This window comes from Cylas formicarius, unplaced genomic scaffold (genome assembly GCF_029955315.1).
Source record: "Cylas formicarius isolate icCylForm1 unplaced genomic scaffold, icCylForm1.1 PGA_scaffold_5__7_contigs__length_24384050, whole genome shotgun sequence".
Classification (NCBI taxonomy): domain Eukaryota; kingdom Metazoa; phylum Arthropoda; class Insecta; order Coleoptera; family Brentidae; genus Cylas; species Cylas formicarius.
Window position 1 is genome coordinate 5,225,195 of NW_026844341.1, and position 115,329 is coordinate 5,340,523.

Below are 115,329 nucleotides of genomic sequence, written 5' to 3' on the forward strand. Positions count from 1 at the left end.
GACAATAATAATAATTATTTAAATCTATAGAAATATATAATTTAACAACAACATAATGTAATGTAAACATTAAATAAATATTAATAAAAAAAAAACTTATATTCAAGGTATACTAAGTTAAAAACTTACAGCCATAATAACAAACATAATATTCTACCAAAAAAAAGAAAAGATTTTATATAGTTACAATACATGAATCAATCCGCGAATTTGACTTATAATAAATATCCACTTAGAAACTTCATTTACAATTTAGCATGAATAAGCCACTTAGTAATTTGTTTGTTAAATGATTTTAATTTTATTTAAATTTTTAGATATAAATTTTTTGACCAGCATAAAAGTATTTTTTTTATTTAACAGATAAATGCATTTTTTTGTAAAGTTAATTTTTCTCCAAGTTTAAAGAGTGTTTCATACTCGTGAGTTGAATTAACCCGTAAGTTATTTCTTATTAAGAACAAAAGGGATGATTTCTAATATACATTTTTATGTGACGTATTTGGTCAGATGGATATCGCAGATTTAACTTAAATATAATTTTTTTTTAAAAAGAAGCTGATGAGTTGTGTAATACGCACTTGCGTTTTGCTGGCGCACATGAAAATTAATTTTCTTTGTAACTCCAGCATACTCGAAAGGCAAATTTGGAACCTATAGGTAATTGGACAGCGTGTCTAGCAGGAAACCGTAAGAAAAAAATTATGCGACGCCGATCCCCAAGTCGATGACGGAAAAAATATGAAACAGGAAAATAAAACCATCACGTAAACGCCCTTAAGACGGAAACGACACAAGGAACATAAATAAAAAACTTTTGGAATCCCCCGAAATTCAATTTATTTTTTTCCGCAGGCCAAAGGCAACCGCACGTACTGGCGAGAAAATTTCGGTCTTAGCAATAAATATTGGTAATTATAACCGTCAAGGGCAATTTACGACGAAACTTTTCGATACGCGTCCGACTTCTCGCCCTCTCCTCGGGAGTTTTAGTTTTTTTTTTTCGGTTTATTTCTCGGTTTTGTTTGATTCGAAGTGTTTCTCCGCTTATTTAATTAGGAATTCGCCGTAACTCCAACTTTTCACCTGGTTTCCCCGATTGTGGATGTACCATAATGATAATAATAATAACAGATCTTTTTTTTATATAACTATAAATAATAAGAAATAAAACATTATAAGACAGGAGGGTGGCGAGATCTAGCAAAGCTACTCACCTAATTAACCTAAATGAAGAGATTTTATGAATTAATCTACATTGATCGAATCATGAACGAGAGGTCATAAAAATACATTTATACACAATTTAACAAAAAATAACTTAAATACGTTTTTATAGTTCACTTCAAAACAACTATAACTGGAAATAAAAGGAAAAAAAAGAATTAATTGGACAGTTTTAAGAAGCTTGCTAATAGTCTGGAATAGAGTTGAATGAAATTTCAATATTAGTGTATAAAAGTGGAGAAAGAATCTTTGTTTTAATTTTCTTTTGTTAAGCCATACGGATTCGCTATATATGATATGATAACAAAATCTTAGACATCTGTTTTGCAGCTTCCGTAGTCTTATCTGATCTTTGTTGTTTACTACATTACAGTCAGATAAAAGACACATGCGAGGCGAAACGAATATTGCTATTAAAAAACACACCCAAAATCTTGCAAGAATCAGTAGTCAAAATCAATAGTCATTTATGAGAAGAGCATGGGCACAAGCAATTTTGGAAAAAACTCCCAAATCAGAATTAATTTGGCTGATGACAGCAGTGATTTTTCACAATTAAACGTTATATTTATAACTGCACATCATCGGCAAGATCCGCGGTGTAGACAGAAAACAATTAGGGGCTCAATATACTCCACTGCGGAACCCGCTGTGTAATATTAGAAAATGGTGAATGATCACTTTCTTCACTTAAATAGCTTTGAATAAGATAAATGGCCAACTTGCTAAAACTGAAGTAGTGGATTTTAGGGCAAAGAACCTCGAGATTCAAGGTGTCAATGGCTTTGCTCTAGCCTAGAAGTATAAGGCAGGTTTCCTTTCTTTCATCGCCACTCTTAAAAATAGCATCCCTTACCTTTAACAAGGCAGTAGTTGTACGAAATCCGGACTGTGTTGAATGGATAACTTCGAACTGCAAGTATTATTCATTAAGCTGTTCATACATCTTTTCCATAATTTTCGAAGGCACTGGCAATAGACTTATCGGCCGAAAACTTGACAGCTCACTTGCATTATTGTGTTTTGGAATGGGAATCACACTGGCGCACTTCCAGAGGTATAGAAACTTATTAGAAATTATGCAGCTATTGACCAAGAAAGTTATGTGCCCCAGCAAATGGGGAGTTATACAATTTATCCTTTTCAATCTCACCACTACCCTTCTAATTTGTCTTTGTCTGTCTTACGGCTCTATCGATCCTTGAAGTAACTATGTATTTATCTTTCTATCTGATATCTTGAAGTACACGTGCAACTATATATTATTGCTTTTATCAATGTCAATATTTGGAATACTTTCAGTAAAGTAATTTTAAAGTCTGCCAAAATCCACGCTTTTTTTTTTTCATTTTTCAACCAAGTTTCTAAGTTGCTTGTAGGTATTGCATGCGACTTCAGTTTTAGTTTTTTTATAGCGTTAGTATGCTTTCTCCCTTAATCGCACCATAAATTTAATGTTTTAATGTTTATGGAACAGACTAGTAATTTTTGTAGTAAATCATTCAACCATTTCATCAATGTCATCTGATGCGTAAATTTCATCAGAACCGTAATTAAATAGATCATAATAGTCTCTAGATCGTCAATACATCTATTGCAATTCTGAGTAGAGGGATGATACAACGATCCTAAACACGACGACTTTTTCCCAAAGCTGACAGAGATCCACAGCTGCCGAAGACGACTTATATAGGATGGAATATCCAAAACTCTGTTTTCAAAAAGCCTTCGATATAAACCCATCCCATCCCGATCCCTGCATACCCCGGAATGGGCAGTGCTTTACTTGTTATACTGTCGCCGCCACAGAATCCACGAAAAAGTCAAAAACAGAGTAACCGCACATTGAAGTGATAAAAATTGAAGAAATTATTATTTTTGATATATATATATATATATATATATATATATATATATATATATATATATATATATATATATATATATATATATATATATATATATATATATATATATATATATATATATATATATATATATATTCTCACGTATTGATTCACGGATGGAAAAATGTGATGACACTATATTCCGGGATATCATCCGTTCGCTCGTTGAACTCCGACTGGAATCCTGCATCCGACTGGAATCCTGCAAATCTTGCATCCGACTGGAATCCTGCAGACGTTTCGCCAAAATCTCACTTGGCATCTTCAATGCTTCAAAACACTTCGAAGTGTTCGAAGTGTTTTCGGAGCGCGAGCATTGAAGATGCCAAGTGAGATTTTGGCGAAACGTCTGCAGGATTCCAGTCGGATGCAAGATTTGCAGGATTCCAGTCGGATGCAGGATTCCAGTCGGAGTTCAACGAGCGAACGGATGATATCCCGGAATATAGTGTCATCATATATATATATATATATATATATATATATATATATATATATATATATATATATATATATATATATATATATATATATATATATATATATATATATATATATATATATATATATATATATATATATATATATATATATATATATATATATATATATATATATATATATATATATATATATATATATAAAATAATAAGAAGAGGAAAAAAAAAAGGTAAATAAATGAATAGATAAAAAAAGATTGAATTTCTTGCAAAACTGGGTCGCTAGGTGCTTGCAAATTAGTTACCCGTAGTGCTCAGAGTTCTGGAGCGATGGGGTGGGGGAGTCCACGACTAATAAAGAAAATATAGCACTATTTATCCTTAGGGCGCCAGGAAGTAGCAGACCTTCCAGTCTCTCAGATGGTGTGAGGAACCCGATGTTTTACAAAAAAAAGAAACATTAACGATGAAACCTACCATTAAATTTAAATTGGTACAATCGATAAAAGATAGTCGTGAAGGTTAAGGGGACAAAAAAAGAGACAGATGAAAACTGATCTACGTTATTTATTACGCGTCGATAATGAGAAACTACAAATCCGCGACTTACCGACCTGAACTCCGCAAAATGCAATTGCCGTCCCCGCAACAAGTTGACCGAGCGTTTAATACGAAATTCCCAAAATAGTAGAAATACACAAAGGAAAAAAAGGTCAAATTCCCTTAGGTGATCACCACAGGCTTACAGGGGCAATATAGGTAATTATTAAAATAAAAAAACTCGACCACGATCATACTCAGTATTACCGGTACGTCAACTTCCCGCAAATAATTATACATAAATTTTCAAAGCATTTGTACACACATTTTCGAGAGTAAAACTACATGATTATTGAATTTCCGTGTCGGTATAGCAAAAAGGGTATCGATTAAATTACCGAGCGCAACAAAAACGGAAAACAAAAAAAAGGGTATGCCAAACAATATCTCGCGTAGCGCTTACATCAAACTGGACGTCACCTCGTTTATTTCCCGAACAGTGCAGCCTACAGGGGGTGTCTGACCTCGCGCAGATCTATCAAGTGAGCCGGTAGTCAAGCAATGATTCAAATGTGCTCCAATATCCAGAGAACACAGGAACTTCGAAGTTTGGATCCTCTCCGAATACGTCAATCCAGAAGCCTCCGAAACGCGAGCCCTTCTAAAGGGGGTACTGGTGCTCTAAGGCGAGTACAGGGCTTCAAGGAGATACGGGTGCTCCAACGAGAGTACGGGTGTTCCAAGAACCCTATAAAGTTTCCGCGTGTAAGCCGACAGCGGCTTAATTCCGAAAACGAGCCGGAAAATTTACTGACTCTTTTAAGAGTGAATAGAATGGTAAAGGTAACAAAAGCTAAATAGTTAAAGACTTTACCTCGATAGACGTTCTTGAGGGTGAAAGCTTGGTAAGCAGCAGGTAGCAGTCAAATCCTCTTACAGAGTAAGTGTGGGCAGTTCTCCGAACGAACCAAAAATATGAACAGCAACGGAATCACCAAATCGCTGACCACGCATCTAAATGAATTTAACCCTATATCCGCAAAGCGATGGCTGAAGAAAAAGCGGGTAGGTTAATCACTTTTTGGCTAGCTACCACACTGTTCTTCTACCGAAACAGGAAAACGATATCATACCACGCATGTCGCTCGAAGCCAGGAGTGAGAAAGATAAATAGATTACTTTCTCAGATATTTGAGAGAGATGCCGGAACGGAGAGATATGACGGAACTTGGTGCATAAGGCCATACGCCCAATGATACTAGCGATACGAATCTATTTCGCGAACGAATTACTTATTCAAAGAGAATATATACGCATTTATTCCGATTTCGGGTTCAATTAAATAAAAAATAAAAGGGTATAGTTTTAAGGAGACCATTTATTAGGAAGTGTGTATTTGAAACATTAGTAATCACAACTAAATAAAGCGAATTAAATTACGACTTTCTTAGCCTGGTAGCGCGAACGTCAGAGCAAATCAGGTGTTTGCCGGTGAGGCAGGGGAAAAAAAGGCGCTTAGAAATTAAAATGTAGGCGCGGAACAATTCTAAAGTGTTACTTTGTGATTAAGCGATAATCTTTCTCAAATAAAATAAATAAATAATTTAAATTTTTAGGTGGAAATTAGTCTACCAATCGAAATGATAATATTTAATTTAGTAAATGAATCCGGATATTCAAAGTATCGTCGAGGTACACCTTTTAGTCCTAAAAAATGTTGTAGGAAGAAGGTTATGTTGATTCCAATGAATAGCTTTTTAAAAAATTGTTATTTATAGTTAATCATGTATGTCAATGAACAAATCCTGCGATAATTGGAAAGAGCATAGAAAGAACATAGTCAAAATGGGGAATAATATCAATAGATGACTTAGCTAGGATTATTCCAGTTAACCTCCAATAGTAAATAAGAAATTAAATCCTAGTGGGTTCAAAGTTTAGTTTCGTTCCATTTTATACAGTTTAGTTCAGTTCCATAGATAATAGTTTGATATTAAAGCAACAGGGAGTCATGGTTTGTTTTGCAAATGACACCGTTATGGTTATTAGTTTAGAATAGTGATCTAAGTTAAAAGTTAAAGCCGAGGAGACAATGAAAACAAAAAAAAACCATACCAAAAATATTTAACATGTTACCCATTGAAAATAAAAAATAAACTCAAGCAGTGATTAATAAATAAGATAACTTGGTTCTGTACTTAGCACGAATTGTATAACCACGCTGGGCATAGTTTAGGGTTATTATTGTTACATGTTCCTTAAAACACAATTCATTTGTATCTCATATAGTTAATAAGCCTTAAATGTTAAATTTGAACTATATATGGTCCATAATATAGAATTGATTTTCGACACGAATTGCATTGTATTATTTTGTAACCTGTTAGATTAAGGAATCTGCAAAAATATTTTCAATACCATGCACACACTGGCTGAAATCCATAGTGTACGATATTATTGTTGAGGAATGTTATGTTGTAATTAATGTTGTCTTGAATAAATTATTAATATTGTTATAAATTATATCGAAAATTATATTTTTTTCCAAAACAAGTTATAATTATTTATGAAAATTTATCTTGTGATACTTAAAAACTAAAATGAATTATATAAAACAAATTAGAAAAAGTTGACAATTTTTTTTGCGCATGCCTCAACTTCCGCCATGATTTTCTGGCACTTTAAAAATTCACTCCGTTAAGCAGCGAAGTTTTAATTAATTCACTCACTCATGGATTTTTACCTAAATAAAAGACTAACCAAAACTAATCCTGATTTACTTTGTCCATGAGGACTTCCATAACACTTCACCATCATCGTAATTGATGGCTTCTACAGTAGGACGTACCAATGAGCAATCAATTTGTCATTTCATTTTATTGCTAACAGAGTTGATATTCGCTTGGGATGATCGAACTATTAAAACGGCTATTGAGGAGCTACAGGTTGCGAGGACTATGAATTAAAAGTCTCGTAGACCTACGAAAGTCTACGAGAGTGATTGTATTCTTTGTTAAATATTCCCATTTTTCATAGATGTGGCAGAAAATATTAGAAGCGATATGTAAATTAAAACTAGCTTCTGCAAAAAACTCTCGAAACTTAAGTTAGATATAGGTTGAAAGAGTTAACTAACATATCAGCAAATTTTGGCAGTAAAAGAAATTTATAGGAAATACGTCGTTTGTGATTCCCACTTCATTGTAAAAATATGGCAACCAATAGCAGTTCCCTGTTTGCTTATCCCGAGTATTTGCATTATGTTGAAGTTGTATTGCTAAATGGATTGAATTATTCAAGTTACATTTCGCATAATTATAATATTGAGTATAGTCTGTCTACATCTTCATCGTGTTGGCTTTCGACGGACCCTCACCCGATAAAACTTTAACGATGTTATTAGCTACTGTTATTGGGCAATGCAATTAACAACAAATTTATTCTTACTGGAGTGACAAGGTAGAGGTGGGCCAGATATATTTCTTTCGTTTTGATATATTGCTTGAGTGTTGACCATTTGTTTTTACTGTGGGTTTCGAAAAACTTATTTTACGAGAATATAACAATATCGAGTCGAAATCATTTGACACTTGATGCAAAATGTGGAAAATGTGTTATTATTATTAATAATGGAGAATTGAAGAAATGGATTAAATGTAGTGATTGTCAAAGTCACCGTACAGAGAATAATGATCAGGAACTAATAAAAGTGCCGAACTTTTTGAAAATTAATTTCAAAACTGTCCTTCAAAAAATATTCTGAATTCAGTTACAAAAAAGCGCAACTTCTGGAAGCCCTAAAGTCATATGCAATTAAAAATAGTATATATGCGATTATTTGGCTGAATGGGCTGGACATACGGTTTTCCTTCTTCCTCCATATCGTTGCATAGAGCACTAGTGAAACCAAGTAAAATCAAAGAAAATGTTACTCCTAATTTAAGTCCCAATGTTCTATACATAACAACATAAATCCTTTTATGACTAATCTCAATGACAACTCTGATGGTGAAACATAATTTGATTTAGACATGTAGGATAAAAATGTAGTTATTTAGCTAGCTATGAATATATTGTATATATTTAATATCATTGTTTTTGCTTTGTGTGTGTTAATAAGATTATACCCACCTAAATAAACAAAAAAAAAGATCTTATTATTACGTTTGAAAGTCCGTCCTTAATGTTCTGCTATTTAATACCTACGGGACCCGAGTTTTATTGCCGTCGGCGGGTAACTTCCATAATTGGGGGTAAAATCCAGTACGATGAAGATTGGGACAGACTATACATATTTACTAAACGTTTTTCAGGTGTTCAATTTCCGCGGTCCAAATCTTCCAAAAAAATCAGATTTACCATTGGGTCTAATTTCTTCGAAGAGAATAATGTTTACATTTCTTGATCATGCAGAATTATATATGTTTTAATAAGTTTTACCGATTAAAATCATTTATGGGAAGTTGCGTTTTACACTCTTTTGGAAGAAAAATCATGTACAATTCAATTACTTTGTTTGTGAAACGAGATATAATATAAAATTGCGACTTTCGTTAAACTTGGTTCTTTGATAAATGAGAAATCTATCCAATTACTTTATCCATATCTTAGAATAGCAAATGGGACAAAATGAGATGTCACGTTTGCAATGTCATACGCTAGTAAATGACCGTTTCTGGTCTGTGCTTGGTAAAAGTCTGTAAATAAATTCTTATTGTACTCAAATTAAATGTATTGCATACATGAAATTTAAAAATGGGTGAATATCATGAAAAGGGCAAGAAACGACATCTCTAAGAAACAATCTAATAAAATTTTATTTCAAATTTTAGAACTCACCATTTAGTATCAAAGTTTTTTAATTAGTGTCTAAATGGCATTTGGTTAAACATTGTATGCGCATGAAAGTTAAAAATTGCAATAAACATAACATCTTTAATAATAATACTTTACTCAAATTTAAAAAGTAAAGTTTAAAAGTAATTTCATGTACCTATCTATAGGATATTATCGTTTTTATCGTTATAAAATCTTTCTCAGACGTAGTTTTTAATTCTTTCAAGTACAATCCGTATAAAATATTGCACAGTCATCATCGAAAGTTCTTATTTTGCCAAGAGTGTTTAATTGTTATCAAGATTATATATACACTAATAAGTGAAGGACCAAATACAGTGCAGTGGCGAACTCCAAAAACTATTTTATTGGTGCACTAATGACACCATGTTGATTCCTATGTGTTAAATAATTTTTAAGAAGTTTTGTTTCCAAAATTGAATTCAATTTAATACAGTAATGTAATATAGCGCTGCATGAAGAAAATATACTCTCCTTCCCGTTCCCTTTTTTCTTCTTATTTGCTTTCATCCAAGCTCCCTGTCTTTTAATTGTTCACAACACTACATACACTAACATACACTAACAAGTAGAGTCCCAAATACAGTGCCCTGGGGAACTTCAAAAACTATTTTTTTGGTGCACTAATGACACCATCAATACTACCATGTTGTTTAATGTGTGTTAAATAACTTTTAAGAAGTTCTAGTACATTTCCCGTCAAACCATACTTTTTCAGTTGTTATAAGGGCATTTGGTGTGAAACGCTTTAGAGAATTTAATACAGTAATGTAATATAGAACTGCATGAAGAAAATATATCCTCGTTCCCGTTCCCTTTTTTGTTTTTTTTCCTTTCATTCAGACTCCCTGTCTTTTCTCTTGCACACCTGTTGCACCCATTTTCCCTCTCGTTTAGCGGTTCTACATCTTCTGTCTGTTTGCTCCACCTAGATATATATTCTTTATTTACTTTCTTTAAACCTGGAAAAAAAATTGAACAGCAATATGTTCGATTTTTTTATAATTAATTCAAATAGTTGCGAGATAGAACTCGCTACGTCACCTCCAATAGTAAATAAGAAATTAAATCCTAGTGGGTTCAAAGTTTAGTTTCGTTCCATTTTATACAGTTTAGTTCAGTTCCATAGATAATAGTTTGATATTAAAGCAACAGGGAGTCATGGTTTGTTTTGCAAATGACACCGTTATGGTTATTAGTTTAGAATAGTGATCTAAGTTAAAAGTTAAAGCCGAGGAGACAATGAAAACAAAAAAAAACCATACCAAAAATATTTAACATGTTACCCATTGAAAATAAAAAATAAACTCAAGCAGTGATTAATAAATAAGATAACTTGGTTCTGTACTTAGCACGAATTGTATAACCACGCTGGGCATAGTTTAGGGTTATTATTGTTACATGTTCCTTAAAACACAATTCATTTGTATCTCATATAGTTAATAAGCCTTAAATGTTAAATTTGAACTATATATGGTCCATAATATAGAATTGATTTTCGACACGAATTGCATTGTATTATTTTGTAACCTGTTAGATTAAGGAATCTGCAAAAATATTTTCAATACCATGCACACACTGGCTGAAATCCATAGTGTACGATATTATTGTTGAGGAATGTTATGTTGTAATTAATGTTGTCTTGAATAAATTATTAATATTGTTATAAATTATATCGAAAATTATATTTTTTTCCAAAACAAGTTATAATTATTTATGAAAATTTATCTTGTGATACTTAAAAACTAAAATGAATTATATAAAACAAATTAGAAAAAGTTGACAATTTTTTTTGCGCATGCCTCAACTTCCGCCATGATTTTCTGGCACTTTAAAAATTCACTCCGTTAAGCAGCGAAGTTTTAATTAATTCACTCACTCATGGATTTTTACCTAAATAAAAGACTAACCAAAACTAATCCTGATTTACTTTGTCCATGAGGACTTCCATAACACTTCACCATCATCGTAATTGATGGCTTCTACAGTAGGACGTACCAATGAGCAATCAATTTGTCATTTCATTTTATTGCTAACAGAGTTGATATTCGCTTGGGATGATCGAACTATTAAAACGGCTATTGAGGAGCTACAGGTTGCGAGGACTATGAATTAAAAGTCTCGTAGACCTACGAAAGTCTACGAGAGTGATTGTATTCTTTGTTAAATATTCCCATTTTTCATAGATGTGGCAGAAAATATTAGAAGCGATATGTAAATTAAAACTAGCTTCTGCAAAAAACTCTCGAAACTTAAGTTAGATATAGGTTGAAAGAGTTAACTAACATATCAGCAAATTTTGGCAGTAAAAGAAATTTATAGGAAATACGTCGTTTGTGATTCCCACTTCATTGTAAAAATATGGCAACCAATAGCAGTTCCCTGTTTGCTTATCCCGAGTATTTGCATTATGTTGAAGTTGTATTGCTAAATGGATTGAATTATTCAAGTTACATTTCGCATAATTATAATATTGAGTATAGTCTGTCTACATCTTCATCGTGTTGGCTTTCGACGGACCCTCACCCGATAAAACTTTAACGATGTTATTAGCTACTGTTATTGGGCAATGCAATTAACAACAAATTTATTCTTACTTGAGTGACAAGGTAGAGGTGGGCCAGATATATTTCTTTCGTTTTGATATATTGCTTGAGTGTTGACCATTTGTTTTTACTGTGGGTTTCGAAAAACTTATTTTACGAGAATATAACAATATCGAGTCGAAATCATTTGACACTTGATGCAAAATGTGGAAAATGTGTTATTATTATTAATAATGGAGAATTGAAGAAATGGATTAAATGTAGTGATTGTCAAAGTCACCGTACAGAGAATAATGATCAGGAACTAATAAAAGTGCCGAACTTTTTGAAAATTAATTTCAAAACTGTCCTTCAAAAAATATTCTGAATTCAGTTACAAAAAAGCGCAACTTCTGGAAGCCCTAAAGTCATATGCAATTAAAAATAGTATATATGCGATTATTTGGCTGAATGGGCTGGACATACGGTTTTCCTTCTTCCTCCATATCGTTGCATAGAGCACTTGTGAAACCAAGTAAAATCAAAGAAAATGTTACTCCTAATTTAAGTCCCAATGTTCTATACATAACAACATAAATCCTTTTATGACTAATCTCAATGACAACTCTGATGGTGAAACAAAATTTGATTTAGACATGTAGAATAAAAATGTAGTTATTTAGCTAGCTATGAATATATTGTATATATTTAATATCATTGTTTTTGCTTTGTGTGTGTTAATAAGATTATACCCACCTAAATAAACAAAAAAAAAGATCTTATTATTAACTTTGAAAGTCCGTCCTTAATGTTCTGCTATTTAATACCTACGGGACCCGAGTTTTATTGCCGTCGGCGGGTAACTTCCATAATTGGGGGTAAAAGCCAGTACGATGAAGATTGGGACAGACCATACATATTTACTAAACGTTTTTAAGGTAAAAATCAGATTTACCATTGGGTCTAATTTCTTCGAAGAGAATAATGTTTACATTTCTTGATCACGCAGAATTATACATGTTCTAATAAGTTTTACCGATTAAAATCATTTATGAGAAGTTGCGTTTTACACTCTTTTGGAAGAAAAATCATGTACAATTCAATTACTTTGTTTGTGAAACGAGATATAATATAAAATTGTGACTTTCGTTAAACTTGGTTCTTTGATAAATGAGAAATCTATCCAATTACTTAATCCATATCTTAGTAAATGACCGTTTCTGGTCTGTGCTTGGTAAAAGTCTGTAAATAAATTCTTATTGTACTCAAATTAAATGTATTGCCTACATGAAATTGAAAAATGGGTGAATATCATGAAAAAGGCAAGAAACGACATCTCTAAGAAACAATCTAATAAAATTTTATTTCAAATTTTAGAACTAACGATTTAGTATCAAAGTTTTTTAATTAGTGTCTAAATGGCATTTGGTTAAACATTGTATACGCATGAAAGGTAAAAACAATTGCCTAAATTGCAATAAACATAACATCTTTAATAATAATACTTTACTCAAATTTAAAAAGTAAAGTTTAAAAGTAATTTCATGTACCTATCTATAGGAATTTTTTCGGTATTGCTTATTTTTTAAACTACCTCACTTTCACAAATAACTTTCATAGATTTTGTATTTTTTTTTTAAATTGAGTTAAAGATTTTATCGTTATAAAATCTTTTTCAGATGTAGTTTTTAATTCTCTCAATCCGTATAAAATACTGTACAGTCATCAGCGAAAGTTCTTATTTTGCCAATAGTGTTTAATTGTTATCAAGGTTATATATACACTAATAAGTGAAGGACCAAATACAGTGCAGTGGCGAACTCCAAAAACTATTTTATTGGTGCACTGATGACACCATGTTGATTTCTGTGTGTTAAATAATTTTTAAGAAGTTTTGTTTCCAAAATTGAATTCAATTTAATACAGTAATGTAATATAGAGCTGCATGAAGAAAATATACTCTCCTTCCCGTTCCCTTTTTTCTTCTTCTTTGCTTTCATCCAAGCTCCCTGTCTTTTAATTGTTTAATTGTTTAACAGTGCCCTGGGGAACTTCAAAAACTATTTTTTTGGTGCACTAATGACACCATCAATACTACCATGTTGTTTAATGTGTGTTAAATAACTTTTAAGAAGTTCTAGTACATTTCCCGTCAAACCATACTTTTTCAGTTATTATAAGGGCATTTGGTGTGAAACGTTATCAAACGCTTTAGAGAATTTAATACAGTAATGTAATATAGAACTTCATGAAGAAAATATATCCTCGTTCCCGTTCCCTTTTTTGTTCTTTTTTCCTTTCATTCAGACTCCCTGTCTTTTCTCTTGCACACCTGTTGCACCCATTTTCCCTCTCGTTTAGCGGTTCTACATCTTCTGTCTGTTTGCTCCACCTAGATATATATTCTTTATTTACTTTCTTTAAACCTGGAAAAAAAATTGAACAGCAATATGTTCGATTTTTTTATAATTAATTCAAATAGTTGCGAGATAGAACTCGCTACGTCACCCCATCTTACAAATTATGGAGAATTTCAAATTCTAGAATGCCTGGAGAAAATTTTTGTTTGTAGAGCCAAGATTTGATCTTTCAATTTAATAAAGGACTCTCTGCGTCCCTCGACATCTTGGAATATCGAGTTAACTGTTGCTCTGACAAAACTTCGTCGTTAAATAACACTGGGTCTTGTGTCAACCCGTTTTGCGAAAGGACTTTTCCGCGAGGATATACTATGAATAATTGAAAGTCAAACATCGGAGTTTCGCAGAACGTTTGCACTCTCTGGCACGTTTCCTGGTTCAAATATTTAGCAAGATCACGGCGAAGTCTTGAAATTTTCGCGGAATTTATAGTTGATACCGCGAAAATAAAAAAAATAAATAAATTAAAAGGGCAGGAGTATAAAACGGTCGAAATTAGTTCCCCAAGCTATTATCCCCTCTATTAATAATTAAATATATATTTTTTTCATCTTGACTATATAAACCTTGCCTTAGCAGTCTTCTTTCGGAAAACAATTTATTAATATTAAAATATTAAATATTTACTTAGTACTCCTAACTCCATTGATAAAAAAATTCATACATTAAACAAATACGCTAAATTCAAAGGAGACAAAAGTTTATAAATAAAGAATTAATCTGTTAGTCATAAATCTAACTCCGAATATTATTGAATGTATCATGTATTTTCAGTAGAATAATTTTTATGTATTGATGAAATACTTCGAATTGTTCATCACTTTCCAATTCTGACGAAAACGGATTATGTTACAAAGTAAATAATTGTAATTTCATATTCATGTTGGACTCAAGAGATTGAAATTTAAAATCCACAAATTTTATTTGTTCAATATCAAATATGCGTTAGTTGAGAGTCAGAGTGACTGTTGTACCCGTTTATGCTCATGTCAAATTTTGTATAAATTGTATAAAATTTTGTATAAAACTTCTACAGACTACTGTAATATTTTTTATAAAACTGCTTAATTCCCCCTGCGTCGGTTTTTTTTTTGACTCCAACTTCAGAGCTTGACTGAATCTGACTCGCATTTTACTCTGTACCTGCTTTTATATTGTTTGAGGGGGCTAAGCTAAATGAGTCGCAGTTAATATTTTTAGGTTGCTTATAAATTTCTGTAGACCCTCAAATTTTTCGGTGGTAGAAGAATTGTTAGCATGCAAGAATTTCAGTTTTATCGAATAAAATTTTCGTGATTGTGTTCGGCAACTGCTCATGAATTTATTTGTCTTAGTCTTAAGGCTTGGTCATGTTCTTTGAGACTTTGAGCTATTTTTCGTCCGGTCTCTTCAATGCATTCTTTGCCGCATACACATGAAATGCTATAAACTCCTGGCATCTCAAATGGAATTTTGTCATTGACGGATCGAAGATGTTGAGAGATTTTTGGACAAGTGGTAAATCTGGTTTTGATGTTGTTTTGAATGAGACGGTGTTTATGCCCCTCATTTAGCTCCGTCCTCCTCAAACAATATAAAAGCAGGTACAGGTAAAATGCGAAACAGTTTCATTCAAGCTCTGCAGAAGCTAACAGGATGATTGGCGAAATGTTAGCGACTAAAGAAAAACCGGGGCAAGAGGAATCCAAAAATTTTATAAAAAGCAAATCATGAACATTTTTGAAATTGGTGTTAGCTGTTATTGGCCTAACATTTGTTGCAATATAATTTAATATTCTGAGAAAATAACTGTTACCAAAAACAAAACGCCCTCTAGCTAGCAATCTACATCAATCTGGGTAGGTCAGCATTGATAAGAGCTCTTCTGAACAACTCCAAGTTTGACTAAAAGGGTTGACATTTATTTTTAAAAATGTTCACAACACCGTATTATTTTTCATTGAACGATAGTACATTGAAAAAAAGAGTTAACATTTAAGAAAAGAAGAAGAAAATATTTTTTTTCACCCCAAGTCTTTACAACAATTATTTTTAGACTATGTCAAAGTTGTATTACGCTTATCTTTTTCTTGTCTTCTTTTATTATTAGAATTCATACCTTCTAATAACGAAGATTTTTTCGGGTAGTACAAAGAGTAATGAGCCCTGGAAATTGAGGAACGATATGCACCTAACGTCTTCTACAGGAGGAAGCTCAACTGAAGAACCAATCGAAGGTTTTCAAATAAAAACCTAACGTAGGAATTTTTATTCAGAAATTATTATTTAAAAAATATAACAAATAAAAAAAAATTGGCTCACTGACCCCATGTCTACTTTTTATCTTCTATCAACGGAAAATCTATAGAAATCTGTAATTAACCAAACAATCTTAACCGCGTCCTTAACTTTCACCAATATGGCAATCAGTCATCGGAGACAATGTTCATGCCCCTCCTATAGCTTTGCTTTCCTTAAAGAATATATAAGCAGGTGCAGAATAGAATACGGGTGTTTAAAATTCGACTCTAGGTAACGGTAAGAAATACAGGGTGACTTAAATTAATGCGCTTCGGTGGGTTTAATAATGTTTTGAAATTGAAGTTATTTTTGTTACTTTCAGAAATATAGAGGAAAATCTTAAACTCCGTTTATCGTTTTTATTGTGAAACTGTTTATTGATGTACTACAAGTCGTATTTGTGTACCCTCAAATTTGAACTATTGTACAAAAACTTTTATACAATATTAAGCTATGAATTTTCAAATCTATCGATGACATTTTAATATCTAGTGCATTATTGTGTGCTTAAAAAGCGACTTTATCAATGAACAAAAAAGAGATATGGTAAAACTTTCTTATAAAAATGAGAGAAACGGTGTCAAGACATCGGAAATGCATCCCGAAAGACGATAACCTAATCTTATTTTGTTTAAAAAAACTAAGATAATATTATAAATGTATAATTAATGAAAAATTTCAGAATATTTATAAAAAGCTAACAATAATAATAGTTATACGTAAAGATAATAAATAAATTACAAAAGATGCTCAAAACGTTGTCCGTGATTCCGAAAACACAGTTCCACTTTTCTTTGCATGCACTGCTCGATGTAATTTTCATCTGCGTAATCTCCCAAACTCTCAAAAGATGTTTTTTGGAGCTTTTCGATATTTTAATATTCACATAAAAATGTGTCCAGGGCATTGAGATCTGCAGACCTGGCTGGCCATCTGACTGGTCCATTATTCCCGATCCATCTGTCACTAAACCTTCTCGAAAGATAATCACATACCTATATTATATTGTGAGGCACGGAGCCTTCTTGCTAAAACCACGTGCTGTTTTAAGGGTAAATCATCCAAACAGTCTTCAAGCGTTGACGTCAGAAATTGATAATACGATTCTCCATTCAGAATGCCGTAAAAAAAAATTAATATCCAAAGTTTTGTCTTTATATAAACCTGCCTACACATTAAGACTAAATCGGATTTGCCGTTGATTTTTTCAACATTGCCTAGGGTTGTTATTGCTCCAGATATGTTCATTCTTTCGACTGAATATCCAACAATTTGTAAAAGTTTTTCATCTGTCCAAATCCCATTTTCTAGGGAAGCTCGAAAATCGGGTCTCCTTTGTAGCCAATTACAAAATCACCTGGATCAAATTTTTGAGAGATATGAATATTGTAGCATTTGAAACCGCTTTTTTTAGGTGTCTCCAAGTATTCGTATGAGCAGAAACATCCACATCACAGGATTTTCCGGGGTAATATTTATCTATTATCTAAATTTCCTTTAGTTTCCTCATCGATTCTGTCGTCGTCTTTCAGGATACATGTTTAAATACATTTCCGATGCCTTGATAGCGTTTCTATTGTTCTTATAATAAAGTTTTAGCATATATCGTTTTCCTTCATTGGTAAAGTGCATTTTTAACGACACAGTAAAGCACTAGATATTAAAATGTGATCCACAGATTTTGAAAATTCACAGCTTTTTCGAATTTGTGATACGTCAATAGAAAGATAATAATTCAACACCAAAAATCCAACATGGCGACTATTAGAAAAAATAAAGTCGATGATAATTTGAGAAAAACGAAACGTCGTAAGGGAATTTTGACCTGATCGTAAGATGAAGCCCTAAATAGTTCCAATGAGAATGTATTTGCAAATTTTGTTAAATTGTAAAATAGAGACATAAAAAAATAAAAATGACTATCGCAGGTTTCATTATTCCGCCATATTTCCAGAAGTAACAAAAATAACTTCACTTTCAAAACAGAACATTTATGAATTTACCGATGGAGAACTTTCCTCAAATTTAAGTCACCCTGTATCTCCTACCGTTACCGTAATGGTGAGAGTCGAATTTGTTTCAATGTTTCAATTTATCGGCTCTACACAACCGAGGCGGTTCGAGAAAATTTATCGATTGCAAAAAATGTAAATAGTTACGCTGCTGTGCAATTTTACAAGCCAAATATTTTTTTTCCTCGCGTTTGCAGCAATTTACCGCTTTGTATCATTTGTTGTTTGTCGCGCGTTAAATGAAACTCTGCTTTAAACACAGTTTGCTAAACACTCGCTTCGAAAACAGAAAGGACACGCTTGTATGGCGATGCATTGCGAGAATATTCGATTTGAAATTTCTAAACGTTTGGGAAAATGTGGTTTATTGAGAGAAAGGCTACGTAATTAAGGAAACAAAATAATAATAAAGGTTTGGATTGGATCAACCAAATACACATTTTATATAATATTTAGATATGCAGTCGTATTTCAGGAAAGCTGACTTAAACTAAACTTTGTATTCGACAAGAAAGTATACAGAAAAATAGATTAAACATATATGACCCTCGTTTTTACACAGTTAACTAACAAATAAAAAAGATAATAGAAAATCACCCAAATTTCCTATTGAGTTGAATACCAAGCGCTCAAATAAGATAATTATTGTTTTGGTAGCAGACATTTTTATAGCTATCTCTTGATAGCATAGTTATAATACTTTAAATTCATTTGGTAGATTATTAAATACTTTTGGGCATGCATTGAAAATAGGAGTAGTACCGCTTAAAAATGTGCATTGAGTTAGTTGTAGGCTAATACCTTTAAACCTAATAAAAAAGATAGTTTTGGAATGTAAAAGACGCCTATTTTGAATATTCAGTTGTTTTGAACTAGAGTGTGACTAACACGTTGAAATTTGCGAATGCCATTTTGTGTGTCATGTACTTATCATAGACTGTTAAGTAGGTACCCCAAGCAACATCACAATATGTGACTCCTTAAATCGTTACTTTGCGTTATCTCAAAGAGATATGTCTATGTTGAAAGAGTAATGTTAAATTCACATACAGTTTTTAACGTGGGGCGTAACAACAATAAATTTTCCATTTGATCTTTACAGTGTCCAAAGTATACCTTCTATTTAATACATTATTGTAAGTTTGCAAAAATTTTATTCTGGCTCTTTTTCTACAAAAAAACTCTTGCTGCGGTTTTGTCAGCATTGAGCTGGAGGCAATGATTTTTAACAAATGCTGTGAGCTTATCAAGGTAGTTTGACTCAAAAATGGCCTCGTTGATCACAAATGACAGATACATCTGGGTATCACCTGCCTGACGCGACAAGGAGACTTTCGAGAATTGTGATATACTGGGTGTCCAGTATAAGATGTTGTTCCGCGGGTTCAATTTATATTGATAACATTTTAATTGCCTGTAACTTTTTTTGCTTTTAGAGATATTAAGGTAAATAAAAAAACAAAATGGAGGGTTAGAAGCCAAGTTTTTAATAGACGTATAAAACAAACACCATCATTTTTCTGACATATCAGCCTACATCATATTTTTTTGGAACAACCTGTATATCATATATGTGTTTATTAGAATATAGCACACTTTATATTTTAGTCCACTCGTTTTTGACACGTGCACCTGATTTTTTATGTGTCCCCAAAAGAAAAAATCCATTAAAGTTAAATCGGAGCTGTTGCCTGCCCAACCCATAGCTCTGCGGTTCCCTATCCAACCTCTGGGATATTGCATGTTAAGAACATTTTTAACTTAAAAAACATTGTGCGGAGGGGCTCCGTCTTGCTACCATATAATCAGCGCTGGTGCATTTGGGATTAAATCTTATATATATATATATATATATATATATATATATATATATATATATATATATATATATATATATATATATATATATATATATATATGATGACACTATATTCCGGGATATCATCCGTTCGCTCGTTGAACTCCGACTGGAATCCTGCATCCGACTGGAATCCTGCAAATCTTGCATCCGACTGGAATCCTGCAGACGTTTCGCCAAAATCTCACTTGGCATCTTCAATGCTCGCGCTCCGAAAACACTTCGAAGATGCCAAGTGAGATTTTGGCGAAACGTCTGCAGGATTCCAGTCGGATGCAAGATTTGCAGGATTCCAGTCGGATGCAGGATTCCAGTCGGAGTTCAACGAGCGAACGGATGATATCCCGGAATATAGTGTCATCACATTTTTCCATCCGTGAATCAATACGTGAGAATATATATATATATATATATATATATATATATATATATATATATATATATATATATATATATATATATATATATATATATGTATATATATATATATATATATATATATATATATATATATATATATATATATATATATATATATATATATATATATATTGTTTTATTCGGTGCTCTAAGAATTGCAAATAATGATCTCGAGTTAACTTTTGATCTAAAAATATCGGACCCAAAATATGCCCATCTATGACACCACACCATACGTTAATTGATTGGTACCTCTGGGCTTTTATTTCTTGTATTTGTCTAGGATTATTTAAAGACCAATATCGCGTATTTTGTCTATTACAACCCTTTCTTGTGATGAACGACCTTTCATCACTCCATAAAAAGATTTCAAAAAATTTAAAAAATCTAAACAAAACTGCATCCCTCTTTGATATTATTCTCCACTTAGTTTTGCGTTTTACGAAATGGAAATGCATTATATTTATATTCTTTCAAAACTGAGGAAACTGGATGTTGAAGTGAGGTGGCTTTTAAATAATAAATAAGAACTAAAAGTTCAGATTTTCACGAAATTATATATTTTCACATGACAATTGTTTCGACAACACCGTGTCTTTTTCAATTGTCATGTGAAAATATATAATTTCGTGAAAATCTAGACTTTTAGTTCTTATTTATTTTGAAACTGGATGTGCTTCATAGAATGCTAATATGTTTGCCTTATTTCCTTCATTTACAACATTATGATTGCGGCATACCTTTTTAGCATTTAATACAAAAGTATACTTGAAGAATATCACTCCTTTCAAGGATGCTAAATTCGCGAAAAACCATTTTAACAATCATTAGACTTGGACAATAATTCAACCATCAACGTTGTTTGCTAATATGTCAAACATAAATATATTTTTATCAGTCAGGGAACTCTTTGAAATTAGATTTGTCAAAAACGAGTGGACTAAAATATAAAGCGTGCTATATCATTGTAAACGGAATAAGACATTCTAGTAAACACATATATAATCTACAGGGTGTTCCATTTAAAAAAATATGATGTAGGCTTATATGTCAGAAAATTGATAGTGTTTTGTTTTATGTCACTTGGAAAATAACTTGGCTACTAATTCTACCTTTTGCTTTTTTGTTAAACTTGACATCTCTAAAAACAAAAACGTTACAGCCAAATAAAATGTTATCAAGATAAAGTCAACGCACGGTACATGGAGATATTGGAAACTATGAGAGATACAGCGTCACTTGAATGGAAGAAAAGTAGCGTATGTAGCTTTGTTTTATTTCAAATCGATATCCTTACAGGGTAAAAAGGAAAAATGTTCATTTTTGAAAAACCCAAATATTTTCTTTATTATAGGAACTGAAATGTTCTAATTTTCAGGATATGGGTGAAAGGATACCAACAATGGCGACAAAAAAAGTTAGGCGTTCTACCTTGCTTACGGCTGGAGTCAACTTTTGTTTTTCTTATGGGCGCCATATTCAGTTCCTGTATTTTCAAAATCCTCTATAAAAATGATAAATGAAAAGATAAATTCGGAAAAATAGCAAAAATAAAATTTTAGGATAGAAGGGTTTGATATTGCTATTCAATTTTAAAACACTTTTAAATAATCAGTGGACAACAAAGGGGTCAGTAAAATTGTATCGAGAAAAGACGTCATTAAAATTTTCATAAATACTTTTAAAGGTTTTTTAATCTTCTCAGCAGCTTCTCCAACATTTCCTACTGTATACTTGATTTTTGTGGTGACCCAGACAAAGAAATCAATGGGTGTTACGCATACCAAACGCTAAATCGCCACCTCACTTGATGCCCAACTTCATGAGCTAGCAGTGAACTTTCATCTACCCAAAATACTCCACAATTAGAAAATCAGCAGTCATCCGACCAAAGGACTTTAAGAAAAAGTTTGATGCTATTCTTGACAAAGCAGTTCATGATTAGACGCTTTAAAATATTCTCTGTTGACCGAGCCACGCCTGTTGTCCCTTCAATCAACCACGCTTTGCAAGACCAACATTTAAATTTTATTTTCATCTGAAGGTTTGTTCCTTGTTACCTTAGCAAAGCTCACGTGGGTGACAAGGTTGTTTTTTAGACGCCTGAACATAGCTCTAGTCGGTTTATGTCTTTCCGGATATTTATTTAAATACATTTCTCCGGCGTTAGCAAGTTCGACTCACCAATAACTGACGCAGGAGGAATCCAGAAGTTTTGTAGATAGTGTTACAGTAGCCTGTGGAAGTTTCTTTGAAAAATTATCTATTTTCCTCATTTTTATTTTTTACGCAACGTTTGGTATTTCATTCTAAAGTTCTTGCTAACTCAAATATCCCACAGGGTACTATTTGGGATGTCAATAAAAACCAAACTACATAAAGCAAACATTTTTTTAAATTTTTTTTTGAAATGTACATTTTATTCCATTTAGGAACGTTATTTTTTAAAAAGGATGTCTTTTAAATGTCGTCGTCGATGAACTCTTGTAGGTTCTCGCGGAAGCGCATCATTACCCGATGCATCGTTTCTTGGGGAATTGAGGCAATTTCTTGTCTTATGGCTGCCTTTAATTCTTCCAAAGTCCGCGGATGATGTGTGAAAACTCTCGCTTTTAGGTAACCCCAAAGAAAAAAGTCGCAAGGCCACAAATCAGGCGAACGTGGCGGCCAGCCAAGGTGACCCCGTAAAGACAGCACTTTGTTTAGGAAAATTTTTTGAAGAAGATCCTGCTGGAATCAAAGATGTTCTTTTTGATCGTTGTTCAACTCGTTCACTTTTGGACGCAGGAAATTGTTAAGCATATCAAAATATCGATCTCCGTAAACTGTTACCGTTATTCCATCTTCTTCGAAAAAGTAAGACACCAGACGGTGACTTTTGGACTGTGAAGAGGTCGCTCATGAAGTTCCTGTGGATTATTTGCTGACCAATAACGGAAATTTTGCTTATTTACGGTACCCGAGAGGTGAAAGTGAGCTTCATCGCTAGGCATGAATACGGCGCCTCTGGGAATGTGCGGAAAGGCGCGCTGCGTCGCTATTACAGATTCCCCATTTCTAATAAACTCCTCGAAACGAAAGCACGATGCACTCCCCTTCGAGCCATGTCGATAACTAAAAATTGCATACTTTTGTCTGCCTAACGCGAGTGCGTACACAGTGTTGCCGGTTTTACAAACCGAATAACCACTATTTGAAATCCTGCCAACCTTTTTGCCGCACCCTGTATATACCGAATATAGCGTATTGTATTTTTCGATATATATTCACAACCAAAAAGTAGACCCGAACCCTTATGGTATTACCTTCACTCCAAAAAAAAACAAGAGTTTGTGTGTGAAATGTGGAGCAGGCCTAATGAGGTTTTTAATTCGACACGCTTCTGAAATAGACTATAATCTAATATACTGTTTGACTATTATTAAACAGTTTTTGTAGATTCCATTTTATCTTACAAAATGTTCCTCACGAAACTGTGAGAGAAAAAAAGACCAATTGTCTATTTGTGAGTCCCGAAAAAGACAACTTGTCTATTTGTGAATCCCGATTATTCTGAGGACAGTCCTTATTTCCTTTCGCGTTTTGGCCGAGTCACGTGCGGCTCACCCAGCGGAGACGATTTATCACATTTTGTTTGCCTTATATGAGGTTATTTCCCGTAAGCAAGTAACCCCGAAATTCCCCCAAAGCTCTTAACAAAACACTAGTAGTATCACGGAAATCTATAAAGCTTTTTAAGGTGATCGCGATCCCAAAATTCAATATTAGGACCCGTTACGGCGACACAAAAAACTACTTAGCCTTTCGTCGGTTTACACGAAGACCGCCTTTAAGGAAACAAAAACTAACGGGAATCGGTGAAAGCTCGCGTTTTACTTTTGTACCATTCAGTTATTCTTGTGGAAATCTACTCCGCAGGCTAATAATAATAATAATAATTATTATTATTATTATTTTGCAACAAAATAATACCGAAAGGATCACAAAATTTAGCCTTATGGTTGCAAAACAATTACCAAAAGTTCAAGTTCAACCTTAGACACTGCAAGTAATATTCAAATGGATGCTTGCATATTAAGCCCCATCTTAAATAAGATTGCTTTCGAAAAATCGTTGCTGGGCAGGGCAAGTTTGTAGCGCCTAGCGCGAAACAGCTTTTTATTATAAAAGGAAATTACTTCGCGGTTTCGTGTGGTAAAGGGACGCAATGGTTTTCTATCGTGCTCCTGCGGACCATTATGAAACTTTCGCAAAATCGATGCAATTTAATTATGTAACTTTATACCCTGTATAAAGTGTCCTGCACATCTCGTCGAACTTCAAAGTGTCAAGAATAAAAGTTTATGGGCGCCGTACCTTCTGCGTCTTCTGGTTCAAGAATTTTTTTGGTGTCGTAAACGGATTTTGAAAAATGTTTTTTGTAGACCCTTGCACACGCGATTTTTTATTTTTTTTGTAATTCTTCTTGATCCCCAGCTCCCCCATTTGTCAATAGGTTCCGTCACAAAGCTGCATATATGTACCAAATATGAAGTCGATTGCTTCAAACACTTATCGTGTTTCATAACAATGTCCACAAAAGCAGTCGAAAATCGCGAAAAAAGATGAATACCGGCGTCGGATAAGGGCCATTTTTCATAAGCTTATGTGCCTCATAGATGGTTTATATAGAATACAAATTTCAAATTTTTAACTCCAACGGTTCGAAAGTAATTCAGGAAAAACCAAAAGGCGAGAACGGAAAACGGAGAACGGAGAATTTTAATACGAACGTAGATACTTTCGAAAAATTCGATTTCAGGCATTTGCGAAAGTAACAAAATTACTTTCAAAAAATCGACGGTGGGCGGAGCTAGATCGTAGAGCGCAGCGCGAAGTAACTTTGTATTTCAAAATGCAGCCGCTTCGCGTTTTCTTGCAAATTAGATGTAATTTAATTGTGAATGCACCCTGTATAAAGTGTCTTTCACATCTTGTCGAACTTCAAAGTTACTGGAAACTTTGGTAAATATTAAAATTTGTACTGATAGTTGCGATTTAAAATTATATTTTTTCAAATATCTCGCGTACCCTGTACTATAGACGAAAACTGAAACTCTCTCTCAACACAGTTCAAAACACTGTTCAAATCAAATTAGCCCATCTTTAACAGTTTTTCATTTATCGCCAATAATTAACCCACAAAAATGGGAATTTCTAGAATCTTTTAGATTCTCTGCCCATAAACGACACACCCTATATATAATTCAAACAATGGTCGAAATAGAAGTGATAGCCCTGGATCTCCCACGTTTCCTGGTATATGAATTTTTCCAATAGAGTAAATGATTTTCTAGAAAATACTTGTTTTCTGAAACCGCGCAGCACGTCGTAATAGTGAATGACGTAATCGCGTCAAGAAATGGTGATTTTCATTTGAATTTTTGCGAATATCTCGAACAGCGTATGTGACAGACGAAAACCGTAAACACAAAAATTATAGCTCTCAATGTGCGCTATAACACTGTTTACACCAATTTGCCATATTTTCAAGGAATTTTGATTTACAGCATTATTAAAATTATTCCCGCAAAGTACGATCCCAAATAGCACAAGAACGTCCGTAAAACGTCCTCAGGAAGCATATAACCTAGGGATATACTGTTTCAGCTTAAGGACATCCTTAAGACGTCTCAAGGATATAAGATGTTACTAATTGGAACGTTCACAGTATATCAGATACGTATGCCCGTAGGATGTTTGTTAGGACACACTAAGGATATCCAGTTATACTAGTTGAGACGTCGTTAGTATATCCGACTGTGAGGATATAGGATCTTATATAGACATACCAGTGGAGTACTTATTAGGTTATTTACAACAGCCTATGACTGTGGTAATGTCTAGTAGTCCAATTGGTTGTACGACAAAAAAATTCTATCCCAGTATTTAGTACTTGCGTGTGATAGAATTAACCTATTGGGTATGGTTGGTAAAGTCATCACTGGAATAGCGATATTTGAAATGCACAAATTTTTTCCAATTAATATTTAATCTTTAGTTTTGCTTTTGATGGTTAAAATGAAGGACTGCAGATTGATACCATTAATAAAACACGTTTTATACACATTTTTTTCTATTGTAGATATAAAAAATTGTAGGTGTATAATATATCAAAAATATCGAACAACCTAACCTAAAGTATCTTAAATATAGAGTAATATACTATATCTTGGACTAAACTCTAGAAGAATAACTAACATTTGACAGGTTTTCTGTCATTCCTTGATGAAAGTAGCTTTTTTCAGTCACTCACATTCATATTCTTTTAGTGATTGTGATGTGTTTGCTTTGTTATCCGCATCTGAAAATATTTTAGTTTTGGTTAGTATTGGTTAGTTAGTTAGTTAGTAAAAAGAACGAGACTGGTATCTTATATGTTTAAAAAACAGATTTAACAAATCGCTATATCCGCCTTTATCGTAAAGGCTTGGTAGTATGGTAGTAGTAGTGATCTTAAATGCTAATCTAATAAGAGTATAGTGTTTAACCCTAGAAGAACTACAAGAAAAAGTACTGACAGACTTAAACATTAGTTGTGCCAAAGAGTCGTTGAGTCCTTTTTTTAAGAAAGTGGATTTTCAGTTCTAGTGCTAATGGAATCTCAAAGAATTTCGCAGTGGACGGTGGATTATTTAAATGAAATAGAAAAATTTCTAGAGCAAAATAGCCCAATAGCGTATTTAGACGGAACGTGCTTCGACACTCACGACAGTAAAAAAATGATGGTGTGATAACAGTAACAAGTGTGCCGCTTTCACATGAAAAACACACAACACAAACACACAAACTGTTGCCAAAACTATAAAAATACTGTTACTGTGTTGGATAATGTCTCGTTTCATAGAGCGCAAATTAAAAAATTTCCAAATACTTCTTCAATTAAGAAGAAAATCTGTGAAAAAAGAGAGATACGCGATAAAACAACTTCTGGAATTATTAAAAATAAAACATTTTATTAAAGACTACAAAATCGATTCGATAGCAAAACAAAAGGGACATGAAATCTTGAGATTACCTGCGTATCATTGTATGTTCAACCCGATAGAGATGATTTGGTCTGATTTGAAAGCGCATATAAGGAGAAATAACACTGCATCAAAATTTAGTAACAGTACCATAAACGTAATGCGGCAAGAGGTAGCTAAAATATCGGTACAGAACTGTGAAAAACGAGTAACAAAAGAAGAAAATATTTATCGAGAACGATTAGTGGTGGAGTTGATCACTGAACTAGGTAATGACAGTAGCGATAGTGACGACTTTTTAAGTGACTGATACTTTATTATTATATCTAATATTTTTTATATTAATAACGATACTATGTAGTGAGATAGAAAGTAATAAATTGTTACTTTCTTCTAATTTTTTTATGTACACGTTTCGAGAATTGCACGGCGAAAAAGACTGAAAATATTGTTATATCCCGCTTCTTAGTGTTGGTAGATAAATTCCTGGAATGGCTAAGAGTAAAGGTCTGCTCAGCGGGGTGTTCTATAAGGGTCTGCGGTTGTGGAGTAATAAACGTTAAAAGCTATATTTCTAGTTCAAGTATACCTTTGTAAATTGTGATGCTAGTTCGTCATGTTAGAGTACCTTGTTATATTAAATAAATAAACCTGTGCCCTTCGAGTTACAGCTTGGTTACTCGTCACCGTGGAAAACAATTTCCGCAAATACCTCGGCCGGTATAGAACGTACAGCAACTCAAAGAGAGGACCTCAGACTTAACGTGTCGAACCAAAGAGTGTTCTCCCCGCGCCCGCCTCGGGGGAGAAGCCGTAATCAACAGTTTAGGCAAATAGACGAGTAATCAGGAGCGCAATCTGCCGGAAACTGGGCCAATTAGACGTTCGCTCTCCCTGACGGAGTTGACAACGATAAAGGACCATCCGTCAGCGGAAACCAGGCCCGCGGGGAAACGCGAAGAGTTTGGCACCGGCTATGAGGAGATTAGCTCAAAATCTTGTTGCGTTGCGATTGAAAAGGGCATGCTGTGCGAGGCGACAAGCGCACTACGGATAACGGGACGTCATAGCGCACGATTACCGATTTAAATTAGTTTTGGCACGAAATCATGTCGCTGAAGTTAGATTTGGATTTGGTTTCGGATTTGCGAATATTACAGTGGACCAGTTCGTTATTTACCTTAATTTAAAAAAAGTATTCCAGTGGAAATGCCGGGAAATTAAGCACCCGTCTATCAAATACCTAATTCCATACCGGTTTAGTGTGCGGGAACCGTCACTTACCAAGTCAGTTTCGTTTTCCAGGGATTCGAGTCACTTCGGACGTTTCCGGGATTTTACCGCACGGGTTTGGTAGCAATCGGAGGTTTTCGGAGATATTTCGACGTTTGTCAAATCTGACGGTCATGTCAGTGAATATATTCGTGTTGTTTTGCAAAAACGCACCCAAAAACTAATACACAGAAAAAATTTATGCAATGCATCACACAATTTAAATACTACGTGCTATAAGCTACTAGTGAAATCTAATGTGCTAGTCAGTAAAGTGACATTTATATTTTCCCACAGAAATTTGGAATGCAGTTTTTATATTAATATCTTGCCAAGACCAACTGTACCATTTTCAAATATCCATGTCTCATCACTACAAACAAATCAAAATTGAAGGTTAGAACCTGATTTTGCTCGAGATGTTAAAAATTTAATCCTCTTTGCAATATTTCACACCTCTATCCATGAATGAATTTTCCTCCAGACTCCTGTCTTTTTTTAAATAAAATACTTAATCTCTCTCTCTCTCTCTCTCAGTTACCAAGAGATAACATAAACGAATAGGTTTAATGGCAACTAGTAAATATTTTGTTTGAATGGGACAGAATTTATCTCACACGTTTATTAACTAACCAAATAAACTCGTGGCTCAATCGCACGTATTGCGTAATATGCTTTTAAAATGATATGATACGTTATAAGCAAAATTTTATAAGACGTGTATACCCATTGTATAAGGGTTCTATAAAATGCCATAGTAACACCGTGTTTTAGTATTTTAAAGCATCTTTCTTCACTGAGAGCTGCTTCCTTGTTCTACAATATCGCGTAGACGAGGTTCGGCGATTTTTTCATGCTATTTTTTGAGGGTTATTTTCAAAAACAAGACGAAGTGGTACATATGAAGTTACAAACAAACTTGCATCTTACTTGGGGGGATCTTGAAAAGATTGCTTTTATACCGTCGAATCCCCATTTTCTTAACAAAATCACATTTTGGTCTTGATTGTTTGATGTAGTGTCTACCATCCCTTTTTGTGATGCCAATATTCTATGTGACTTTTTCAACTCTACCTCAGCATGATTATTTAATTTCAATGTAATCGTTACTGGGGTAGCACTTCTTGGACTTTAAAAATTTTTAGTATGAAGGAAACATGTTTATTTTGGAATTAATAACTTAGCTTCAACAATAAGGGATACAACTTCATCTGAATTAACTATTTGATGACTATTGCTAGTCCTGGACATTCGTAACATATTAACCATAGAGTTATCGATGATAGAAATTTGTTAGAGTTTTTTTTTGATGCGACCGTCGACAACACGCATCCCATTCTATCCAATAAACATCCAACTCCACACCTTTATCAGTGAGAGGAAAGGGTACTATAAAAATCCAAAAACTGTTACATAGAAAATGGATCAATCAACGATGTTCCTTACCTACCTGACCTAAAAAGGGACCTATTCTCTGAAGGATCAGTAACAAAGAAAGGTATGGTAAATATTAAACAAAGCAGTAATGCTGAAGCATACTTTGACAATCACCTAATTTCCGTAGATGTAATGAGCGACAATAACCTGTACAAAATGTTATTTAAAACTGTAATGTATTTTGCGAATTCAGCTCATACGAGAGCCTCCGTTTATGGCACGAGGGACTCGGGCTTATTAGTGTGACAACTATCTCTCAAATGGTTGCCAAATGCCTTGTTGCAAGTGTTCAATTAAAAGACAAGGATAGTTCTCTTGAGTCATGTTTAAGCTGAAAACAAACAATAATTTACAAACTGGTGACAGAATACAAAGTGACGTCTGTGGTCTGATCACACTATCAGTGCAAGGATGCCTTGGACAGATTTTATTAAACATAAAAGTGAAAGTATACCTCAAAATTAAAGAACAAATTCGATACCTCAACAAAAGTGTTACATGTAGATAAGGGAACTCAATATTGTAATACAAATTTCATAGAGTACCTGAACACACAAGAAATGGAACTAGAAACGACAGCTCCCGAGCAGAATGGGATGGAAAGAAACAATCTTACCATCATAGAAAGAGCACGTTCTACACTGTATGGCTCAGCATCACCAAAGTATTAATGGGCCGAAGATGTAAACACCGCAGTCTACATATTGAATCGAATTCCAAACAAATGAACATCTGACTTGACAGCTTTTGAAGTCTGCTGTGACCAGAAACTGAATCTAAATCATTTAAAAGTGTTTGGATGGGTGTGTAGCCTACGCTCAAACTGGACTGGACTGGATGCTAAAAGTAAATATTTACTGGGTATTATGGTAATTCAACTAATTACAGAATATACAAACCGGAGATTAAGAAAGTTGTGATATCCAGGAACATTATTTCCAATGAAACCAATGAGGACCAAACCGACTAAAACAACCAACTAGCCAATTCGTGCGATTAAGAAGTATACCAACGAAATTCAATAGTTATTATCTCAAGCTTGTTGAATGTGATACTCCACAAAAGGTTATCTACCTCCAAACCAGAAAAGTTTCGTTTTTAAAGTATCTGGCGGTCCTGTAACATTGTCAAGTCAAAGGAAGCTTCCCAAGCAACCAAAGGAGCAATGTTAGAACAACTAATCTCAGACTTGGAATAAAATATAAAGAAGCAGAAATCATCTATATGGACAATCAAAGTGCGATCAGATTGATTGAGAACCCAGAGTTCCATCAACGAACGAAACACATCGACGTTCGTTTTATAAGGGAAAAGGCAGAGTGTGGTGCTATCAGTCCTTCCTACATCACAACGAATGAACAACCAGCAGATCTGTTTACCAAGCCCCTACCAGAAAAAACAATTTCAAGAAATAGAAAGTGGGAATATTGGATTAGTGACTTCTGTCTATTTTGGCAACATTGACGATCTAACCTAAGTTTGTATAATTCTAGTTCTCTATCCTTACACATAACATCACACCATAGTTTTAATTAATATTTACAATCTCATTAAGTACCCACTTAATTATATAACAGAAGGAAAAACCTAAACCTACCTCTGTAAATAAAAAAAATTAGCTAAAGTCAAGACTAAAGTACTGTCAGTACCACAAATTTTTAAAGAATTCTAGCAGTGCACAGTGGTTTGATTCTTTCAGCGTTCTGTAACTTCTCCATGTTTTTTTTTCTTTTTTTTTTCTCTTTAGATTCTAGAACATAACCACGTTTTTAGTTTATGTGGAAAAGAATTTATTGTCGCATTCAGAACCGAATGTGGCAGGTCATTATATAGTTTAGTCAAGACGTAACTGAAGGATATTTCAAATATGCCAGATCGGTGACGAGGAATTATGACCCCTTTAAATCTTACATTTAAGTTAGATCTAAGTCTGTTCTAAAAGTTATTTTTTTTGGAGAGATATTCGGGATATTTCGTCATAATTATTTTGAAATAAAGACAACAGCGATGGATCAAGTGACGCGTCTTCATATTCATCCAACCCGCTTCCTTCAGCTTGTAGCTGATAGGTCTTCCGCGACGGATGCCGTAAATAGACCTCAGGCAGCATTTTTGAATCTTTTCAGTACGTTGTGACGACATCACAGAAATTATACACGGAGAGAACAAGAGCATAAGATTTCGAGCTAGAATATGCCTTTTAAACGGCCAATAGCCCTTTGCGTACAAGTCGAGATATGCTTTCCAAAGCGAAATTTTGTATCTAAAAGTAACTCCAAATATTTTGCCTCGTTTTGAAGTGGAAGGGTAATATTGTTTTTTATGATTACTTCAGAAGCAAGAAGCATAACACCCTCCGGCAGACCAAAAAATATTGCAGAAGACTTTTTTAGGTTTAAAAGCAAACCGTGATCTCTTGAAATTATGTCAATTCGTTCAAGGTCACTCTTGATATTTTAGCTCTCAAGCTGCAACTGGAAGGGCTCAAAAACATGGTAGAGCTGCTTGTTATCAGCATATGATTGTCCTTTGCAATACTCCAGAAAATCTAAGAATTTTGTTGTGAAAATAATAAACAGAACAGGAGCTAAAATTGGGCCTCGAGGAACTCCACTTCTTATGTCTAGGCAACCAGACTCGACCCCGTTCAGGGCCACTTTTTGCTTTCTCCCTGTGTAGTTTTTAATTAAATTTACGAATACCTCCACAAAACCTAAGTATTTAAGAATAGTGAACAGAATATTGTGACTAACGGTATCAAAAGCCTTAGAATAATCGAGTAGAAGCAACACAGTGCACTTACCTTCATCAATCCCTCTAATGATGTCATCTGTCACATTAAGAAGCGCTGTAGCACAACTGTGCCCCCTCCTAAAAGACAGAGTTTTAAAATTCACCTCTATTTATTAACTTGCAAATTCAACAAATACTAAAATAATATACATGGTGTTCCATTTAAAATTTCGCAAAAGCGGCAACGTCGCAGATTGATAAAACATCGCCGCTTGTGGAATTAAGCGAATTTTTAGGACAATCAAATGTAGCGTTCGCCGTAAACGTCCAGCACGGTAGCGCTACCGTCATAACACAACTATAAAAGAATTGGAATAAAATGTCATCGACAATAAATCAAACTGCCGGTGATTAATAGATGCGCACAAAACGATTTAAATATTTTCGCGAGAATGCCAGCGGCGTCGCAATAAATATGTAAGTCCGACGGTTTTTCCAAAAACTCTTATTGATCGCCGAAGTATCGCTTCGGAAGATTGGAAAAATTTACATAACGCCTTTGTACTGCTAGGCGATTACTTCGAAAAAGAATTACGGGCACAAAAGGTAAGGAAAACATATTTATTCCTGTATTCCCAATCGGCGCATAAATTTGGACGATCTGCTTTGGATAATACAAAAACAAACAGGCACACACGGAACATAGAAACAACGAAAAAAGATAATCTCGGGCAAGTTAAGTTTTCCACCAAACCCGGGTACACGTCGATCGAGAAGAGGCGTCTAGCAAACTTTCCGTTTCAGGAAATGTACTCGACCGGGAGGGTCCATAGGGACGTGATCGAGTTGGACACGCTAATTACCGGACGTCCCACTTTGATTTTTGTTTGTCGAACTCGCCTACGGACGGTCTGCAGTTAGGGAGTTCGTGCTTTACCTAAGGCAATCATTATTTATACAACGCAAAGAATTCCAGAGTATGTCCTTTTTGAGGGCTCAACCCAGAATAAAACAAATCGCCGACCTTTAAACAGAAAGGTTCAAACACACTCCTAAGTCAAGGTCTCAAAAATAATTTTAATAAATATAATAATAATAACTCAGGGGCTCAGACATACCCTAGCTGGTCTCTCAGTTTGCTTCACCTAGTCTTGGGTGAGACTCTCTTTTTCTATCTACTTTCCTATCCGGCCTCTCTTGGCCAACTCTTGTTTTTCTTCCGATCACTTCGCTATTCGGTCATGAGGGTTAGGGGTCATTCTTTTCAAACTTAGCAGTAGTCCGCTGAACCCTTGCTTATCATCCATCCACCCAAATTACCCCCCAATATCCCCATTAACCCAATCCTACCCACGAACACAATACCATTTGATTATTGATTTGATTTGATTGATAAACTATCCCCCTGATCGGATGTCTGGGTAGGGGACGACTTAGGGAGCCCTTGGTACGCAATGGAGGAAAATAAATAATACCGCTTAGCACGAGACCGAATGCCAAGTGCCCTTTGCAGGGGAGGAAGGACAGAACTGCTACTCCTAACACAACGATGCCCGAATCGCCGATCGCCCTCAACCGGAAAGCTTGGATCAGCCTCAGGCCAACTCGGCACCGGGACGACCTCGAGAAAGGATCGACCTAATGCGAGTCTGCCACAGGCCTTATCCGATTACGTAAGATACATTATTAGAAAAAACATTCTTACAGAGGTAGAGGTTCAACAGCTGAGATACCAAGAAGATCAAACAGAAGATCACATCGCGTCACCAACGCAGACTGAGCCAGTGTCCCACCAACCTTCCCCAGAACTGCTAATTAGGAATATACAAATTGAACCAAAAAAACTCAGATCATCTGAATCAATAATGCAAGCGAAGCGAAGCGCTGTTAAGAGAAAAACTTAATCGGATTAGTACACTGGAAATATTCGTTCACTGGGAATACTGTATGGCTCTGGCTGTAACACAAACGCTGAAGCTCAAACTGCTGAAAAGCAAGCAGGAGTACCAAGAAACGCAACCTCCGTAGGAAAAGAAGCTGAATAAAAAGATCGAAACACTTAAAAGACATAGCGGCGCGCTCCAAGCCTTTCTAAACACAAAAACACCATCAACTAGGTATAGCCGAAAAATAGAAGCCATTACGGCAAAATAAAACATTCCCGCTGGTGAATTGCTGCTCTATCAAAGTTACTTGACAACTATAAACAAAAAGTTAGAGCAACTGCGTTAAAATTAAAGAACTACACAGAACGATCACGCAGGTACCAAGAAAATAAAACGTTTTCCGAAAACCAACAGCTGTTTTATATTAAATTACGAGGCCTAAAAAGTGTTGTTGGCTAAACTTGGGGGGATCCTGTAGCACACACAAGCCTAACAACCCTTGGATAGCGCAGTGAAAAAATTCGTAATCTGATATGACACAAATGGAAGATTTCCAAATATCGGGGGAGCATGTGAGCAATCTGGTGGCGATTAGCGATTGGAAGGCTCCAGGAAAAGAAAGAGTACACGTCTTCACAAAAGTAACAGAGTGCTTTAACCAGTTATTGCAAAACCTTCAGATCGCACAGGAATTCTTAACGGAGGGAGTACACTTACACCTAAAAAGGATAGAAACCTACAAGCCAAGGATTACAGACCAATAACCTGCCTTTTTTAACAGGTATAATGTCAAAAAAGATCAATAATCATTTGACTTGGAATAAAGGTAATGGCATCGGAACAGCTCGGCTGCAGGAAGAAGGGGCGAGGATGCAAGGAAGCCTTGATAATAGATCCCATTGTCACAAAGCACTATGGCGTGGTTGTGGTTCTGTTTGCCACTGAACTCACTGAGTAATCTACCGTGGCAAGAGGCAGCTTACCTGCCAAGTTGAAATGGTCTCCCAATTCTCCTAATATTATGACATAGACATCATCAGGACTCGGACTAGTAAATTAAAGGGTCAGATAATAAAAGTAATAAACAAAAAAATGAATTCCTAAAACCAAGTTCAAGCGTTTAACTCCCAGTTATTATGTACATTTTCGGAGTCATATAGTGGTCGGCAACTTCACTACAACACTTAGACCAAGAAATAAGAACAATACCTACCAGGTTCGGGGCTCATCACCCGCAATCATCCGTTTCAAGGCTCTACTTATCCCAAAACTCTACAGGAAGGGGTCTTCTGAATCTAGAAAGCATAGCTGTCGCTGAAGAGCAAAAGCTGAGGGAATATTTTGAACACTCTGAGCACGATTTTCATCTAGCAATTGCCACACTCGGAAGCGCGTACCCCATTTTCACCGATCGCGCATATCGCGTAGAATCCATCATTCATATCACCGAAGGATGTCCAACCCTCGCGCTGCGTGAATATCTAGACAGTCATCCACTATGGAGTCAGCAGAAATCTCAAAACGGTTAGCGCAACAAAGCCTACGCATCAATACTCGCCTGCTTGGAAGCATGAAACCATCTCTGTAACCGTGTATTGGAACACACCAATAAAAACGGCAAATCCTCTAGCCCACAACAGACCACACATTGTTATTATCAACAAAGCACAGCGCGAGGCATATATCGTTGATAGAGCCTTGCCTCTGGATGACAATGTACAGAAAACCTACAGCGAAAAGATAGCAAAATATGAAAAGCTTTCCTACGAACTAAACCCACTAAACCTCTTAAAAGTGGTCCATACTCAACTTTTAATTAACTCAGCTAACTGGCTTGTACACAAAAACTTTATGAAACATCTCAAACAGTTGAAGTTAGACTAACTTACCTGATCGAAGCCCAAAAGGCCGTAATTCAAGGCACCTGTCGAATTGTCCGAAAAGTAGTATCTATCTCTAAAAAAGAAGGTGGCAGGGAGCTTCTAAATATAAGCAAAATTTGCAGAAACCAGGTCTCTAAAATTAGTGCGAAATTACTAGGATCCGCAGACAGTTTCATTTAGTCTATAAGAGATACTGATCAAAACCCACACCACACAACTTAGGTATGCCAATAGTAAACCGAAACATCAACGCTACATAAGCATCAGCAGAGGAAAAAATAATTCATGGTAAATACGCTCTAGCACTCGAAGACATATTCGTCGAAAAAATATCATCACTACAGTGTCTCCATAAAGGCTATCTTTATCCTGAAACTGAGGACTCGCAATAGAAGACAAGGTAATAAGAACTAGAAATTAGCAAATATTGAAAATCAACACTATTGATAAATGTAGGGAATCTAGCAATAGAACACATCATAGGCGGGTGTAGCGCACTAGCAGATAATGCTTACTTAGGAAGACACAATCTTTTGGCAAAAATCATACATCAGCAACTGGGCTTGAAATGGGAACTTTTGTAGAAAGATGCGCCTGCATGTTACAAATATGAACCCAATTCAATTCTCGAAAATAGGTCACATCTGCAATACTGGGATCGTCCGTTACTAACAGATACAACGGTCGCTCACAACAGACTTCCTTATTAATAATCTTAGAAAGTATGAAAATATGAAGACCTGGTTATCTGGCTAAAACAAATCTGTCATCTTAACGAAGTAACAGGACTTAATGAAATTTGAAAAAGTCATTTTCACAATCCGTTTCTATTAAAAGAGCTTATTATCCAACTGCTACTGTCATGGCCCATCAGGAATATCGCGATATGCATTTTTGTTATGGAAGAGCAAATGGAAATGTAGATCAAGCTAGACGGCTTTAGATCGAGGCATATCCCAATAGAAACGTTACACCCGCTTAGACATTCATCAACATACACAGAAGACTTGGTGAAAGAAGATCATTCAAATCGGGTAATATGAATAAAGGGAGACTAAGGTAAAAAAAGAACCGCTGCAAGAGAAGAAAGAATACTTTAAAATGTGGAAGCTGACCCGTCAACGAGTACGAGAAAACTAGCTGCTCAGGAAAGAATTGCTTGCTCTTCAGTTTAGGAAGTTTTGCATGAAACTGATATTCGGCCCCAAAGAGTTCAAGAACTGTCTGAGGGTCATGAGCCATTGAGAGTAATTTTATGCAATCAAATTTTAGGAAAAATTTCAAATTACTAGCAGTTCTTAAATATCATTTGGTTCACTGACGTCATTCATGATGGCATTGTAAATTTTTGTAATACGCATCAATGAAACATTAAAAACTCATATTCAAAAATGGAAGGAAAACATCAGCGCCAGTTTTCTTTAAATGTATAGGAGATAATATTATAGGATCCCATGTCTTTAACGGATCGGTTAATGGGGAACGTATTAGCAATTTCTCCAACGAAGCCATCGGGGACGGTGTTTATGCCCCTCATTTAGCTCCGCTCGCCTCAAACAATATATAAGCAGGTACAGAGCAAAATACGAGCCAGTTTCAGTCAAGCTCTGAAGAAGCCAACAGGATGATTGGCAAAACGTCAGCAACTTCGACTCAACAAAAACCGACTCAGGAAGAATCCAGAAGTTTTGTAGAAAATATTACAGTAGCCTGTGGAAGTTTCTTTGAAATATTTTGGAAGAAAATGTTTAGAAATGATTGGTGAAATGAATTTTGAAAATGAATTATAATGAGCCTTGTATACGGTTTAATTCCCTATAATTATTAATTTTTTATTTTCGAAAATGTTAAATGTATTTATGTTACTTAAATTAAACATTTTTTCACTTTTTTAATTTTTGGCATACAAGTTATTTGAAGTATGAAGTACAAATTAAACGACCTCATTTGACGAAGAAAAAAAATTGTTTCATCACGATAACGCACCAGCGCATTCATCGATTTTTCCCATGATAAAAATGCATAAATTGAAGTTTCAATTGATGCGACAACCTTCCTACTCTCAAAAGTTAGTCCGCAGCGACTATTTTCTGTTTTAAGAGCAACGAAGAAGTTATCGAAGCTGTAAGTCAGTATTTGGAGGAGCTTGACAAATCTACGTTTAAAATCGGTAAATTTATTAAATTAGAACACCGTTGTGAGAAATGTATTAGTCTTGATTTAGACTGTGTTATAAAATAAGCCAAAAAAAAATGAAAAACGTCATTTTTCTTGGTCATGCGAGAAACGTTTCGCCCTACCCTCGTAATATTGATAAGATAAATTTGGCATGACCTTGCATGAAAACTTATACCCACAAAATAACAGAATCAAAGCTGATTCCCCGTACTTGCGGTGTTTGTTTCGCTTTATTAGATGAGTAACCGCGTATATAATTACCCGATCACAACAAAAACAAATTCAATTAGTGGAATAAATTAATTCATTAATCAAATCAAAATCCGTCACAGTGCATTATAAATTATCCAACGTTAGTCACAAAACACCTGGTGGTAGACTTTGCAATTTTGCGGATCGGTGCCCAACAGGTGTTTCGAACATCTGCGTATCGTTTTTGCGACTAGTCAGCAACGATTTTAATATTATGTTAATAGGCTTGACATAAAATATACCGAAATCGTGGTATTACTTCATGTTGTTTTCTAAAAGACGCCATTGGTACAGATGGAACCAGCGTCGAAAAAAAAAACGTTTTCTATTTTTTGCCTGTTTGTCCGTTCTCTGTAGACGCGACATTAAATAGCCATAACTTTCGAACGGTTTGATCTACGGCTTTCAGATCTGACTCATTTTGGACAGTCCATGAGATACATCCCAACAACAAATGGCAGCGATCAGACCCCGGCGACAATCTTTTTGTATTTCAATTTTCTGATGTTTTTTGGACCTTGTCATGAAACACGATTAATGTACGAAGTTTCAAGCGGGTTCAAATTTGGAACACACATGGAACTTGGTTCTCTAATGGACTCTATTCGAAATTGCGGGCGCTGCGTGGTTGAGAAGTACTTTTAAAAAACACAAAATCGAATTAACTTTCAAAAACCGTTTACGAAATCGAAAAATTTATTGCAGGAAAAGTGCTGTAAACCTTTATTTTTGATAATTTTCAAAAATATAAAGGGTGTACCCGGTATTCCCAAAAAACTGAAAGTTTTGTTACCCCTATGAAGATAATTGACCATAACTAGTAGGCTGTGTTTCAGCTGCCAGATACTTTCACATGGTCATATAGCCCATATTGACATCTAAAACTCTTGTATTAAGGTTTTTACATTTAGTAGATGTCTCAAGTATACTGTAGTAACTGTAGGCGATGCAGTTGGAAAAGGATTCAGCTGCTGAATTTGTGGAATGGAAGTGTTTCTGACGCAAACAAGAGACCTGAGATCTTTTAGTAATACTCATTACTTACCTAGCAACATTTTTTCTGTCATTTTTATGTAACTTACACCATTATTATTTTATTTATTGGCGAATTATTTGATGACAATATGTGGCAAATCGATAAGAGTGAAGAAAAAATCTTGAAATTCGATAAGAAACTTACGATAGCTCTAAAATCAGCAAAGAACAATGAAGTAACATGATACATGATAATTACAAACAATTTCTTTAATCTTCCTAAACATAGATCGTGGAGGTCGCCTGAAATTGTAGCTAGAGGTATGTTAAAGATCGTTACAAATTTGAATTGGACTCAAGATTACAAAAAATAATAATATGCAAATCTTACTTTGGTGAATGAAAAATGAAACTGCACAGGAAATAAAACCAAAAATAGAAATTGCGAGGGCCAGCTAAATAAAACTGAAATTTATTTGTAGTAGGGATATAGTGCCACAATTAATAATTCAAATGCGTCGATGATATTCTCAACATTACTGCATGGAGCAGAGGATTGGATACTAAAGCCAGCGAAAATCAAAAAGTTCGAAAGATCCCAAGGATATCGTGAGTTGATGGGGTTACAACTGTAAAAGTTTTGCACGGAAACAAGAAGAAGAAATAAGAACGCAAAAGACAGAAAAGCTTGAAAATTAGGGGCCCAAAATCGTGGATCATGGATCGCTATCATGAATTGGGTGTAATGTTTTGAAAGAACCAACTGTTCAGAATACCTGTCAACAAAGCAATGATAGCCATGATGGTAGTCAACGTCCCGTACTTGATGGAACCAGAGGAAGGCTGAATATTTAAAACTTAAATTAAATGCAAAATTACAATTTAGAAACAAAAATATCTTTGAGTTTGTAAGAAATCAAGATAACCAAAATCCGACCGTTTGCTTTGTTTATTTACATGGAATTGTACTTTTTTCATTGAATATTTTAGAAATTATCTTGTAGACTATTGAGCAGAACGTAGAATCTGCTTTTGCTGCTTAACTGCAAATTTTTTAAAAAATAAATAAGAACTAAAAGTTCAGATTTTCACGAAATTTCGAGAACTACCCTGCGTAATCCTAATATACTGGCCACCAATGTATTCAGATTTTGACATCCGTGCTTTGGGTGAAGCTCCGAACTCGTTTATATTAGTATTAGGTGTTCATGGGTGCCTCTTTCTCTTCCAGTTTGAGCTCCAATCTGTTTTTATGACATGTTCTTAGAGAGTTTCCAGTTCTTAGGGTTCTGTAGAGTTCTATTTAACTTCCCTTGGGAATGGGCATATTGGCTCGAAAATGTTTGAGTATTCATGAACTGTTCGTGGGCTCCCTCATGATTCTCACTTATACTTAGGGTCCGTTCATCCCTATGCTGCAAGTTTCTGATTTCCAAGAGAAAAGTTTGATCACGATTTTCTCTTTCAGGAGAATCGGTGTGTCAGGCTTTTAAGTTAGTAATTAACTGCTCACACAGTAGCTTCCAGTTGCTTCATTTTTGATTCCTTTTACAAGTTGCTTAAGCTTAAGCTCTCGCTAGGGTCCTCTTGTCCCTATTACTTCGGGATTTCATGTCCGCTATGTCTTCATTCCACCCTTGTGACAGTTTATGACCATAGCTGATTGGGTGGAACAATAATTATACATAAGAAGTTACATCTTTTCAACTCGCCCCGTGTATCACGAATGTCATGACTCTGCTCACGCCTAAGCAGTGCAATCTAAAAGTAAAAAACATAAACGAATATCAAAATTTAACTTTTAATTTAGAACTTGCATCACATATTAACTTATTGATAGCTTTACGCTACTTCAATTTGATTGCGTCTTGGAGGATTAGATGTTTTACAGACATAGATGCTAAACTGCAAATAGATGATATTGCACAAATTGTTGGAACTTATGGTACGGCAGTTTCCTCGTTTGTTTTCCAAAAATTTGAAGACATTTACACGGCCTCGTTATCCAGAACTGAAAAAGATCTTCTACCATACTGATTTTGCAAAAAAAATAGCGATCGAATGGCGGAGAATCAAAAATGGAGGCGACATGAGCTAACTTAAGTTTCCGTACCGGGTTTTCTTGCAAGCCGTGCTTTCCTATCGGTCGGAAATTTATGTCCTAACGAAGGCATTCAAGCATAAAACATTTTTCGACTTTCTTTGAATAGAAAGTTGGACTCGGACGTCGTTATAATTTTATGCGAAAGTTTTCGTCTCTATGCGAGTTCCTATTCACATCGACGGTCGCGCATCGCCATGAAATTATTTTAGGGTAAACATTTCGAAAGATCTTATTGTTCACCTGTCAATTCGCGGTACCGAACTCAAACCGCGCTCCTTAGCAGAATTAGCAAACTTCCAGACAACTCACTCCGTGGATGAATTATTTAACTTGGACGTTGGCCAACATCGGTAATAAATATTTGCCCGGAGTAACCCCCGAGGCGCTGCATCATACCCCGCCATTAAGCGGATGGATAGCGACGGGAATATTCATTGTGGATAGAATTACACCCTGACCCAAGATTGAGGAAGGGTTACGCCCAGTTAGATGTTCGGATCGGCATAGACAACCTCGCTTTTAACCGAGTTCAACATCTTAAATTCAAAGTGTGGTATACCGGATGGATCCTCATCTTAGGAAAGTTCCTGATAATACCTGGAGTTATTGTGACGTCTGCCGCCGGATAACAATGGAAAGAAATAAACCGGAATGAAATAGTACTAGTAATATTTGCGTCGGTGTTCCCTTAGGAGAGATGTTTGCTTTCGGGTAGTCACAATGCCATTCGATGACTTACTTGGAATCACATGGGGCACTTTTTATCACGGAGGCCGGTTCTAGTTCATTAAAAATTCACCGAACCTTTAAAGTTGTCAACGGGGGGTAGTTCTGCCCTCCCTTACGCGATTTCTACACTCAGGATACTGTTCGGGCAGCTGGCGCCTCCAGGATGTGGCTGAAGTTAGATTTATATTTGAATTCGGATTTGCAAATATTATAGTAGACCAATTCGTCACTTATCTTAATTTAAAAAAAAACATGTTCTTGTGGACATGCTGGAAATATTGTAAGGGAACTCCCAAAAACCACACCTATACAGAAAATAACCCCTTTTCCGCTCACATCACCCCAAATAATAATTTAATTAATATTTCGCAATCTCGAAAAAATCTGACGTTGTCCCAGAGATTTAGCCAAAGCGACTTACGAAAGCTTCAAATTGATGTATTACTCAACCATCTCGATACGATCGGGAACATATAAGACTACCACAAATAATGGAATACCCATATATTCGTTATATTTTGTTTCGCAATCTCAAAAAAAATCTGACTTTGTCCCAGATATTGAGTTAGACCAGTAAAGGGACATTTAGGAGAGCTTCAAAATAATATATTGCTCAACCACCTCGAAATGGTTTAGAAGATATATAACTACCCCCAATTATGAAATACCCAAAAGTCCGTTACATTCACAGGGTATTTGAAGTTTTCCCCCAAGTGGCTGGACGATTTGAAGGAGTAATCTACTTCAACTGCTCGTGGCGGCATGGAATTTTGTCTTTGACAAGTGGCAAATCTGGTTAATTTTGGTTAGTTTTGGACACAAAATTTCATTTGATAAAACTAAAATTCTTCTATGTAATCAATTCTACTTCCAACGAAAAATCCGAGAGTCTATAGAAATCTATAAGCAACAATCTTAACCGCGACTCAGGTCTCTGCCTGGGAATCAGTTATCCGAGACGGTGTTTATGCTCCTCATGTAGCTCCGCCCTCCTCAACCAATATAAAAGCAGGTACAGAGTAAATTGCGAGACAGTTTCAGTCAAGCACTGAAGAAGCCAACAGGATGATTGGCGAAACGTTAGCTAGTTCGAGTCAATAAAAACCGATGCAGGACGAATCCAGAAGCTCTATAAAAAGTTTTACAGTAGCCTCTGGAAGTTTCTTTGAAAAGTCTGTATTTACCTTTAGCATGTGTCTTCTCGATTTTGTGGTCGCATTCCTGCACTGTGGTCTTGCCCTTGTCCGCTGGGAGAATCTTGCTCTTCAAGTCCTCTTGTAGGTTGACACAATGAACTAGATGATAATCTGAAACGTGATACAACCCAAAAACACTGGGCTCTATCACAATATCGGGAGGAGTGCTAAGGACTAAATCAATAAGAGTCATTAATTGAAATTTTCGGTGTTACATACTTTGTATTAAACCTTCGCCTCGCATGTCTCTATCCATTAGAATTGAATATTTTTTATAGCACGTTTCGTCGTTGAACTGAACTTTTTTCCAGTCATTGACGGTCCCAGTGCTTTATTTCTTCCCGAAACTAACGTCTTTTTAGCTGGACGTCTACTAAATAACCTTCCTGTGCTGTTGTGAAATTTCTAGAATTTCAGCAATCATTCTAGGTGCGGACCTTCATCATTCATTTTGATCAATTATTTTGATTCGCCTGTCGGTCGTTACTTTTGTTTCTTTTGGCCTTACCGATTCTGGCAACTTCCCCAAGTATCCTCTGTCATTAAAATATTCTTTTGTTTGTAACCTTCAATGAATGCATTGAAAACTCTATGTTTCAAGTCTTTTGAAGTTGGAGCTGCTTTCGCTGCAACCCTTCTTTTGAACAAATTATTTGAGTGTCTATCTCCTTTTGACGCGTGACTATTAAGCATTTAAACTAAATGTCAAAATAAATTCATTTGCTGTCGCCATATAGCTATAAGAAAAAATAATGCTCCTACTACAGCAAAAAGTGATGGGACAAAGGTGGCTATGATATTTTCATATTTTCTTTTGCGCATGCGTCGCCCTCCAATTAACTGAGTTGCCACATTGCCGTAATTTTTCTGAAAAAATTGACTAATTTTTATCCGAACATAACTGGTAATTGCTATTTTCAGAGAATACTAACAGCTTGTGGCATTGTTGATTACATTTTTGATGTTTATGATTCTCTCCGTACCTTTTTCGTGTTTTTGTTAAAAACTTGTTGTGTTTGTGATTAAAACTGTAAGGAAAAAAAATGTGCCTGTTAGGGTGCTTAAAAAAAATATTTTTTTTTTAGCTCACCCTCTCAAATATCTTTTTTTGATATAAAAAAATCTTCACCAAAGAGAAGCTCAACTCTAAAGGGTCGCTATTTTTATATTGGTTTCCCATTTAATTAACATGGGAAAAATTCTTTTTTTCACTAAAATTAAATTTACTTATAAAGTTCGCGTTTTTTTATAAAAAACCAATTTATATTATTAAAGTTAAGTCTTTAAGCTTTCCAAAACCATATAGCAAAGTATGATTATCATTAAAAGAAGATTAATTGCAGCCATTTAACAATTACCAAATTTTGAACTTTTCAGAAATCGCTTCAAATCATTTTTAATTTACATAAGTTCTCAAAATTATTATCCTAATTAATAGTTAGTGTTTCATTTCTATGGATTTCAAATTTTTAAATGGTTGTCGGTGCGTAGTGTAGGTGGCAGATCATACAGTTTTCAAATTATCAGTGTTTGCAACACATCTATTAAGAAATTATTGTGTATTGTCATTCTTTAAAGGTCTCAGTAATTTCAATTAATATCAGCAAAATGACCGAAGAGAAATTTTATTTGTAGAAAAAACGCTATTACTTAAATCATGAAAGTTTATCGAGAGTGGGAACTTTTGAAAAAAAAAGGAAAAAAAAAGGAAAACTCAGAAACAAAAAATTAAGTATACATTTAAGATTTACATACATTCAAAAATCACTTTGAGAATTTCTTTGACATATCTAATCATAGTTCAGCACATTATTTAAACGTCAAAGCGTCAAAAATCGTCAAAAAATTGTTATCGATGATTACATGTAATAATAGATATAATTCATTTTTTCAATTATCATTATAAGTTCTGCCACCCACACTACGTACTGATAACCATTTTTGAAATTTGTAATCCATAAATAATACTGACTATTTCCTGATTTAAAAAAAATGAATTGAAAAGTATTGAAAATAACGACATTTAAATAGTTCTGAATATTTTAAATTTCTTCTCTTTTGCAGAATTGAAATTGTCGATTTTTTAAATTAATTTTTCTAATCTAGGTTAGTTAGGATAAAAATTTTGAGAAATTATGTAGATAAAAAATTATTAAAAGCTATTTCTGGAAAGTTCAAAATTTAGTAGTGTTAAAAGGGCTGTAATTAATCTTCTTTTAATGATAATCATACTTTATTATACGGTTTTGGAAAGCTTAAAGACTCAACTTTAACAATATAAATTTAATTTTAGTAAAAAAAGAATTTTTTCCATGTTAATTAAATGGGAAACTAAAATAAAAATAGCCACCCCTTAGAATTGAGCTACAGGCTTTGGCGAGGATTTTTTTTATATCAAAAAGAATCATTTGAGTGGGTAAAGTCTGTTCATAGATAACTTCCTTAGTCTTAATAGAATAGTGTGTCGTACATTTGGGCGGGAACATCTCCTGAGATACACTAGACTCGCACATATTTTGCATAATTCGCACACGATTCAAGACACGCTGTATTACACACGAAATAGGAATGATTACTAATAAACTTAAAGTTAGTGTACCAAACCAAAGAATATTAAACACAGGTAGGTATAAAATTATTTTCTATTGCGGACCATAATTTTACCTGAATTTAAATTCCGAAACTTTAGGTAATAATCTTGTTTCATTGTATGTTAATGACCACCCTTGGATAATCCCATTCAAAAGCAATTGGTCACTTTCTTATATTTATGAACAGACCATAAAAGCTAAAAAAAAATTTTTTTAAGTATCCTAGTGCCTATATACGTGTACCTTGTGTACAAGTTAATTTAAAAGATTTGAAAGGGGTTTCTATAGGACTCACACTCACACACACCACTCACAATTTTGTATAATTTGTGCTTTCAATACTTGTTCCTTCACGAAATTACAGCAAGTGTGGCAAATTTGAGGACCTAATAGGATCTTAGACAAACCCGAGTGATTTAACAAACAGGAAATATAACAAAACAAATATACCCATTGAGAATTACAAATCCTTGTAAAACTGAATGTGAGCAGGTTTTTGTTTGTCATCGCGTTTAGTGAAAACGAAATTGCCTTTCGGTTGGTCAAAGAATTACAGAAATTATTACCGCAGAAAAGCGGGAATTACGAGAATCAGTTCAGCTGCAACAGGAAGAATTTAAACGATAAATCTCATAGATATTTTTGGGAAATCTGAATAATGCCAGTTTATTCGGAAGTCACCTACCTCCTTAGGGAGGTAAGTGAATACCGCAGTACGTACACAAACAATTTGACACTGATTAAATAGAAACAGTTCTATCAATAAACACTGATTTTGTAAATCTGCTTGTTGGATTCGGGACAACTTGGGAAGAAGAGATCTTGATTAGTTTCCGACTATTTCCCAACCCTTGTTTGGCTCGAGAGTAAATTATGTCCTTGACTTGTCAGTATCACCTACCTCCTTTGTGTGAATAACGATTTAGTACAAATTGTTGGACAAGTTATGGGACTGATCCATGTTCTCCATCCCATTTCTTTTGTAGACGTTCATATATGTCTGTTTCCTATTTTTGATTAATAATCACTTATTCAGGTACAGTCATTAAATTTGGATTTTATTTTTTAGTTTTTCAAAAGTTGAAATTGTAAGGAAACAATGGATAACATTTCTTGCCAAAAATGGAGCTGCCAGGGAGGCTGATAGCTTTAGAAAGCTATCCCGGAAATGTCCGAAACGAAACGGACGTGGTAAAGTGACGCTTCCCGCACGCTAGATTGTAGGGAGTAGAAAAAAAAATTTCTTAATAGGACATCTTCTTCTTAGAATGTATCCTGTCAGAATCCAAATTGCAATAAAATTTGGCTAAATTATTGAACTGAGGAGGCTTTTACTTGATGAAAATCCATTTATCAAAACAAATAAGAAGTAAAAGTTCAGATTTTCACGAAATTATATATTTTGACATGACAATTGTTTCGACAACACTGATTTGATAAAGACACGGTGTTGTCGAAACAATTGTCATGTAAAAATATATAATTTCGTGAAAATCTGAACTTTTAGTTCTTATTTATTTTGCTAAATTATTGTGTGAATTGATACTAGCTTCTAAAGCACGATAGACACAATGCAATTTCTACATGTATTTTTAGCAGATAACAATTGCTGTAAAATATTTTTCACGCGGAATTTTTTGCGGTAGCCACTATGCAATTTTTGCTAACAAAATGTTTTTTAAATTTTGAGACAATAAACGACATTTGGGACTAATTGTTTATTGAGTTGTTTTATACTAGTTTTTAATTTTCTTTGTCAAATTTTCCAATACCTACAGTTTTTTAACGATATTGTCTATTGGTACTTTTTACGATTATATATTTGGGAGGCAAAAGTTTCTGCAATTACTAGACTTGCGATGAAAGAATCAGCGTTCTGTCTATATGAGGTGCTTGCTGAACATTTTTTCCACTTAGATGTTTTCTGTGCGATATCTAGTGCCTCAAAGTTATATTTACACTTTTAGAGTCACATTTCGTGAATTCGACTTTATTCACAATTTCAATAGAGGTTAAACCAATGAGTTTAAAAACAAACTGCGGCGATTTACGGGCGCAAATTCGGGAAAAATTAGCTGGTATCTTGTCTATAGCGATTAATGAAACAAATCGCTGAAATACTTGCAGAATTGTAATTCAGTATAATATTTATAGCACTTTTTTTAACAACGCTTTCCACCCCTCAATTCCTTTAATTTTTTTCCTTCAATTTAAATCCAAATATTGACAACCTGGAAGCCGCAAGGCCTTATGGGTATAACGTCAGAAAATGCAATTAGCGCTGCCATTGGTTAAAAACGAAATTTCAAATCTCGCGCATGCGCATATTGAACAGACCTTCTCAAACTTTGTTACATAGTTGCTTCACGAGTTCCTGTACTATTAGCATAGGCAGGGCCTCTATATGTCTAGTAGCTGTATGCTAGTAGCTTGTCACCGATAATCCTAACCTACTTTGTAGGTTTTAAACTTATTATATTTGAATACATTAGAGCAAGGCAAGTCATGACGTTTTATCGTATGCTGGACTACTAGAAATCTCCAATATAACCCACTGTAGGGCAGACAAAATTCTTGAAACTGCCGTTTCAAATCCGACCACAAAGTTCAACGCGTCGATCATCACTCTCGACAGTTATCCACCGCAGTTTTCTTCGGGCCCTTCATTGTTAATGGATTTCGGAACAAACAACGGGTTAGTCGGGCCGTTAGTGTTTAACATGGTGGTAAATTATTTATGCCGTAATCGCTGCGATCTTATAATTCCGACGAACATAAGCATGAGGCTTCATTTGTGATGCTAATAATGACGAGATATTGCAGCAGACGAGATCGAGGCCTATGCAAACAGGAAAACAACGATAGTCCGGAATCGATGCTGCTGCGGCAATGTTTGCCGTCGCCGTTGGGCTGCGACTTGAAACGTGTTTGCTCCATGCTCGCGAAGAACTCAATCTATCAAGTAAATTATATACGGGCAAACGCGAAACATAGTTTGCCGTTCAAGATCTGACCGGTATTCGAATTAGTGTCCTTTGACAATTGCGGGGCCATTTCAAGTTTATAATCCTGTTTATTCGAATCGAAGCCAACTTCAAACGTAATTATAGCGCTCGCAGAGCGAATTGCAATGGACAACTGCGAGATAAAGGAGTTTACAAATTGGTGGAGCAATGTGAGCAAATAGGTTATCCTAGGGACAGTTTCGAGTTTGAAAAGAGCGGATTTTACAAACTTCGGAAGGGAAAGGAAAAAGTGTGAAGGTGTTTCTTTGGAAACCAAATAGATAATACCATAGCAAAGTTTAAGTTTAACTTAAGTTTCTTCTTGCGTTGCCTATTCTTTTTTTGTTGGCGGCTGTGCGGAACAATCCAGTCGTGGTCATTTTAAACCACTTTCTTAGGTTTAGAAGCCAGAAGATTCGTCTTCGTGCTGATCCGCTCTTACTACACACTTTTTCTTGTAGAGTTAATTGGAGGAGGCTATATCGTTGCTCGTTGCTCATAATATGGCCTACGTATTCCAATTTAGGATTTTTAATTGTTGTAATAACTGCATTCCTTTCCTATTCTGCGCATGATTTTATTATTTGTGATTCGGTCGACTCAGGGTATTCTTAGGATGCGTTTCTAACACCATATCGCGAACACTTCCAGTTTTTTCATAGCATAATTCTGGAGTATGTTCATTTGCTTCTGTGAAGTTCTGTTCAAGTGTGCTGTGCAAGCCCAGATCTATTTCTTTCTCCAAGTTGGGTATGTGGTCGCTTCGTTTTGCCTACGGAAGATTTTCCACACTCTCAGGATACTTCATATACATATACAGTTTTTGTTGTTTGTGATGATCTCTGGTTCTGTTTTCGTTATTGAACTTCCTATAGGTTGCCCATAATTGAAGGCGGTTTAACGTGGTATTTTGTTGCATATTTTCAGAACTCCTTTAACATAGGGAATGTTTATTAGTTGATTTTTGCTGGATTCTGATTTATGTGCTGCTTGGTATTGGCACTTAGTAACGACGTCTTTAATCAGTCGCCTTTAACAACGGTTCTGCATTAGATCTTCTTTAATTCGTTCAACTTTGTTTTTAAGTTAAGCTTGGTTACTGTATGTGTGGGTTTTCTTTAAGGTGAATCCGATCTCGCCACCAAGACATTGATGAATGGTATTGCTCCGCTTTTATCTTTCTCCATTGTGAATTTTATAGACGGAGTGATGATATTTATGTGATCCAGGAAAAATTCTAGCTGTTCCCAGTATTATGAATGTGTCGTCAATATATCTCAACGATTAGGTTTCATAGTTGTTGATTTGATAGCTTCTTCCTCCAACCATTTCGTGTAAATATTTGCTTCTGCCGGAGAAAGTGGTGATCCCGTTGGCAAACCATCGTCTTGTGCATAGAAATGGTTCTTCAATTAAAAATACGAATTACGTAGGCACCAATCCAATAGTTCCATGATGCGTTCCGGTGGTAGTGTCGATGAATCTTCTTGAAGATTTGCCCTAATAATCACTAGAGATGCGTCTCCCTGTTTTAAGGATGATGTCTTCATTATTTCAACCGTTTTTAGACAATGGAAGTTGGAAACGCCAGTATTGTAAATAATATTTAAAAAAAGTTTCGCAGCAGAGGAATTGTGTAATAAAATAAAGCATTCTCGGAAGAAAAAAAAATTTTTAAGTTTAACCTTGGAGTTTTTATTTTTGCTTACTATTTATGAAATTTAAATTCCCTTCTCTTTATTTTTTATTTGTTCAAGAAATAATAACAATCATTCCTATTGTTTCGAACTTTTAGTTTAAATGTCATTTTGTCATTAATCAATGATTTGGTCGGGGAACTTTTAATGAAAGTATATGATTTTTCAAACATGCGTGTTTTCGATTTTATGCATAATGTTTAGTACAGTAAGCATGAAAGATCTGGGACTTTAAGAGAAAGCAGTCTTCGGGAAGAACAGACTGTCTCAGCACAACCAGAGCTTATAAGCTACAGTTGTATAAGTCTATTAACTGATAATGTCCGATTTACGTACATGCTTGCCCATTTAAGATGCTCCTATACCTTATCTTAATTATCTTATCTAATTATTCGCTTGATCGGGAGTCTTTTTTTGTCATTGCATACCATAAGAAGTTTTGAACAGTTTTTGAAAAATAAACTATTCCATTACTTTGCGGAAGAACATTTCTTTGGAAAAATGTGAAAACTAAAATTGAGATTTTTATTATGGGTCCTTGGAAGTGCTCAAGTGTCAATGCTTTAACCTATCTATGGCGAAAATATATTATACATGGTGGTCACAAATGAGCATTAAAAAATGTTTTTGCTAATTTAAATTTTGAATAGAAAACTGTATTTAGCAGCTTCATTGGGTTTGGGATTTAATTCTGTATCATTTCACTGTCCATGGCCATTTCATGAGTGTCCATGTAACATGATGACAGTTCTATGGACATTAAAATGAAACCGCCGTTCTTCTTACTTTGGGATGTTTTTCGCATCATTTCCGACTTTACAGAGTTTGCCATTTCTGAATATTTAAAACTATTGACATTTATCCCTTTTTTGAACAACCAAATCATTGTAAAAATCATTTAGCTAATAGAGCTTAAATTTTTTTGGGTTTCCGTAGATTTTTGGTAAAATAGGAATGAATTTAATTCAAAATTGAATCACTTATTGACACAATAAAACGTTTGAACGTGTGTGAATAAATAATATTTGTCACATATATTATTATCTATTACATTTTAATATTACTAATATATTATGGTTTCAATGTTAAAACTTGTTTAATTTAGATATTAGACTGCTATTTTTTGCTATTGCTAATAATCCAATAAAACAGTAACACAAGATCCAAATTAGGAAAACTTATTTCCAATCCGTCCTAATAATGCACAAATATGAAATGAAATGGAATTTACCTTGTCTTGATGAGGAGCATTTTTTTAAATTTTGCTGTTGTTTCAACTACCTATCTACAATTAATATATAAGATTAAGTAAATTATTTTTTTCTTATTTTATTCTGCTTTAGGAGGAACAATCAAGAGTTTTTACTTCTTTTGCTTTTACTTCCCAAAATATCAATAAAATTTATGTACAATTACCGGCAATTTCCATGTCATATTTAAATATCGAAAGTAGGATATTTTCCTTGCATCGCATAGTAAATAAATCGAAATTTGTATCAAAACTTTCTGTGTAGACGCATGGAGGTTAAACAGAAAGAAATGTAAATAAAGTATCGACTTTCAAATACCGTGGTGACTCACATTCAATATAATACATTTTTCGGCAAATCGTTGAAATGTTAATAAACTTCTGACTAAGCCTTCTATGGTCATTGCTTGATATATTTATAAACACCGCGTCATAACATGAGAAGGTCAGGCTTTGTTAGTTTCTAAATAATAGACTAAAACAATCCTTACATTTTATTAATATTAACGCAATAAATTATAGCATATATAACAAATTCTCCAAATTCCCCTCAACACAGATGGCATTCTCTGTCGTCTTTCGAGTCCCTTCTTCCTTTCTTGTCCTTTGGGCGACAGCAGATCTTTGGCCGGTCTTTCTCCGAAATCGAGGAGTTCTGGAGGCGGTGCAGCATGATCGCGGCATCAGATCCTGCGACACACGAACGGAGTTGCCTTTTTTGTGCCTCCATTTGAACTTTACCTTTGATGACTTTCTTATTAGCGGTGTCCACCACTTGACCGACCGTGTCGCCCATGCTTTCGAATGCTGCGTCAGATAGATTCGCGCTGTCTTGGGAGTCCACCAGTGGATATTCGATCAGCTGCATGCGATCCAAGGGAATTTCGTCAATTACCAGTTTGCCAATGGATTCTGTCAAATTGGATTTGTTGGCTGAAGGGGGACGAGCCTTGTCGCTTGAGTTCTGTGAATGTGATCCATGTACAAAACAAATTGAGCTTGAAATCATCAAAAGTCATTCACATGATTTGTTGACGTAGCACTTGCGTGGTCTATGAAGACTCGAAAGTTCTATGTAATACCAGACCTAATAATTTAGACTATCGGCATTTAAAAGAAAAAAATTCAAATGCTTGAAATTATTAACAATATTAAAACCAAAACCAAAGCTGCCGTATCAACGAGCTCTTTCTACCATTTTTGTGACCTTACTTCACTCAAATCAAAAACTTCGACTTATAAGTATTCTACCAAAGTTTGCAAAGGAGGAAATAATTGAAAAGCAGCTGGTTATCTAATTAAACCAATTTAATATAATCCCTGAAAAGCAATCGGCATTTGGACCTAATTACAGCCGTTACGCGGTCCTTCTCAATAATACTGATGGTATTTTTAAGTCCTGGAACAACTGTAAGTTGACTGTGTTATCTTTGTTAGTTTATTCTAAAGCGTTTTGAATGAATGACCCGTTGCCTTTATCAGTTTTGAACTATATTGGTTTGAGTGGGTCTAAACGAAAGTCCTATAGAAGTAACGTCTGGAGTCCCCCAAGGTTCTATTTTGGGACCACTGTTTTCTCTATGTATATATCGCAATTCACAAAAATTTTCTTATCGTGTCTGCAATAAGTTTTATTCACAAAAGCGCAAGAATCGTATATATTTTTACATAATTCTTCAAGAAACGTTTGTGTAATTTAATGACTGCGTATGAATTTTCTTCTAAAATATTCGTCTTGTTAGTCGTCAACAAAAATATGTTTTCTATTAACAAAACACTTGGATTTCTCCTGAGTCTGTTGTTTCATTCTTGAATCGAATTTGTTGACGTTTTTCCAATCAACCATAACTGAACTGAACTCTAACTCGCTCGCATTCTACTCTGTACCTGCTTATATGTTGTTTGAGGGCCATGATCTGACTGATGATGACACATATTGGTGACTGGTGGAGACCTAAGTCGCGGTAAAGATTGTTTGTTTCCTTACAGAATCTCGGATTTTTCATTGGTGGAAGAATTTCGTGATTGTGTTTGGCAAGTACTAATGAGTCTTAAGGCTCTTTCGTGTTCTTTTTTCTTAGTTGATACTTTTCGTCCGGTCTCTCCAATATATTCTTTGCCGTATATGTATCAAATGTTGTAAACTTCTGGTATCTCAAATGGAATTTTGTCCTTGACGGATCGAAGATGTTTGTTACAATGTTACAAGTGGTAGATCTTGTTTAGATGTTATATTTTTTAAGAACTTTTTGGTCAGTGATATTGCTTTCAGACTCATTGCCTTTGGATGATTGTGAAGTGTATTTTGTGACGGAACGCGTAATATCTCTAGCGTGGAAATTATTAGAGACAAGAGCAGATTCAAAGTGTTTTAATTCTGGGTTCAGTGACTCGGGCTGAGATAGTTTTATGGCTCTGTAAATAAGAAAGTGGATAACCGATGATTTTTGGTCCGAATGGTGATGTGACAATGCAATAAGGTATCGGTCTGTGTGTGTAGGTTTTCTATAACCAGAAAGACCCAATATTTGGCCTGAATTTATATTGATAAGAATATCTAAAAATGGGAGATTATCATTTGTTTCTAATTAATTGTAAAATATATGTTATGGTATCAAAAATTTAAACGCCTAAGAAAATTTAGTAACGATTCTTGGACATGAGTGTCATCAACTTAGCATTTCCATAATTTTGGATTTAGATCGAAGTGTCGAGGGCTTTCTTCTCAGAGGCTTCCATAAATATATTCGTGATAATTGCTGATAATGGAGAATTCGGATATCTTGCAGAAAACCATTTTTCAATTAAGATCGGAAGGTATGGTTCCAGATTCTCGGATTATAATATATCTGAGATAATGTAAAGAATAGGGACTTTAGTCGACTACGTCGACACTAACCAGAATATCCCGTGGATCTAATGTAATGCGTTTTCATTTTTAAATAAAATTAAGTACGAAACTTTCAGTTTTTCCTGTAAAAGGTTTTAATATAGAATCTTGATATTTGCTATTATATGTTGGGGAACCGATGGTGCTGACACTAGGCCGAAGACATAATCCTAGTTTGTGAATCTTAAGGAGGGACAAACTTTTTCACGGATTCTGATACAGAAGGTTTAAGGTTGCGTTCTTCTTCTCGAAGGCATAGCGTTTTTTGGGTCGGTATTTTTAAGTGTTTCCAAATTCATCTTTAGAAGGGACTCTATGAAGAAAATTAGGAAAAATACTACTTTAATATTAAAACATATATTTTTCTTCCAATTCGACATTGTTTAAGGATAATTAAATAAAAAAACCTTTTTCAACATTTCTATAAATGTAAATTCTTGTTGGTCTCATTTACTCCTCACCAAAGCATGATAATGAAGAAATTAGAGAAGGTGAATAGGAATTTACAATCTTTGTCATTAATCCCTCATCATGGGACAGGACATGGGAGAAACAATTTCTTTTAGGTTTTTACAAGAAAAAACATTATTTATGGCCATATTTCTGTACGGTATGATGGCCAATAAAGTTAATTCCTCTTATGTAAGTCTCCTCCCCCAAATTATTTTTAAGAATCACAATAGAAAACCCACTTAAAATCTGTTATAGTCTTTTCGATAAGACCTTCTTTACTTTTGTAATTTTCGTGTCATTTTTTTACAAACGTGGCTATTCTAGCGGGTACTTACTTCGGATCTTTTATAAACATGTCTTAGGTTTATCTGCTTCCACACGGTTCCCATTAATTTTTCGGGAAGTTCCTCTCCTGTCGTCCTCTTACATTTGACGTCTGCCTCGCACAACTCGTACGTGCCCGGTTTCGGACCTTCACACAAGGAATTCTCTACGAGGATGTCGTCACCCCCCGCTTTGGGATTTTCCTCCATGCATTCCACACTTCTCATTCTCACACCGCTTTTGTCTTTGCAGGCTCTGCACTGGCCCCACCTTCCCACCTTCCACCTGAAAGGGAAAAACGCCTATCTATCTTATCTATCAGGTTATTATGGACAAAAGTTTCCATCCCTAATGAAAACATGGGATTTTAAAAAAACTATAAAAATGCACAAATTCCTATATTATAGTATTTAATCATAAAAATTTTTAAAAAATAAATGCAACAAATAAATGTACAATAAATGGTCAAAATAAAATATTTTTCCTATTAAAAGTCTGCCTGCTGAAACCTGCTGTCTTTATTAAAAATCTTATTTGAAGACAACACCAAGGTATCTCTCATTTGAAATTTTCCATGGATCAATGCTAGACTATATCTTAACAAATAGGGAAATACATTACACACAAATACTAGATATAAGATGTTTATGTTCTGCTAACGTAGGAAGTGACCACAATCTTGTTTTAGGGAAAATAAAAATGAAAATAAACAAACATCAAAAAAACTAACATAAAAGTTTGGGGAACAAAGACTGAAGTAGAAAAACTACAGGATGAATTAATAAAAAATATCTATCAAACAAGATTGAAAAGCAAAATAAACGAAAACTTAGTAATTGAAGAAGAAGATATAGAAAATAGCTGTAGAAAGATTGGAGAAAATTTCAAAAACGCAGCAAAAGAAGCGCTTGGTGAACGTAAAACCGACAGAACATCAAAAAGAATAAAAAATACACCTTGGTTTTGTGATGAAGTAAAACTAAAATGCCAACAGAAAATTAGAGCCTATCCCAAATATAAGCCTACAAACACAGGAGGCGACTGTGAGGAATATAAAAGAATTCGCAATGAAATAAACACACTGGTAAGGAAAAAGAAAACAAAACATTGGGAAAAATTCTCAAAAGATATGGAACACGACTTTTACAGTGTGAAAAATGAGAATGATACTAGGAGAGCTACAAGAAACGAAAGAATTGATAGAGGTAACGTATATCGAAAAAGAGACATGGACAAACCACTTAAAACAATACAACGGAGAATTTAACATCAGAAACCCGAAATAGTAACAGATGAAATACTCGAAATAAATAGTAAAGAAGTGGAAGAAACACTTTAGAAATTAAAAAACAAAAATCGGCTGGCAAAGATGGAATATAGAATGAATTATTGAACTACGGAGGTCCCAAGCTAATTAGTTTGTAGCGCGTAGCGCGAAGCAGCTTTTATTATAAAAGAAAAGAACTTCGCGGTTTCGTGTGGTAAAGGGACGCATTGTTTTTCTATCGTGCTCCTGCAGGCCACAATGGAACTTTCGCAAAATCGATGTAATTTAATTGTGCATGCACCCTCGTCGAACTTGAATGTTACGGCAAACTTCGGTAAATATTAAAATTTGGTACAATTAATAGCGTTGTCGAATGATATTTTGCGCCCTGTGTAATTGACGAAACCTAAAACTCTCTCTCGACATAGTTTACGATACTGTTCAAATCGAATTATCCCATCTTTAGCAGTTTTTCATTTATCGCCAATAATTTAACCACAAAAATATTTAGATTTATATTTTCTGCCAATAATCGACACACCCTGTATATAATTTAAACAATGTTCGAAATAGGAGGATGGCCCTGGATTTCCATGTTTCCTGGAGTATGATTTTTTCCAATAGGGTTAGTGATTTTCAAGAAAATACTTGTTTTCTGAAACCATACAGTACGCCGTAATAATCAATGACGTCATCACGTCTCGATTGAGGGCGAGAAATTTTGATTTTCATTTGTTTTTTTTTTTTTTAATATCTAGAACAGCGTATGTGATAGACGAAAACCGTAAATACCAAAATTGTAGCTCTCGATGTGGGTGATTTTTATCGTCTTTTAGATTTTCGTCCATAATTGAAAAACCCTGTATACAATCGAAAAAATGTTCGAAATAAGTGTCATAGCCCCGGATCTCCCGCATTTATTGGTTGTAAAATTTTGCTGATCGGTTGAATCGTTTTTGAGAAAATCATGTTTATCTGGAAGCCAAAATATTCAAAGAAAATTTTTCAAAATTTTTAAAAAAATATTTGGTGATACATGATAATGATTGTCTGTGCGGATTTTTACTTCCTCGGCAAATTTAAATTCGATTTCATCGATTTTTCGAAAGTAATAAGTTAATACGAAGATCACAAATACCGGAAGACTGAAGGATAAGCATAATGATACCACGTTTCAAAAACGAGGAGAAAACTGATCCAAATCACTATCTAGGAATTAACCTCCTATGCACGACTCTGAAACTGACAACTAAAATTATTACCAACAAAATAACTCCACTTGTAAAAGTCTTTGAAGAACAACAAGGTTTCAGAAGTGGAAGATCTTGTAAGTATTTGTAATTAGACAATTGTAGAAAAATCAATTGAGTGCAATAGGCCAGCGTTCTTATGCTTCACAGATTTAGAAAAAGTCTTTGATAGCTGCAGCTACAAGACGTGATACATACATAACACAAATACATAGATAAATAACAGAAATATCCCATTTTATATAATAAAACTAATCGAAAATATATACAAGAGAAACTAAGCCCATGGATCAGGTAGGTGATTTTTGAAGGTGGATTCGGTGTTTCCGGCCCGAAAAACCCCCCTATGCCGAGATCGAACCGATTCGACCTTTATCAAACTTTTTGAACTTTGAGGAGGCGCCCTCAAAAAAAAGCATAGGCAAGATATAGCATATGGGCCTTCGGAATGATGTCTGAGTATAGGCGCGTCGACGTAGGTACTCAGTTTTTCGATCCGTCCCATAGGAGACGAGATCCTCCCGAACCTCAAAACCTCCTCAATTTTGAGGGATGTCCTTTTTTTGGTTCCGGTGCGCCTCGGGCCCCTCTACACGAATATACCCTCCGCGCCCCGATCCGACCTCAAATAACTCCGGAACACTCGAAAAACCTCAAAATGACGACCTCCTCAAAAGTGTTTTTTTTTAGGTGGCCTCCTCCTCAAGGATTTTTTCTGAAACAGATGGTGAAAACTCTAACCTCCCAGGTCCTACCGTTTCCGAGATAGAGCCCCCCGACTTCCCCACCCTGCCCCAAAAAAAAGAAAATACCGGTTTTTTCATGTGGGGACCTGACACAGATACAAGTATTAGGCAAGTAGACTGACTAAGCCCATTATTATTGAACATTATATTAGACGAAATAATTAGAGAAGTGAAAACACAAAAAGGCCATAAAACATCAAATATTTAGGAATTATATCATCAAATGATAATAACATAGACATTAGAGAACAAACAGCAAAAGCCAATAAAATAGCAGGATGCCTAAACGACACGATATGGAATACTTAAGAATCGAAACAAAATCCCGCATATATAAATCTGTAGTCCAATCAGTCATAACATATACCGCTGACATCTAAGACTCAGAAATGCCTGGAAACAAATGAAATGAAAACATTAAGGAAAAGAGTAGGAAAAACTCTGGGATAGAGAAACAAATGAAAACATAAACACAAATGTGGAATTGAAAGTATTAACACCTGGATAAGAAAGAGAAAACACGAATGGAATCAACATATAGATAGGATATTTGAACAACGGATAGTGAGGATAGCAAGAGCCTGTCGGTCGTAGGAGTATTGGACGGCCACGAAACAGATGTCGTTCGATCTTTGCGATTTGTGAAAAAAATTACATTGACGTAAAACAAGGAGAAGTGCCTAATATAGGAAAAGAAGAAGAAGAACTTTTTGTTAAGGAATTTTGTTCTGTTGTTGAGACTGAGACGTACAGGCTGGAGGGTAGAGATTTTTTTTAAAAATAAATTCTGACTGAAGTCTTTTAAGATAACAAGCTACAGGGTAATAAGTAATAAACCTTACTTATATTTTTGCATTGGTATTCTGAACAAGCACCTGAACTTGACTATTAAAAATTTTGAAAATGGGATTTGAGTTCACTCAAAAATTGGCAAATTCTTTTGTTTGTTTATTTATTTAGCTAATTAAGGATAGTAAAAGATTTCAGTTGATTATTATAAGAGCAGCCGATATTCAAAAACTGTAGAGTAGTAACATAGCCAAACATCCAGGAAATAACTGTCTGAAGTAGAAAAAGGAAAAAATCATCTTTATATATAGTTCTTGTACTGTAAACAATCAGGTTGCCTTTGGAATAACCGATACTAGTTTACTTTCCAAACGGTAAGATTAAATAATCTTTGTGACTGGGCCAAGCTGAAGATGGTCTGTGGAAATGTCACAGGTTTGTACCAATATGCCAGTTTAATAATTGTGCAAAAATCAGAGCATGTATAGAGTAGAGTAAAATCGATTGTTTTTATGGAGTGAAAACTGATTAAATATATCAACCCACTTTCGCCACCAGCAGCAGGATGGAAAAAATTGTATAAAATGCGCTGTTTTTCTTGGAACCCATATGGTCCTTCGTCGAACTTCGTTGAGAATTTTGAATCATGTAGTCGATCATTGCAAGAAGCAATGTAGAAAACGGCAGTGGAACACTAACCTAGACGCGCTACACGAGAAAACTTGTAATTAACAAAACGGTGCAGTACACTCCACCAAGGGACTCCGTAAATAATCCCAAAGAAGATTTCGGGAGAAAGAAGAAATGCAATAAAAAAACACTTTACTTCCTGGAGAGGGAGGGAAAATGTACTGCCATAATCAATCGAAATATACCATTACCTCTTCTTGCAGGGTTCTTCGTTGCAGTTCATGACAGTTTCCGGAGGTTTGTCAACTCCGACGCAAAAATTGCCGCTCACTTTTCCCGCCTTGTCCTCCACGCAATTGTAGGCTGCCCGCTTCGTGCCTCCGCCGCACAGAGCGCTGCAGTCGCTGAATTCCGCCACCTCCCAATGGTAGTGGGGCTCGTAGCTCGAGTCTACAGTGGGCTCCGCATATTTATAACTGTAGCCGACATTTTGAGCTTCGTAGAAGCACACCTGAAATTATCCTGGTGAGTTTGTCGATATGGGCTGCATCATCTTCTTACGAAGAACACCAGGTCTTCGCTCAGCGGTCCGTGTATGACCAGCTTTTCTTTACCTGGTTCCGGGTGACTGTAGATGCCTAAAGATTTCCCGAATCGGTACTCTCCGTCGAGCTCTTCCCGACTTAGACAATAAGGATGATGTAAGATACAAGATTACTGAATTAGGAATGATAATCCTTACTTCATTGGGTATTTACAAAATAGGTACTGAATTGACCCAGCGTGTAGAAACGGTGATGTTTTTAAATTAGTTTCAGTTTTAGTTTTTAGTTTATAAATGATAAGAAGAACAAAATTATGGTTATATTAGTAATAATAATAAGGGATTTTATTACCCAACAGTATCCACCAATTACAGTACACTATGCAGTAAAACAATTAAACTCTAAAGTGAGTGCACATGAAAGTAATTGGTGAAACGCATTTGACACAAGAAAAAGAATAGAACCTAAAATATATCAGTACCGGAAATAAAAATCTATTGTATTGTGAGATTATTTTCTCAAATTAACAAAAATTTTTCGATATACTACGTTTCTTGGGCGAATTTTCTACGTGGTATATGGAATCACCTATTGAATAAAAATCTAATTTTAATATTTTCAAATATAGTTTGATAAATATGAACCACAATCGATGATGACAATCACGCCTCTACGAAAGTTTTGATATTCTTTGCCTCTTATGTGTCTGTGCTAAGATAATCCCCAGATAATATTACTCCATGGCCTAGACGTTGTACATTCAGTATAAGATGTGGCACATACTGGTAATCCAACAAGATAGTTTCATACTTCCTTCTGTCAAAAAAAAGAGACTCGTCACGGAAAACAATCCGTTTTCATTAGATGTAGATGTAGCTGCATATGATATAATAATAATGGTGATAATAATAATAATAAGTCTAAGAGAGCTACAAACCAAAATTGACCATAAAACAAACAGACAGACAGATCCACAGACAACGCTTGGAATGGGAGTAGGAGAGATTTAACGACAATGAAATATCTAAGTAAAGATTTTCTTAGCCACAAAAGAAACAAACAGTTTCAGTCAAATTTACAACGTGGTATGAGAAAGACTTTTTGAAATGCTCTTCTCGATGCTGTGGCGCAGTATATATCCGCCTCATGGGCATCTACTGATGCTTAGCTTTCCTCCATTCATGTCCGACCGCACTGATTGTGCTGAAACGGTCTCTAAGAGTGTGCTTTGTAATTAATCCTTATATTTTAAGCCTCAGTGCCTACGACGTATATTGAGACGATATTGTAGCATTCGCATTATCTCGTAAGGCGACTATTATCCGTCTCCCAAGTTCCTTAATTAACAATACATATTAGTAAACGATGTTTCCGCTACCCCAAGACAACCGGGATAAAAATGTTATCGTTTACGTCACTTCATGTGAGCATTTGACAGAAAACAAATAGCAAAGCTTACTCGCGGTGTTGCAATTTCTGTGATATATACTTAAAACATGATATTTCTATCATCAAAAATTACTTGCTGATGCTGTCTATATACTTTACAGAAAATTTTTTTCATATAAAAATAGTATAATTCATATTACTAGGTTAGATAGTAGAGTGATGGTCAATTCTTAATTTTACTAAACACTATGATCACGGAGGGAGTATACAAGAGAACAAAAAAATAAAAATATTGTAATTTCTTACAAAATTTGTTGCCTGCTTTCAAAATACGGTTCGCAATGCTTGAAGTTTGTACAGAATACGAAAATGTAAAATTTACTAATGAGTAAAGTTCTTTTGGTTACAGATTAAAGACAAAATGTTAAATACGAATGTCCTTTTAAATTTCAAAATACGTTACAAATTTTCAGGAAAAAATCTAAATTATAAATCTTCGATTTAAAAAAAAAAACATTTCTCCATGATTACCAACGACGTATTTGTCAAAAATAACAGGCTCATTCAGGTTGCACAAAAATATGTCCAAAACTTATTTTGACAAATACATCATAATTATTTAAGGTACAATCAAATAAAATGTTCTCTTTAAAATGTAATGTATTTTGAAATTTAAAACATTGGCATCTGTCATTGTTTAAACTGTCAACAATTTACTCTTCAAAAAAATTTTATATTTTTCGTATCTTTCACTTTTATGGGCAGGTCTTCTTGTCCACACCGTCAGTGGACTATACTGTATTCAGATGGTGTGATGAATCAGATTTCAGTAACATGGAGAAACAAATATCTTAAATTAAAATCGAAGGCTATAATTTGGAAGTTTGTGTGCAGGACACCATAATGTATCAAATCTTATTAAGAACTTTTGATTGAAATAAAAATTAAAAATTTTGCACCTTCAACTAAATTGGACAATAAAAATCGAAACGTTATACGAGCTACCTACTTATCTCCATTGAGGTAAAATTTCTTTTGCGAGCTGTCACTGATTGCTATAGTATTCACCGAGGACGCAAGCTCTTCTATAACCAAATTCCTACTGCCGGAAGGTATGACTGCCACTTTAGTGTAATCTTAATAAATAATTTCGTTATGGGCATATAATAAAAACGTCCATATCACCAATACCGCTTCCGCCAGAGTCTCTATAAGTGTCTTCGACGATTTTGCACTGGGTACCGTCGCCATTGCACACGCCGCAGATGTCTTGCACAGCGTCGGATCCCAGCTCGTTGTCGCATCCGATCGTCTGCACCAAATAATTTTTAATCAAATTTCGCATTCGAAATGGTTTCGGAAACATGGTTTACTCTGCAGGCTCCCGAGATGCACATGTTTTTGGTGCCCGGTTTACATCTGGTACCGTCTTTCACCACTGGTTCCATTTTGACGAATACGTTCTCCTCATTGATGCAATATAGTACGCAGGGTTTGTCTACAATCAAGATAATCCGTTATGAAAGAGAGAAGAACCGAAGCAAAAACCGAGATCAAGGATATTCCTTATCCGTTTGGGACAGGACGTTTTCGATTCAGCTTACAAAACAGTTATTTATACTGTTAAAGGACTTTGCTGATTGGAATAAAATGACACTAACAAATTTTGCAAGTCGTATTTTTTCATATCCAACTTTTTTTAAAGATATACAACATGTATGTTGGGAAATTGTTTTTCATTTTGATTGATTTTATTGATTTTATTATAATATTTGATTTTTATAATGATTGATTTTATTATAATCTTTACGTCATGCAAAATCGAATTGCCAAAAGGTCTACCAAATTTAATTGTATAACATTTTTAAGGAAGAAAGTTAAATGTGATGGGTTTCACAAGACTGTTATTAGAATGCTTTAATTCAAATAATAATTCTATATAGATTTTAGCTAATATTTCAGAGAATGAGACAAATCGTCAAAATTTGCATTTAACAACTTCGAAATGTTTCTCGTTTTTGTTTAGTGTTTAAAATCATTATCAGAATTATTATAATTTTGTATAAAATATTGAAGTCACAGGTTTATAAACAACATCGTTATAATTTTTTTACTTAAAAATTCACATTCACCCCTTTTAAGCGAATAGAAAAGAAGCGTATGGTCTGGCGATGAACATGGCTTTCGAATTTTTAGGAAAATTTATATCCTTAAATTGTTTTCCTTAGCCTTGGTTAGATTTGGTTAATTTTGGCTATGACTTGCCTGATAAGTACAGACGTAGGTCATTACTGATTGATCATTTCATTTTTAGAGTCAAGTTCAGCGGCTGAGAGACGTTAGTGGATAACCTGAAAATATAAAGATTTTGCCTAATTAATTATAGAGTTTTCTGAAGGGAAAAAATATTTTTCCCAGGGTTGTAACACTATATAAAGTTTCTATGTACTACTTGGTGGGAAGTCATCATAGCAAGCGAAATTATAGATAATCCTAATTATGAGCCGAATTGAAAGTGAATGCAAAAAAAGAAAAGAAGATTTGGTAGGCGTGAAATGAAAGAGATGTTGGCGAAGCATGTTTTAGAAAGAGAAACGAGATTTTTTGCTTTCATTACCAATGATCTGAGAAGATTAGTTTACGAATTAGCAACGTGAACAACTTACGTCATCACTTTAACAGAGAAAAGCCGATGGCTGGAAAGAAATGGATGAGGGGTGTTTTGACAGACAATGCTCGCGCTCAGGCATTTAACAAAAATAACATCTTATCGTATTTTACTTCATTAAAAAACGCCTTGCGTGTTTATAATTTTAAACTAGAAAACATATATATAAATGCATCTGCACTTATTACTCTACAAGAATGACATCAAAAAGTGTTTGCTACTAAAAGCCTTGAGCAGGTTGGGATTCTCACTAGTGCTGAAAGCAGAAAACATATGAGGGTTAGAGGAGGAAATTTCCTAAAGTGGCTTCAACATTTTGCACATTATACCAAAGATTCTCATGAAAACAAAGTGTTCCTGCTTCTAGGTGGTCATAACCATCACAAAAGCTTACCGCCACTCGAATTTGGAAAAAAAATGGAATTGCAATACTTCGCTTTCCTGTTCATAACGCATCCCGTTCAGGTCTTGGACGTTAGATTTTTGGGATCATTACAAGCATGTGGTAACAGATTTTCATATATTCGCTCTTTTTAACAATGCCTTTCTAAAATATGCTACTCCAGTAAACGCCATAGACGCCTTTTCCAAAATTGGAATATATCATTCAATTCCGACATTTTTGAGGATTAGATGTTTGCACCATCACTAACCACAGACCAGCCTTTGGACCAAAAACCTGAAGAAAGATTAGCTGAAACTCCGAGTGAAACAAGCGACCAAAAAGCTGAAAGCCAAACAAATGCTAAAGGCGATTCTCAATGGATTTCTCTGGCAACATCTACAGAAAATAAAATGAAGCGCCAATGAAGAAAAACTGGCGTATTAAATAGTTAAAACAAAAAGAAGATGAAAAGCGGCAAAAGCAGAAAAATGTTGCAAGTAAAGTCAAAAATAAAATCGTTGACGAAAAAATGACGGTGAAGATGACGTAGAGGAATGCTGCAACACTGCTAATATGGAAGACGATGAAGAATATGACGGAGGATCTTTATATTGCGATGAACTTTTCTCACGCTCTCGTAGTAAAGAAATGAGGATCCGATGCCAAATATGCAGCGCATGTGGTGCCACGGAGAGTGTGCTAGGGTGGATAGAAAGGAAAAGCACTTTATCTGCCAGCTTTGTTCGTATAATGTAAAATTTCGAGTTTATGTTAAAATAAATAGGAATTCTAAAATTAATGTGCAAGAATTATCAAAATTGCTTAACAAGTTGTGTAACGTGTGCCATCATAGGGCAACAGCAAGAGTAACCTTGCATACTGAATGCTTCTTCAAGATACTATTAGCTAAACTATAAACTACTTGGACAACTAAAAACTATACCAAATTCTAGTCCTGAAGACATTTTTTTAAACTAACCAAAAAGATAGAAAAAATACTGGAAATAGAAAAGAAAAACTATTAATAATTCTGGATTTTGCCCCTAGTAAATAAATAATATCTCTTAGATTACTAGTTTCAACCTAGTAGGCATACAGAGTAAATGTAGATACAAAAACTAGGAAATAATCAAGTAATGGATAAATGGATCAAATTAATAAATTTGAAATTATTGGTTGTTCTTCAAATCTCTTATACTATGGATTTCATCTCTAGTTATTTCAGGTAATAAATGTTTTCTATCTGATTTTAAGTAACTAAACTGTTCTACCATTAAGCAATTTTTTGTGAAACTGTAGCAGAGACATAAAGAAAACATCTCTGTCCTACTGTTTTAGTTACCTGTGGTTTGATAGTAGCTTGTTTCGGTCTATTCCGGTTGACTAAAGACTTTTATAATTTCTAATAGGAATTTTATATAAAAAGACTGCTTTTTTTTGAAAATAAGAGTTGTCTTGCATTGAGCATACCTGATTCGTTAAAAATTTGTGTTGTTGGACAACACCTATCCCTTTTAATATAATAATAATCCATTTTTCTGAAATGTTAATTCCCCCTGAATATTTGTTTGTCAATCCTAAATCTGCTCTAAAAAGCCAGTATTTTTTAACTTTTGTCTAATGAATTGTATACTGTTGAAATAAAGTGCGCTACTGCATCCTCGATCGAGCTTGCCTGGCTGAAATCATATTGGTGTTCTGATAAATTATTATTAGATTCTAGATGTTCTAGAATTTAAAAAAAAAACATAGATAAATTACTAATAAGTTAGACAAGGATTTAAACTTTTTGAAATTATTTTGAAAAACGTCCATTTTCAGTAGTTTGATTTATTAAGTGAGTGAGAGTTTCTCTGATATATTCTAAACTTCCTTTTAGAATTTCTGATGTTAGACCATCTTAACCCCAGCGTTTTTCTTGGTATTAATAAGTTTATTGCTTTTACTACTTCAGTTATATTTGTATGATTAAACTTAATTATTTTGTCAATAACAGCTTCTTCAAATTGAGATTCGGCAACCATTTTAATGTTTTCAGCCAGACTTTTGCCGATATTACAAAAGTAATCATAAAAGTAGTTTGCCATTTCTTGATTGTCCTGAATCGTACTATTATCAGATTTTTTATTATGTTTTATAGTTCTTGTATTTAACTTATGATTTGTGTTTGCTACGGATTTAAAGCAATTCCATACTTTGTGCAATTGTTTTAACAAATCGGTTAATTTATTTTGGTGTAGTTTAAATTCAACAATTAATATTGTGTTCTGGCTATTATTCTGCATTTTTTGTAAAGTAATTTTTTTTGTTGGGTACTCTCGTTCACCCAGCAGCCAGCAATTGATGTTTTACACTTTATATGTAATCGAGTTTGGAAGACAGGAGCTTGGCCAGACGAATGGTGCGGCACACTTTATATGCCACTGTATAAAAAGGGTAATCCAGCAGACTGCAATAACTACCGCATGATTGCATTAATACCAAATGCATGTAAAATCCTCCTACAGATTGCAGAAGAACAAACCGGCTTTATGCTGGGGAAGGGTACAAGAGAACAAATAGGAAATGTACTACAACTAATTGAGAAAGCCAGAGAATTTAACTTAGACTTGGAAAAATGGCCAAAATTGTGGCAAATACTCAAAGAAATGGGGGTCATTGACCACTTAATAATATTTATTCGAGAACTATATGAACACAATTACGGTCTGATAAGAATCAACGATGTCACAGACAGGGATGTGTTCTCTCGCCCTTACTGTCCAACATATACACCAAATACAGAATGCGCGACATTCTGGATAACATTCAGGGTGGTAAAACTGTAGGGGGAAGGAAAATCAACAATCTGAGATATGCCGACCACACACTAATTATAACATCTAGTGTAGAAGAAATGGAATTTATTATGCACTGTCTCCAAGAAACTAATGCAGAAATTGGATTGAAATTAAAACTCTACAAAAGTATTGTCATGATTGTAGACCGGCAAAACCACAACCAACCCCACGTAAAAAACATAGCTGGATTCAAGGTGGTGAATAAGTGTCTGTACCTGGGATTTTTAATTGACAATAGCGCTGCATGTGAAGGTGAAATAAAGCGAAGAATTGCACTAGAATTGCACTAGCACTAACTAAGTTAAGCAAAATCTGCAGAGATACAGCCATCACTAAAATTACCAAACTAAGATTGTTGAATTCACTTGTGTTCCCGATTGCCACTTATGGAGCTGACACCTGGACGACCAAGAAGAGCGATGCAAGGCGGATAGATGTTTTTGACATGTGGGCGTACAGACGGCTGTACGAATGAGTCCGTTCTTCAAGAACTAAATACTCTACTAAATCTGTGAAAAACGATAAATCGAAGCTTTCTAACATTCATTGGCCATATTGAAAGAAGAACGGACTCGCTGTAACTACTAATAGACCAAACCAAGGATCTTATCGGCCATGGCCCAGAATAGAACGGAATGGCACAATACCGTAAGCATTGTTTCAAGAGCATCATAGTCACTAATCCCTTCTTAGGGAAATGGACTAAAGAGAGAGAGAGAGAGAGAGAGAGAGACTCTCTTTCACAATGCTTTTCAAAATCTGTCGAAATATTTCAGTGGTTGTATCTACGTTATCTTGGGCATACACCTCATTCCAATTAACAGTACTAATTTTCAGTCTTTTTCAGTCTAAGTCTTTCTAATAGCAGATTTTCTAAGTTGTAATTAAAAATAAGTCTATATATCTAATATTTCCGCTAAAGCGCGCCCGTTTATAATAACGACAGCAAAATGCTCAAAAAAATTAAAACATTTTTTGTATGAAATGATACCTCAATAATATTAAAAATATTAAAATTCATTATCTAACAGACATTATGTCTAGTTACAAGAGAATGTTTCAACACACCAATTTTACGAAAAATTAAACATACTTAGATACATAATGAGGAGTAAAAGTAAAGAAATGAGAAAATGATAACAATAAAAAATAAAATCTATTTAATATGGACTAGGTAGAAACAACAAATATCACTGACCGTTCATATACAACCAATCGTCGAATCCTGAGAAAGTGGGGCCCTAGTTTCAGAATTTGTAGAGGTATTCAACTGAAGCCAACACCAACGCCAACGTAGTGTATTAAAAAAAAGTACAAAAAAATTATATTGCTGAAGTTTCTCTAAACAATAAATAGTCTATTGCTACTGAAGACCGTATTTTGATATTTATTCATGTGAAATTTCAACATGGAAACAAAGTTTGTTTAACAAATGAACAAATTTTTGATATCTTTATCTATTTGTCTTCAAGCACACAATACTAAGAATTAAATTGAAGAAATTCACCCAATTTTCTAAATCAGCTGCAAAAAAAGTAAGCTTCTCAAATTAAATATAGAATAATATACATTGCATGATAAATATGTTTTGAAATTTCCTCAGCTCTACCGATTTCAAGCACAAACTGCTAAGCATTTTTTCGGCCTTTCAGCTTCAAAAAAAGTTTCTTATTTTAAGAATTGATTATATGTCTCTTGCTTACAGCAGAATAAGTGTACTGGTTTCTTGTGGAGGTTTCGATGTAGTGTTTTTTAAAACTTATGTTACTATGAAACAATTAAAGCCTATAGGAAATAGGTAAAAATAGGTAAAAATAATTAAAGAAATCGATGGTATTCGAACAAAAAAAAAATACAATTTTTTAAATATCTACACTTTAGTTCTCCTCGCAAACTAATTTAGGGTTATTTGCAATATTTGTTATGTTTATACATAAGCATATTAGCCGAGTACTTATCGAATTAAACCAATTTCCGTAATAACGACTCGAGTTAACTCTATAAACAACATCGTTAAAACCGATTGCGAAATCAGGCACTAAATGTTCTTGAAATCTATCCTCGGGCCTACTCAACGTCCCATCTTGACGCAATCTTCAATTTGTCCGCGTTTTAAAAAGAAACGTATCTGCGTAACTTGATTAACTCCTTGTATACAGGGTACCTCACTATTATAAGATTCTTATATACCTTCCAGGCAGTTTCTTCATAGAAAAAAAAAGTTTTTTCTTTAAATGTGAGTTGCCAATATACAAGGTATTTTATATCTTTATATCTCAAAGCATCGAACCTCACCATTTTATAACTGAAATACCCTGTATATTATTTCGATTATGGATTTTTGAAAAAAAAATTGTAGTTTTCTTCAGATTAATTTAAAAATGTTGAAAGATGTTAGCTTAACCATCTTAAACGCTTGTATAACAAACTGAAAAACAAAAATCGCCATTTCAAAATTCGTTTGTCGTTTACAAAGAGTCCAAAATTTTCTCAAATAGAACACCCTATATATTATTGTAAGGTCTGATGCGCAATATAATTAAGTTTTCAATGATTTTCTTGCTTTTTCGTATTATCAATCAAGTCAATCAAAGCTCAATTTTTTTTCTGCATTGCATTGACTTTGACTAAGATTCACATATTTTTGGTTTTATTTGCTTAGCTCTTGAACTTACCATTGAGATCACCAGATTTTTAGCGCTTAGATTTTAGACTCCGTTTATTCAAGCAGTTTATTCTATTACTCATAAAATAGAGATCAATTAGATGCACACCACGGTTGAAATGTTTGAACAAAAATATTGTCATATACAACCAATTATTGTGATCCAATTTTTTATATCCTTTATTGATTATTACAATTATTACATTGAGATGGAAAATGTTCAACTGCCAACTGCCGTTTATATATGTATAAACATTACAGTTAAGCGTTAGCGTTGACAGTTATAAATGATGAAAAGGCCCTGCGTTGGAAATAATACATCATACCTCAATCAATCAGGCTTTAAGTCCTCCTAACTCGTTTAACACAGATAAAACCAAAACCATTTTAAAGTCTGTGCTAACTAGGAAAACTTTGAACTTAAATTGAAAATAAAACGATATAACGAGTGTTCTATAAAATAAAGAAATTAGATCCTGTGAGATGGCTATGAGATACTCTGTATAATAATATTTTCATCGCATGCACAAGTTTTGCTTTGAAAATTTTTCGATAAAGTAAACTATTACGGAGATATAAAATAATCCCCGAATAGCGAGCTACCCCGTATAGTCCACCTAGCGGGCATCGACGGCGTTAAATTTAAATAAATCGCTTCATGCATATTTGATAAACGGTGGCGCGGGGAACAAAAAGAAGTTATGATTTACGGCCCAATTGGACGGGATGCGACGCATCGGACAAGCAATTAACCGCTGCAGAAAGGCGCATTTTAAACAAATACCGATAAAGGCCCGCGACCGATACGTATTTACAACACCGGAAGGCTGCTGAGCCGCCTTAAGGATTCTACGGGGGCTCCTTAAAAACTTTGGGCAAACGTGACTTAAGCGAAACTCGACGTATTGCAAAGAGATATGTGCGTATTAGTGTGTTAAGTTCAGAGTGTTTTTAGTGCAGTATTAAATATATATTATCTAGAATCGGACTTTTATTTGTTATGTGTGTTGGATGGTTACACTTTATTTTATATTTACAATTAGCTACAATAAAAAAAACTGGTTCATTTAGTGGATTAATAGTTTTTTTGGTGTTTGATCAACTACAAAAACAAAAGCAAGCTACATAAGAAGTCTTTATCACCTTCAAAACATTCCTTTGAAGGTGAGGGAAAAAAGGAGAGGAAGAAAACCAAACAGTTGCCACTATCTATTGGGAAAGTCCAAAAAAATTATGACTATTATATTTTTGTATTTCTCAAAATTTCTTTTGTGTATTTCCACACTCATGTTTTCTAATTCAACGTCATCATAGTATAATGTATAAAACTGTGAACAATGCAATAGGGTGCTGCCATTGTAGTCGTTGCGTGGGTCAGAACCAGATACTTGTAATATCCAAATTTAATTTTTAAACGCCTAAAAGCTCTTTCCACTCAATTTATGGCTATAATTTACCTACTAAGGTATTAAGCTCATATTGTCTCTGAATCAACAAATTGTCCATTATAATTGTTTAAGAAAATACCATAACTGAATAACATTTTTTGCCTGTACTTTAAGGTCATTATTTACAATTGTACTGCTAACTGTATGGCCTTTTTTTTAAATATCTCGGAACTTGTTGCTTGGGAAACGAGTGGACAGGAAACTTTCTTATTTACCTACCACCCATAAGGAAAACCAATCTTTATTTCTAGAGATTTGAAGACCCAACAGCTTTGTTCAATTGTTCAGGTGATTGTGTTCATTATTACCTTCTTCCGCAAGTATTAGAGCTGTTTAATTTCTTTTCACAAATTTCTCAACCTCTATATACAATACACATCCGTTGAGCTGCTTACAACCCAGACCATTAAACCATAAAAAACCGTTCAGCAGAAGATGTGAATAGCCTACACTCTACAATTAAAGCTTAGGAAACATTTCTCTATAAAATCACCTGACGTTTTAGTTGGTCAACATATGTAGTATCTTGTATCCTAAACTGCTTTTCAGATAATATTTTGTCACGCGGGTCACATATTTTGAACTACCTTCATCACAATATATTTTCCATTCTATGTTTTTCTTTTGGTCCGTCATCAATAACACATACGAAATTAAATCGTTTTCGATTGTTTCAATTTTTCTTTCTCTTTTTTCAATTTTTCAATCATTCTCTTTGTTCTTTTTTATTCTTTCCTGCTTTATGCCTTCTATCCCAAAAGTCTGGAACTTTTGGTATGTCAACAGAACATCAAAGAACCATAAAATAAAAAGGAACAATACCATCGAAAAATTGCACTAATGAATCAAAGCAATAATACCTATTGCATATAGGTTTTATAAACGCCACTTTACTCATGACTCTGAATGTAAGTGTGAGTGAGAGTGACCAAAAGTAGTTTGTACTATACTTTTTCTATGTTTATTAGCTTTTCGAGTACATTTTCCGATACCCGCTACTAAAGTACAAGAACCGAAAAAAAATGGTTGACGACTTGACACTTTGCGCACCCTGACGAGTGCATACTTAAATAATTTAACTCCCAGTAAACAAATGTCAACTTGAGGCAAACCTATAATGGATGGACTGGTACAAACCTGGCACAATATGAGCTGTCCAAGTGTGATATTTTTCTTCGTAAGGCTTCTTATTGTACGCTGCGCACTGCTGCTCGCGAAACGTCGGTTCACCGTCAGGACAAGGCTGATTACAAACAAAACTTTAGCCATATGAATTATCCCATCGACTCAATCGCTACCGTGGTGTTGCAAATTTTGATTTTCCTGCGTTCGCCCAGACAATACCGGCCCTTGTTCTGCGGCACCGGATTGTCGCAATCTCTTTCCGAGTACGTGATTCCTCCGCCGCAGGTCCTGGTACAGTCTGTCCAAGCGCCCCATTCGCCCCATCCTCCGTGGATTGCCTGCGGTCTCTCACCCATCGCGACGCACTTCTTTTTGAAGCACCACTGAAACCAACATTCAACTTTATTCTCTCAAACATCTTACTCCGACCTTATTTTCTCCGCATTTGGTTCCGTCTGCTGCTGGTTCGTTCTTACTCAGGCACTTTTTTTTGCCCACGGCGCAAACCAATTGCTCGCAGACCCTGTCTTTCATTCCGGAACACAACTTGGATCCGGGAAAATTGAATTTGCATTGCTCCGTTGCATCGTAGACGACTCCCGGTAAAGTTTTACTGAACGGGTAGAGGGTGGAGGTGGGTAAGTCGTTGAAGCATTCGCCGAGATCGTTGCTAGGAAACAAATGTTAGCTAGATTCCCAGACATGACCAATTTATTACTCGAAAAAGGCTTTCATCATGGACTTGCTGCATGGGGACCAACGGATCGTGAATAGGTTTACATATGGGGACATTACGTAGTACGACTCGTCGGTGTCTTGAACAGCGCAGTCGGTCTCTTCTTCGTCGTGGCTGCTACCCAACCTGAATAGAAACTTGTGCTACTGTGCGAAGAGGAATAAAATAAAAATTAGAATTTCAAGAGCTAGATTTCACACTATAACTTCGGCCCAAAGAATCTATGGTGATTTCTTCTTTTCCTTTATCCCTTTCATCCCTTTGATTAGTTCGTTGTCTTTGGTTTAGTTACCATCACCAGATGGAAAGTACTATGTATAAGAAGTCACTTTGGTATTACACATGTGTCCATTTCCTTCCCTTCTTGGCAAAATTTGTTTTTTCATCTTCTTCCATTAGGCTTATAGGGAGTAGCTTGTCAGATTTACCATCTAACCATCTTCTCCTATAACATAGTAGGTCTGCTATGATCCAAACAATAGGCTTCTAAGGAATTTTTTGTTGGCTGAATTTACAATGAAATTCTCCTCACAGACGACTTCTGCTTCAATTGTGCACCTTAACGAGCCTTCAGGCAATACTACCCTTTCTTCCATCTTTCTTTCTTTTTAATTTAATGCTTTGTAGAAATTGAAAACTAAATTCAATATTCCTTTTATTTTTTTTTGCCAATATTCTAGTACTATTGGTATTGGGATTGGTATTAAAGGGGGGCGCCCTCGCGGGCGTCCAAGCACTTAGGCCACCAGATGGGCCCGTTGTGCCCCCAGGCCGCTCTAGAGGGCGTCCAGAATGCCGCCCTTCCTGTAGAAGGTCAGCAACTCCTTTAGCACAATACCGTGCACTGAGTCCGGATCGATCAGGGCCGTTCCGAAGACTCCCAATCTTGCCCATATTATATTCTAGTACTATTTCTCGACCTGAAATGCTTTTTGAGCTTATATATATATATATATATATATATATATATATATATATATATATATATATATATATATATATATATATATATATATATATATATATATATATATATATATATATAATTAAAATGTAAAAACCACTGTTCTATAAAGTCTTTAAATTATACAACTTATTGAAGAGACTCCAACCATTTTAATTATATAAAAGTTAATCATTAATAATATAGACCAAAAAACAGGCATAGTTACAGTTTGGATTGTAGCTTTAAAATAATATAAAACCTGTATTTTCACATTTGCACCAAATGCCATATTTAATACAGGGTGTTGAAAAAATAGATAGAGGCATTTTAGAAGATGATGTTCTCTGTTCTTGTTCTTTTTATCATCCTCATTAGCGTTAAGTTTTCCATATATTCATAGATTGCCAGTAGTTTGATTTTGTTTATATTTGTGTTAAGTGCAGTGTGAACGCGTTAGGTTTCTGAAAGAACTTTGAAATATCAAATAAACCATTGAATTATTTTTTATTATTTAAGAACACTGAAGTTAATTCATAATATATCAAAGAATCGTAGTTTAAAGGGGATTAACATAATACTATAAATCATATTTTTTGTATTTGCGGGTTTAGTAGAGCAGAAATAAACGAATTATGTTTAAATAGGTGATAATAATGAAAATTGTCAGGATTATTATTTGATAGCAAAGTGAAGCAAACTGTGTAACACCGTGTTCCAAATAAAAAGATCTGGAAGCCCGTAGGGGATACCAAAAAAATTTGGTACGAAAGTTTCTTGGACTCTACTTAAGATTTAAAATATTATAATTTTGTTGATACAGGGTGTCCCAAAACAATCCTCTTCAATTTTGTTATTTTAAATGGAATACGCTATATATTTCGACACTTTTGGAATTCTTGGTTAAGAAATTCCTATTCAAATTTTGCATAGTTTAGGCAGAAATTGAGGTTAAGTGTTTTTTTTTCATATTTTCATTACCCCATATAAAATTGTGTTGTGACACTCCTGATTTAGGTATTGCAATGAAATCTAAAGCTGCCCACATCACTTGTTGGTAATATTAGGTATTTCTTAGATGATACTATTTCTTTTAAAGATATAATACTCCAGATATAAAAAAAATCGACTCCATACTACACACTTTAACAGATTGAATTAAACTTCAGACTTCATATTTAAAGAAACATTTAATAGTTAATTATCTAGCTGGATTGAAAATACCTAGTAACCAAAATAAATAAAGTTTATAGGCTAACTAAACAAGGTAACAAATTTGAATAAATAAATCTACAAAAAAGAACATAAACAAATAACTAAAAAATAAATAAACATTTTCAATATATTGTCCATCCTCTGCAATACACATAGTATAGCAAGTCATAATGATGGAGACCACATTTCTAACTGCTTTGCTCTTATTTAATGCAAGAATATCTTGTCTAATTTTTTCCTGAACGTCATAACTTGTAAATATATTTCACCATTTATACACACGATCCTTTAAAGTACCCTACAAAATAAAGTCCATGGGTGTAAAATTGGGACTACGCGGTGGCCACGCAATGTCACCACAATGACAGAGCGAGCTAGCTTGTAGGACAGGTTGTTTACTTCTGGCATTATTTATATCGGTTTAAATAGTTTTTTTTTTTAAAAAATGGGGTTAATAATTCTATCCCTTATAATACCGCAGCAGACTTTAACACTCCGATGGCCCTGTTTATTAATTTTTTTTAATTAAAAACTTATTCTCTGTTGAATAATAGTTGCAATTTTTTTTAATCTGCATGCCAGACATCGTAAAAATCGCCTTATCGGTCCATAATCTTCTGTTAAAAATGTCCCTCTAGAAATGTTCGTCCAAAATCATTTATTTTATTTATAAGGTTTTATCTTGTTGCCTTTTAAAATACGCCGTACAGCTGAAATAGTTAAGTCAACATCTCTGCTTACATCTCGTAAAGAATTTTCGGGAAATTCCAGGAAATATAATATTACGTTCAATTCAATTTGTTCTGATAAAAAGGTGCTCGGTCTCTCCCTTTTTTATATTTTTGAATGCCATGATTTGACAGGTCCATTAAATATTGTTTTTGTTGGTATTTTGGCCGCCGGAAACTTCTCTTGATACCCCCTTAATGCTAAGGCTGCAATTTTACCATTGGTCAGGTAGACTACCTCGGCATTGTAACCAAAAAACCATAACTTATTTAAAATACAAATAAAATATATACTAACAAAAAACTTGACAGCTATGAACTTTTTAAATAGAAATATGAAAAACAACAAAAACAAAAAGAACTTTCAAAGTTTTTTTATACTTACATTTTAAGGGGAACATTTTTAACAAAACTTTATGGACCAACCAACTCTTGATAGTTTATAGTTAACTTTTTGTTTTATAGATTCAAATTTGTTACCTTGTTTAGTTAGCCTATAAACTTTAATAATTATTTTTTGTTATTAAGTATTTTCAATCAAGCTATATAATAAGTTATTGAATGTTTCTTTAAATATGAATTCTGAAGTTTTATTAAATCTGTTAATGTGTGTAGTATACAGTCGATTTTTTTCAAAATTCCCACGTATTAATAGCAATATGTTTTATTCATATATCTGGACTAATGTATCTTTAAAAGAAGTAGTATCACCTTAACATCTCAAAAAGTAAGTAGACTTAAAACATAAGATAAATTACAAGCTTACCCTATTTTTTGTCCTAGAATTGATTACTGTATAAAAATGTAGGGTGTTCCATTTGAAAATGTTGAGATTTTGTTAATTGAGTTCACCAAACCGGCATCACCTATTTGGGACGCCCTGGATAAGCTAAGGCGCATCTGTCAAACTGAGTGAGTAGTGCATCATCTCTTGAGTGTGTTCAAAATTTTCGTTGCAATACCCGAATCAGTAGTGTCACAACCCAATTTTATATCGGGCAATCAAAATATGAAAAAAAAAAACATAACCTCAATTTGTGCTTAAACTATGCAAAATTTGAATAAGATTTTTTTTAGCGAGGATTCCAAAAATGTCGAAATATATTGAGTGTTCTATTTAAAATAACAAAGTTGATGTCGGGGGCGGACACTTTTGGGACACTATGAATCAACAAAATTATAATATTTTAAGTCTTCAGAAGAGTCCAAAAACTTTTGTACCGAACTTTTTTTCGTATCTCCCTTGGGTTTCCAGATCGTATAGTGGATCGTTTTATTTGTAACAGAATGTACCTACAAACGCCATTGGTTCACAACAATATATTTTGATGCTATCCTTTCATAAATAATTTAATTTAATGACTCCAATAAGAAATTTTAACTTACAAATGGCCAATCTCGTGGGCTACGATGACGGCCAGTACGAGGCCGCAATCCTCGTTGATGGCGCACTGCTGATCCTCGGTACAGCCACCGGCTATATAAGCAAGACCGGTCAGTCCGCACTCGCTCTCGCCCTCCGCACACAAATCGTATCTGTTCTATGTAAAAATGGGAGGTGATGTTTCCATTTCCATTACACACTTAACACACCAAAGTCAATTATGGCACCCCTAGTGGTACTAACCGGGTCAAGAGCAGGGCAATGTCATGGTGTTGGGGGCTTTCTACGGGTAGATTAATTTTCTGAGTCCAGTTGCAAAAACTATCCAGTGTTTTCTCCGCATCTCTGTTGATGGTGAGGTCGATCTCTTCCTCTTCTTTTTGCAAATAGATGATCCTAACTACCGCTATATCTATCTGGTTGCCGCTTGATGCGTCGTGGTAATAGTCTGACACCTACATATATCACCGTTAGGCATCGAAATGTTTTAATATTTGGTATACCATATTCATAATGGTCATAACGTAAGCTTCGACATCCCTCTCTTTGTGGTAGGTCAGAAACTTCTTGTCGCAGACGACGGTGAGCTCTGGGTACCGCTGGACGCTAGCAGTACCTCTTTTAGCCACGTTCAACTCTCCACCCGCCTGTACCTTATCGCGGAACCTTCTTTTCATGGCCTCCTCCCACATTCCTCTCGTACCACATTTCCGAATCTTTTGGTCGCCTGGGTGATGTTGGTACATTACGTGTAAATGGTGACCTTCTGAGTTTGGTTCGTGTTCAGCAACGGGTTCTATATAGTACCTTCTGTTGTCGACAGTCACGTAACCAACCTAGAGAAGCAAAGAACGGTTTAGTAGTGATAAGTTTCATAATCAGTACCCTACCAAACCGTCACAAGTAGACAATGCCACTTTCGACCCTGGCTGTCCCCTTACTCTGCCAGTAAAATGGCATAACTTTTTCCCATCCAATCCTCTCACCTTTCTATCTTTAATAGCTAATGTAGGATCTCTATCCTCGATGACGACATTGGGATGCAGAAAGTTGGAGTTGGGCCACAGTTCGATGTGATGGAGGCGATCGTTCATGTTAATACCGTAGTGAACGACGTTAGGATCTGACAAATCTCGTTTCTTTCGCTTGGTGAAGCTGTCGCGATCGTATTCGTAAAAATGCGGTATTCGAAAGGTTGAAAATTGACCCTCCGGCGTCAGCTTGTGTGGCACCGAAAGAATATAGCCTGTTAATGACTTCGTATATCTGCCTGCAACGGAGCGCCATGACGCACTAATTTAGTTCACTAGTGCCGAAGTTATTTTTTATAATTTTTTATATATTATTTATATTTTAAAAACATTAAATGCTATAGAAAAGAAACAAAAAATATATTATTTTTAACATAAACAATTCTTATCTTGAATTGTACGAACAATCACACTTTTGTGTATAGTGATGAATATTAGTTTTGAACTACTTTTCTTATTTCTTCGAGAACAAAATTTCTCTTACAATATAGAGTGGATAAACGATCCCAACGATATTTATGTTTTGTATTTTAATTTATAATTGGTTTATTTGCTTTACACTCGATACCATTTCTTTAATAATTGGTGAAGCGTTTCTAAAAGAGAGTTTCAATTGTTGTATTTATTTTAAAGAATATTAATAAGTGGCCACAATTATAATTTTTCAATGAATGAATAATATTATTTGCCATGATCATGAAAAGTTCATACTAAACAACAAAGGCGTTACAAATCTAATAACAATGGGGGATGTCTACTTGGATATTATGATAAAATTGAGGAATACTTCTACTACCTATTCCATAATTGTATTGAATCTATAATGAATACGTGTACATATACATATACATTAGGAATTGTGATGATGGATCCTGCATTGATCATATTTTCATGAGGGGAACTAAAATAGTTAAGTCAGGTAAAATATTTGATTCAATCTCAAATTAGTTAGTTTCGGTTCATGGGAGTAATATAAAATGCAAACTTCAAGGAATATCTGAAATAAATGAAACAAATTCTGGAATTTGGAAGAAGAAGAAGCCTTAGAGATTTTATTAAAGAAAATGTAAAATATCTATAAGCTATCACTTAAAATTGGGCCTAAATTTAAAAATCAAAAAATAATTCTGCTCTAATTAATTTAGTTAATAATAAAAACAAATTATATAAAGCCTGGAAAACAGTCAAGATGATTTGGTTAAAAAGGTGCAATACGAACAATACGAAAAAAAACTTCAGTCCTTGCTGAGGGCTGCTAAAGATTGGTATGAAGCTAGACAATTTCAATATGGGACATTAAAAAATGTAAATATTGAATTAGATTGTGGCACAAAAAATAGACAAATAAAATATATTGATAAATGGAAATCCGAATGACAATGATCTTGAAAAGGCAAACTATTTTAACGAGTTTTTAGCACAGTGAAATCTAAACTGAATGAAAGAGCGACTCCAATAAGACACCATCAAATACCAGATACACCATATAATCCGAATACAATGTTTCTAATACCAACAAATGGGACGAAGTTTATTAAACTATTAATGGACTTAAAAACAAGGTTGCAGGTACGATTCAGCTATAATTTGTCCATTTCATAACCAAGTTCAAAGAAATTTGGTAGACTATCGTCCAATTGCAGTGATTTCAAATCGTGCTAAGATTTTTGAAAAAAACATTTTTGTTAGGTTATTCAGCCTTTTTAATAAACACAACATATTAATTTTAAGAGAATTTCGTTTCCTCAAGAACAAAGGTACAACTGATGCTATAGCTATACTTGTTGTGACTTTTTTAGACCATACAAGGGCTTTTCATACAGTTAATCACGTTACAATATTGTCCAAATTGCAGAATCTGGGAATAAGGGGTGTAAGTTTGACCTTGATAGCAAGTTGAAAGGGTAAATGGCATTAAAAGTCAGCAAGTTAAAACAAATATTGCAGTACCACAGGGCTCAATACTTGGACCAATATTGTTCATCTTATATTTAAATGATTTATTGGGTTTGCAAGATACCTTAATAGTAGATGTGGATATATACTGCAGTGCCAATCAACTCTGGATATTATATACTCCTGGCTCTATCAAAACAAACTAGTACTCAACAAAGACAAGTCTGTTTTTGTCCCTTTTATAAACAATAGAAATTCTGTTCCACAGAATTTTCAAATGAAGATTAACGGTGTAAGTCCGAAAAGAGTTACCAGCAGTAAATATCTTATGACTATAATATAAAATGGATTACAAATACTTAGTATATTTTTTTATAGCAAATGAAATAATAATATTAAAAATCAATTATGGTGTTTTTCAATAGTGTTGCTGTGTATGCAGTCATAGGCTGAGGAGGTCTTTACAGTTCATCGTTTGAATCGTTGGATCAGAAGGGTATTCTTAAAATTATTGGAGTAAAGGAACCACTGAGTATCAACCAAGCGTTTGTGGTGAATTCTATAGTGTATCAATATAGTGAACTAAAAAACGAATATATACAAAATAAAATAAACACTCTTAATAAAAGTATTATTTTACCACGATACCAAATGGGTATTCGATAAAGAAGATCTGCGTAGTATGCAGTAAATTGTTTTAATGAATTACCTAATGAACTTAAAAATCTCAATGTAGACAAAAAATAAAATGTAAAAACAAAATGATAAATGTCTATAACTCTTGTCCAATTTGTAACATTATAAAAAAGATTAATATATTGTGTATAATCGGCGAGGTGCAACTCATAAAGAATAGTACGCAGGTAAGTAGTTGTAAGTTATTTTAGAGCTAACCTATGCACGGGCAGAATTTGTCCCCTTTACTGTAAAATGATTTTTTTATGTAAATGGAATTTTTAGCAATAAATATTTTTATTATTATTATTAAAAAAGCTAGATGCGGCAGATTTTTTAAGGAATAATCCCATAATGCCGCATTTACATATACCTCGTGAGAGGAAGATGGCAGCTCATCTCAAGTATGTGACAACAACTATTCAAACTGTGCTTGGCTGATAAAATTTTTGATAAATAGTAATGCCTAGTTAGCAAAAAGTCAATTGAAATTAATGCAACAACCCAATTTCAACATTTTGATAACACAGCAGAGGCTGCAACTTGGTATTTATGAAGAAATACAATTCCTCAAAGTAGATCATAATCTGATAGGAAACATTGAAAACTTTGACTCTGCATAAACAATCTCAATCTCAAGTATTGGGAGTTAATGGAGAATGGAAAAAAGCTATATCCTGGGTTCATATAGTCCCGACCCTACTCCTTTTTGAGTTTTTAAGTCTTGTATGTGCCAAATTATTTCTGCCCTTATTGGGTCATTTTTCCAGATTTGTGTTGTTGAGATTTGATTCATTTAGGAAAGCCGTACTTAGGTGTTGTCCATAACCAGCCCAGTACTTTATCTGCCTTTACCTCCCTGTGCAGTAATATATATCTGTATTCAGAAGGACCTCCAGCGCTGCAGAGGGAGTTGTGTCTATAGCTCCAGTGATGCACAGATTCGGCAGCGTTAGCACGCTGCTCGACCTGCATGGTTTTCGTTCACCAGCCAACAGCTCCATACGTTACCATTGGTCTTATTGCTGCTAAGTACGGTGTGGTTTATAGGTTTATGCCACAGTTCTTCCTGGTACAATTGTTGCCCTAAATGTGATTCTAGGAACTTGTACAATCTGGCTCAGTTGGTACATAGCCTACTATAACCTACTATGGTAATTATTTAAATGAAAGTCAAAACGTTGGGTGTGATACACTAGTCCAATGGAAATTTTGTAGAGGTTAAAAATCTACATAACAAAATAGCATGTTTCATTATTTGTTTTTGACCTTTTCTCAAAAATCAAGGCAGGATATCTCCGCTCATTTTTCGATGCGTGTGATAGATATACCCAACAAGTAAAATCCCATCGAAATTCCACAGATCGCGAATACAGAACACGCGTTCGTTGTACATGCATAATTAACATTATATGCGTTTCCTATACCAGTTTTGAAAAAAATACGTCCCGTACCGAGAATCGGCGACATTAAAATACGAGCGAGACAGGCCGCTGCCGTCGCTAATAAAAAACGCTGACAAGCCGGACAGATTTCGCCTTCCTTTTTTTTCCGCACGTTTCCAATAAATCGAGCCCCGCCTATAAACAAATTAATTTGTTATTGGTAATATTCCGTATAAGTCAATTAGCAATTCAGAATCGTACGGCGGCCGTAGCGCAGAACCGGACCCAGTTTAATAAAAATATTACGTTTTACGAGCAACTGCGTCGCATGTAATTGCAAGTTATAGGGTAAACAGGTAGCCGCCAGGAAATACGATAGCCTCGTAAACAACCGGAACATGTTGATAGCAGGAAAATCGCCGAGGTTTTAACCTGCGCAATTTAGCCGTTTAAAATTTTATCAACGAATGCTGGAAAAAATTGAAACAGTTGGAATACAAGGTTGTAACGCGGCTGTTTTTGTCAAAAAGTCGCCCGGCACTCGGTACGTTGAAATAAAACACAATCCACATCAACATTGATACATTTCTCACTCAAGCTCTTCAAAATACTGATCTACAGCTTCGTTGCTTTTAAATCATTTACCGCCAAGCCTTTTTTGGGGTTAGGAAATAGGCAATAGTCGCTGGGAACTAAGTCTGGAGACTAGGGAGGTTGCGGAATCAATTCAAGCTTCAATTCGCTGTTTTGACTGTTTATTATTTTCAAGAATGTAGTGATCGAATCAAGTCCTATCAACATTTATGAATCGATGCAAAGATTCGTTTTGATTACGCCTATAAAGCGGCAAAATGTGGCAGTGTTCAAATGCACTTGCAACCTGCAACACTATTTCATAGATTTTCTCACTCATTTTTGAAGTTGTGACCTCAACGGGCCGTCTGAGGCGGGGCTCGTCAAGGGTGCTACATGACCCATTTTAAATTTAAAAACCCATTGCTGAATAGTTGAATCCATCTGTTCTTATTTGGTTTGGTGTAAAATTTTTAAAATAGAAATATTTGATGATTCGAAAAATGCAAAGCTAAAGCAGAATCCGAGAGTTTTTGACATGACTCCGTATGATCATTATGCGACAAATACTGTGATAAAAGAAGCAGTTATTAAATTGTCGAATATATAATGTAGGATGGAACTTTAAAAAATGCACTAAATTTTAAAAATATCGACTAATTCTATTACAATCGGCACATCCAATATATGATTTAATATTTAGTATAATATAAATAATAATATAATATAAAAAAATAACAACCAAAGCTTCGCAAAACCGATTTATCACAAACTATCATAGAGAGGAAACATTTTCTATTATAACAATCTGTTTGAAAATAGTTTTTAACTTTGAAATTGAAATTTGAAATTGTCGGACATCTTAGCTGTCATCAACAGCTCAACTTGATTCAAGGAATTTTATTGTTGTAAATAAGACAATGCGAATACTACGAAAAATTACACAAGATAAGAAAAATAGAACACATTTTATCAAAATTGGCATTACATTGAAACTTTCAGTCTCAGTTCAGTTTATCTAGGGTTTAGTACAAATGTAACAACAAACATTAATAATATTAACTATTTTAATCATTTACTAGAACTACGTTTACGTTACAGGTTTTTACTTATAATGGGAGACATGCTTTAAGGTTAAATGAGGCTAAAACTCTTTCCTCTACTCTGAGGCTACTCTTTCCAATAAGCATGTATTGAACTTAAGGTTTAAAATTGCCCTGTATTGTTTTACCCATGTTTAACATTTCTTGAACGTCAACGCCTTCAAAAAATACAAAACAACTGTTGTAGGTTTGTGTATGGCTTAAGAAAATATGAGCACGTTTCGCCTAAAATTAAATTGTTGCAGTGGTTGAAAATAGACAATTTATTTCAATACGCTAGTTGTGCTTCAAAATAGAATTGCTCTTTACCAGCGGGGGTTTATCTATAATGCGCAATCAGCATAGACATTTCCTTGCAATATCATCCTTAAAACTATTTCGAAAGAACATTAAAGACGTGTTTAATTAAAAACATAATTATTTTTTTAATTACTAACTTTTTCTTTTGTTTATATTTTCTTGTTCTTTATTACGGGTTCTCCTGTTTTAAATTGTATTGTCAAAAGGTAGATTAATTGTGTTGGGTTAATGTTGAATAGCTGACTTAGTCAGCTAGATTTCACTCTTTGAGTATTGTATACTATGTATTATGTATATTATGTATGTCAATTCTGAATAAAGACTATTATTATTGTTATTATTAATATTATATTATTACGTTATAAATATTATTATAATAAAATAAATACAATAAAATGGCTTTCTATATTTCCAGAAATGTTCATTGCCATGTAATGCCTACGGGTAAAAATGAATCTGGTAATCAAAACTGGTAGAGATATTAGGCAAAAGCGAAGTGATGCTAGTCTAAAAAATACACCGACTGAAACTAAAATTTCAAATGTATAACATTTTAAATTTATTAGAAACATTTATGGTGAAATATGAACAAGTCATTAATATAATTCCATTAAAAATCTTTTCTCTCTGTCTTTCTTACATTCTCAGAAATTTAACAATATCTCTTTTCACCCTACTTTGTGCTGCAGGAACTCCTGAAAATGTTGCATTGTTACTGCTCTGTTTGTTATCTAGCTATTAGTGCTACTTTGCATGTGCTACTTATGAATGGCAATGAATTATTAATTTACTTAACCGTTAGGTAGGGTATTTTCTGTAATCGCATAAATTTTTTCTTTAATACAAAATATCTTGTTCAACGCCCTAGTCTAAAATATTCAATGTGACTCTGATGAATCATTCGTTTATTTATTAAAATCTAATAAGTCAAAACGTCATGCCAAATGCAACTAGAATTAATAAGAATGTTTCTACATAAGACGATCCAATATTCTTTGAACCCAGAGCGGATTTTCTTAATTTCATTTAATTTTGGGTTCTGGTTCTTAATTACGCTATGGTGGTAGTATGGGGACGAGGCCGCCATATATAAATAGGTTGCTGATATAAATCGTCGACATGTGCTGAAGAAACTCATCACACCAAGGTCACATTTTATCTTCTGTCACAATCAGAACTACACACCTTCTCTTTGTGATTGAATCAAGGTTGCAAGATACTTTTTCTCAATTCTTTGTTTAAGCTATCTTTGGGGTTCCATCCAGTAACCCTTCCTTAAATTGATATATAAGTGTTTTAAAAAAGATAGAAGTTACTTTTTTTTCAGTTTTAGTCAAGCTCTGAATAAGCCATCAGGATGATTGGCAAAACGTCAGCAAGTTCGACTCTGCAAAAACCGACCCAGGAGGAAGTTTTGTAAAAAGTATTAGAGTAGGCTGTGGAAGTTTCTTTGAAAAAAAAAAGAAGTTATTAATTATCAGTTATCAGTTTTTCATTTTTCTGGGTAGATGTAGCGGTTATTTTGCTTTGCTAATGTTTGTAAAATCTACTGTTTAATATTCAGTTACTGCTGCCAAATCACCATGGCAAGTAACTGCATCTTACAGTATTGCATCCATTTTACGACAGACATGAATACTCCTCACAATGAATTATTCAATGTGTGACAAATTTCAGACCCCTGATTCATCGCTGCAGAAGGGGAAGAATGTACAACAGAGCCAGAGGCAGTCGATTTCCCGCTTTGCATATGAACTGAGCCTTTCCCTGACTGCAACTTGGCGATTTTTGATCCGCGGCTTAGGCTTACATTATTACAAGATCCAACTAACCAAGGAGCTTAAAGTTCAAGACCATAGATGCCGCCATTTGTCGCTGACTGAGCTTCAAATGGTTTAGAAGAGGAACAAAATGTCAACGGCGAGTGCTACAGAACAATGTTAATCAATTTTTTATGGTCCAAATTGAACCATATCCATCTAGACGATATGCGGTTCCACCAAGATGGCACTAGGTACCACACAGCGGGCGCCATAATTGACCATTTCCATGAACGATTTAAGGATAAAGATACCTTTTGCAGTGGTGATGTGAATTAGTCACAAAGTCATGCGATTTCATCTGGCAAGACATTTTCTTGTAAGGTTTTTTATGATTATGTAAACAAACCACAATCGATCGATGCCCTAAACGTGAACGTAACACAGGCCCTGGCTCAAATTCAGATTTATGAGGAAGAGTCATCCTATGGACATGCAACACACAGATATGGACAGATTTCAACGTTTACTCCATCCGGTCATATTGAAATACAATATATATTCCAATATCCTTGTACTCAGTCTAAAGTATATACGAATAACTGGGAGCGTGTTCTTCTTCTTCTGGTACCTACACTTCTACGCCTTATCTTGACTTGGATGATATTTTTCCATAGTAGAGAATTCCTCCCCCTCATGATATGCCCCAAACACTGAAGTTTCCGTCTTTTGATTGCGCTTATTATTTCACAGTCTTTGTTTACCATCAGCTCTTTTGGTTACCTTCTCCATCCATTTTCAGGATTCATAAGTAACATAACATCCCTCGGGCTTCTATGGTCTTTATGTTAATTTGTTTAAGGGTCCAAGCCTCTATGCATACGAATTCTCAGGCTAATATGTAAATCCCGATTACAGAAGAACGATTTTATTTAATTCAAATTTGAAGTACCCTGGTATTTATAATATGAAACCTGTTCTATCTATGATGACTCGTCCGTTCAATTAGTAAATCTCTCAGCTAGCAGTACAGTATCATCAACACATCTTAAATTATCGAGCACTTCTTTATTGATCACAATGCCTTCTGCCGTACCGTCAAAGGCTTTCCCCTGGCATAATGTTTCACTATTCCATCTCTTCTCTTAGCTGATTCTCAACATAAGCTCCTGCTATTTAATTCAAGTACAAGTTGTGGGTTATTTTGATGTCTCTGCTGTCCACATACTTAAACCTTAAAGCATTTATGCTTGTGAAAGAATGTTAAAACTGAATCGAGCTTCGCAAGTAACAAGTCACTTATTTCTCGATCTTTAATTTTATGCAGATTCTATTGCGTGTTACGGTTGTGTTTAAAAACTAGTTCATCTTTAGGAATTTCCTATTTGATAAATAATGAATGCATAGTTTAAAAAAATTAAAAAAATTGTATAATAATACTATTTGATTATCCATATACAGACCGCCTCCATATACAGACCGCCTCCATATACAGACCGCCTCCATATACGGACCGCCTCCATATACAGATCGCCTCTGTATACGGACCGTCTCCATATACAGACCGCCTCCATATACGGACCGCCTCCATATACAGACCGCCTCCATATACAGATCGCCTCTGTATACGGACCGATTTCGTAAACGGACCGTCTTTGTATATGGACCGTCTTCATAGAGAGAATACTTTCATAAATAGATTGTTTTCACAAAGAAATTATATTTTTATATAAACAATCAATTTATAATTTTTTTAAATACTCGCTCTACTGCGCTTCGGTCGTGATTAAACTGTTTGAAATAATATTTTTATATTTAATTAATTTATATTTAATAAAATTAAATAAAACTGAAAATGAGATGTAAATGGAAATATCCGTTAATTAAATATATTTTAATTAATTAAATATATTTTAACAATGGATTGGTTTCATACTGGTAACGGTACCACTATATTCGTAATTTATTCCCAGTTCTAAACCTAAAAGCGGAAGTAAACTAAATAAAGTTTTCAACTCTCCTCGTATGTCTCTTGGAGCTGAGTGAATTTTTGTAAGACGATCTAATCAACATATTCATCCATTTTCATTTCAAAATTCAATTCTTAAATTTTCCAATGTGGAATTTGTTGATCGGATTATACTGAATTTGTGTTGTGCAGTTTAAATCCACAGCGCCCTGTCTAGCTGATTATTTTTGGCAAATCACGTTTGAGACGGATTTTGGTTGACAGAACCTCGAAAACCCCAAAGGACATCGTGGGTAAGTTTGCTGCCATTGTCAGTCTGGCGAGACGTTAAACGATTTTGACACCTGCTTGTTGTCGACTACAAGTTGGAGTTGGAGTGTTGGAGGAGCCTTGGCATCCTAAATAGTTACATGTAGGAGCCAACCAATCATCAGGAACGAGTACAGATTCAGTACCTCGGATTTTGAAGTGAGATAGTGAAATTTTTTTTGTGATCTCCCGATTTGAGTAAATGAACAAATTGGTACTATTCGTTTATAAAATTTCCTGCAAGTTGGAGACGAAACATGTTTTAAATTACTTGGAAAAGGAAGTATAGTCCGTTCATAGATAGAAGAAAGTGACCAATTGCTTTTGAATGGGATTATGCAAGGGTGGTCATTAACATACAATGCAACAAGATTATTACCTAAAGTTTCGGAATTTAAATTCAGGTAATATTGTGGTCCGTAATAGAAAATAATTTTATACCTACCTGTGTTTAATATTCTTTGGTTTGGTGTGTTGAATCGTGTGCGAATTATGCAAAATATGTGCGAGTCTAGTGTATCTCAAAACAAAACCACTATTCTATTGAGACTAATAAACAATGTTTATTTGACTCTCATTGAACGTGGGGTCAGCAAGCAAGCATCTTTAGAAGAAACGGCCACATTGACGAAAATTCCATCATTCACCATTTCAGCGAGGAAAAAAAGAAGCCATACTGACATTTTCTCCAGTATAGATGGATTTAAAAAAAATGACAAACGGCAAGTTATGAAGGAATGAAGAAATGGCGACTGGAATATCTAGAAAAAATTAGGATTTATAGAAAACAACACAGGCCAATTATTTACTTGGATGAAACCTGGTTCGACACTTATGATACCCCGGAAAAGAGTTAGGTTGACTCAACTGATAAGTGTAAAACAAACGCGGCTTCACAAAGAGGTAAAAGGATAACTATTTTGCATGCTGGCTCTAAAGATGGATTGGATTCCAAATGGACTTTCTCCGCTGCGAAAAATATTAAAGATTCTTCTATGGATTACAATGAAGACACCACCGCTGATTTATTTGAAAGTTGATTTAAAAACAGACTAGTTCCAAACATTCCTCCTAATAGCGTCATTGTAATGGACAATGTAAGTTATCACAGTAGATAGTTGACTAAAACCCCTTCCTCACATGACACAAAAGCAACAATCCAAAACTACATGTATAATAACGACATTTATTTTCACGAAGATTATACCAAAAAGCAATTAATTGAGGTTCTACAAAGCTTGAACCTACAAAAGGAATCCGTCTGCGATCATTATGCAAAAAATCTAGGGCATACAGTTTTAAGGCCTTAGCACTGTACAGTTAATCCCATTGAACATGTTCGGCATCAACTGAAATCTGCCACTTCTCGTAACAATGTTTTTCCCCGTGTTAACTCTAATGTCCTCAAACTTATAGAAACCGAAGTATTTAACATCTCTCCACAAAGTTGGCCAAATTCTGTTAAACATATAGAAAAAGCAAAATAATCGTATATCCATATTTCAAATGATATAGAACAAATAATAATTGGAACAGGTGATGATAGCGATAGTGATACTGATGTATTATGTGAATAATTTGAAGTAATTTAAGTAGGTAATAAAAATAATTTGTATATTTATTTTTTATTTTATTTTGTTCGACCATATTTCATTCTTACAGCTTGCCCGGGTCTTTCCTTAATTCGTATCAGTTAGTCACTTTCTTATATCTATGAACAGACTTTAACTGATTGAGCTTAGTTATCTGTGATAATTACAATAATAAATAATGCCATTTAGTCGATACTGATTTCTAGAGTGTTTTCATTATCGACGTGGTTAAAGGTATTGGATATCACGAATTAGGATTCTCATGTTCTAACAAGTCCTGAGTTAGCACGTCGCATATGGATTATCTTCAAAACTACCTTGGAGTGTGGCACACAGAGCTACAGTTCTTTGCATTTGCATTCTTTGAAATATATAAATATGGACGTAAGTCCTTCGACTAGTGTTGCTCGTATTGTGTATATGGTGCTATAGAGGTCTAGAAGTGTCGCAAGAGATTCATCGTCCATGAGGTTAAGCAGTTTTACATTTTTGTTGTTTTTAAGTGCACTTTCGATTTCTTCTCTTAATATTATTGGTCCCTCTACTATGTATGCATCCATGGTATTATCTTATCTGCTTTCATCGTTCTAAAGAAACAGAACAGGAATGATTGACGCTGGCAGCGACAAGAAGCTCGGGAAAACTTTTCGCTTCGAGCTGCAATACGATCGGTCCGCACTGATATTTATTAACCAAACAACTGCTCGAGTAGTAAATCCGAACCTACATTCTCTACAATCGTGACTGGGCGACCCGTGTGGACGACACACGCGTCGTGAAAACGAAGAGTAGCAAGCGCTATCGGGTCCGCCGCAGGAACGTATCGCAGGAGAGAGTCGATGCGGAACTTGCCCGCTCCTCTAGTCTACGTACGATCGCGTAACGCGGGGGACAAAATTAAAGGCGGCGGCGACGGTCGCAACGTATCCCGCAGCCAATCGCGGAGCGTCGCAGCGACATTCTTGGAAGTCTCTCTCTCCATCGTACCCGCTACGTTGTTGCATATATCCGATTAGGCCGTAAATTAGCAATGTCTCTCAGGGACTCGATTTTGTAATGCACCGTGCAGGGACGTACTGATAACGTTTTCCTTTATACATGTCTGCCTAAAATAGTGACATCATCTGATGAGATTGGTTTCATGCGGATATTGTGTAATCTCTCTCTCTATCACCCATCCCCCTCTTTCTCTCTCTTATGTCCTTCTTCATGGTTACCATGTCCTTTCAGAATGTCGGTAATCAGTATGGCCAATCATAGCTAGTCTAAATAGTAAAGTGATGTTCATTTCATATCAGTCTCGCAGGAGATCTCCTTCTTCGACTAGAAGCACGCCTACCTGCCATCTTGCCTTGCAACTATCTTTGTAATAGACGATAGTACTTCCTCCCTCATATCAAATTCCCAAAATACTCTAGCTCTCTTTTCTTAAGTGCGTCAACAGCTCAATTTTCTTGTTTCAAGCTTGAGCGCGTTCGACATATTTTTTGTTAATTGCTTACGCCTTCAAGTCGTATAGGAAAATTGAAATTATAGTTTCAAATCTCTACAGCATACTCATCTTTCCAAAAGCGACGCTAGCTTCTTCAATTCTTGATCTTATTTCAGAATGGCTGCCTGCGCTACTTGTTAGAGTACTGCCAAGATGTTGTATTGGATTTACTTGTTTCTTACTGTGTTATTAGTATGGATGTTAATTAATTAATAAAGCAAAACTTTAAGAGACTAAGTGTGATAGAATTAATAATACTGGGTTGTGGAAAAGTGTGCAAGAGATGAATGGTACAAAGAAAGAATTCTCGATAAAGCAAATACAAAGGCAGGAGGGACGTTAGAAAGTTAAAAAAACATATTGCCGACTTACTCAATTATTGCTTCAGCAGCATTGGCCAATAACTGACCAGTGAGGTGTTTTAGACCAGTTTGATGACCAGCTTTAGATTTGGATTGGGAAATATCGGCGGAAAACCGAAAAAGAAAGGGTTTTAAAATGTTTAAAAAAATTATAATAATAATAATAATAATAACAATAATAAATATTATTATTATTATTATTATTAATTTTATTATTACTAATATTATTATTATTATTATTATAATTCTTATTGCAGCAATTAGCGGAAATATTAAATATAAATCATAAAAACTAATATTAAATCATATAATTAAAAAAAAATAAAGAGAAGACTTCTCAGTACGGGTAACCCGACGCCAATCAAAGTTGCCTAGGTATCGCCTGGAGACCATCATAAAATAAATCACAGTGCGATGATACTTTTTTGAAGGTAACATATTGTAAATAGGGTTTTGAAAATTGACATTGGATCCGCGGAACTGCTGTAAGAAAGTTGATTCATGTCTCCCTTTCAGCCGCGGCACATAAAAACGTAATTGTTACAAAAGAAACGGACAATCAATTCGGAGGGAGTACAGCGAACCTTCTTGCTAGAAGATCATGATCAACTCTGTCAGCATGGGAACAATACCACCGAGCCATAGTCCTAAAATTTGCATTGCAAAATATGACACTATTTAGACACTTGTTTAATTGTCCTTTGTTATCTCGCAAATCGTCTTAACTTTTTTTTTAAGGGCGACATATTGGATTTTTCAATCACACTTCTTAAAATTAGATCCTAATTATTTTATAAGTAGGTCATGATTTATTTGTCACCATTTTTCTATCTAATGATAGCTGACAGTGAGACGTCTACAGCCTAGATTTGGAATGAACAGGTGGACGTCATTTGGAATTATATCGCTTGCAAATTGTTTCTGTCGTTGTTGACTTTTCTTGTCTATTCTTTTTCAAGACTTATTGAGAAGTCGGTCTTTACGTTCATGTTCTAATCATAATTCAATGTATATTGTATTAATGACAATGTTAAATAAATCATGGCCTACTTCTAAAATAATTAAACTAAAGTTACTATTATATTGTTATTTAACTGTTACGTTAGGTCCAAGTATGACTATGGCTCGGCAGTATGGCCACCAATATATAACTGTCACGCGTAGTCCATTGAGAGGAAGAAGATACTGAAAGGGGAGAAGGTTCGCTGTCCTGCCTCTGAGCTTATGCAAAGTCTTCAAATTTGTATCATTTCGCTGAAAGTTCATTACCGAATCGATTCTCTGTTTCTTTTGGAACAATTACGTTTCCGTGTGCCGCGGCTGGAAGGGAGTCATATAATCTACTTTCTTACCGCAGTACCAGAATATCCGATTTCAAAATCTCATTTATAATATGTGTATTACCTTCAAGAAACCATCATCGCGATGTGATTTATGTTATGATGGTATCAACGCGATACTTAGGCAAATTTGATTGGCGTCGGATTATCCATACTGACAAATCTTATCTTTTTTTTTCTTTTTTTTGAGTTGCGGGTTTTAAGATTTGTTTTCTTCTTCTTCGGCATTTTCCTTTATGAGTTCGCTGTTTTTATCCTCCACATTTCAGTCCTTACTCTCAGACCTCAACTATTGCATGTCTAATGTATGTCTCCCATCTTAGTGCCGGTTATCCTTTTCGTCTTCTCCCTGGAAGTTCCCATTCCAGTACTCGTTTTGGCCACCTTTGTTCTGGCATTCTTTGTACGTGACCATCCCATTATAATGTTCTGTTTTCCTGGTTATCGAGCATTTTATTCTCATTCGTTGCCGTTCTTAATTTATCAGTTCTTGTGACTTGTAGATATGTTCTCATAAAGTCCAATCCGAGCGTTCTTATTTCGCTTCTCATCTTTGTTCTCATTGGCCATACTTCTGCTCCATATAAGGTGATATTTTGTATTATGCTTTGGAAAATTCTTTTTTGTTTTCTTTAGTAAAAGTATTGTTCCCTATTAGGCCATGATGTGGCTTGTTTTCCGCGTGCCATTTTCGTCTCTAAAACATGTACCTTCTCCGTGTATTGTCGATCCTAGATACTTGAAAGTTTGGCAGCTATTATTAACTTCGTCCCATAAATTCCAATCTAAATGTGCAACTTGTCATATGTAATAATTATATAATCTTTTCATACGTTTTTCTCCAACGTTCATTCCTTTCATAGCTTCCCATAAATGTTTCCTGGGACACTATCATACGATTTTTTCTAAGTGAATGAATGTCATATGTGTTTCAATGTTTAGCTTTATTATTTTCTGTGACCTGTCTCGTGAAAAATATATTGTCCAGGCATGATCTAGTTTTCCGGAATCCTGATTGTTTTTGCTTAAATCATCCATATGTTGTTCTATTTTTTCTTTTGTTAATGTGGCGAAAAGTCTTGCGACTGAGGAAATGACACTAATTCCTCTATAATTGGCGGTTGTTTATATATGGAAGACATGTATGACTAATTCCATTCTCTTGGAATTTCTCCTTTTCAATTTTATTAAATAATACTTGAATGAAAGATACGACACTTTCTCCTCCATATATCGACAACTCCATTTTTATATCTCCTGAATCAGATGCTTTATTGTTTTTTGCCTTTTTAAGGCTTTGTTTATATTTTCTTTCGTGATCAAGTATTGACCTTTCCACTCATTAGGAGTAATCATTTGTACAATACTCATGAGTTTATTATTGCTTCTAATATTTTTTATTTTTTTCCATGTTTCCGTTGATCTATTATAGCCAATTGTGTTGTCTATGTCTCTAAATAATCTTTCCCAGTACTTACTTGTCTCTCGCACGTCTCTTTGTTTCACCTGCCTTCTAAGGGTGATTGATATTACTATTATTATTATTATTATTTTACTTTGACAGTTAATTTGAACATAAATGATTTTTTGCCTATAATTCCCAAACAAATTGGCGAATCATAAATCTGAACACGTCAATAAAAAAACATATGAAATATACTAAGGTTCCTTTAAAACTTTCCTTATTTAACATAACCTTTGCTCTAGGTATAATACGAGCGGAAATCCCTATATAGAGAAGCAACTCTGTGGCACAGTCTCATGAGACCGACCGACTATAGCGATATCAGAAGCACAGTACTTAATCTAAAATCAAACCCGCATTTTAAATTATTGTACAAAATAGAGATCTTTCCAAAAAAAAAATAAAAAGCCTGCATAAATCTGGAGGTAAAACAAAGCCTGCAAACAACATACAAATTTCTTTCGCAAGCATTGTAGAATAAATATTAAAAACCAGGACATCAGCTACCCCGAAAAATTTGAAATCTTGCACCACCGTTAATTTGGGTTCCAGAACGGTAAATCCAGCCAAGATGCCATTACTCCACTAACAGAAAAAGTCTATAAATTATTAGCTAAAAATGCTAAATCACACTGTATTAATTGAGATATTAAAAAACATCGTAAACCGCACTAAGCTTAGATTAGATTAATGTTTTGGAGGGTACAATTAATGTCATGTCTTTAAAAAGCGTGGACTAACTTACTGCTTACTGAACGACTCCGGAAGAAATGAAATAAAAAGCTCCAGAAGTGGTTCATGTGCAGTTAATCTGGAGAGACGAAATCACGTGAACATGTATAGAGAAAATTTCAATTCTTCAATCGACTGCCGATCGGAAATGCCAACATGTAATTAAAGAAATTGCTCTCTCTAATTGAAAGCGATTGAGCAGTGTAAACAATAAATAAACTCGACGTATTTTTATGCTGCCGACAGCAACAAATTTAAGGTGAGAACCTCGTACAACATGCTTTACGAAAAGAAGAGGCCCGCATCGGCTTGCAAAAAAAAAACCCAAAAAAAAAACAAGACGGGATACGAGTTTAACTCAACGGTAGTTTTATCTCGCGCTCTTTTGTGCTGTCCGTCAGATAAACCGAACTCAAGGCGATCTTGATCTCGATGACCGAGGATTGCCACAATGGTCGAGATCTATTGTATCGATAATTCGTTTTTTTTTCCTCGCTCCGCTGTTTAAATAAGGCCAAGAGATCGACCAAGCTTCGCATGGTACCAGCCGAGAATAAAAACACCGGATAAACGAAACAACTGTCAAAATTTTTTTACTGCTTTAACTTGGCCGCCCGACAAAATCCGTGCACACTCGTGCTACGCATGATATAAAAATGTATTGGTGGCAATTGATCCCCCTGATGGTGCGAGGTAATAAAAACAGAGATTCTGTTCAGTACTAGCGAATTTAAGTGGTAAAGAGTACGAGGAAAACAGGAAGGCAAGGAGAACCTACCAAAAAAAACGAAATATGAGATTCGAAGAAAAAAATATGTGGAAAACCACCATGGAAAACTTTTGACATCACTGCATCAGTTTTTGTTGAGTCGAACTTGCTAACGTTTTGCCAGTCATCCGGTTGGGTTCTTCAGAGCTTTACTGAAATTCTGAAATTGAAACCGCAAAAATCCTTAAAAAATCAAATCCTTCTAAATCTAATATTGCAAAGCCCGAACGCATTGCCCTAAAATCCAATCCCGACATCGTAATCCTAAAAGCAGATAAAGCTCATCAACATAAATGAACATCAGGAAAAGATTCGAGATATTCTTACCGGCGGATCATATCGTCAACTTAAAAAAGATCCTTGTCATCTGTGGAATGCATCTGTTATTAAGGCTTCTTCCCTATCAGACTCCGTGAAATAGTTTGTTTCTACGGACTCCCAAAGATAAACAAACCAGGATTACCCCTTCGATCTATTGTCAGTACCATTGGTTCTATCATCTAGCAAAATTACTAGCTTCCTTATTAAAACCCTTTCCTTAATTCCTTTCACTTCATTGAACAATTATAAAGCATTAGATTAGATACTCAAGATATTCTGGTTAGTTTCGACATAGAATCCTTCTTTACTAAAGTCCTTATTCCTAAAACTTAATTGAAAAATGCTTGTCTGGAATGTATATTTTCTTACAACCGTCAAATTTTTGAACAACCGTCGTCAACAACAATGAGTTCTCCATTATCACCAGTTATGGTGAATATATTTATCGAAGCCTTTGAGAAGAAAGCTCTCGACCCCTTCCATTCCATCTAAAACCAAAATTATGGAAACGCTGCGTCGATGATACTTCACCACAATCTTCCAATAGCAATAAGGCCGAAAGCAATTTCACACTATCCACTCTTGTCCTTTCTTATATTCAAAACATCACTGACCACATATCCAAAGTTCTAAAGAAATATAACGTCAAAACCAGATTTACAACTTGTCCGAAAATCTCTCAACATCTTCGATCCATATGCGGGAAAGAATATATTGAAGAAACCGAACGATAAATATCAACTAGGTTCAAAGAACATGAAAGAACCTTAATAATTAGACAAATATACTCATCAGCGCACAATTACCAAAACCGGACATAAAATTTTATTAGATAAAACTAAAATCCTTGCATGTAATCAATTCTTCTACCAACGAAAAATCGGAGGGTCGATAGATATCTATAAACAACTTACCAATCTTAACCAACTAGTCATCCGATGCGTTGTTTATGCCCCTCATTTAGCTCCTCCCACAAGCAGGCACAGAGTAGCCAGTTTCAGTCAAGCTCCGACGAAGCCAGCAGGACGATTGGCGAAACATTAGCAAGTTCGACTCAACAAAAACCAACGCAGGAGGAATCCAGAAGTTTTGTAAAATGTATTACAGTAGCCTGTGGAAGTTTCTTTCAAAAATTCACAATGAAAAACCTTGCAGCATATGAATTTTGCCTAAAGAAAGTATAAGTTGATTTAGTTGAGAGCGTTGAAATTGGCGATGGAAAGTACAAAGCAATCCGCATAGTAGAATGTAATTCTTGGCGATGACGTAACTAAAATTTAGTTGATCGACATTTTTTACGCATCACAAAAAGCTTTACTAGTTGATATAGGTGGCGAAAAGATAATCCAAAGTTTAAATAAAAGAATCTTGTATCGCTTTCTTTTTTCTTTTTTAGTTAAAATGTCTTAACATTATGTCTGAAATGTCTAATGCATTTTTATAAAAGTTCCACCCATACAAAGGTCCCTGATATTAACAAAAAAATGAAGGAAATCTTATCGTTATATATGAAGTTTAAGACTCTACTGGTCCTATATGTGGCGGAATTTTGATTGCTTATCTTGCCACCAGGTGGTGTTTTCTAAAATAATTGCAAAAAAAAATAATTTTGTCCAATACATTTCTTTAAAAAAAAATTATAATTGATATAATTGGTGTCAATACTGTATCAGTTGACTAAACCTAACTGTTAATGAAAATATTTGCGATCATTGAAAACGGCAAGGATATCAAAACGTAGTAATTTGAACCTATGAGTTATATTTTAGGCTAGGTTAAAGACCTTGAGATGCGGTTTTCACTAGACTATTGCGCCTTATTGATGAAAAAATACAATACACAAAGACAACCCCCTCTTTTTCGACTACTATTCCGATTTCATTTACAAGACAGGGTAATGTAATTATACATAATAAGTTTTAAAACAATATGCGGAAACTGCAAGATTTATAATTAAAATAAAAAAAACATAAGAGGAAGGGGGGGGAGAGGGGAGGGGGAGGAAGGGGGAGGAAGGAAGGAGAGAGATACACTAGATCGCGTGTTAAATTCACCATGTATATTTTATAAATCTTGAGTGGAATTTCACGCAGAGAACTTTTTTTTTAACTGAATCATCAACGATTTGACCGTTCGAAGTCTTGATTGTGTGAGCTGGCGAAAAAATCGTTGGTTATCTAAATCTACATAAAAGTTTTAGATAGACTGCTGCGAAATTGTAAGCTCATAATAAGTTGGCGTACTTATAATACGTATACGTATAAGATGGTCGTAATTGGTGTGTTTAAGCAGGAGAAACCTATTTCTGAACTAGAAATTTGAATTCGAGTAAAAACATTAAGTCATTTTTTAAAAGAAAATAATGTGGCATAGTCATATCTTTGTCTACAGTTGCCGGTTTTCTCATAAATGAATACTAATTTCTTATGTTACATAGCAATCAAAGCTAGATATGGTCTTAAAAAATGTGTCGAGCCCTTTTTAGCCACATAGCCAGTATGTGATGAAAATGTCAATAGTGAATTAAAGTTATATCAAGGCAGAGGCAGTAAATGAACTTTATTTTAATACATATCAATAGCGGCACCATCCAGGCAAGCGAATATTTCGGACGTTAAAAAATAATTGAACCAATAACGGAAGTTTTAAAAAGCCGAGGCAAAATCAAAACCACTTAAATGAAGAACAAGAAATTCGGGAATTGAATATAATTGGAAAAGTATTGGAAAATTTAGGCATATCCTCGCGAGCACTAGCTGACTCAACAAATGTTGGAAAAAGTGAAGTTTTGACTGCCTTAAAAAAGCATAAATTCAAGCCACATCCAACCAGAAAAGTCCACCATTTGTATTAGGGGGATGCCGGTAAAAGAATAAAATTATGCATGCAACTGGTTTATCGGAAATGCAATGAGAACGTTAATTTTCCATTGCCTGCCGGAATATTTAACAGATTCAATTCTTATCGCTGCAGAAAATTCTCATGCTTAATGTATCAAAATCGGCAAGGTCGCTTTGAGTAGAAATTTGCAAGGTAGATTTGTGGGACCTAATTTTTTAATGAAAATCTGATAGCGGTTGGTAATACAAATATTTTTCGAACATGTGTTATTCCATTTTTGGAAGACGCCATTAACTCTTGGAACGAGAATTTATTATCAGCAAGATGCTTCACCGCTCACAACGCACAGATTGTAAGTGAACTTTTAATTGAAGAGTTTGGCCAATATTGGATTGGAACCAGTGGCCTGCGAGATCGTGTGATCTAACACCTCTAGATTTTTTGTACGGAGAAGATTAAAAAATCTTTTATTTAAAGATAGAATTTTCCAAACCAAAGCACAGTTGGAGGAAGCCACTTGAGAAACGTTTGCTTCCATCAATCCTATAGAGTTAATGAATAGTTGCCATTAAGTACGACAATTTTTTTAATTAATAAATTAAAATTAATTAAATAGCATAGCATCTAAAATTAAAATTGAAATATTAAATCGTTCTTAGGTTTCGTGTTTTTCACAAGTTCTTTTAAATTATGCTATGGCAATGGCTATGTCGCTAAAAAGGGCTCGAAACGGGCATTTTTTTAAGACCATAACCAACTATTATTGCCATATAATATAAGAAAGATACATTCATTTATGAGAAAACGAAAAACTATAGAAAAGATCTGAGCTAATAATGTTTGTATTCGGGTCCAGAATTGTCATAGACAAAATGGTTATGGCCAATTTTCACAAGGACCTACATCTCGATTAGTAGTGAAGATGTAAGTCGATTTTGCCCTGCCTAGTTCAGAAAATAGTTTTTCCTGTTAAAACACCCCAAATGCGACTACCCTGTACGTCAAAAGTCCGCTAAAATTAAAAAGTTTTGCTTCGGGGACAAGTTAATTTAGGTAACAAAAAATATTATTGGATTGCAATGCCACTTAGTTGTGAATCTTCCAAATGCGTCTTGTAAAGGATTTTTATAAATTATTGCTACAGACCCGAGGGTGAGCCTTGACATAATTAACTACCAACTCTTGTGACACGGACTCTACCAACGCCTATCGACAAATATTTTCAGGAGTTGGCCCATTTTTTACGCAATATTTAAGTGACTTTCCGGTCAACAGCCAGTTGAATAGCAAATGCTTGTAATATGTGAAAACCGACTGAGTAGCAGAGACGACTTCTCTGAAAACATATTTGCATGGCCGAATTATTTAAAATCGCTCTGGAGAGCGTCATAGCCCTAAAGTACTCGCAAAGGATTTATGGAACGGACGCTATTATTGTTAAAGCCTTACCGTCGAGAGTATCTCCGCCGTCGCTTTTACCGATACAAAAACAAACACTTAAAGTCCAAACGGCACACGAATAAAAACTTAAAAGCATGTCCCCCGTTCCGCGATACGAACGGAAAACCTAAAAACTGACACTTGACCTGTCACGTATAAATCACGCAGCTCTCAACATTGTTGCGAAGAAAAAGACGTCCAGACTGACGGGGAGTTCGAGATAAGTGGTTTCATTGTTTAAAGGTCGCCACCGTCAGCTAGTTTTTAGGAAATTTACTATTTGCCAAAATGGTGGATCACCAATGTACCAGCAGCTTAGAGCTTAATATACAGGATAATGCCGAATCGATATTTGCAATTGCTAAATGTTATTTTTCGTAACCTCATCAAGTCCAATAGATACTCTTATTATTAGTAAATCATATCTAACATTCAGTCATTCAGTTTACAGAAAACCTACGCACCAGGCCCTATTGAATTGAATGACCATCCTCCCAGAAGTTATCGGTTATCAAACCTTTCTTTACAGACCATGAAATAAGGCACCTAACATCTGCTTTTCTCTCAAATGATTTCGACATTTGAGAGAAATACAGATACTAGGCGTTCCATTACAAATTACACTTCATCAGCGGTGCTGCCTTATATTCAAAACATTCCTGACCACATATCAAAAGTTCATAAAGTAAAACCAGATTTACCAATTGTCCGATCATAATTATGAAACTGGACATCAAATTTTATTGGACCAAACTAAATTGTTTGCATTCGACCGAATAAAGATGCGAAAAAATCAACTAAACATTTTAGCATGATGACGCAGAAACTACTTGAATTAAATGTGGATATACGTTAAGTTTTTATATTTACGAGAAAAGCAGGTCATAATGCCTATGATTATTCCAATAATGGGATTTTGTTCGAAAGCTCAGCTTCGTTAATCATATAAACCTAAAACTTTCTTTACTTGGTACAATGTTGGACCATTTGAAACGCCAGGTCCTTTAAATCAAGTGAAGTTCTAAAATAACTTTATTTTCCTCTGGTTTTTATGGAATCCGCAAACGCCCGCTCATTTCATCAATATTTGTCATTACAGATATTGTTTCTCAATGCAGTCTGTCTTTTGCATCTGCATCTATAGCTGTCGCCGCCTCTCCCAGTTTGCAATTTTTCCTATCATAACAAGGTCATTCCTCCAACTTCTCCTTGGTCTTCTCATCTCGTCCCATCCATTCTTTTTACCGAACCAAGTCAATAGTGTTTGTCTCGGTGTTCATGCTACGTCTGATCCGCTAGAGTTTCGATATCAGACAGCTTCGTAGAAAATGCATTTCTGTGGCCGAAAATTTTCTTTTATTCTCACATCCCATACTTCTGACCCAAATTATCTGTTTTAAGGACGTACCAAAATTATTTTTTCAGGTATCAAAAAACATCGTTTATACACAAATCAATAAAAATATAGCATCGAGGTTGTTTGATAATATGTTTCATTTGCTAACTGTACAGTATTTTGGGTACCACTGTAGGGAATCTCATTTATTTTCATAGCTAGGAAGCTATAGTTCTCGGGACAGTGTACTACTTTTTCCTCAAAGTAAAGACGTCGTTGACAAAATTTAAGAGCAAATTTAGTTCAACAAAGAGAACAAGGAAAGAAAAAAAACAGAGGATCTTGAAGAAATGTAAGTATCATTCATCCAAATTATGCCGTAGTTGGAATCAGCTTTTAATGCTTGCAATGCAAAGAGGTTTTGCAGTTGGGGTGTCGTGTTTTATTTTCTTCAGACATATAGTATATGGAAGTTTTGAAGGAGGTCTGACAGAAGATACCTAGAAACATACCTTGCACAATATATTGTAGGACATTCCCGGAATATTAAAGCACGAGTTTGGGAGAAATCGGAGGTTTTTTGGAGGTATTACCGCAAGGCTTGAATTTTGACGTTTCTCAATTCTGACCGTCATGCCAGTGAATTTGTGTTGTTGTACAAAGATGCATGCAAAAACTAACTATCGTAAAAAAAAGTATAGTATGCAACACGTTTGGTAAACTTTTTTTTCTACTCCCGTCTGTAAAATAGCTAATTACACACCGATATAGCGTGCGGGAAGCGTCACTTTACCACGTCCGTTTCATTTGCCACGGATCCGAGCCACTTCGGATATTTCCGGGATTTTACTGCAAGAGTTCGGGAGCATCGGATGCTTTCGAGAATATTTCCCACAAATTGAATTTTGACGTTTGGCAATTCGGACGATCATGTCAGTGAATTTATTCTTGTTATTTTGCGAAAATATACCCAAAAACTAACTGTTGTAGAACAAGTATAGTATGCAACATATTCGGTAGATTTTTTAAATCACTAGTTCATTAAACACTCGCTCCGATGGGCTCCGCTCGTGTCAAATAAACGCTTGAGTCAAATGCCGTTTACCACACTTGATTCAAAATATACTATTACCTACAGCAAGTAAAGAACTTTAATTTAGCCTTTCGAAAAATCGCTATTCAAAGGATTATACAAATGTTTCAATTTTTCATTAGCGGATATGGTCATCAGTTTGAACATTTGCTTTAAAAATTTGTATCTTTCTTCTTTTTTATTAATGTAGTTTTTTGTGTTACTATTATTATAAAATTTCAAAAACTCTTGTTAGCAATATCTAGCGTTTAATTGTATACTAATGTTTTAATGGCCCTATATTAAGGTAAGCATTTCTTTGGTAAAATTGTCATTTATTTGCCTGTCGCTTGAGACAAAGGGCATACTATTATATACTTTTGAGAAGTTAAAGAAAACAAATTTTATTTAAAAAAAATAACGTCCGATAACTTTTTAACCTAGCCCTTTATACCAATTGCGAAGGCGAAATTGAGTTTTACGTAAAACGTTATCCAAGAGGCAGTTTTCACATTTCCTATAAGATATATGATAGCTAGTTGTGTACCTTGAAAACGAAAAGCAGTAAACTGCCGCGAGAACCGGAACTGCCTATCTACCTCGCAAAAGCACGCAAAATGGGACAACCCGGTACCTAACCAAGTAAAGTATGTTTTTCCTGACAGATTGGTTTTACATCTAACAAATATAAAAAATGTTCTCTTCTCTTCCTTTCTCATTTCTTTTCCTCGTCCCTATTTCTAATTACGGTGTCTCTTTTATTGAGCCATAAATGTTTTTGTTTAGGAAGGACACATATTTACTATTCGTATTTTGGAATTTGCTGTGGCATGTATAATTTGTAGTTTAAAATAATAAACTTATACTTGGAAATTGTGACTTTACCAGTCAATCTATTTTGATAAAAGTTGTCCCATATATCTCGTGATATCGTTCTACGCCATGCTTGCCAACATTATATTTAACGTCCTTAGAACCGCAACCGCAAGTATTTTGCCATGCGGCATTGAAAACGAAATGAAGATCCTCCATATACTTCGGAGACAAGTTGACTTACAGTCTAATTTATTATTCACGCCGATTACACGGTAATGTCCGTTTTAACCGATGTACTGAATAGCTGCGATGTTATCGGCGTGAAAAATGGCAGCTCGTCCGACTACAAAAGGAGTTCAACTCTCGACGTAAATCAAATTAACATATCACTGACAGCGTACACGCATTACCATTAGTTGTTAGTAATGTGGGTTAAAACGGCAATATTATCGGACACAGAATGCTGCCGCATGCGCAGCGTGGTCTTGCTGACTACGTTCATTTTAATTGACTTCGGTTAAATATATTTAGAAGATACGGTTTGTATCGAACTTGAAATTTCACATCTACCCATTCCAAAACCTTTCCTGAAAATATGATATTGATATTGATATTAATATTGCTAGTGTAGTTTCGGGATCGCAGTGTCTTTTGTTTGCGGATGATTTGAAGATATTCATTCAGAGAGACGTGGACAGTGTTTGCATGTGGTCTAAGATTAATAGTCTCGCGTTCAATGTAAAGAAATGCTGTAGTTATTAGCTTTTGTCGTTCGTTGAGTATGGTTCACAATCAATATAGCATTGATGCAATCGAGATCGAGGCCGTCACTAGTATTAAAGACTTGGGTGTTTCGATTCTAAACCTTTTTTTTTTGCGGAATTAGTAAATAGGTCTATGCGAGTCCTTGGGTTTGTTGTACGCAATAGTGGCCAACTTACTCCACATTGCCTTAAACTCTACTAAATTCTACTCTAGACTAGAGTATGCATCTGTGGTATGGTCTCCATATTATGCCTGCCATATAACATATAACATCGAAGCCGTTCAGAAAGTATTTTTAAGATCTTTGACTTCAAAGGCGCATATCAATATCCATAATGGGTATCAGATCAACTACAGCTAAGGGCTTCAATGTTGATACTCTTCAAACCAGAGTGATTTAGTTTTTCTCTTTAAGATTCCGAATGGTTGGTATTATTGTCCAGCTCTTTTACATAGGATTACAGAAGCTGTGATAATTCAATGTTCCGCATACCTTACCAATTATGGAGTTTATTCACTCCTTACTAGAATGCTGAAGGCCTGCAACTGTTTAAAGCTTTTTGTCGGCAGCCTCCGCTCATTTCGTTGCGATGTGTTCCGTTTGAGTGCTGCCACTTATTTCTATTTATTGTTATTGTTACATTTTGTTCTGGTTTGTAGTTGTTATACTGATGTCTTTCTCTCTTTGCCTTTAATGAATGTAAAAGTTTTGTAAATTGTTTAAACCGTAAATAAATAAATAAATAAATATTTTTGAGCTGACCCTCATCTAAGATCCACCTTGCGGTCCGGTAAATATCACCAATACATATATATATATATATATATATATATATATATATATATATATATATATATATATATATATATATATATATATATATATATATATATATATATATATATAATTATATTACACTATATTCCGGGATATCATCCGTTCGCTCGTTGAACTCCGACTGGAATCCTGCAAATCCTGCATCCGACTGGAATCCGAAAACACTTCGAACACTGGGAGGTTATCGGCGGTGCGTGCGGTATTTATACTCTGCGCCGGAGATGGTAACGGTGCTGCTTGTGCGTGGGGGGAGGTGGCTCCGCCCCCGGAATTGTCGCGTTGTTAATTTCGCCCGATCGTAGTTGCGATGTCCCCGTTGGCTGCTGCGCATCGCTCTGCTGTTTGATTATCGTTCTCCAAGTGTCGGATAAATGCAGAGCGTATTGAGGTGTCCGGACTTTTCTATTTCGATGGCCTCTCGTATAATCCTAGTCCTAAAATCAGGAATATTAGCTATTTGTTTGCAAGTGCCGAAATCAATTTTATGGCCTGTCTGATGTTGGTGCTGAAACAAAGCAGATGTTGTTTGTTTGTTTCTTATGGCTAAACGATGTTCCTCGAGCCTGGCTGAAATCCTTCTGTAGGTCTGTCCCACATACGTCAGGCTGCACGATCCGCATGCTACATTGTATACTCCTTGGTTTTCCAGAGTAATTTTTTGTTTTGGGTTTCTTAGTATTGCTCCGATGTTATGGTCAGGTTTGTATGCCATTGATATGTCGTGTTTCCGTAATATTCGGCCGATTTTGTCAGTAACCCCCTTGATGTATGGCAGGACAGCGATCGATCTTCGTTGGGTCTCGCCCTGCACACTCTGCTGCGGCTGTTGTTGTTTACTGATTGCCTTGCTGATGGTGCGCCTTTGGTATCCGTTTTGTCGAAGACAAGTACAAATTTTCTTCAGTTCTTTATCTCTGTTCCTCTCGTTTGTGAGCCTGAAGGACCGAGCAATTAATGTATTTGCCACTGCCTGTATCTGTGATGGGTGGTGATGAGATTTAGCGTTCAGATATCTATTAGTGTGTGTTGGTTTTCTATAGACAGTGTGTTCCAAGTATCCATCTTCGGTCCTTGTGATGTGCACATCTAAAAAGGGCAGACTGTTACCCTCTTCAAGTTCTATTGTAAATTGAATCCTTGGGTGAATGGAATTCAGATGATCTAGGAATTTCAACAATCAAACAATCAAACAGCAGAGCGATGCGCAGCAGCCAACGGGGACATCGCAACTACGATCGGGCGAAATTAACAACGCGACAATTCAGGGCGCGGAGCCACCTCCCCCCACGCACAAGCAGCACCGTTACCATCTCCGGCGCAGAGTATAAATACCGCACGCACCGCCGATAACCTCCTAGTGTTCGAAGTGTTTTCGGAGCGCGAGCATTGAAGATGCCAAGCGAGATTTTGGCGAAACGTCTGCAGGATTCCAGTCGGATGCAAGATTTGCAGGATTCCAGTCGGATGCAGGATTCCAGTCGGAGTTCAACGAGCGAACGGATGATATCCCGGAATATAGTGTCATCACATTTTTCCATCCGTGAATCAATACGTGAGAATATATATATATATATATATATATATATATATATATATATATATATATATATATATATATATATATATATATATATATATATATATATATATATATATATATATATATATATATATATATATATATATATATATATATATATATATATATATATATATATATATATATATATATATATATATATATATATATATATATATATATATATATATATATATATATATATATATATATATATATATATATATATATATATATATATATATATATATATATATATATATATATATATATATATATATATATATATATATATATATATATATATATATTTGTTTATTTTGGGTTGATATAATCTTATTAAATTACATTAATGACATTAATTATAATAGAATTTATGTTGTATAGAAATATAAGAGTACCCAATTTCCTTAATGTGCTGTACTGCTCTCAATTATTATTATTAATTACATTTTTTATCAAATTTATAACGCTGGGACTTAAAGTAGGAGTAACATTTTCTGTTATGACCTCTGATCTTACCTGGTTCCACAAATACTCTATGGGGTTAAACATGCAATGACATGGACGTAAAACGGTATCGATAGCCTGTTCGGCCAAATGATCGCATACTTACTGTTTTTTGAATTGCATATGAATTGAGGACTTCACAAAGTTGCGCTTTTTTGAAACTGAATTCAAAATAAATATCATTTTATGACAAATCTTGCTGGATTTCAGTTTTTGGTAGCTTGCGTTATCCATAACAATAACACTGCGAATATTTTTTGAAAGATTGTATTCAAACAGATTTTCAAAGAATTTGTATCCTTGTAATAATCCAAGCTAGAGCCCCTAATAATCTTTGCAGAAAACAGGGAGCAGTTTGGGAATAATCAATCCATCTCTTGACCCCGCGTGTAAAATGGTGATCCGTTTTCATTTATTTGATAGTGTGGTCGATTGACTGTTTTGAGTAATTTCAACCCATCCTTTGGATACAGTGTCATGTGTATCGAACCATGTTTCATCAATGTAAATTATGGATATGTTGTTTAATCTATGTCTTTTAATTTCCTAAAGATAATAAAATTTTCAAGTTCGTAATCTGTGTGATTCCATTACTACTCACCTTCGGCTACTTTTGCTGTACTTAAAAATTATTTTACAAAAGCTACTATGTACTGTGGCACGACTTATTTTATATTGGTTTCATCTTCTTCTAGCTTCTTTTTCAGTTTATCCACCGTAGGAACAACTTCACAAAATAACAAAAGGACAATATATTTTCCTTCTTAAAAGGTCCTGATCACTATTGTCTATTCGGTGAGTTTGAAAATCACCAAGTTTATTCCTTTTTTTCAATTCCCCGCTGTTAATAATATCTTTTATAGACGATATTGGCGTTTTTGTAAGTCGGCCGGTTTCTTTTAAAACTCCTTGTTTAATAAGTCCTCTACTGATTAAAGTTTCATTCACATTTTTCACAACCTGTTTTGCGTCAAGCAACAAATGATTTCGACGCGACCTTGTTATGTTCTGGTAAAATAACTCTTTTCTACTCCCGTCTGTAAAATGCCTAGTTACCCATCAATCTAGCATGCGGGAAGCGTCAGTTTACCACGTCAGTTTCGTTTCCCAGGATTCCGAGCCACTTCGGACATTTCCGGGATTTTACCGTACGGATTTGGGAGCAATCGGATGTTTTCGGAGATATTTCCCACGCTTTGAATTTTGACGTTTGTCAATTCTGGCGCTCATGTCAAGGAATGTATTCGTGTTGTTTTCGAAAATGTAAACAAAACTAAAGGTCGTAGAAAAAGTATAGTATGCAATACATTCGGTAAAGTTTTTAAGTCACTCGTTTATTAAACACTCGCTCCGTTTGTGTCAAATAAACACGTGAGTCAAATGCCGTTTACCGCACTTGTTGCATAATATACTATTTTATTAATGGCTTTACCCATTAACAATAGGTAATAATATCGTTAAAGTTTTATTGGGGAGAGTCCGTCGAAATCCAACACGATGAAGATGGTAGTTTTTTGTGTTCAATTACTCAAATTACTCTATCTTAATATTAATCTCAATAAAAACTTCCTCCAAAGTTTCAACCCAATTTTATTTGATTTCTACCTCTACTTTCGAAGTCAACATGATGATCAGGGTAGGATGCTGGCAAGGTTGTTTCTTTCCTCTTGAGTTTACTTTGAGAGATGAACTACTTTTGGAATTTTCTTTATAAGAGCTAGTTATCTTAGATTTTATAGTATAGAAGCTATGGCGTTTTTGCAATTCCCTTTTTTCCCGCTAGTAGTAGCTAATTAGAACCTTTGTTGCGGGTTTATTTAACAACTAAAACAAAAATTGTACCAGATTCGACTAAATTTTAGAAATACTTTAGGAGTAAAAAAAATCTTTTGATGCCCGCTAAAATATAAGAAAATGAAAATGATTAGGTAGACTGTACCCGACAGGAATAATCATATCCAGAAATTGGATAATATTGTCGAATATGTCGTGACTAAGAAATATCTTAGGCTGGGCGTTGTAAGTGAGATGTCTAGATTTACCAGTATATACAATAAACAGTAACAACATTTTATCAGCTGGCCGGAACACCTTTTTAAACATTAAGCTTGAGCCTCTCTCAAAAGAAGGTCATGCCAACTATAATACTGTAAGGTTATATAAAGATTAATTTAGTTTTGGCTAAAAAGCCTCGTCTCAACTCTGTGAGAAGTTTTTTAACCTCCATCGCAAGAGGAAAACAAATAGTCTACCATTCTACAAGACAAATAGGAATTCTTTAGTCCATTTTTCTTGAAACCACATCTGCATCTACTAGTAACCACTCAAGATGCATACAAGGTCACAAAAGACTAACTCTCCATCAAATCATCATCATGAAATCTGTTCAGCGCAATGATGTATAGTCATTACGCTTAACATTTTAAATGGAGATTGGCTGTTTTCTAACGGATTTAGGTAATTTCTAACAATTTAGAAAAAAAGTCGAATTAAATTGAATTTAGTTTGAGCAGAAAATTCTTACTACTAAATTCCTAAACGAATTGAGCGACAAAGCAAAAATATCTATGTGCCAAAAGTTACTGTTATAATGTCTTTGCAAAAGAGATATTGATGAGTTGTTCCTAAATTTTCAATATACTTATATATGTAGAAAAACACAAGATAATGCAGGGATCGCCCACAGTAGCGGGAGCAAAAATAAAAGATCTGATTGCTTGTTAAGTTATTTTCTATTTATTGTAAACGTCAAGCTTTCGTTGATGAATATAGGCTTCCTCATTACAACTAAAAACATGTAACTAGTTGAAAATCATTGATGGGACCCCATCATGTTAATGCCACTGTCAGTTTTGATGAGTGTGTAAATTTCAAGATATCTTCGACACGATTTTGAATAAAGTGGAGATAATTTCGCGATCGGCTACGTTAGTCAATGGAATCAACCAATTTGTTTTATTAACTCGCCTCGAATGTATCTAAATATCGACTTCTTAGCTGAAGACAGTCCCTAATGGCATAGTCTCCTGCGAATGTACCGTCTGGGGAGATAATTTATGCGCATTGGCAGTAGTGGCCACGCACCGATTCTAAAGCCATTCATGCGTTAAATCGAAACCATTCTGGCCAACCGGTCGTGTCTCCATAGAATGCGACTATCGAAGGCTGGCGAGACGTATGAATCCTTAAAGTTGTGTGCTACGTGTACCTTTATCTCAGCCTGCTTTTTTTAATATATTACCAACAGATAAAACAAAAAAAGACAACTCTAATTAGAGGCGAAATTGCTAAGGCATGTTTTATTGTATCATGTATTGGAGGCGCTGCTTTAAGCAATAAAAAAAAAGAATTTTTTAGTTTTGAGAATGTGAGGTTCTGGTGTGTCATTTTAGGTTGCGGTTAGGTGCGGTGTTTTTTTTTTCGATGTATAGAACTTTAAGTTGGCATTACTGTTCAAGATGGCGACCGATTTAACAGCTGTCAAGTGATTTATTCTCAGTTTGGTTTTGCAATTCATCATGAATAGACTCACGCCTAAACAACGCTTGAAAATTGTGCAATTTTATTTAGAAAATAATGGTTCTGTGCAGAATACGTATCGTGCACTACGTCCATTTTATTGTCGACAAAATCGTCCATCAGAGCAGTTAATTCGATTGACCATGGAACGTTTTCGCACCACGTTTACTCTTATTGATAACTCGCATCCCCAGAGACGCCGTACGGTGCATACAGAAGAAGCTATTGCTGCTGTAGAGCGTAGCATTGAGGAAGACCCGAATGAGTCCATCCGCCATCGAGCGCAGGAATTGGATCAATGTTCATCCACTTTATGGAAGATTTTGCGGAATTGAATTGACTTGAATTGAAGCCAAACGATCATCAAGTAAGGCGTAGATTCGTCGAATGGGTCCAAAACGAGATTGCCGTTGTTCCCGATTTTCATAAGCGAATTTTGTGTAGCGATGAAACGCACTTCTGGTTGAATGGTTACGTCAACAAACAAAACTGCCGCATTTGGAGCGAAGCTAATCCTCAAGTGTTTGTCGAAATACCGTTACATCCAGAAAAACTGTCTGTTTGGTCCGTACTTCTTCAAAAACGATGATGGTCAGAAAGTTACAGTCAATGGTGATCGGTACAGAGCTATGATTCCTAACTCTTTCATTCCTGAATTGAATAACCATGATGTCCAGGAGATGTGGTTTCAACAAGACAGCGCAACATATCACACAGCTCGTGCCACAATCGATTAATTGAAAGACACGTTTAGTGACCGCCTAATTTCACGTTTTGGACCTGTGAATTGGCCTCCAAGATCTTGTGATTTAACACCGCTAGACTACTTTCTGTGGGGCTATGTAAAGTCATTGGTCTATGCGGATAAGCCACAAACGCTTGACCATTTGGAAGACAACATTCGCCGTATTATTGCCGATATACGGCTACAAATGTTGGAAAAAGTCTTCGAAAATTGTATCGTCCAGATTGGACTACATCAGCCCCAGCCGTGGCGGTCATATATGCCAGGAATCATATTTAAAATGTAATGCAACAAGATTATCTTTCGAATAAATAAAATTCATGTCAATCGAATAATCCATCGTTGTTTTATTGCAACTTAAAGTTCTATACATCGAAAAAAAAACACCCCTTATATTGTTGGCAACTGAAGAACTCAAAGTTAAAAATTTATCACTACTACAGCTTTGTAATTGCTACTCCTCAAAAATACAAGGTATTTGCGATCATATGTAAAATTCTTTTCTCATGGAATATCAGAAATTTTTTCTTATTTGCATTGTCGATCTAAACTTATTTATCGTTTCAATCCATTCATTTAGAATAGAAATTTTTCATTTTTAATTCAAATCACAAATAATTAAAATGTTCGTTATTTACTAATCTCAAACTTCACTTTCCAAAATATAAATTAACTTCCATTACAATAGAATTAGATTAGTAAAATAGATAGAATTAGTAAAAATATGGATCCTTATATAATAAAAAAAGGGCAGCAGAAATTAAAACATTTAAGGAACTTAATGGTCTTACATAAAAAATCAACAAAATCACTTTAAAAAGTTAAATTTCAATATCATTTCATCATTTTAAAAAACATTGATGAATTTTGAGTTAATATCTCGCAGATGATCTTTGAATATAATTTGAATATTTTTACGGAAACATTTCAAATTCCAGACACATCTTAATTGGTAATACCCGGATATGACTTAATATACAACTTTGGAGATATAAATACGAATGATATCAGTATAATCTTCATTAAATCAATTATAGTTATAAAACAAAAATTGTTGATGTTAGGAAAATAATGGTTATTGAAATTTTAAATATTTCTCTCTGCAATATCTCGACCTCCATCTACGTCAAAAAATGGATTTTTAAAAAAGCTTGATCTATATCTCAGCAACTTGGACAAATATGCACACATACATGTACTGACAGGTCACATACACATAAACATATTAGAGGAAAATACTGACACTGTAACACTGTATATTTAGTCAATCAAGTAATAGAGAGGAAGGGGAATCGAAGGGATGTTTGGATCACTTTTATATAAAACCAACAGATCATTGGCCATTGTCTCTATTTTTACCATTTCATCCAGTTACATACGAATATGATAAAAACACATATAAAAAATACACAAATTATACAACACATTTTTTTTTTAATTTATTAACGAAGGTGTAGCTGAAAACCATGGAAGACGTATGGTCTTATACAGTCAGCAAAAAAACAAAAACGAGCATTACAAAAATGTCATGGCAAATCCTATCTTAAACAAAACACGATATTCTAGATATAGGAATCACTTATACCGACTTTTACAGACAACCAAAAATTAATTATTATCAACAAAAAATATGAGAAAATGGAGAAAACACCAAAGCACTCTGGTATACTGTAAATATAATAAATAAGAAAAAT

General features: G+C 34.8%; 1 protein-coding gene across 1 annotated transcript; it reads right to left on the reverse strand.

The window, feature by feature from the left end:
* Positions 1-53,230: 53,230 nt before the first annotated feature.
* On the reverse strand, positions 53,231-102,561 carry LOC132702363 (A disintegrin and metalloproteinase with thrombospondin motifs 12-like). The gene is made up of 17 exons (XM_060670947.1): positions 102,465-102,561; positions 79,991-80,370; positions 79,604-79,936; positions 79,344-79,555; positions 79,103-79,252; positions 74,813-74,956; positions 74,524-74,764; positions 74,268-74,477; positions 74,107-74,212; positions 64,337-64,461; positions 64,155-64,275; positions 63,973-64,099; positions 61,591-61,711; positions 61,281-61,540; positions 56,359-56,632; positions 53,422-53,644; positions 53,231-53,370 (listed from the first exon to the last, which is right to left on the reverse strand). The coding sequence occupies exons 1-17, from the start codon at positions 102,550-102,552 to the stop codon at positions 53,231-53,233; spliced, it is 3,255 nt and encodes a 1,084-aa protein (XP_060526930.1). The 5' UTR covers positions 102,553-102,561.
* Between the last annotated feature and the right edge of the window lie 12,768 nt (positions 102,562-115,329).

Coding starts and splice junctions, on each gene's coding strand:
- LOC132702363 (XM_060670947.1), bottom strand. CDS start 102,552: ATGCTTTTAAGTTTTTATTCGTGTGCCGTTTGGACTTTAAGTGTTTGT. Junction 74,213..74,267: donor TCAAAATTTGCAACACCACG/GTAGCGATTGAG, acceptor GTTTGTAATCAG/CCTTGTCCTGACGGTGAACC. Junction 64,462..74,106: donor GACAGCTCATATTGTGCCAG/GTTTGTACCAGT, acceptor TCTTGATTGTAG/ACAAACCCTGCGTACTATAT.